Below are 138534 nucleotides of genomic sequence, written 5' to 3'. Positions count from 1 at the left end.
GCAAGCAGGAACTGGACAAGCTCTATGGGACCCTGGCTGGATGGCGGAAGGAGCTGGAGGAGAGGGCCAGCAAGCTGGCTATTGCTGATCAGGAGCTGGAGGACGATAGGAGGTCCCTTGATAGGCGGGAATCCCTCACCGCCAGTATGGAGAAGAAGCTTGAGCGCCAGCGCGACTCCCTCAAGAAGCGGAAGGAGTCGGTGGAGAAGAGGAAGGCAGAGCTCGAGGAGAGGCTCCGCGAGGTGGAAGCAGCCAAGGCAGCTCTGGACAGCCGGGTCCAGGAGGCGGTCCAGGAGGCGGTCCGGAAGCTGCAGGAGGACCAGCACGTGGGGGCCCAGCGGATCGTCGACTGGACGGGCGAAGCGAGCTTAGCACTGGTGCCATTTGGAATGAGCCTAATCCAAGTGGCAGAGGCGCCAGCTTCGATTGCTGACTCCCTTCCAGTGCTGAGCTCCGCTTCGGATAGGCTCCGGCGTCTGGAACCGGTCCTGGCCGGCCAGCTTGAGGCCGAGGGCCGTGAGCTGATCCGGATGGTGGCGGAGCACATCCTGACCTGCCTTCGGAGCCACGACCCGGCCATCTCGCTAGCCCCCGTGCTCGATGGTCCTGTGGCGGAGACGGAGGCTTCTGCACGAGAGGGCGTGCAGGACATCGTCGACTTCGTCGCCGCCTACTTCAAGCAGGAGCATGCCGATCCTTGAGCTGAACAGTGTACTTTTGCTTTGTTTTTTGAGTTATGTAACAAAACATTGTACTTGTTGAAACTTGATAGAAGAAAATTTCAACTTAGTTGTTCGTCAATTATTCTGGTTTGCGGTACGTAGCACCCCGGCGCCCTGGCCCCTTGGCTGATAGGTTCAGTTGTTGGACCTATCGGCCACCGGAGCCGTAGAAGACACTTCGGACCCCCGCATGAGGTTGGGCAAGCGTCCTTGGGCATAGGTGTAGCATAGATTGCAAGCCGAGCGAGCATCTTGTTCCCTGTGTAGCAGAAAGAACTACAGAGAGGAAAATCAATCTCGCATATATGGTAGTAATGATACTGCAACTTAGCTGTTTGACGCTCCAGGGCCCCTGGGAGACAGACTCAGTTGTTTTGAGTCTGTCTACCACTGAGACTGGACCTTGATCTGCATGAAACCTTTGAAGCGGATGCCGGGACCCCCTGGTAGGTAGGCTTAATGATTTGAGGTTAGGTACCACCAGCCAAGGCTTAACCTGTGTACCACTTCAAAGTCACAGCTTAGTAGCAGGCCCGCGGGACCTATTCTGGACCGACTCCCGGGCTAGTACGAGGTCCGGAGCCCAGATGCACAGGTCCAGGTAGTTCAGTGCTTGTTACAGAGTGGTGGAGTGTGTAGGCTTAGGGTGCGGAACCAGGCTAAGGCGCTACACAGGGCTCCGAACCACTCCAGGAAACAACACGACTTTTCCGGACCTGGCTCCGACGCTCCAGACCCTTCCCAGTAGTGGGTGAGGTCACTTTGTCGTACTCGATCCTATGAGATATAGAGCTGGACATGTCGTGTAGGACTTAGGAAGCCAACTCTTGAGCTGGAATGAGGTCCGGGCCCCTAATTACCCGGCTCCAGGTACTAGAGCACTCGTTACAGGGTGGTGGAGTGTGTAGGCTTTGGGTACGGAACCGGCTAAGTGGCTACACAGGGCTCCGGACCACCCTAGGAAACAAGTACCCCCTCTCCAGAGCAGGTCCCTAGGGGTCCGGACCCCTCTCCCAGCAGCAAGAGGGTCCGGACCTGTACGGCAGTCCAGCAACTCAATACAGATCTTAGTTGTAGCGACAAGAGTAGAAGTCCACGCGGGGGTTAGAAAGGTAAAATCTCGAGAATCGAAATGCGAAACAAAATTTTGACACAAGGACAGAACCGGGGCAAATCTTTCCTTTGCAACCTGATGTACATGGCTTACGCGATGGGTGCCAGAGGCCAAGTTTACGAGGGCGGACCTCTACCGCTCTGGGCCGCCCGTTAGCCGACGGTGCGATGGATGCCAGAGGTCGGGTTTACGGGGGCGGACCCCAACCGCTCTGGGCCGCACGCTAATTCTATCTTATTACAAAGGAAAAACTTATTTCCCTGCTCTGCCTAAGTGTAAAACTTACGCAGATGCTCTATGTTCCAAGGGTTGGGCAGCGGCACTCCATCTTCTGTGGCGAGGCGAACGCATCCGGGCCGGCATACCTCTGTAACCTTGAAGGGCCCCTCCCAGCTGGGGGATAGTTTGTGGAGCCCTGCTCGGTTCAGGATCCGTCTGAGGACGAGGTCGCCAACTCGGAGCTCCCTACTGTGCACGAACCGTTGATGATAGCGCCGGAGCGCCTGGTTGTAGCGTGCATTTTGGATTGCTGCTCGCCACCTTCGTTCGTCAACGAAGTCCACATCGTCACGCCGCTGCTGTTCCTGCATGGATTCGTCAAAAGCCTAGACCCGTGGTGAGCCCAGGTGAATTTCTGGGGGAAGGCATGCTTCAACCCCGTAGACCAGGAAGAATGGAGTCTCCCCGGTGGCTCGGCTGGGTGTGGTCCGGTTGCCCCATAGCACGCACAGAAGTTCATCAACCCATTTGGCACCATGCTTTTTCAAGCAGTTGTAGGTGCGGGTCTTGAGTCCCCTGAGGATCTCTGCATTCGCTCTCTCAACTTGTCCATTGCTGCGGGGATGTGCCACAGACGCAAAGCATAGCTGGATGCCGATGTCCTCGCAGTACTCCTGGAAGAGTCTGCTTTTGAATTGGGTCCCGTTGTCCGCAATGATGCGGTTTGGGACGCCAAATCTGCACACAATGGACTTGAGGAATGCGACTGCTGATTTTTTGGTGATGTTCACCGCAGGGGTAACCTCCGGCCACTTTGTGAACTTGTCGATGGCGACGTAGAGGAACCGGTACCCGCCGACGGCCCAGGGGAACGGCCCTAGGATATCCACACCCCACACGGCGAATGGCCATGAGGGCGGGATCATTTGCAGAGCCTGAGCCAGTGTGTGTATTTGCTTTGCATGGAACTGGCATGCTTTGCAGGTCTTCACCAGCTCAGCCGCATCCTGAAGTGCTGTCGGTCAGTAGAAACCATGCCGAAAGGCCTTGCCAACAAGCGTGCGAGATGAGGAATGATTTCCACACTCGCCTCCATGGATCTCCGCGAGCAACTCGCGGCCCTCTCCCTGGGAAATGCACCGCATGAGGATACCATTGGCGCCACGGCGGTAGAGATCCCCTTCTACCACCGCGTAGCGTTTAGCCAACCGTACTATGCGCTCCGCGGACACATCATCATCAGGGAGGATATTGTCTTTCAGGTAGTCCCGGATCTCGGAGATCCATGCATCGGGAGCTCCCTGAGCAGATGGGAGTGGCTCCACGAGGTCTCCAGGATCCTCGGCAGAGCTCACAACCCAGGTCAGGCACCACAGGTGGAATGCCACCGGGACCGCTAGCTTCGAGGTGCTAGCTTGATCCCCTTCGCCCAATTCGGCAGGCTGGGCGGTAGGTCTCATCAACCATCTTTCGAAGACGCCCTCGGGCATGGATGCCCAGGTAGATGCTCTCGCGGAGAGATCATCTGCTGCTGAGTTGAGTTCGCGAGGAACATGTTGCAGTTCCAAGGCGTCGAAGTCCTTCTCGAGCTTCCTCACGTGGATGAGGTATGCCGCGAGCTGGGGATTGTTGCAGCTGCAATCCCCTCGGACCTGCTTGATGATTAACTGAGAGTCCCCCTTCACCAGAAGCTGCCGGACCCCCAAAGTCAGGGCTTGTGTCAGGCTGAAGATCAGAGCTTCGTACTCCTCCATGTTGTTGGTGGCCTTGAACTCAAGGTGCACCATGTACTTCAGCTGATCTCCGTTTAGGTCGATGAGGACCACACCAGCTCCGGCCCACTTCTTGCGGACAGACCCGTCGAAGAAGAGTGTCCAGTGGGGCTCGGTGAAGACTGGTGTCCTGATTTCCGGCTCTGGGGGTCCGCCGTTGAAGTCCGGACCCCCAGAATTGCTTGGGGAAGGAGTCCATTCCGCTATGAAGTCGGCCAAGATTTGGCTCTTGACTGCATGGCGAGGCTGGAAGTCCAGCTGGAACTCAGCCAATTCCGCTGCCCACTTGGCGATATTGCCTGTGGAGTTGGAGTTGTGCAGGATTGCTCTTAGCGGGTAAGAGGTCACTACGACAACTCGGTGTGCCCGAAAGTAGTGGCGCAGTTTCCTGGACGCAATAAGTATTGCGTAGATAAGCTTATGTGTCTCAAGATACTTGGCCTTCGCCTCGTGGAGGACTTCGCTAACGTAGTAGATTGGCTTCTGGGTGGTCCGGACCCTGGCAACTGGGTCCGGGCCACTTCCATCCACCACGTCAGGTCCTTGGGCCCCCAGCGGTTCTGGGTTCCCACTGGGACGAGGCTTCTCCGGACCCCCTCGTCCGGGGTCCGGACCTTCAGGCAGAGGTGAGGCTGACGGGCCCCCGTGTCCGGGGTCCGGCTCTCCATCCTTTGCCGGGGAGACCCTGGTGTCCCCCTGGCGAGCTTGCTTCGTCCTTTCGGCGACCAGCACCATGCTGACCGCCTCTGCGGACACAGCAAGATACAGAAACAACGTCTCACCGGGCTCTAGAGCCACCAATACTGGCAGTGAGGTGAGATGCTACTTCAGCTCCTGGAAGGCTTGTTCAGCCTCTTCGGTCCAAGAGAATGGACCGAACCTCCTCAATAGTTTGAAGAAGGGGAGGGCCCTTTCAGCCAGCCTCGATATGAAGCGGCTAAGAGCGGCGAGAGATCCAGTAAGCTTCTGGACATCCTTGATGCGGCCAGGAGGCCTCATCGCTTTCGATCGCCTTGATCTTGGCTGGGTTTGCCTCGATGCCTCGATGTGAGACCAGGAAACCCAGCAGTTTCCCTGCCGAGACGCCGAAGATGCATTTCTCGGGATTCAGCTTTGTGCGCGTGGCGCGTAGTCGGTCGAAGACAAGGGACAGGTCCTCCACTAGTGTTGACACTACCTTAGTCTTGACCACAATGTCATCGACGTACATCTCAACAATATCTCTAATCAGATTACAGAAAGTTTTGTTCATAGCTCGGACAAACATGGGTAAGGCATTCCTCAGACCATATGGCATGACAATATAGCAATAAAGCTCATCTACTGTTACAAAAGTAGTATGCTTCCTATCCTCTCTAGGCATCTAAATCTGGTGGAAACCAGAGTAGGCATCTAGGAAAGACAAAAGGTCACACCCGGAGGTGGAGTCCACGATCTGATCGATACGTGGAAGAGGATAGGGGTCTCTAGAACATGCCTTGTTGAGACTGGTGTAGTCGATGCACATCCGAAGCTTCCCGTTGGCCTTTGGGACAATGACCGGATTGGCCAACCACTCGGGGTGGTGGACCTCCTCGATGAAGCCAGCGTGCAGCAGCTTGTGAACCTCTCCGCGGATGAAGTTCTGCAGCTCCACGGACTGCTTCCGAGGCTTCTGGCGCACCGGCGTGGCGTCGGGGTAGATCCTCAGATTGTGCTCGATCACTTCCCTGGGGATCCCGGGCATCTGTGACGGTTCCCAGGCGAACACGTCCATATTTGCCCGGAGGAAAGTGATGAGCGTGTCTTCCTATTTCTCCTCCAGGTTCCCCGCGATGCGGGTGGTCCTGGAGGAGTCCGCCCCGATCTGCACCGTCTTCACGGGGACATCGTCTGGATCAGACAGCTGAACCCTGGGAGCCTTTGCAGGCGCCCTGGGCTGCGAGGTGGACGGGTCCTCCTCGGATCGTGCAGCCTCTGCCGCCAGAGCATGCAGTTTCTCAACTGCGGCGACGGCAGCGGTGCGATCGTCCCGCACGGTGAGGACACCGGCAGGGGAAGGCATCTTCAGGACCAAATACCCGTAATGGGCAATGGCCATGAAGCGGTAGAGAGCCGGCCGGCCAATGATGGCATTGAACGGGAGGTTTACCTCCGCAACATCGAACTGGACGCTCTCTGTGCGGAAGTTCTCCTCGGTCCCGAACGTGACCGGCAGGGTGATGCTCCCCAGAGGGAACATCGGATGTGGGCCCACTCCGGAGAATGGGTGAGAGGGAGTCAGCTTGGACTCTGGGATCTGCAGCTGCTTGAACGCTGCGTAGCTGATGACGTTGAGGCCAGCCCCACCATCGATCAGCACGTGATAGAGCTTGACGTTGGATATGACGGGGGCGGTGACTAAAGGTAGTACACCAGCCCCAGCCATGTTCTCCGGGCAGTCAGATGGCCCGAAGGAGACGGTGGTGTTCATCCACCTTTGGTGCGGCGCCGCCTTTGGGACCCCCGGCTTCACCGAAAGGACCTCTCGGCGAATGGTCTTCACGTCCCGCCGGGAGACAAGCTCCCAGCTTCCACTGTACATTACGTACAGTTTCTTGCGGTGGTCGTCGTTGTTGGAGTCGGAGTTGTCGTCGTGGTACACGCCCTTCAGCTCCCGAGCGGGGGATTGGTACCCCAGCTCCTTCTCCCTAGTAGCAGCCCCGCTGTCGGAGGCTTTCTCCTTGCCAGGTCGCTGGCGAGGAGGGGGTGAGCCGTCCTTGGAGGACTGCTCACGCCGCCCACTGACCCGCTTCGCGAGCTTCTGGATCTCGCGGCAGTCAGCGGCGTTGTGGCGAGCGGTGGGATGCACTGGGCATGAACCTCCGCTGCCACCTTGCGGGCGAGGGCATTTGCCATGAGCATTCTGGCCCCCGGCCGCTGCCGCAGCAGCTGGTGCCACTGCTGCAATGACTGGTCCGCCAGGTCGCGGCTCCCCGCGACTCCGGTTCTTGTTCTTCTTCTTTTTGCCACCACCCTGAGCGGTAGCCCCGGAGCTACCAGCTTTGGCGTCTCCGTCTTGGGGGGCTGAGTGCCATGCGCGGCCCTCAGCGGCCCTGGTACACTTGTCTGCCAGGGAGAAAAGCATGATAACTATTTCCACCTCGTGCGTCGCCAGCTTCTCGAGCATCTTTTCATCACGGACCCCCTGACGGAAAGCAGTGATAATAGATGCGTCAAAGATACGAGGAATGGTACCCCGTACCTTGGTGAAGCACGAGATGAGTGCCCGGAGCGTCTCCCCGGGTTTCTGCCTCACGGCGTGGAGGTGAGCCTCCACACCATGCTGCTGGTACGCGCTGGCGAAGTTCGCTGTGAACCTCGCACAGAGCTCTTTCCAGGACCGAATCGTCCCAGGAGTGAGGTTCATGAGCCAAGTCCGGGCTGGCCCAGACAAGGCTACATGAAAGTAGCTTGCCATGACGGCGTCGTTACCACCAGCTGCTGTGATGGCGGTAACATACACCTGTAGGAATTCCGACGGGTTAGTGGTACCGTCGTACTTCTCCGGCAGGTGTGGGCGGAACTTGGACGGCCACGCCACCGCGCGGAGGTGCTCCGCCAGTGCAGCGCAGCCCACCCCAGCCACCGGAGCGCCTGCTTGTATTCGGGCGTTCACCGGAGGCTTGGGTGCTGCCACATCCAAATCGGCATTGAGGTTGCGTCCCTCAATGTTGAGACGACGCTCTCGCGCTCTCTCCACAGAGATGCGGGCGTCCTCACCCGCGCGCCTGCGGTTGAGCTCCGCCCGCAGGTCTTCTGTTCGTGCACCCCTCACTGTGGGGGAGTGCACGGATGCCGACGCGCCGCCCTGGCGTCGGTGGTAGGGTACCACCGCGTTGCCAGGCAGAGGCTGTTGCCCAGTCTTTGCAGAACTGGGGGAGGCCTGAGCCAGATGGAGGAGACGATCCACGTCATCCCGCCACTGCCTCAGGGCGTCTGGCGAAGCTGCAGCAGCCGGGGGGTTGCGAAGCAACTCCCTAGCCGCCGCCAGCGCCCCGCCACTCGCAGCTTGTGAGGGGGCCCTTGATGGGCGCCCTGACTCTTGCCGGCGAGCAGCGCGCGCCGCCATCGACGGTGGCTGCTCCACTGGCACGGTTGCCCCTGGAGCAGGAAGGCAAGAGGCATGTGGCGCGGACGACGCCACACCCTCTGTCATCTCCACGTCGACCACACGAACCATGGAGACGAGGAAGAGATGAATTGCGACCAGCTAAAATGCCCCTACCTGGCGCGCAAAATGTCGTGGTGTGGCAAACCACAACCGGGTGGCGGAAGGCACCCGCCTAAAGCCCAGAGGGTGAGTACTCGCGGGTTAGCTAGTCCTAGTTCGATCTTGCCCAAGAACATGAAGAACACAGCGATTTAGAGTGGTTCGGCCCGCCGAAGCGTAATACCCTACGTCCACTATGTGTTGTATTGCTTGGGTGTGAAGAGTTGGAGCTGAGTCCAGCGAGCGTTGTGTGGGCTCTGGATCGCCTGGAGTCCCTCTCGTGTACAGCGAATGCCTCCCTTTTATATCTCAAGGGGACGCGTACATAGCCGTTGGGTCCCCGACAGGTGGGCCCATCGATGTAGTATAAAGTAACGAACTGTTCATATATTATGGTGTTACAAGCGGAGAGGATCTCGCCCTGGATCTTCTTGTCTGCTCCTGGAATCCCTCGTTCAACATGCCCAGGTGCTGTCCTGTCGAGACGGCGCCAGGCGTAGCTAGCGGCGTCGCCTGCCACGTAGCTGAACGGGCTGTGTAGCTTGCGGCGTAGGCGGCATGATGGAAAAGTGTCATGCCGTCGTATCCAATTAATGCGGCAGATGAGCTCTGCGCGGGTGCGGCGCAGGCGGCTGCACTGTGTACCTTGGTAATACGCGGTCCACAGTGAGGCCTGAAAAAGGCTGCCCCGCGTGCCGCGGGTGCAGAGCATGCCTCAACCATCCGCATTAAATGTGGTGGGTGGACGAGTCTTCCAGTGGAAGACTCGCGCCCGCGCCCGCACCTGCGGGACACGTGGAGCCTCCGGACCCCCCTGGCGGTATGCTGGCTCTACGCGCATGGGAGGTCCGGACAGGCGCGGGGAGGTCCCGGACCCCTATGGGGGGTCCGGGGCCCCGGCCGTTGGTTCGGAGCTCCACCTCCTCTTGGGACACGTGGCGTCATCGGACCCATCCCAGAGCGGGGAGCAGGTCCGGGGCCATTGGCCCGGTGAGGTAGGAGGCTGACCTGTGGGGCCCGGCAGCTCCGCCCCTTATAGCGTTAGTCACAGATGACTATGCGAGTTCTGCCTTGTTGCAGTAGAAGTAGGTATCTCTGGTACAGGGTACCGACAGACGGCGAGCAGGGACGGCGAGCAGGGAGTAAAATGCAAGCGTTGCTCGTACTTGGCTCATTGTGTCGAGTAGCTCCCCGATGTTAGAAAACCTCAATTGCGGGTCTCTAAAGTTGGTTTTCTGTGTCATCTAGGTCCAAACGGGTGCAATCCCAACCCGTTTGGCCTACGTGGCGTGCCACATCGTCACCTGTGGGCCCTCACTACTTTATGGGCCCAGATGTCAGGGAACCCCAATCGATCTCCTACCCTGTTCCGCCCACCGGGACCTCCCCGCCCCGGCTCGCGACGGCCGCCGGCGCCTCCCTGCGCACTGCTCCGCGAGCCGCGAGCCCGTGGTCCGCCGTGAAGCACCGCGCGACATCGGCACGGAAGGACGGCAGCGAGGTGGTGGCGGCGGTGCCGACGGTGCCGGCGTCGGCGGAGTGCGGCGCGTAGGGCGCCATGAAGAGGAACGCGAGGGCGCCCGAGTAGAGCAGCAGCGAGGCGGGCGCGGAGTTCCCCGTGGAGAGGTCGGACCGCGCAGCCAGCGACGCGCCCAAGCCGAAGGATAACCATCCCGCGGCGGAGCGCATGACGCCGTCGTCGATCTCGCGCCGCCCCCTGCTCGTGCTGCCGCCGCCCACCGGCGCGTCCGCGCGTCCCCTGACTTGCACGTGCTCCAATGGCATCCGTGCTGCGGACGACGACCTCGTGGAGCTGCTGTGGCACAACGGGAGCATCGTCGCGCAGCCCCAGGCGCACCACAGGCCGGAGCCGTCCCACAGCCTGGGCAGCAGCGGCCTCACTGGCGAGGAGTCCGCGGCGTGGTTCCCGGACACCATAGACGACGCGCTGGAGAAGTACCTGTGCGCCACGGCGACGGAGGCGAGCGCGCAGGGCGGCGGGAAGGCACCGGCTGCCAGACGCAGAGTAGGGGAAGGGAGGGGCCCATAGGGCGGGGGCGGAGCAGTGCGCGGGGAGGTGCCGGCGGCCATCGCGAGCAGGGGCAGGGAGGTCCCGGTGGCGGAACAGGGTAGGAGATCGGTTGGGATTCCCTGACATGTGGGCCCATATAGCAGTGGGGCCCACTGGTGACGATATGGCACGCCACTTAGGCCTAACGGGTTGGGATAGCACCCGTTTGGACCTAGATGACACAGAAAACCAACTTTAGGGACCCGCAAACATCGGGGACTTACTCGACACAGCGAGCCAAGTTCGAGGACCGCTAGTGCATTTCACTCGCGAGCATGCGTGTTAAATGAGCCTGCAGTGTTTTGGCACGGCACGATCTACGCAGCGCCAGTGCGGCATGGCACGAAGCCCAACACCATACGTAGGCCACTACCCTGGCACGTTGGGTCGACACAAGCACTGTACAATTATATCATAAGAATTGTACACACTATTTGTTACGATTTATATTCTTTATTATTGTTAGCTTATAACTTTTCTCCACTAATCTATCTAACCCTAATCCTATCATTCGATCTCAAAATCACTGTCGACGCTCTTTTTCAAGACGCGTGAAGGCAACATAAGGCTTTCATAACAACGTGGTAGTAGGCGCTCGATGTCTCAAAAGGATAGAGTTAGTGCTAGTGCTGGCACGGGCACGATAGGCTAATTGGGCCTATAGTGTCGGCACGGCACAATTAGGCCCTGTAGCGCTGTGCTAGGACTGATGAAGAGACTAGTGCCGGCACGGCATGACACAGCACGATTAGCTAACAGTGCCCTATAACATCGTGCTTTACAGCAGTGTCGTGCAGCACGTTTGGCCATCTATAGGTTTTAAAAATAATTTCCCTATATGCCATCAAAACATATATCAAATTTGTAATGTACCATTAAAAATTATGGTTTCTCTTATATGCCATCGAATCGGTTTTGATTTTGATCCCTCCAATGTCATTGGTTCTGGGTTAACGGTGTTAAAACCCCTCACGCTAACATGTGGCCCCTCCCCGCCTCCGCCATGCATGTATGCCCTCCGCACGGCCGAGCCGGTGCGGCCACACCCTCCCGTGCCGTGCCACCGCTCCACGCCAACGCGCACTCCCGCTATTGGTTGTAGACTTTCCATCCATGGCTCAAAGTAAGGGTCTTCAAATTTATTGAATTCGATTTCAGCATGTATGACAAACTGAACCATGCGCTCACGACTTAAGACGGGGTCAAACACAAAGGTATCTGAAGATTTTTTCTTTATGGTGTCTAAAAAACTGTTTCTATCAGCATCACCAATAGCCGGGCAAGTTGTAGCAATATGACTTCTAAGACTACTAGTGCCCGATTGAGCCCCAAGTCTCAGCCCACAATACTTGCAAACTGCCTTCTAAACATCATCTACCATCACCAAATCTTGCTCAAAGAATTGACATACCTTTGATCTCCTAACACGTGGTTGAGATGAATCATGCTCATCATCGGTCCAGAGCTATCAATTGTGTGGGATGTGCTTGCAGACATTTTTGAGGTAGCTCACAATGAATCTGCACATGGGAGGCCATTTACATTTCTTAGTAATCTAACAAAAATCTACAAACAAGTAAACATAATAAAACCAGAAAGATGCAGAAATAAAGATGGCAGACAGCATACTTCGTCACTTTCAAAATCCGGTGAGAGAAGCTCCAGTGCATCAGCCACATCAATCGTTTCCCACTTTCCAATCAATTCAACAGCTTGCTTAGCTTCCTGCATAGCATTATCACATTTTGGATTCAGACAATGCAGTGTTCACTACTCCAAAAATACCCTCTCACAAAAAAGTCCATCAGCATACCATATGAACTATTTTCCTTCTAATTATCTAAAACAAATGCCAAGTAAAATACTTCATTTCAGAGCAAAAGAAGTAGTACCCCAACTGCTAGAAAAAGATTATCAAACCAATTGAGTTCAATAAAACAACGCTAGCCTTAGTCAAAACAGCTATTAGGTAGAATTCAGCAAACTTTAAACAATATTAAAAAAACAGCATCAGCGTGCTAGCATACATCATAACTGCTATACTAAGAAAATCAGCTCTTTGAAAAGAGCATAGCTACTTTCCTACTTTCAGCCAGAAAAAAATTGGATGCTGAATCATAATATCTGGTGAGTGTTAGCGAAGAAATGACAAATTCCCCAACAGTCATAGCACACAGTAAGCCACACACTCAGATACCCTACAGACAACACTCAAAACAAGAATCGCTGCAACAAAGAGCACACCAGCAATTATCACTTAGTAGAGGCAGACCAAATCTGACAGCACAAAACAAAAAAAAGCACTTGCACAGGAACACGATCGAACTCCATCATCACGTAGCTGTCAACAACGGCCGACTACATATGCAACAAGAAGACAGGCACTGCATAGTTTTCTCACCAGCAGTACGAATCAGCAAGGATGGATCCGCAAGGGGGCTCGGCGAGGAGGAAGAGCAGGACTCCCCTGCTGTCGCGCGTCCTCTCCGCTCCACGGCGAGCTCGCACGGCCCCAGCGGGGAGAGGCGGGGTGTGAGACCAGCGGCTGGCGGAGGAGGCGCCCGATCTAGGGGGTGGAGGCGGGTCCGGTGCCCCCAGAGTCGTGACGCGCCGGCGGCGGCGGGGGAGAGGCCAGCAACCAGCGGAGATCGCAGGCGTGGAGGTGGTGGGCCGGTGAGGCTTGGCGACGACGACGGTGGCCGGTGGAGACGTGGCGCCGCCGAGTTGCCGCGATTGCCTGGCGTCGTGGCGGCGAGGGTGGGTGACGCACCGTCCAGGGGTCGCAAGGATAGGGTTCTTTGGTTTTCTCTGGTCGTGTAACCATTCCCAATTCATGGGCTCGACCCATTTAGAACCAAATCGTTGAGGCCCAATCCAAATCAGACCAAACTATTCATTTCAGCATCCAACTCAAACCAAACCAATTAATATGAGAAGCCCATTTACAACCAACCAAACCAAGCCCAGAGCAAATTCAATCCATTAAAACCACTCTGGCCCAAACCATTTGCATGTTGACGTAGGAGGCTGCGTGAGCACAACCCGGAGCCGCGCGCCACGCATTCTCACCGCTGCTCCTCACCACACCGGGGACACAGCGCGGTGCAACGGAGGCCAAGGCAGCGCTGGAGAAGGCGTTGAGGAAGGAGAAGGCCAGGCCAGCGCGGCGCGAGGTGGCGAGGAGAGCGGCGCACGAGGATGGTGTGCTCTCGGCCGCCTGGAGCCCCGCCGCGCCGTGCGCCGGTAGCCAGCCGCCTAGAGCTCCGCACGCCGCGTGCTGGCCGCAGCGGGGCAGGGCAGAGCGGCCGCGAGGGCATGGGCACGCCGCCTGCGGCGGAGCGGAGCAACCACAGCCGGACGAGACGGAGCCACGCTCAAGGGCGCACTGGTGCCCACCGTCGCCACCCTCCGTGCTCTCACCGCCGCGGCCCACCATGCTGCCTCCCTCTGCACTTTCTCTTCCCTGTCGGAGGCAGCAGCGGTGGGGCGCTGTGGGTGGAGGTGAAGGGAGACGGGTGCGACGCGCAAGGTGCGAGTCGGAGGTGGCGCCGCGGATGGAGGTTGGCGCTGGCGAGGCCGACGCATCTTGACGCCGTCCTCCAGAAATTAATGGCGATGACACGTAAGAAATCAAAAATAAAAACTGATGGCATCAAAGGGAACACAGAATTTTCAATGACATATAAGGAAACGGTGTACGTTTTGATGGCATATAGGAATTTTAATCAGGTGGTGTTTGCATTGGGATATGAATAGAGAAATGTGGAGTGTGATAAAAAAAATGTGAGTTGGGATAAATGTATACATTGTTTAGACGGATAGGAAAATGAATGTGAGTATAAATGGAACGAGACAGGGAATATGTGGGTGGGTGCGATAGGATTTTCCTATCCCTATCCGCATCCTACCAGCAGCCAAATGGTCCATCAGGGTTTAGGTTCTCTCCAATGGAATTACCTAAAATGGTTTTCAAAACACTGCAACGGCACTGTATCCATACATAACTTATGGAGTATGATAAAATTCGAAAAAGTAAAATGAAAAGTGTTATCCGCAATGGCTGTCTATAATACTGTTTGACACGGTAGCGCTACCGTAGAGAGAGGGGTAGTTGGAATAGTGGATGAACGAGAATACACGCAATCTTTTTAATCTAGCGTTTGAGTTGGGCCCTGTTTAGTTCTTTACATGTAAATGCAAAAAAATCGTAAACGCATTAAAGTGAAAATGAATCTTGCTAATTTGAAGTACTAAATAAAGTCTATTTACAAAACTTTTTGCATGGTTGGGCTGTAAATCGCGAGACGAATCTAATGAGCCTACTTAATCCATGATTTGCAACAGTAATACTACAGTAACCATCCGCTAATTATTGATTAAATATGGATTAATTAGTATCATTAGATTCGTCTCGCGATTTACAACCCATTTATACAAAAAATTTTACAAATAGACTTCATTTAGTACTTCAAATAATCAAGATTACTTTGTAATATTTTTTTGCAAAATAAACTAAACAGACCCTTGGTCTTATTTATTGGAGATAGCTCAAAGAGGGGCTCGACTTCTTCGGCCAGCAGTGTTTCAGCCTGCTTGCACAGTGGTACTTGTGTTTGCTGTCGCCGCTAGCTGCTTTCACAGTAGCACGTGTCCACTGCTACAGTTTTTCTTTTTGGGTGTTGCAACTGTGCAGCCGTGTTTCCGATCAGTCACGCTGTTCATCGACGGGACGGGAGATGTCGGATGCTGTATACGCGTTCCCAACGATACGACAAGTGAAAGCATAGCAGAGAATCAGAAGTGCTTCACGCTAGCATGCAGTCTAGCCCTGCATGCTATCCTGTTTCTTTTCTTTTCGGCATTGTTATTATATTTTTACATCTGAACCTCTAGGCAAAGACGTGGGTTTGCACATAGTATTTGAGTACGTACAAACTTTATATATATAATTCACCATCCAATTTTACGCTTTGGTGTAGAGAATAATTTGATAACTCGTAATGAATTGAGGCTATGCTCTTCGTAATGAATTATGGCTATGCTCTTGTTAACGGCACGGACGCGCCACAAACTTCGTGGGCTCCTTGGATCTGCCAAAGAACGCTGCCTCAGGCTGCCAAAAAAAATCGCTAACCTACCCCAGTAGACACCAAATATAACTTAACACAAATTTCAAATTGAAAACAAAATGCCCAGTTAATTCGAGGGAAGCAACTAAAATCACGACATAGCTACGTAGCTAAAATTGGCCTCCACGCGCCAGCACAAGGACATATGTGATCATATATAACACCGTATAGCAAAAGGTGAAATGTGGCAAACCCACATGTAAATAACACAATACTACAAGCCAGTAAGCCACAAGCCTCACAACAGCAAAACAACCTCCACAAGCCACATATAACAATTGAAGCAGGCACTTATAATTGAGGCATATGGGTTGAGTGCTTCGAATAGATATCCCGATCAACTTATAAAGGCTTAGTTTTTTTTTGTCTCAAAAAGAAGTAATGAAAATTCCCATTCCAAGATCAACTTATCGAGCAAGGCAAGCACATTCAGAAACGAAAACCACAAGGCACCACCAGAGAGTTGGGAATAGCTGAATGATAAGCAAGATAATTCAATACTGGAGTAGCTGAATACAAAATGATACAAGAGTTTTACCAAAGACTCGAAGCTAACTCCGGAATCCCCGAGGCGAAAGCTCGGACTCAACTCTAACTCCCAGGACTATCCTAATGCTACTAGACAAGACTAAGGTATGTTATGCTTCACTTCCACATTTTGCAAATGAGGCTTGGGTCCTATTTATAGCTCTCCAAGTGGAGGGGGTATTTATACAAGGAGTAGGTCGGTAGCAGCAGTTGAGGCGGTTAAGTCTAGGACAGGTGGCAGGCCGGGCGGCCAGCTCGGGAGGCCGGGCGGCCAGTCTCTCCCCTTGGATCCACCGCCTATCTTCATCCAACGACCCTTGACACGTCCCCAAGTCGGTTTGAGGTCGGTATGGCGGTTACACTTGTGCTTCTTTGCTAGCCATTGGATCTTCCTTGTGTTTCTTCCTTAGCCACTGGATGGAGGTGCCCTGGATTGATGACTTCACTGATCCAAGTGTTGGATTGATGAAGTGGCATGGTTCCCCATTGCTTACACGTTGCATGTGTGGTGGTACACCTCGGAGTTGTGTTGACATGGCATTTGCAGGTCGAAGCTGAGACATGTTGGAGTCGGAGGCAGGCCGGGCGGCCTGTGCCTGGCCGGCTGGCCAGGTGGGTTGGCCGGGCGGCCAGGGCACTTGCCCTATTTTGCTCCGTTTTGCCTTGTTTTGCATGATTTGTACCTACATTCAAATATTTCAACAAAACTCGTGGAATTTGTCAGTAGCAAAGCATAATCCATGTTCATGACATAATTTCCCCGGAATGTGTGGATAGTTGAGGGTCGAAATGGTGAAATAACGACCGTCAACAAGTGCTACTAACCATTTTCCCTCTAACCATGAGCAGGCTCTCAGGCTTCTCCATACACTTGATCCTAAGGTGTAGGAGGTCACTACCACGACCATAGTTGAGGGATCGACTTACGATACCCTAACCACCTCACAACTCTTCAGTAAGCTCAAAGCTTCTAAAGTGGATAAACAACTTCGGTTGGCTCCTTCTCCTAGAGTAGGTTCAAAGAGCTTGGCTCTAACCTCAGTTGAAGGTGCCCGTGCAAACTCCAGTGATAGCTTTGCTTTGTCTTCTGTGTCTTTGTTGTCGATTTCAGAGGAGCAACTAGACACTTCGGGAGATGAAGATTTGTGCCTGTTCAACAACCGCGCCCGATGCATGTATGACAGGCGGATGGCCAAGAAGCATAGCTCTAAGCCTGGCTGCTTCGAGTGTGGCGATTCAGGCCATTTCATCACCAACTGCCCCAAGCGGAACACCTACTACACGAAGGGCAACGGCAGCGACTCGTACAACTCCGATGGTCTTTTCAAGCGGAACGACTACAAGTTCTGCCCAAGGAAGGGCTCTCGAGCCAAGAACTTCCGGAAGTTCGCCAAGGACTACCAGAAGGAAACCAAGCGTCGGGAGCGGGCCTTCATGGCGAAGGTCCAAGACCATATCTTGGCGGACGATACGTCTTCTTTCTCTTCTTTGAGCTCAAGCGACGAGGAGGTCGCCATCAAGAAAGGAGAGAAGAAGGACGCTGGAGGACCAGTTGGACTCTGCTTCATGGATTCTAGCCCCAAGCAGACGAGTCGGTGAAGCACTAGGAGCTCTAGAGGCTTTTGCACGATGGCCCTGGATGATGAGGATGGACACTGGGACTCCGGCTACCATGAAGACACGTCTTGTGAGGTGAGTATCACTGATGAGGAGATCTTAGAGATCCTTGAGGACAATCATAAGAAGCTTAAGAGATATGCCAAACTGACCAGGAAGTTGAGTGTCGCCTATGACAAAGTGTGTGCCAAGCTTGCCATTGCAAATGGCAAGATCGAAGCCTTGAGTGCGCCACCTCCTGAGCCCACCGAGTCCGAGGAGTGTCAGAGTTGCCTGGCAGTGATAGCAAACCTTGCCAAACTGTAGGATCTACACTAGCAACCAGAGGGGGGTGAATGGTCGGAACCAAAAATCAACCCCAAGAACAACCCCCTCGAAAACACGTCAAAGTGTCGGGCACTGGGAACCTACACACTTGACTGCGCACAAGAGCTCCAAGAGAAGGGGTGAAACCCTAACCAAAAAGCCAAGGAAAAATCCCCAAAAATTCCTAGAGGAAGCCCAACACCTTAGCAACAACCCCTGAAAATTTAAGCCCAAATGGAGCAAGTTTCATATGACGGACAGTCCGTCGTTTAACGACGGACGGTCCGTCGTTAACAGACAGACAGTGCTCCAAATGGAAAACCAAAACCCCAACAAAAACTGATCCAAAAATCCTACAAAAATTACTAGAGCTACCCAACGAACTCAGGAATGTTGTACTAAATTTTCAGCTCATTTGGATATGATTTGACCCATGAAATAAAAAAGACAAACACGATGGACAGTAAGCGACGGACGGTCCGTCGTTACTGCCAGCCTGTGACCACCCTCAAAACAAATCTCAAAACCTAACCAAATGAGCTCCAAAAATTATGAAATTTTAACTGGAGCTTCACAACATGATGTTGAATATCTCCACAAATTTTGGGCTCAATTGGTGAAGGTTTGTTCCACGAAAAGAAAAGGAGTTTGACGGTGAACAGTGGCTGTCAGGGTTTGAAACAGCTCCTGTCCAAAACCGAAATTGAACCAAAACTCGATCAAATGAACCCCAACCTTCCCCAAACCTTGAGGACGCCGAATAGAGTTAGTGAGGAGGCTATCTCAAAAGAAATCCCCAAAAAGGAGTCACCTATTCTCACGAATTTCTAACGGACCAAGGCGATGAAGGTTGGAAGTTCAAGAACACGAAGATCACCAAAACTTCCCGATTCAATCCGCTGCAAGTCTTAGAGTGAAATCCAAGGATTCTTATGAAGACTATGATGCAGCACGGAGAGAATCAAAAACCCCAATCCTTGGCAAGACCAAAAACCACGAAAACCAAGGATTGAAGGGCCAAAACCACAACCAAAGAAGGGGGGGGAGGAAGGAGATCTGCTCAAGGACGTAATCTCCAATACCCCGATACGCCAGTGCATGGGCGTATCCCGTATCGGATACATATCCGATACGAATATGCCATTGATACGTCATTGATACGTATCGGAGGAGTATCAGAAAAAAATAAATAAGAAAAAAATCGGATACGTTATCTGATACGTATCGCCCCCCTCCGTCGCGTCCCCGCGCCGCCGCGGCCTCGCTCCGCCGTTGCCACCGCGTCCCCGCGCCACTGCGGCCCCGGTCCGCCGCCGGATCCGCCCGCGCCGGGGCTGGATCCAGCCTCCCCGAGCGCCGACCGAGCTCGAGCTCAAGGGAGAGGAGCCGCCGCCGCCGTCGCTCGAGGGAGAGGGAGAGGGAGAGGAGCCGCGCGCCGCCGGATCCGCCTGAGCTCGAGGGAGAGGAGAGGGAGGAGCTGCCGCCGCCGCTCCATGGTGTAACACCCCGGGTGTTTGCACAGTAATTTAAATAGGTGTCTGCACAGTAATTGGGTTTGTTGATATGCATCTTGTGCTTGAAATGCTTAAAAAGGATCTTTTTGTAATTATGAAAGGTTATATGTGTAATTATGATTTTATGCAAGGTCCTTTATATAGTTATTTGTGTTTATAGCTTTTATGGAGGGTGTTTGTGCAAAATTTCAGTGCATTTAATGCATGGTAGTCATTTTTGCTTGTAAGTCTACTTTTGAAGTGATTTTGCATTGAAAAAGACAAATTTCCTAGAATTCAAAATCCTTTCAATGTTTTTAATTTTAGCTCTTGAATCTTTGGTCAAATAAATTTTTACACATCATCAAAGTTGTAGATCTTGAAAAGTTGAACAACTTTCATGTTGGTCACTTTTTTCATTTGAGCTTTAGTTTAAAAGTTATTGCTTGTTTACAGAGAGGTCCCTGGAATTTTTGGTAATTACAAATCGACCCTTATGACCATCTCCCACCTCCCTGCTCTGCTTCTCGTCGCCGGCCACTGACAACGCCGCCGTGGAGCGCCTTCCCGGCCTTCCCGGCCATTACTTCGCCGTGCGCTGTCACCCACGCGTCGCGCCGCTCCTCCTCCCCCTCCTGTTGCCTCGCACTGGAGCCTCCACCCCTCGCCACGCACCCTCGCCGCACCCAGAACCTCCCCGACGGCCGCCACCGCGACGCCGCCGTGGAGCGCCCACTGCAGAGCCCGCCGCCCTCTTCTAGCGAGCGCCCGAGCACTACACATATCCCAGGACTCGATTTTGTGCATCCCTTTGCTCTATCCTCGCTCCCACGCCGCAGAACACCGCCGCCGCCCCGCTTGAACCCCGGCGAGCTCCACCCCGCCGCGGAGCCGCCACTGCAAGCCCGCTCCACCCCTACATCCCCCACCATTAGCCGCGCCTCACCCTCACGCAGCTCCTAGACCACTTCCCCTCGCCCGAACCTCACCGGAGCTACCTCGCCGCCGTGCTCCGAGCCCGCAAGCCGCCGCTCGCCGTCGACACCCCACTTCCGACCGCCCTAGCCTCGATTCCAAGCACCCAGAGGTGCGCCTTGCACCAGTGAGGCTCACGCACCCCTCTACCCTCGCCGCCGGTGAGCCCCTCGCCGGGAAACGGCCGGTCAAACCTCGCCTCCCCTCTCTGACCCGACCCAAGGACCGCGTGCTTGAATTTGAGAAAGCCCAGGGGGTTATCTGCGATGTCAGTGACTCATTGCAATAGTGCCTTAGGGACTGGTTTGCAATGTTTTTCAGTGATCTTTGAAATTCTAGATCAATTCGTAGAAAATTCGTAAAATGGAAAATCTTGATGTTTTGGAATCCTCTTGAAGAGCTCTATGCAGTAGAACCAGAATATGTTAGGCTTTAGTTGCAAGTTTTTGCTGTAGATTTTGATTTGTGTTACTAGGTTTATAAATACTAGTTATTTACTCTTTTTCTTATCTGATTCTTGAAAGATGGTATAGCTATGAAATTTTTGTGGTAGTTTACTCTTGTTACACTAGCTTTTCTATAAAATTTTCATGATCAGTTCTCATGTGTAGCTAATTATTTTATTTAATCTTTGTTTAGTAGACTTTAATCATGGTAAATAGTTTCTGTTATTAATAAATCGTGAAAATATTCCTGAGTGTTCTTCTAGAGTATATTAGCTTTTGCAGGAAGTTTGAGCCTTAGTTAATGTCTAGATCAGGGGCTAAAAATAAATCTTGCTAATCTGTTGTCTGTTTTATTTATTTTCTCAGAATTATTTCGGTGTAGGTAAAATCATGAATAATTCATAGTAGATAGATCATCCCTGTGTAGATCTCATGTTAAATTTTGAGCTTCTGTTTTGATCTATTTTGATCTGTATAATTCAAGCTTGTACTAGGTGTTGCCTGCATAAATGATTTATTGTGATTAAATGGTTACATGTCTTGATATGATTTTTTAGGGTAGATTACTTTGTTCATGTTCTGTTTAGTATAATTTTGGTAGATTTTATTACTATTTGTACTCTGAGTTGTTGATTTGTTTACAAACCATGATTTAATCGTGTAGGAAATCACCACCACTCATTTTATGAAGTTAGTTAACTTCTTTTGTGCTGTTGATCATGATGCCTTGTGTAGTTAAATGTGTTATTTAACTACTCTATAAACGATTGCCCATGTGTGCTTATATTGTTGTTCTTGCATTACATATAGACACGACTGCCTTATCGGACGGGACGTACGAGCTGATCCCGGAATCTGACGGAGGTGATCTAGAAGCTCAAGTAAACACTGCGGAACTAACTGAAGCCCCGAACCAAAGTTCGGAAGAGCCTAGCGCTGAAATAGTTAGCAATTACCGAGAAGGCAAGCCCCGGACATAACCTATATTTCAAATTATTATCATTTACTGTTATTACTTACTTGTGCATTTACAGTTCTTAGGATTTGGATTGAAACCCTAGATGCATGATCCTAGGAACCTATGTACTGAACACTAGACTTGAGTTCGAGTAATTGCTAAGCTTATAGGAACGGTAAAAGTCGAGTGATTGCCTGTCACTCGCGAGCTTTATAGGAATTGCTTGTTACTTTCTGTTATCAATATAAGGACGACGGACGGGGTTGTGTTCGATATCATGACCTTATGCGATACCCCGTCTGTGTTGATGAACTGGCTAAGGTCGCGGTGTGTGGTAGTGCTGGTTAAGTTTTTGAAAGTACTAGTCACATGCCGTAAATATGGTACGCGGCAAGCCTAGTAGCCGATTGGACCGGGGAGTGGATATACCTGACACTCTCTCTTAGAGATAGGTTTTATTTTATGTTGCGCAACACCACGACTTCTAGGGACAAGGGTGGACCGAGCACGGGTGGACCTTGGAGCCCTGTAGTCGGGGAGAGTGTTCCTATCCACAAGCCGGAAAGAAAGGTCAACGGTTGTTTGGGAATGACCCGACGGTGTTCCAGACGTGTGTGCTAGGTTATCCTTGCAAGGTTGAATTTCGATTCAGAATCGTCCGCCTCTCACGATGAAATGAGATTGCTTGATCTCTTTGCCACACAGAGTAATAAGAGCAACAATATTCTTCTTAATCTTGATGTTTGCTTAGAAGTTCCACCATGTTTGGATAGTAGATGCTTACATAGAATGGTTAATCAAATAGAATCTTGAAGCTAAAACTTGAAAGTAAGGACCTACTCTTTATTGCTTTTCAGCAAAGGAAAACCAGAACCTTACTAAGCCTTGCATAGTCTAGCTAAGGTGGGCTACTTATACCCGTTGTCGGTTAAGTCTTGCTGGGTATTAGAATACTCAGCCTTACTGTTGAAACTCTTTTTCAGGTATGAGTTTTGAGGATTAGATCGCTAGCTTGACCTATCCTTGCTCGTTGCCTCCTGGCTGGTCCGTAGAGTGGGATACGTCTGCGACCAGCAATGACTATGACGAGTGATACCCGGCTTGGGCTAGCCTGGTATCCTTTTTGCGACGTGTTGTAGACATCGTGTTTTATCTTCCGCTGTTTTAAACTCTGAACTTATAGTTATGGCTTGTATAACTGCTTTACTTAAGTTGGCTTTGTAATAAGGTTTTCAACTGGTTTGTAATCATTACTATGCCTGTGTTGTAAAAAAATTGTGGTTGTAATATCTCTGGACTCGCCTTCGTGCGGGGTATGCTTGTTCGATCCAAGAATCGGTGGTTGTATCGGGACGTTACCCGACAGACCAAAAATTGTTCCGTTTGAAGTGCGTTTAAGCTAATGTTGCCTTTATGGTGATGGTTTACGCACTTGAGCCGGGATAATTTAGGCAGTTCTGCCACAGCTGGCATCAGAGCTACAAGCGTATACCAGAGGTGTTGGAACCTTAAAAATCGCTTTCCATATAAAATTGGAACCATAAAGAATTTCGGAAAACTACGTTGGATTCGTTAAGAGTTGTGTTTAGAACGTAAAGTCCTAGGGAATTTATGGGAATTACTAGGTGGTTATTTTTGTATGGTTTATGTTATCTGACTTCCAGCACTTTGCATTTTGTCAAACCATACTCACAATCAACTCTTAATTCTTGTAACGACGCACCTACGTGAGGTAAGATGGTAAGGATCCTCAGTCAGCTGAGGGAGTCTGACCTTCACGTCGGTGATGCGAGCCGAACGCTGCCCTCAAGCAGTGGCTTACTTGAGGTGCTTCCAATATACCGACTATTAGTTGACTATATTGGGAGTAAAGTGTACTCAGTCAGCTGAGGGAGTCTGACCTTCCCGTCGGCGATGCGAACCGAACGCTGCGCTCAAGCAGTGACTTACTTGAGCTGCTGCCAATATACCGATCTCGATCGACTATATTGGGAGTAAAGAAACTTGTGAATACGCCTCTGAGTAGCGTATGCTAACGTTGGCCATACGGCGGAAATTGTATGGCTGCCGCTTCTATAGTGAGCGGTAATGTTTGGGAACGCTTTCGTGAGTGCTGGCATGAAAGGTTCATTGGATATATATATATATATATATATATATATATATATATATATATATATATATATATATATATATATATATATATATATATATATATATATATGTTCTATTAATCTTATGCAGGTACGCTAACCACGATTCGATAAGATAAGAACGGTTAGAATGTATCGACTAGCTATATAGGGAGAGCCGTATTTATGTATACCACCGTGCTAACCACGTAAGCCCAACCATAGTTGGCAATTGTTTATCTTGTGAGGTCGGTCAGGACGTGCATGCATATTTGGTTGATGTTTGATTGGTTCATAATAGTTGAAGTTGCTACATGAGCTTGTTAAGGAATTTCTAGTGTGAATCCTTATAAGATAAGTGTTAGTGTGCTTAAAACATGAGTGAGGGAAACTCTGATTTTAGTAGCATGATTGTAAAATGCTTAGGTTTCCTTAGATGAAAAATATGGTTTCGAGTCATGCCTTCCTCCTAAGCCCCATCTTGTTGTTATAAGGATCTTTTCATTCCTTAGAATCTCAAATGATGAACCAGTACCAATTGTGGTTTATTATTCTTTGAGTTGGAATCATATCATCTTGTGAATTAGAATCACATTTGTTTTACCGCAGTCTTCTTAAAGCTTTATTTGAGAAGTCTTGAGATAATTGTATTACTCACATTTGAATCCTTTTTGATTCAGATGGCGACTTGTTCCCAGATCTTTTGGGATGAGGAGGGAAATGCTCATACCGACTGTCTGTACTGGGAGGGTTTTCCGAGGATTCTTTGGGATTCACTTCGTATCTTCCACTACCCAGATCCACCCCAGTACACGGGACGCCAGTTTTCGGAGGATGGAATTAAGAAGAACAGAGTTAAGATGACCATTCCTCAGCACCCCACCTTGGAGTGGCCACCGATTGAGATCGAGGTGATTGGGTACCGTCTTGTGGATGCGTTTGAGAAAGCAGCTCTCAACGCTATCACCACTTTTTGTGAGCACCATCCCGAGGAGGTAGCAGCATATCCTATTGGTTTGTTTCCAGCAGTCAGTGCTGGCAATGCAGAGTGGCTGTTCAGGGTCACACACTTTGGGCACTTGATTGGAGATGTAGCGGATGAGACTATCGAGGCAGTAGTCAGATATATGAATGCCCAGTCTCACTACCAGATGCTTCAGCAGCGACACATGGACCAGGTGATAGACTTGGCCCAGAGCTTTCAGCGAGGCCTTCGTTTGAGGGATACTCAGATTCAGGGACTTCAGGATGCCGTTGCTGGGAGGGATCTGGCCATTTCACAGTTTGAGCATCAGGCTATGGAGCATGGTGCTGAGATAGAGCAGCGCAACATAGTTATTGGTTTTCTTCAGGGGCAGGTGAATGAGCTTCAAGCAGATTGGGCAGATGCTTTAGCACATGTTGGTATGCTCCAGGAGCAACTAGATGCCCCAGCTGAGCCGGCAGCAGCAGAGGAGGACCCAGAGGAGATTGAGGGAGTATCTAACTTAGATTCAGAGCACGCACTTGCTGAGCCTAACCCTCAGCCGGACGACTCTTCTTCCGGCAGTGCCTCTTCTGTGGGCAACCTCGACAACTTCTAGGCGTCTTAGACTTGTCCTAGATAGCTGTGTTCTCTTGTTGTAGCATATGTATATAGGGAAGATGTTATTGTAAAATAGCCTTAGGGAGGAGTACCACTTGTTGTATTATATGTGGTAAGGTTGAGCGATGTTAGGTTGTAAGAAAAAGGCTGCTTTGGATGTAATATAAGTAGTGACTACCAGTTTGGAAATCATAATCTTCCTACTTAGCAAATATCTTCACTCAAGCTGATCTCAACATGAGGCAGAGACGCTGGCTCGAGTTGATAAAGGATTATGATCTAGAAGTGCACTATCATCCAGGAAAGGCTAATGTGGTTGCGGATGCACTCAGCCGCAAGTCACAATGTCATTGTCTATCTGTAGAACCATTCAATGAAACTCTATGCCAGGAAATGATGAAGTTAAACCTAGAAATGGTACCTCAAGGAAGTTTGAACCATATATCCCTTGAGCCTACACTTCATGATAGCATCATCATGGGACAATTACATGATGAGGGTATCAAGGTCATCAAGGAAAAGTTATCACAGGGAGAAGCAAAGTATAAATGTTTCAGAGTGGATCATAGGGGAGTTCTATGGTTTGAATCCCGACTGGTGGTACCTAAGGATCATCAGCTTAGAAAGCAAATCCTTGATGAAGCACATCTTTCGAAATTTTCGATTCATCCCGGTGGTACCAAGATGTACCATGATCTCAGACAAAATTTCTGGTGGACTCGAATGAAAAGAGAGATCGCCAGATATGTTTTTGAGTGTGATGTCTGTCAAAGAGTTAAAGCTAGTCACTTGAAAATAGCTGGTACTCTCCAACCTTTATCTATTCCATCCTGGAAATGGGAGGACATCAGTATGGATTTTATCGTTGGTTTACCCACTACTCCTCATAAGCATGATTCTGTTTGGGTAATCGTTGATAGACTCACCAAGACCGCTCATTTTATTCCAGTACACACCACTTATTCTGCCAAGAAGTACGCAGAGATTTATCTCGATCAGATTGTTCGTTTACATGGCATTTCAAAGACGATTATTTCTGATCGTGGGCCTCAGTTTATAGCACGTTTCTGGGAGCAAATGCAAGAATCCCTTGGAACAAAACTGATTCGTAGTTCAGCTTATCATCCACAAACAGATGGGCAAACTGAACGAATCAATCAAATCCTTGAAGACATGTTGAGGGCATGTGTTATTCAATATGGCAAGAATTGGGTTAAGTGCCTAGCACTGGCGGAGTTTTCATACAATAACAGTTATCAATCCAGCTTGCAAATGGCACCATTTGAAGCATTATATGGTCGAAGGTGTCGAACTCCTTTGAATTGGTCACAAGCTGGAGAACGCAAAATTTTTGGGCCAGACTTAGTCTCTGAGGCAGAGGAGCAAGTTAGAGTTATCAAGGTTAATCTTAAAGCAGCCCAATCAAGACAGAAGAGTTATGCAGACAAAAGAAGAGATCCTTTACAATTCGAGGTAGGAGACTTTGTATATTTGCGAGTATCTCCTACTAAAGGTGTTCAACGCTTTGGCTTAAAAGGGAAATTAGCACCCCGATACATCGGACCATTTGAAATTATCGAAACTTGTGGACCCGTTGCCTACCGACTCCGTCTTCCAACTCAATTGGCCGCCGTTCATGATGTCTTCCATGTCTCACAACTTCGGAAGTGCACCAGGGTACCTACTGAAATCCTTGAACCACAGGATATCGAGATTGAATCCGATCTATCTTATACGGAGTATCCAATCAAGATTCTTGACACAAAAGAAAGAAGTACTAGAAGGGAGAAAGTTAAAATGTACAAAATCCAGTGGAATCAGCATACTGTAGAAGAAGCTACTTGGGAAACTGAAAATTTTCTCCAAAGAAACTTTCCTGACTTTCTTAGAACCAATACAGGTACCAAGTCTTTACATCCTTTTCTTCCTGTAATCTCGGGACGAGATTCCTTTTTAGGGGGGAAGGCTGTAACACCCCGGGTGTTTGCACAGTAATTTAAATAGGTGTCTGCACAGTAATTGGGTTTGTTGATATGCATCTTGTGCTTGAAATGCTTAAAAAGGATCTTTTTGTAATTATGAAATGTTATATGTGTAATTATGATTTTATGCAAGGTCCTTTATATAGTTATTTGTGTTTATAGCTTTTATGGAGGGTGTTTGTGCAAAATTTCAGTGCATTTAATGCATGGTAGTCATTTTTGCTTGTAAGTCTACTTTTGAAGTGATTTTGCATTGAAAAAGACAAAATTCCTAGAATTCAAAATCCCTTCAATGTTTTTAATTTTAGCTCTTGAATCTTTGGTCAAATAAATTTTTGCACAACATCAAAGTTGTAGATCTTGAAATGTTGAACAACTTTCATGTTGGGCACTTTTTTCATTTGAGCTTTAGTTTAAAAGTTATTGCTTGTTTACAGAGAGGTCCCTGGAATTTTTGGTAATTACAAATCGACCCTTATGACCATCTCCCACCTCCCTGCTCTGCTTCTCGTCGCCGGCCACCGACAACGCCGCCGTGGAGCGCCTTCCCGGCCTTCCCGGCCATTACTTCGCCGTGCGCTGTCACCCACGCGTCGCGCCGCTCCTCCTCCCCCTCCTGTTGCCTCGCGCTGGAGCCTCCACCCCTCGCCACGCACCCCCGCCGCGCCCAGAACCTCCCCGACGGCCGCCACCGCGACGCCGCCGTGGAGCGCCCACTGCAGAGCCCGCCGCCCTCTTCTAGCGAGCGCCCGAGCACTACACATATCCCAGGACTCGATTTTGTGCATCCCTTTGCTCTATCCTCGCTCCCACGCCGCAGAACACCGCCGCCGCCCCGCTTGAACCCCGGCGAGCTCCACCCCGCCGTGGAGCTGCCACTGCAAGCCCGCTCCACCCCTACATCCCCCACCATTAGCCGCGCCTCACCCTCACGCAGCTCCTAGACCACTTCCCCTCGCCCGAACCTCACCGGAGCTACCTCGCCGCCGTGCTCCGAGCCCGCAAGCCACCGCTCGCCGTCGACACCCCACCTCCGACCGCCCTAGCCTCGATTCCAAGCACCCAGAGGTGCGCCTTGCACCAGTGAGGCTCACGCACCCCTCCACCCTCGCCGCCGGTGAGCCCCTCGCCGGGAAACGGCCGGTCAAACCTCGCCTCCCCTCTCTGACCCGACCCAAGGACCGCGTGCTTGAATTTGAGAAAGCCCAGGGGGTTATCTGCGATGTCAGTGACTCATTGCAATAGTGCCTTAGGGACTGGTTTGCAATGTTTTTCAGTGATCTTTGAAATTCTAGATCAATTCGTAGAAAATTTGTAAAATGGAAAATCTTGATGTTTTGGAATCCTCTTGAAGAGCTCTATGCAGTAGAACCAGAATATGTTAGGCTTTAGTTGCAAGTTTTTGCTGTAGATTTTGATTTGTGTTACTAGGTTTATAAATACTAGTTATTTACTCTTTTTCTTATCTGATGCTTGAAAGCTGGTATAGCTATGAAATTTTTGTGGTAGTTTACTCTTGTTACACTAACTTTTCTATAAAATTTTCATGATCAGTTCTCATGTTTAGCTATTTATTTGATTTAATCTTTGTTTAGTAGACTTTAATCATGGTAAATAGTTTCTTTTATTAATAAATCGTGCAAATATTCCTGAGTCTTCTTCTGGAGTATATTAGCTTGTCCAGAAGGTTTGAGCCTTAGTTAATGTCCAGATCAGGGGCTAAAAATAAATCTTACTAATCTATTGTCTGTTTTATTTATTTTCTCAGAATTATGTCAGTGTAGGTAAAATCATGAATAATTCATAGTAGATAGATCATCCCTGTGTTGATCTCCTGTTAAATTTTGAGCTTCTGTTTTGATCTATTTTGATCTGTATAATTCAAGCTTGTACTAGGTGTTGCCTGCATAAATGATTTATTGTGATTAAATGGTTACATGTCTTGATATGATTTTTGTAGGGTAGATTACTTTGTTCATGTTCTGTTTAGTGTAATTTTGGTAGATTTTATTACTATTTGTACTCTGAGTTGTTGATTTGTTTACAAACCATGATTTAATCGTGTAGGAAATCACCACCACTCATTTTATGAAGTTAGTTAACTTCTTTTGTGCTGTTGATCATGATGCCTTGTGTAGTTAAATGTGTTATTTAACTACTCTATAAATGATTGCTCATGTGTGCTTATAATGTTGTTCTTGCATTACATATAGACACGACTGCCTTATCGGACGGGACGTACGAGCTGATCCCGGAATCTGACGGAGGTGATCTAGAAGCTCAAGTAAACACTGCGGAACTAACTGAAGCCCCGAACTAAAGTTCGGAAGAGCCTAGCGCTGAAATAGTTAGCAATTACCGAGAAGGCAAGCCCCGGACATAACCTATATTTCAAATTATTATCATTTACTATTATTACTTACTTGTGCATTTACAGTTCTTAGGATTTGGATTGAAACCCTAGATGCATGATCCTAGGAACCTATGTACTGAACACTAGACTTGAGTTCGAGTAATTGCTAAGCTTATAGGAACGGTAAAAGTCGAGTGATTGCCTGTCACTCGCGAGCTTTATAGGAATTGCTTGTTACTTTCTGTTATCAATATAAGGACGACGGACGGGGTTGTGTTCGATATCATGACCTTATGCGATACCCCATCTGTGTTGATGAACTGGCTAAGGTCGCGGTGTGTGGTAGTGCTGGTTAAGTTTTTGAAAGTACTAGTCACATGCCGTAAATATGGTACGCGGCAAGCCTAGTAGCCGATTGGACCGGGGAGTGGATATACCTGACACTCTCTCTTAGAGATAGGTTTTATTTTATGTTGCGCAACACCACGACTTCTAGGGACAAGGGTGGACCGAGCACGGGTGGACCTTGGAGCCCTGTAGTCGGGGAGAGTGTTCCTATCCACAAGCCGGAAAGAAAGGTCAACGGTTGTTTGGGAATGACCCGACGGTGTTCCAGACGTGTGTGCTAGGTTATCCTTGCAAGGTTGAATTTCGATTCAGAATCGTCCGCCTCTCACGATGAAATGAGACTGCTTGATCTCTTTGCCACACAGAGTAATAAGAGCAACAATATTCTTCTTAATCTTGATGTTTGCTTAGAAGTTCCACCATGTTTGGATAGTAGATGCTTACATAGAATGGTTAATCAACTAGAATCTTGAAGCTAAAACTTGAAAGTAAGGACCTACTCTTTATTGTTTTTCAGCAAAGGAAAACCAGAACCTTACTAAGCCTTGCATAGTCTAGCTAAGGTGGGCTACTTATACCCGTTGTCGGTTAAGTCTTGCTGGGTATTAGAATACTCAGCCTTGCTGTTGAAACTCTTTTTCCGGTATGAGTTTTGAGGATCAGATCGCTAGCTTGACCTATCCTTGCTCGTTGCCTCCTGGCTGGTCCGTAGAGTGGGATACGTCTGCGACCAGCAATGACTATGACGAGTGATACCCGGCTTGGGCTAGCCTGGTATCCTTTTTGCGACGTGTTGTAGACATCGTGTTTTATCTTCCGCTGTTTTAAACTCTGAACTTATAGTTATGGCTTGTATAACTGCTTTACTTAAGTTGGCTTTGTAATAAGGTTTTCAACTGGTTTGTAATCATTACTATGCCTGTGTTGTAAAAAAATTGTGGTTGTAATATCTCTGGACTCGCCTTCGTGCGGGGTATGCTTGTTCGATCCAAGAATCGGTGGTTGTATCGGGACGTTACCCGACAGACCAAAAATTGTTCCGTTTGAAGTGCGTTTAAGCTAATGTTGCCTTTATGGTGATGGTTTACGCACTTGAGCCGGGATAATTTAGGCGGTTCTGCCACACATGGAGAGGGAGAGGAGCCGCGCCGCCGCCGGATCCGGAGAGGACTGGCCCCGCGCGGCGGCCGGAGCAGGAGGGGAGCGGCGGGGGCGGGAGCGGAAGGGGAAGGAGGGCCGGAGCAGGAGTGGAGGGGCGGGGGCAGGAGCGGGAGCGGGATGGGAGGCGAGGGAGGAGCAGTGGCGGGGGAGGCGGCGGGGGTGCGGGAGGAGGGGAGCCGGCGGGGGAGAAGGCGGAGAGAGAGAGCGCGCGCGCAGAGGATATGGGTTGGGCTATTTGGGCTGCTTGGTGGTCTCTTGGGCTGGGCTTTTTTAGTTTCTTTTTCTTTTCTTTTTTATTTTCCTTTTCCTACCATTAATATGTATTAATATTTATTTTATAAAAAATTACTAAAACGTATCCGCGTATCGGGTTTTTTGAGAAAATGACGTATCCCCATATCTGTATCGGCCCGATACCGATACACGTATCCGTATCCGTGCTGCATAGGACGTAATTAGCACAAAGAAAAGCCTTTATTACTCCAAGAGAACAGATTACAAGAGTCTCATCTCAGCCTACCACCCAATCATCCTTCCCGCTAAGTGGAATCTAGACTACGTGAGGATTACCTGCCTAATCTAGCCTCTCTAAGCAATATGCACTTGGCTGAAATTGTGTCTCATCTAAATGCCTAAGTGGAGAGAGATAACCCTAATGGGCTGCCCACCTTGGTTTATATAGGCCATGGAATAATGACCCCAGATGATACTGACCCTACACTTAAACTAAGCAACTCAACGCCCGTAGGGGCAAAACTGGAAAGATACATCAGAGATTCTCATCCAACGGCGCCCGTAGCTTCGAGTGGTTGCTTCGATCCTACGCATCCGCGGGATATCCGCCACGTGCCGCCGGAGACTTTTATGTCGTCTATCTTGTCCAGGCTTCTGCCAGCCCAGAGAAGGTGGACGATGGTTTTGAGGCCCAAACCATCAAACCGGAGTGCCCGTGAGCATTGCCGGCCCACGAGCCCATCCATCTCGGCGCCTTCCGAAGTAGTCGCCGAAGCTTTGCGCCGAAACCACCAAAGCGCCTGCCATCCGTCGCCGTGCACCCGGATTGGACACCACGGCCCCGGCGCTCTTCAGCCCGCTGACCGCCCTCCGTGTACCTGAGTCGAACACCGGCATCCACCATGGTAGGTCAATCACCCTCTTCAGGACGGCCCCTCTTTAGAGGACTTCACCATTCACCACCCTCTTCAGGGCGGCGAGCTCCATTCACCACCCTCTTCAGGGTGGCGAGCCTTTCGTTGACAATCACTCATCATCTAGGGGCCATGAGGCCCACCCTCTTTAGGATGGCTCCTCAATCTCCCCCTTGATGAGTGCATTGTCAACATCTTCATCTTCCTCCAGGTGCAGCAACTCTTCAGCTACCTGCTACCTGCAACCAAATGTGGAGACAAGAAAAACAAAGCAAAATACAAGACAAGACGGGAAACAGGAAAGGATAACCAAAGAAGAAAGAGAAAATGGAAAGTTTAACCAAATGACCAAGAGCCAAACAGAAGCAAGAAAAGGTCATTTAAGCTAAACAAGAGCAAAGCCAAAAATCAGCCCCCTAAGATAAGGGAAACTGCTCTACGCAGCCGATCAAACTAAGCATGACCCCTCAAAGACAGATTCAGGGCTCAACACAGTCATGCAGAAGCAAAACATCGGTTCCTCCAGAAAGAGGCAAAGGCTCGACACAACCAGTACAAAGAGCATGCAAAAGCTCAGAATCACTAAACCACTTAACCCAAAATGCATTCCCTCACAATATGCAACACTCAACCATATGAGTGCACACTCAGCTCCCCCTGTCACAAGGAGGGATTTTCAATCTCACATCTTTCACTCCAAATGCAAAGGAAGATGAGACACAAACTCTGCCCCTTGTTGACAATGGGACTCATCAAGTGAGTCTCAAAACACTCATGAAGGCCACTTGTAACAGAACCGCCCAAATTAAACCGGCTTAAGTGTGCTAACTATCATCTTAAGCGTTAATCAAGTAAACACACACTTAAAATGGTGTAATCCGGTAGCCTGTTGGGTTAAGGATCGAAAACACTGGAAGTCTCGCACGAAGACGAGCACAGATGATTACAAGCAGATAAAAGTTCTCAAATTTAATTTACAATGCGGAGTTTTACAAACAAGTTTATGTAAAATATCAGAGTTCAAAATGCAGCGGAAATTAAATAGAAGTTTAGTTTAGAAAAACAACGATTACTACGATGACATGAGGACGTCACATCGAGCCCACCGATGTGAATCCTGGTTAGCTCCAGCCAGCAGTAGTTACCTGAAAACAGGGTGACAACAAACCCTAAGTATATTAATACTCAGCAATGCTTACCCGACATGGGTATATTTAGCCCACTATCTAGACATGCAAGCTTTTGGCTCTGGAGTTTATTTTTGCTGAAAATCGACTAATGGTGGATCCTTGCTTTCAATATTTTAGCTCAAGTTTAATGTACAAATATCAACTAGGTTTGCATAAACATCTAGAGCAAACATGGTACATCACATTATATTTTCCAAGAGTATCACAAACATATATTCCATCCTCGTCTTTCAATTCTTATTCCACTTCTTTACTACGATGTGACACAGTGACCAAGGCTCTCATATCCGCGAGTCACGGCGAATCGATCCGATTTAACCTTGCAAGGTGGATCTAACTCACACGACACATGCAAACCACGCCGGGCCACACGCATCAGCTGTTTCCATTATTACCACGATATCTGAACCACACCTGCTAAAACCCAGGTGAAGGGCCCCTCACGGCGAACTCCCGGAGAACCCGAAGGCGACATTTAATCCAACACCCGCCATCATCCCACGCCCAGCGTAGCAGGACGGAATTCAGAGTATCGTCGTAAAGTGGTACACAGTTTACCGGTTTCGACTACCTCCTACTTCCGGTATGTGGTTAGTACTGTTCAATCCTCGGTCATTAGGGCCAACAACGGTACAGTCCTCAATCGACACAGGCGGAGGTCCACTTTCCAAACATTCCATATCCGTAATCCAATTCCTCTCCGCCCGGTCTCCATTTTTCTTTTCTCACAAATTCATTCTCAAGCCACTTTTCCATAAGTAACAAAAACCTATAGCTCGCGAGTGACAGCAATCACTCGACTTCTACCGGATCCTAGTTAAGCATAGCAATACTAACGACACATGTATACTAGTATAGACTCCTAGGTACCTCGGGAGAAACATGCATACTAGGGTTCCATACAACTCCTAAAAACATAAATGCACAAATAATTAAATAAACATTGAATACTCAAATTAGGGGTTATGCTCCGGGGCTTGCCTTCTTGAGCTAAGTTAGTTTCCGAGGCTTCTGGAGTCGGGTTCGGGTTCTTGACGGCGTCGGCGAAGTTCACTTGAGCTTCTCCGGGACCTTCTTCCGCTTCAGGCACCAGATCTTACGTACCGTCGGTGAGAGTAGTCGTGTCTATATGAAATGCATATGCATGAGTGGATGATGATAACAAGTTAAGATTAAAACACTATAGAGTTGTAATCCAACAACTCAGTTTAAGTGGTACAGCATCATCAACTCTGTTTTATTGGGCAACCATTTATAGAGTAGAATCTAACATGTTTTAGTTCATTAAAAGAACTAGGTGTGGTTTTCAAAACCCAATTATTTAAACAAGACAAACAAATCAACATATACTAGTTAAATATGCAGTGGACCTACTTTACCTCGGCGTGGAGAGTGGCGAGATGCCCGAGCACGTCGTGTAGGTGGTGGTAGTGGAGATGACTTTGGAGGTCGTGCTCCTGAGGGTGGTTTCTTCCCTCAAGCTCTAGGACGTCGTTGTCCTTACGACTTTGGTCCTCCGAGCTTTGAGTTTCAGCGTTCACGGTTTGGAGCTGGTCTTGGTTCTTAGGTGGCTCAGGGGTAAGCCTACTACATTCAATGGAGGATAAGGCCGCGGCGTCGTCGTGGAGGATAAGGGCGAGCGGAGGACGCGTGCGGCACGACAACCGAGGATGGCCGGCGCGTGTCCCAGGGTTGGCCGGCGGCGTGGCGGTGCATGCGTGCCGCGACGAGGCAGAACAGAGAGGAGGAGAGGAAGGGAGGCTGACGGGTGGGCTCGGGCGAGGAAAATAAAGAAAACAAGTTTGAAATTCAAAATGGAGATGTTACCAGGCTCAAAAATTCACCAAATTTTTACAGGAGATAGATAAAATCACTAAGAACACAATGCATCAAGAATCACTCTAAAAGCTTTTGTAATTTGGTAGCAACAAAAAGAACAAAGAGACTACTTTTGAAATTTCCTAGAATTTTGTGTCTCTGTTGAAAGGTCACAAAATTCTGCAAAAATATTTTTAAATCAACATTTGAAATCTAGTATTTAACTAAAATTTTTGGAGGCCAAGTTGCATAACAAAATTGGAACTTTCTTAACAAGCACATATTCATACATACACAAAATTAAATTCAAAACACAACACACATACACATGATGCTCCTTTATGCCTTAATGATGCTTATGATGATGTTGTTTAAGTGTTAAGTATGTTTTTACATTTGGGGTCGTGACAGCCGTGTAGTCTAAGAGCAGGTATTATAATCGGCTGCAAGCGGGCGAAGTCCGATGTGGAGGAGAGAGGGAAGAGGAGAGAGAGAAAAACGGGCGCTCCGCTCGTCGCCGGCTGAATAGAGTACGCTGCTCGCTGCTGATGGGCCCGGGTGAAGCTCTTCGTCGGCTTGCAGCCCGCAGCGGGCGTGGGCGCAGGCGGCAGGCCTCACATGCAGCCGGCTGGCCGGCGCAACCACTATTCTTGCCCTAAGCACTCACTACATATACATGATATATTCGACGCGTGTTGTGCGTCTATATACACGTGACGTGGCGATGCATCGATCTCCGGTTCGGCGGTGCTGTCGACTGATCTATCAGAGGCAGCTCGGCGGCATCACGAGGCCGAGCGTGCTCCCCCGCGCGTTCCGGCAGTAGGATGTGACAGACCCGCCGAGTTAAAACGCTTAATTAAGCGTAACCGCCATCATCTGGCGCATTAGCTTAATTAAGTGTAACTTGACAGGCTATTTCCAACCCACAGGCCGATCGAAACACACCAGAAGTCTCGCACGAAGGCGAGCACAGAAGGTACCAGCCGGATAAAAACTTACAAAAATAGTAAATAATACCAAAGCTTTTACAAAACCACTTTAAATTTAAACTTTACAAAAGAAAAGATAGCAGCGAAGAAGAATCTAACTTACAGAGCATTTTTACTAGAGAACAAATGAAACCAACTAAATAAGTCGAGGACTACCGAGACGTGAAGGCAAGGCGCCACATCGAGCCCACCGATGTGAAACCTAGTTAGCTCCTAAACCTGAAATAGGGTAAACAACAAACCCTGAGCAACTAATACTCAGCAAGACTTACCCGACCAGTGGGTATAACTTAGCCCACATATCTAGACATGCACGGCCTTTGGATGGTGGTTTGTTTTGCAGAAAAAGCAACTAGAGGTGTATCCTTACTTTCCATGTTTTAGCCACAAATTTTTGATAGATGGACTTTTACTAATGTTTGCCTATCTAAACACCCAAGTTGAGACATACAATTAAGATTCAGAATAGTATCCAGTTCTATGTTTCTAATATTCTATCTCATTTGCTACGGTGTGACAAAGAGATCAAGGCCCTCATATCCGCGAGACACGGCGAATCGATCCGATTTAACCTTACAAGGTGGACCTAACCAACACGGCACGTATTTGCCCCGTCGGACTATACATGCCAACCATTCCCCTCCCCGCCTCGAACTACAGGAACCAGCCCAACGACATATGGTCAGCCGAGCTCAACGTGAGACCACCAAAAGTAAACATGTGCAACCCAATTCTCCGCGACTACTCGACTCGCCCCAGGAGTTGGGTGCGGGTTCCTGTACTTTCGAAGCAAAGCAGTACTAGGCTTACCGGTTTCGACTACCTCCTACTCCCGGCATGCGGTTAGTACAATTCAATCCCCGATCAGCACTGCCACATCCACCGGTCCTTAATCGACACAGACGGGGCTAAGACACCCAGGAACCCTGTCCTGCTGTCATACCTATCCATCATCCCCGCCTGGTCTCATATCTCCATATCCATTACAATCCATTCCACAAATACTGAAGTATAATGATAAATGATGTAATCTCGCGAGTAACCGGCAATTACTCGGCTTCTAAAGTTTCCTGTATCTCGCGAGTGACACGAAGCCACCCGACTTCTACCGGACTTATTTAGCCTAGCACTGCTATCGACCTAAACTTACTAGTAAACTCAAGGAAACCTAGGGGTTATGCAGCTAGGGTTCCAATCAATCCCTAATACTTAATGCACAAGTAATAGATAAAACATATACATAGTGATTCATAATTTAAAATAATAGGACATGCACCGGGGCTTGCCTGAGGGTAACACTAAGTTAGTGTTAATTTTTGTAAGGCCTTGGGCCCTTCCGACCATTGGGCCAGGTCTTCGGTTGCTTCAGCGGTCCTCCCACCTTCTGGAGATACCCCCGAACACCGTCTTGTGGTCTGGCTCCACACCGCGTACTTCATGCCCACACACGTGCCCCTAGCGTACCTAAATGAGGTGCAACGATGCATATGCATGAATGCATGAATAATACAATAAAAAGTAAAGCAATACAAGCACAAGGTCGATATTGCCTAACTATAAACACTACAACTACGGAGGTTGATTAAACCTTACATGAGTCTACACGAAGTTAACCCAACTGGTTTTATATTTTTAGTATTCTCCTAACTCCAACTATGCATTTATAAACTACAAAAAATATTTTATCTAGCACCATTAAAATTACATGTAGAAATTGTCAAACAACACACTTTATAGTTCTATCCTACCGAGCATGGAAATATAAAGCTAATAAACCTAGTTTTACATTCACCACCGTTCAAATTCGAGACCAAAAATCCGGAGTATCCGGGAATATACCCGGAGTATCCGGGACAACATTTTCCGGAGTATCCGGGCACCTTCTCGGAGTATCCGGACCCCCAAATCCGGAGTTTCCGGGCCTATACCCGGAGTTTCGCCCGGAGTGTTCAAAACCCGGAGTTTCCGGGCCTATACCCGGAGTTTCGCCCGGAGTGTTCAAAACCCGGAGTTTCCGGGCCTATACCCGGAGTTTCCCCCGGAGTGTTCAAAACCCGGAGTTTCCGGGCCTATACCCGGAGTTTCCGGGCTTGACAGCATTTTCGCCCCAAAAACTGAAATTTTGATTGTGACAAAACCAACCCACCAAATTTGAAACCCTCTTGAATCCTAGTTGAAGGATGCATATAGAGAGGATTGACCAAAGGAAATCACCTAGAACATCCTAGAAACATAGATCGGGGCGGCACAAGTTAAATACCTAAGATGAGCTTTTCTTGCTCAAAGAACTTGAAATCCAAGGTTCTCTTGGAAGGAGCTCATGGGGAGTAAGGTTATCCACGCCGATTGAAGCTTCCTCAGCCTTGAAATCAAGTTTAGATGGGGGATTTGCACCCTAGGGCCTCATGGAGGGGGAGAGCTTGTGAGGGAGAGGGAGAGCTTGTGAGGGAGAGGGAGAGTTCATGAGGGAGAGGGAGAGAGTGCACGTGAGGGGGAGAGGAAGAGTGAGCTGTGAGGGAGAGAGAGAAAGGGTGAGATCCCTATTTTAATGATTGTGGGGCCTAGAGGACAAAAATTACATAAACTAGGAACTCCATGTCCGGAGTATCCGGGCCTACGGCCGGAGTATCCGGGCAGGGTGTTACATAGGACCTGGCGGCGGCGGGGCGGCCCCGGTACGTCAGCGCCACGTCCTGCAGGCGGATGCCGCTGCACGGGTTGCTCCGGCTGCAGTCGAAGCTCACGGCCACGGGCGTCGCCGACGAGCCCCGGACGCCGACGTACCTGACGTCGCTGATGCTGATGCTGGAGCTCCCCCCGGGGCAGCCGGCGCCGCCGGTGGTGGGGCAGTAGCGCTGGTCGATGATGATGGGGTTGTCGACGCCGGACATGGTGGCGTCCGCGAAGGTGACCCCCCTGACGAAGCCGCGCTTGGAGCCGCCCCACGTCTTGATCCGCAGCCCGTTCGTCGTGCCGGTGAACCACGTCGTCTTCACCGTCACGTTCTGCACCGCCTCCACCGCCATGCCTTCCTGCTTGCCCAGGCTCCCGATGCTAATTAATAATATACAGCACAGGTAGTCTTTAAGTTAGTGGGCAGTAGATTAGCTTATTAGGTACGGTAAAACCCCAACTGAATCTGAATAGCTGTGTGCACACGCCATGCATGCGATGCGACCTGGTAGTAGTAGATTACAATTACATGATGAACTGGGCCCATGTCTGGTCTATTTCCACTAAACCCATGTCTGGTCTATTTCCACTAACGTTACCACCAGCAGCCAGCGTCTCTTAACTTCTAGTAGTAAGATTTTTCAAGGCCGTTTCAGTCAAAGCCCGCAGCAGCTATAAATTATAATGGATTTATTTCCATATATGCTGTATGCACTACTAGCTCAAGCTACCATTCCTATGCTTTGATTTTTTTTCTCGATTTAATTCCTAAAATAAAATGGTAGCATTTCTGCGTTTTTCATGCAGACAAATCACCGGGAGTCACGGCGACCTGGCCGACGGCCGGCCGGCGACGTACCTGATGCCGTGGCCGGGGCCGCAGGCGACGCGCTCGATCCAGAGGTTGGAGTTCCCCGGGCCGATGGAGATGCAGTCGTCGCCGGTGCTGATCCTGGCGTCGTACACGGAGACGTGGCTGGACATGTGGAGGTGGATGCCGTCGGTGTTGGGGCTGTCCGCCGGCGCCTCCACCGTCACCCCGCGCACCGTCACGCCGTGGCACTGCAGCACCACCAGGTGGAACAGCTCGCTGTCCACCGACCGCACCCCGGCCACCACCACATCCCTCGAGTTCGCGATCGTCAGCGACTGCGACCAAGCAACTTATTAGCTGTTGATCGTCGGGTAGCAAACACACACACACACACCCCCCTTCAGGTTTGTTTCGAGCTTCGACGGCGAACGTACCGACGCCGGGGTCGGACAGCTGCTCTGCCCGCGCCGCCTGCACTCCCAGAGCGCCCGGCCGCGGCCGTCGAGGGTGCCGCCGGAGACGACAAGGCCGTCCACGTTCTCGAACGTGATCCACCGCCCCGACGAGCCGCGCCCGCCGGCGCCCGCGGGGGCGACGACCGTGCCGGCGACGGCGAACGTCACGGCGGCGCGGCTGCGGCACGGGCCGGCGAACGTGGCGCTCGACACCAGGTACCGGCCGGGCGGCACGAGCACGGTGGCCGGGCGCGTCGAGAGGCACGCGTCGGCCCACGCGCGGAGGAACGGGCCCGCCGCGTCTGCCGCGCCGTCGGGGCGGGCGCCGTAGCGCAGCACGTTGTACATTGCGCCGGCCGCCGGGTCCACCGGCAGGAACAGGACAGTGGCGTGGAGGTGCGCGAGCAAGCCCAGGAGCTTCTTGGCCATGGCCATGTGAGGTCCGGCCTCCGGGTGTACGCGAGCGACGATCGAGTTGGGACGCCGCAGGCTTGCAGGTGATAGTTAGGTATGGGTTCGATGATGTGATGACTTGCACACGTGTATTTATAGTGGACACATCTACCGGCTCTGGTTAACATGGGGTAAATAAAACATATTGGGAAGGAATTAAGTAGACGAACAAGAAATCGAGAGCGTGTTTTTTGGAAAGGAAAAAGGATCAGGGGGGAGATTTGAGTAAGCAGCTGAGTGCGAGATTCAGAAACCTAACCTGGGAGACGAGACGAGACGAGACCATGTTGGTTTAGTAAACTTTTACGTGCGGCATTGACCATTATTGGAGTCTGGACAAAGTATGGTTTGGTGAGTTCTTGGAAACAACTCGTGCCAGGGTACGCATTTCCCATGCGTATACTGCTTTTGCTTAGTGATATATGGCCGATGGGTAGTGGTGGCCAGCATACACAGTGTCCATGACTGCCATCGTTGCTTTGCATGGTGAGCTGGAGCTGATCGTTGGTCACTGAATTGTTGAAGGATGCATGAATTTTCGTAAGCGGCGCAGGGTTGGAGCTCACCCCAAATACACGTCAAGATTGGGGGCGTATTTCTGGGACTTGTGGACAAATGCAACCACTCCAGTCCCATCAGGATCATCAACATCAACACTAGATACATACAAGGAGCTGCCAGCATCAGCTAACGCAAATTATTGTATAATAATGCAGCTTGCATACCATCCGGAGAAGAGCCCGAGAGAAATTCATAACGAATATAACTTGTTGAACCTACCGAAATCAAGAAGCAAAGCCATTTCAAGAAAAATCGTGAATGAGCCCGAAACTTCAGGCTTCAGCCCTGATTTTGAAAAGGCGTCTCCAGAATTAATAACGAAAGCTACTCGATCGATCAACTGAAACCAAAGCTATCCCTTCCTTAAAAAAACTAAGGCTATTCCGTTTCTGAATCTACACCCGTTTGGAGCCATTCAGTCGGTGGAACATTCACCGACTTCTCTTTCTGCATTGGGGATCAAGATCGGAGGCTCATGCAATTAGTTTTTGCATCGACCTCGCTTTCTACAACCATCAGCACAAACTGGCTACAAGATGATTAAACTTTTGACCATTTGAAACGACCATCGTGGAACACACGGGTAGAATTTAGAAACTAGCGTCGTATCGTCGAACTAGCAGTCCAAAATCCCTGAGATTGTTGGGTTGGGCGTGTGAGACTGTTGCGAGAGAACAAATTTGACTACTACTGCAGTGGTGGGTTGGGTACGTCTCAACTCTCAACCCAGCCTAGGCAGACCTGCCATGTGTCAACAACTGCTTCGTTCAAGCGAACAAGACTCTTGGACCCCAATCGCCATCAGCTGCTAGTACTTTTCTTTAGAGTGATTGACGCAAAGGACCCAATCCACAAGATAATGTTACTGTACGATCATTTGGGAAACCTTATTGGACCCAATCTACAAGATAATGCTAGCAACAACGTCTGATTAGTGATGATGGGCCAAACATAGAAGTCCGGTCCAGTTTCAGGTGCATGGGCCAGATCAGCAAAAAAGGGATTAACCGTTTTTCCTAGTTTTTTTTATTTTTATATTTTTTTTCGATTTATCAAAAATATATGTCGTGATTTTTTATTTTCAAAAATGTCACCCAGCCGCCGGTTCATCCGGCGGAAGGTTGTTACCGCCGGATGAACCGGCGGTAGGATCGTTCCGCGGTGGGCCGTGGTGGGCCGAGCCTTACCGCCGGTTGAAACGGCGGTAAGGTACGGCATATTAAACCGCGCGCGCCCGTCCCCCAGCGCCGCCGCCCGCTCGCTCCGCCTGCGCCGCCACCCGCCCGCCCCCCGCGCGGCTCCCGCACGCGCGCCGGGGCACTCGCCGCGCTCTCCCGGCCGCCGCACCGAGACGGCGCTCGCCACTCGGATTGCAGGTACATTTTAAATTTTAATTTTAGTAATAATAGTTGGTAGATTAGAATTAGAAATATTAGTGTTTTTGAATATAGTTTTATGTGTAGAAATAATTTTTAGCGTGTAATTATTTGAATATAGTTTCATGTGTAGAAATTGTTTTTTATGTGTAAAAATATTAGTGATTCGAAAATAAATTATTACGATACAAAATCGTAGAACATGTAATTGAAAATATTAGTTTACATACGAATATAATTGAAAATATTAATGAGTTCAAACAGACATATTTGTCGCATAAAAATAGTATTAATTAATATTATATTACAGAAAAATAGAAATTGTTGTCAGTAATAAAAATTGTAGAGAAATAATTAAGATATATGTAAAAATAGCAGAATTATTTTTTAGCGTTGATTAAATTCTAAGGAAGCGTAATTATTGTCGTAAATATTGGCAGGCATGTCAGATGATTTGTATTTTCAAGTGTTCTATGGGTCAGGAGAAGTTAGATATGGTCCTGAAGGGGTAGATTTGTCAGAGTTTAGCTCGATCACAAAAAAAATACCCCGAGCTAGAGAGAGGACTTGGATTTCAATATCCAATTGGCTATTTAAAGCTTTCGGCCTTAGTCGAGATGAACATGAGATCTCTGTCATGGCAGTGGTCAGTCGAAGGGAACCAGTATTTTGGGAGCTATAGCCGCTTGAAGGGACGCAAAACTGGAGGAACTATGTCAATATAAGTAGTAGCCGAGGCTTACCGCTTGTGTTGTTTGTTCAAGCATTCGAGAAGATTAGTTTTAGAACTGAAGCGGGCGGGGATCATGAAGGCCAGGGAGATATAGTATCGGAAGAAACTGAGACGATGCATGAATCTCATGAAGAAGGTGGTGAACTCGAGATTTTAGAAAATGATAGATATGCTGCACACGAACCTCGTCAAGCAACTGGTCTGGCTGATGAAGGGGAAAACATTCCAGAGATAGTTGAAGAGTTTCAGAGGGAGGGTGAAGAACAACACAATGCAATGAATGATGACTCCTCGGATGATGATGATGATGATGATGATGACGACGAAGATTATCATGTCCCACACAACTGGTCCGGTTATGATTTTTCAAAATTAAGTGTAAATGAAGGTGAAGCGGTGCCTTGGGAGTACAGTCAAAATGAGGTATGCATCGGTTCGGTGTATGCCAACAGTGACAACATGAAGGAAGCTATAAAACGTTGGTCGACTCTCTCTTTGCAAAGACAGTTCAAAGTTCTTAAGAGCAGTCCGAGAACATATGACGTGCGTTGTGTGAGAAGCGAATATCCTTTCAGGGTGTATGCTTCTATAGGCAAGTGGCATGATTTCTGGGAGGTTAAAAAAATTGTGGAGCACACATGCCTGCTTGAGCAATTAGAACCACAGCACCGCAACGTCAGTGCAAGTTTCATAGCTAACTACATGTACCCTTTGATCGTGGACAATCCTAATTATGAACCTAAGTCAATCATTTGTGCTGTTGAGGAGGAGTTTAAATATAAAATTAGCTACAACAAAGCTTACAGAGCGAAACAGAAAGCGCTGCAGATGAGGTGGGGGACGTATGAAGCTTCGTATCATAATATGCCGGCATTGCTGCACACTATATGTCTTAGAAATCCTGGTAGCTACTACGACTTGAAAACGTATCCATGTGCCCAGAAGCCTGGAAAGCAGGTACTCCAACGGTCGTTCTTGGCCTTGGGCGCTTGCATTGAGGCGTTTCCGCACTGCCGGCCAGTCATTTGTATAGATGGGACATTTTTGACAGGAAGGTATAAAGGCACAATCCTCACAGCTGTTGCAGCTGATGGTAACAGACAATTGTTGCCTTTGGCAATTGCCTTTGTGGAGAAAGAATCAGGGGATACTTGGTATTGGTTTTTGCAGAGGGTGAAGCAGATGATTATCAAAGATGTAGAGAACGTGTGTTTGATTCATAATCGGCACAAGGGTATATTACAAGCAATCGATGACATACAGAATGGTTCTACTGAGCGTAGTAGGACTGCACTTTGGCCGGACCTAAAGAGTAGGTGGTGCATGAAGCATATGGGGGCAAACTTTCATACCCAGTTCAAGAACAAAATCCTTGTCATGTGTTCTGTGCGTTGAATTGTGTGGACCACTATTTAATTTGTGTTCAATGTTTGAACGGTGATTGTTTTCATTGTTTTTATTGTGTGTACTGGCCGATATATGCCAATGGAGTTGTCATCGCGTCGGTCTGAAAAGTTTATTTGTAGGGCAATGCTTCTGAATAATTTAGTTGCAGCTAGTACAAATTACACAATGTCGATTAATTTGACATTGAAATTACAATAACATTGCACTGGCATGTACATGGAACACGCTAACGTCGTGTTCCATCTAGACCTAACATGCCTTAGAGAATATGAAATTCGAACATTACATAATAGTCATCTACTGAGTGCACCGAGGATACTTCCCCTTCCTAATAGCCTCGGGTCCCGCCTCCTTCGCACGGCGGGCCCTCTCTCGCTTCCTCTCCCTATCAGCTTCACGCTCCTCCGCCTGCCGACGTTCCACTTCTGCGAACCTCTTCTCGATCTCTTCTTTATCTTTCTTGCGCTTCTCCTCCATTTTTTCCTCTTGCAGCATTCGCTGCCACCTTTCCGCAGCCCACCTTGCTTGGCGCTCAACGTGTTCCTTAGCTTCGGTCGATTGCTCCGTGTCCAGCCACTGTATGAAATCACAAAGAGGTGGTGGACTCTATTTCCAAGCCGAGTTAAAATTAACATACTGAACTCCGAAGGCGCAAACTAGATAGTGCGAGGTGATACCTTCGCTTTGTCCTTGCCGTAGCGCTTTGGCGGATCGTACTCGTAGTTCTCACACATGAAGAACCTCCTGCCGAAGTCATCGCCCAAAACTTTGGACTCCATCAGCTTGCACAACGAACCGCAGAAGCACATTGGAACCTGCACTCCTTGAGGCACAGGTTCTCTAATCTTGTTTCACGGAATGTAGGTAGAACCAGAGGAAGACATGGTGGCCGTGCGTGGATGGCTAAAGACTTCGTATGAGATGGCTACTGACTTCATATGAGATGGGGCGATGTTTTATTTATAGATGGAGCTATTTGGTCTATAGGCATGGTTCACGCATGTCTATCGCCGTTTGAAACGGCGGTAAGTACTCCCACATTTTTAATTATAGTGGGGGTGCAGAAGAATCTGATGTAAGGTGACAGGATATCGAAATCGTAATTGAAACTCATGAATATCTCATAAAAATATATTTTCGCAGACTATTAGAGTTAAATCTAATTTGTATAAATTTTTTAAAAATATTTCCCTAACCTCCGCTATCTCTATTATTTTCTGAAATATCTCTAAACGTAAAGAAAATAATTACAGTTCAAACAGTCTTTAAAATAATTACACAATTAATTATAGCAGTGAAAGCTTATAAAACAATTAAAAATAAAAAATAAATTGTGGGAACATCTACCGCCGTTTCAAACGGCGGTAGGGCGCTGCCGTCTACAGGGCAGCTACAGCCGGTTGCTACAGCCGGCTATAGTCAGGCTACAGCGCGGCTATAGCACTTACCGCCGGATCGTTTGGCGGAAAGGAGCTACCGCCGGATCAAACGGCGGTAGCTTCCATAGGCCGTGGGCCAAGGATCTTACCGCCGGTTCATCCGGCGGTAACTCCTTACCGCCAAACCAACCAGCGGCAGGGTAACATTTTTGAAAAAAAAATATAGCCACATATATTTTTGATAAATCGAATAAAAAATAATAAAAAATAAAAAAATCCGTTTTTCCAAAGTAACCCAGCCCAAGTTCAAGCCATGGGTTTCAAGACCTACCAGTCCACTATGTTTTAAAAAAAAAAAGACTTACCAGTCCACAACGCGTCTTTTCAGCCTGCTACTGCCAGCACGCAAATTCCGTGTACCAGCTCGTTAAGGATGACTCACCTGCGGAGGAGTTAGTAGATTTAATCCTGCTCGCATAGTCGGATGTGACAATTTCGCCCTGTTCATGGTCCGGGTTTAACGGTTTTTGGTTTGCTTCCAACCCAAACCAGCAAAAATTTACTGGTCTGGTGCGGCTTGGTTTGACACGGCTTGGTGGCGGTTTTAAAAGTGCACCGGGTTGGGTTGGGCTGCTGGTCTAGACGGTTAACATGGGTTTATTTAAGAACTTATTAGCAGGGTGCCTTGGTCGCCGCCTCGCTGGCACAGGCAGCGTGAAGTCCAGCGTCAGCAACACAAGAGGGGGAGACTCGGGAGGCATCGTCTTCCTGAGTTCCTGGGCAAGGCAAGGCTGCGGCGCGTGCGACGGACAACATGGCCAACGATCTAGCCACGCAGCAGCGAGTGCGCCCATCGAAGTGGCACAGGGGAGGAAGGACATGAGGATCTCGAGGGCACGAAGCCCGTCGCTGCCTGGAAGAGGAGGTACTCTAAGCGGCGCCACCAGACAAAAGGTTCACCGCCATGGCTTGGCTGCTCTGCTGCTTCATGCTGCGTCGGATAGAACTATAGAAGAGGATAGAGCTTGGAAGGCAAGCCTGATTCTCGTTGCTTGCTCGCGCCGAATCGGATGGAATGGAGCAAGGGAAAGGTGCCAAATCGGAAAGGAAGGGAGCGGAGAACGGAGAGCGGGAGAGGTAGTGGTTTCTTCGCAGCCGCAGCCGCTGCCGCGGCGTGCTTGAGCCCAGTTTCGACGGGTTTCTCGGGTAAACCCGCAAACCGGCTAAAGTAACCTTGTTTAGTCCGGGTATAGGCTGGTTTCGACCCAACCCATGTTAAGCATGCAGGATGACGGTTCTATCCGGACTGGGCACGGTCCGGTAGCCGGTTCTGTGAAACCGAAGAACAGGGCAATGTGACATCTTCTAATCCCACTATTGCAAAGCCACGCACCATGCCAACACCACCTGAGGAAACAACCAGATATACCTCAGTTTGTTACCAGGATCGATATATACGATATCTTGTTTGTTCTTGCAAAAAAAATTTAATTGTTAAAACTAAAATTAATCACAGTTTTGGCTGCATGCCTGCATGAGCCGTCATTAGATTAACTAATAGCTTTCACAAGATATAATAAAAAGGTTAACCAGCAGCAGGGGAAGGCCAACAATATTAACCAACAGCACGGAAAGGCCAACAAGCTATGGTTTCACTCGAGCTAGAGCGCAGCGCCGTGACGCTCCGTTGGACAGTGACAACGGGCAACAAAGTGTGATCAACCTACCAACCAGATCCTTGTCACGCATTTTTACTAGCCACAACGCGCGGCACCTCCCCCGCTCGGCCGCTCCCACCATCTCGCCAGCACAACAGGCCAACAGCAGACACTGCGATCTGCAAAATAACCAGAAATATAAAATCAATAAATCATCACTCGGTGCCTCCCGTTCATATTATGCGAAAAAGAAAAATGCATTAGCACGAAATGGGAGAACGTGGCCGATCAGGCACGCATTTATCACAAAACTGCTAGGCTGCAAAGATATTTATCATGAGCAAGCCATGGGTCATATAGGCTATATGGAGCAGGAGCCGTGAAGCTACCAAAATTAGCATAAGTGAGCAAAGCTGATTGCCTGGCCATCCGTACCTGTTTTGGGTCACCGAAGTGCACCAGACCTGTGCCTGTGCATGCCTTTTCTTCCCTCCATCTAACCACTTCTTTAACCCCAGTCTGCAATGCCCCGTGGTGGCCCTCCTCATATACCTCCTCGTCGCTCGTCTTCATCCTAAGATAGGAGTTCAACTGGTTTTCCCGTTGGTTCTCTTTCAGACAACTGGAGGAGGAGAGAGAAAAGGTACTTGCCTTGCGCTCGCAGATTGGATCACCTATTTCTTTTTCCTCTGAGGTGAGGCTGGCCATTCGAGCTAGCCAAGAAAAGATTGTGTCACCTGCAGTGATTGCGAGATGCCTGTCAAAACTCACAACTCATTGATTCTTTTGTTACTCTAGGCATTTTTCAGTTTCTGTAAAGGGTATGAACCACTCTGCAAAGATGACACCGGCTCTGAGGCTGTTGCTAGCATTTCTGGCAATTGGATCCTGCATCGCTGCTGACAACATCGACTTGTGGCCGATGCCCAAGATGGTGTCCCATGGAACACAGAAGCTCTACATCAAGAAAGATATCACAATGTCAATGGTGGGAAGCACCTATTCTGACGATAAATCAATCCTGAAGGACGCCTTCCAGAGGATGGTTGATTTGATCACACTAAACCACGTCGTCGATGGAATGAACCCAAGTTCTTTGGTTCTCACCTGTGTTAATATAGTTGTCCATACAACTGAAGATGAGGTAACCTGCTTGTTTGATCTGACAGCAAGTCCATCTATAGATTGGATTTTTCATCTTTCAATTAATATACTTCACCTTGTTCATCTTCTGCAGCTCAACTTTGGGGCAGACGAGTCATATAACTTAACAGTTCCAACTACAGGAGATCCACTGTATGCACAAATTGAGGCTAGTGAAAAAAAGCTCATTGTTTTATGTTGTGAGCCTTATATATATAATAGCACCATCTAGTGTATCCACAAACTTGAAGCTTACATGTAGTTTCTGCAATTCCTTTTTTTCTTGATAATGAACTTTGAGAATCCTAGTGCAGTTCATGCCTTCAGTATCTCCTGCAGCATGCATATTATATTGCTGTCCAAAACCATCTTGATAGGCCTTTCTGAAATACAAATTAACATATAATACAAGTAAACAGAATAACAGATGGACCTTTGTAAGCAAACCACAAGTTAATCCTCATAATGACTAGAGTATCATGTAATATAACATCAACTCAACGATGAAATGTGATATCCCTCCCAAAGTGTCTATGTTTAAACTTCCATGAAATGGGAAACCTTGTTAGGCTGCAAAGAGAAAGTGGAACCAGTAATGAGCTCACATTTTCTTTTGAAGAACTATGAGCTCACATCTATCATTTATATGCACAATGCAAGTTGCTTCAAATCATTTCATGCTGATGACACCTTGCAATACTTTTGTAGGCTCAAACCGTTTTTGGAGCACTTCATGGCTTACAGGTAAGTAGTTCATATTATCCATATACAAGCACAATACATAAGGCAAGCAAGGTTAGCTCATAATCCTGTCCAACAGTAACTCTTTGAATCAATGCAGACATTTGGTCAGTTGTGTTACTTTGATTTCACATCACGACTCATCGGACTCAATTCAGCTCCTTGGATAATTACTGACACACCAAGATTTCCTTACAGGGGACTGCTTATTGGTTAGATATAATCAGCATTTCCACCTTTCACAAGTTTCTAAATACCAAATGTTAATAATGTGGACGTCCAGTGGCTCCATTACACCATCAACTTAAGCTTATATATGCTGGCAGATACTGCAAGGCACTACCTACCTGTTAAGATAATCAAAGGAGTGATTGATGCAATGACCTACAGTAAAATGGTAGGTTTGATGGCCATTAAATTTAATTTCTTTGACTGATAAATTTTAGAAGACTTGGACTGGTCAGGTAATCTGTTTATGCTCCTAAAATACAGTTCCACTTACTGTGTGTAAATCCTTTGTTATTTCATCATGCAGAATGTTCTCCATTGGCACATCGTAGATGAGCAATCCTTTCCCATTGAAATACCTTCATATCCCAAACTGTGGAATGGTTCATACTCTTATTCAGAGAGATACACAATGTCTGATGCGATGGACATTGTACGGTGCGTTCTATTTTTGTTATCAATATTACAAAATTTACAATACCAATACTATGCCAGCACTGAATAATTAGAGGTGTCTTCAAAACTACGTAAACATCGCAAACATGTCCACAGGAGGATTTTCTTTCTGCAATTGTTCAACAATTATGTACACAAATAGGAGAATTTGGCATTAAAAATAAATAAAGCATAAAACAGAACAGTATGCAAATTTAATACATCAGTTTGGCCACATCTTTGGGAGCTTCGGTGTTTCTAACATGGAGCCCTTAATGGGGCCAAGGCAATGACACATAAGCACGGAAGCAGTATGATTGGAAAACAATATAAATGGCACCTTCAAAGTTTTGTAAGCACACACACAAGCAAGCTGATTTGGGAGTCAAAAGCTGAATACCTTTATTGTATATTCAATGTATCCGTTTCTTCACCTCCACTAGATATTATCATAAAACTTAGGTAGCTACACCTCTCCCTCACAGGTATGCTGAAAGGCGAGGTGTAAATGTGTTGGCTGAGATTGATGTTCCTGGTCATGCCCGTTCATGGTAAGTAACTTTTTGTTCAGATATTCAATGATGATTATATGCTCTAGATTACTTGGAATCATTCGGTGAGAAGATCCATACCCATTATTATCTATTGAAGCCATTCAATGTGACACACTAGAGTTATTCAACAAGTGAAATTGTGAAATTTGTACCCTTTTCAGGGGCGTTGGCTACCCGTCATTATGGCCATCAGATAGCTGCAGAGAACCACTTGATGTCAGTAAAAACTTTACATTTGAAGTCATTGATGGCATTCTTTCAGGTACATCATGATTTTTTCACCGAAAATGAAGTGGCTCCTAAGTTTGTTATTTGAAAAGATCAGTAGTTTGTGGGCATGTCCTGAAAGAGCAAGTCATTCATAAAAATAGGGAACCTAACGAATACATGATCTGCATACAGTCACCACTGATAGCAGATAGTAAATATATTACACAACTGTCTAACAGAGTTCAAAGTTTCTGTTGTCTTTCAGATTTTAGCAAGATTTTTAAGTTCAAATTTGCCCACTTAGGCGGTGATGAAGTAAACACAAGTAAGAACAAGGATTGCATCTGCAGTTGTTCAGTTGATATAATGCAGTGCTAGAATAGATTTATAAACCATACCCATTCACTCCTCTCTCTGAATTTCAGGCTGCTGGACCAAAACACCACACATTGAAGGATGGTATATAACTCATAATTTGATAATGGTGTTTTGATGACTTCCTTTCATCATAACTAGAAAATAAATTGGCCATGTTCTTGTATCAGTCAACTAATTGAAGATAATCCTTTTACAGGTTGAATAATAGCCATATGAACGCATCAGATGCATACAGAGATTTCGTACTAAGATCTCAAAAGATAGCAATATCACATGGCTATGATATCATTAACTGGTACGCCTATTTGCCAATCTGACAGGCACCAAAAAGTTATTAACACAAAACAATTTAACAGACATCTTTCATGTTTACAGGGAAGAAACTTTTAACAATTTTGGAGATAAATTGGATCGTAAAACCGTGGTGCATAACTGGTATTTTACTCACTGTGCTTGATTTGTAACATAAAAAATTCTTTGCTTGCAACAATAGCATAGTGACTCCCAGTTTTATATGATGCTTTCCTTGCGCAGCATGCATGCATATAATAATTATTTTAAGAGTTCCAGAGAGCCAAAAAAAAGCTCCCCCCTCTATCTCAATGTGAATAATAGTCATTACAGTACTTAGCTTAAGCGCCCCTCTGGTAAATAATAAGTATTACAACTCACAGTTCAGAACCCTCCAGGCTAAATTTATCTACTTAAAGCCCCCAGAAATAATTATGCAACCCACAAAGCAGACAAACTAATACAGTTCTGAAACAAAAGGACCTCCATTTTTAGCCTGCGTGCATGTTCAGTGAAATTAGAGGTTAGGTTCAGTTATTTTTTCCTCCCTCTTTTTCTTTATGCAAGGCATATTAGCATTTTAACTTGGAAACAAATATTGACAAACAAGTTCTCTTACAATACATCATCAATTTCTACAAAATCGATAGAATATTGAAGATATGTGAAATATGAATCTATTGAAGCAACTTTTAGCTACTATATGCATATAGTTTAACTAATTGTTGGACAGAAGTTACAAAGTTTGACCTTTAAAAATCCTTATACGCCTTACACAAAGAAAAGGAGGGAGTACATAGCAAATCATGCTCATACTAGTTCATTCTCGTTCTTCTTATTGCCATCAATAGTTAACAGTTGGCAGATTTGCCCACGAATTAACAGGCTTGGAGAAGATGTAGCACCAAAAGTTGTTGCTACGGGGCTTAGATGCATAGTAAGCAACCAGGATAAGTGGTACCTGGATCACTTGGATGCCTCATGGGAAGGATTTTACATGAACGAACCCCTGAAAGGTATAGATGACACAAAACAGCAACATTTGGTCATCGGAGGTGAAGTATGCATGTGGGGCGAGGAAATTGATGCATCAGATATTGAACAAACAATCTGGCCACGTGCTGCAGCAGCTGCAGGTAAGTGACTGAAAAAGGCCTGGTCATCCTGATTAATGCCTTGAAATATTTCAAATTTAATGCATGCATCATTATCCAAACTAATCTTATTTTCAACGCAAGATCACCTAATGTTCTTTTTATGAATCTAGGAGAAATAGAGTATGTGACACAGTACTCCAATCACTTAACTTTGTGCAACAACCTGGTCTGCTTAGAATGATAAATTCCACTCAATATATTCTTAACCTGTGGTCATGTGAGCGAAAAAATGACAATGTTGAAAAAAAAGCAGATATTCATATTCCCATATGGTATAATAAGATGTTAGCAAAATTCCTAGCAAGAAAGGTTACAGATATATGCTCACTTCTATCTACTAGTACATTATTTTAAAGAAAGAAGAGCATAATGCATAGTATAAATTCACAAAGGCATGCAAAATTTTGCAGGTTGTCTAACAATCATAGATAAATGCTCACATAATTTCGATAGATTTAACATATATAGTATATCAAAACATCATTTAAAGGCATGATCTAGTGTAACAGAAGCAGAGTTTACATGCAACCTTGTAACCTATGATAGTATGAAATGTGCATGCAATTTAATGCCGCATACTCATCGAACAAACCAAGGAATGAATGAATGCACTACCATCTGTACGAGCAATTTCTGACTCATCAATCCTCTTACATTGCATTGCCTTGAAGAGAGACTTTGGACTCCGATTGAGAAGCTTGCAAATGACACAAGATTAGTCACATCAAGATTGGCACGCTTCAGGTGTTTGCTGAACCAAAGAGGAGTAGCTGCTGCACCACTAGCTGGTTATGGTCGTGCATCACCAGCAGAACCTGGTCCCTGTGTAAGGCAATAGAATATCCATAACAAAAGGGAAACAGGTATTCACAGAGGAAAACCAGTCATTCCATGAAGGAAAAGGAATCCTTTTACCCCCGTTGATATGTTCAACATAGTCTACGTCAGATAGGTATCTTTGTTTGTGTAGAAAGTTTCATGTCTTTTTTTTCCTGTTCTTCAACCCCAATTTTCTTCCATAATAATTCGGATGGCTATGAGGTCTACGAAGTATGGTAATGAAATGATAACAGGTCCTGACAGAGTTCACTGATTGGTTGTCTTGAACAGAAAACTTGTCCAAGAAAACCAAATTTCTGTGAAAATGGATTTCAATGCACACAATCAACATCTTTTTTACACATAACTACATGAGCATGCTAAAATTGAACAACCTTATGCTAACACAAGGTCCACATACTTAAAGAGAAATCACCCAATATAAGACAGAATTTTGACTTTTCCTTGCACACAAGCATACTTAAAGTCAGACATTTATGTGCCAAGAAAATAGTCCACATACTTATCAACAAATCATTGAACGGATGCACAATTTTCATCATCAAATGAAAGAATATGTGTGTGCACATCAATCAAATGAAGAATATTGGAATGTATGATTCAGTGCTGTAATGATATCCAGCCATGAATTTCCACTGTTCACAAATGTCTAAGCTAATCCAGGTTGAGACACGCTACCAGAGAAGCTAGTACTTGGTGCCCCATCTTTCTGGCTACATTCATCAGGTTCTTTACCAGTTACTTTCTGGAAGTGCTCAAAGTATTCCTCCATTCCTGATACGTACTGCTTCATGCTCTCAAAATGCCGAGCAAGATCTATTCCCATCTTCATCCATTTTATAGCAATTGAACGTTGCCCAAGGCGTGAAGCTAAACCTGACTTGTTCCATGCAGTCGCTGTAAGCCACTTTCCTTCCTCAAATGGATATTCACCATCTCTAAGTCCAACCACAATCTGGTAAGCTTGTTGAAATACGTCATAGACTGCATCACTCATGCTGCCACTGGAGTCCTGGAGACCAGCAAGGCGCACTAGCCTTCTAATGGCAGCACTGATTATCCCATAGTTTGGCGAGTGAGAAGCAAGGGCAGTAGTGATGCTGGCCTTCAGGAGAAACTCAGCAACCAGTAGGTTTGGTTGGGTACCTTGAGAAGCTATTTGTTCGAGTATGAGAAGATGACATGGTGTACATGCTTTAGATGCTGCAAAATTCTTGACTAACTGGAGCTGCTGAGGGTGTGCACTAGTGTCCATCCTGTTGAGAAGACGGTAGAAGTTCATGGTATGAAGAAAGGGCAAGATATTATCCTCCAATTGATCAGAGGTCACTGAAGCCGAAAGCAACTGCAGATCAGTACAATTGAATCAAAAGAATGTCCAACAAAATCAAATCACGTAAGAACACACAGATATCAGTAACTCTTGATAATCGACAAGCTTAATTTTTACCTTGCCAGCTCTGCTGAGCATCTCAATGCCCTTTTTAAGGTCAGAGTCAGATAATGGAGATTTGTTTAGCTCCTCAGTATGGAGCATGGCACTGACACTCATGATCAATGATTTACTAACCAAGAGACAGTCAGCATCATCCTCACCATTACCTTTGCTGAACAATTCAGCTGCAAGCTCAAAGAACTCAGTACAATAATCATACTTCTTCTCCTTTGCCATCTTTATAGCCATATTCCATGCATTGACTGCAAACCAATTCCGTTCACACAGCCCAACAGTTCCCTTCCCACAAACAGCTTCCATGCCAAGCTCAGCCATCCGTAGCTTGGCACGTCTTGAGTACTTTAGGATCTCAGCCTCAGATCCTGGCTCACGGAGAAGGAGGGCTACAAGGTTGCGGAGGACAGCAGCCTCTGTCATTGACATTGGCTTTCCAGCAGAGTATAGACCTAGAAGAAAGGTCAATGCAGCAATTGCCACACGAACAGATTTGCAGGCAACAGCTTCATGAATTGAGAGTGTCAGGAACTCAGGGTTGAAGTCTACATAACCCACCATGGTTTTCATCAGCTTGATAGCCTCATCCTCCTCCCTCTTCTGCAGAAGGATCTTAAACTAAAAAAATAACTGTATTAGTAAGAAGTGCTACACTAAAATGAGGTCCCTCTAAAACTGACAGCATGTACAGGGACTATTACCTTCAGAAAAGCACAGTGGATATTGGGTTCAACCTACAGATATACATTTTGAGCCAATGTAAGAAGCATCACACAAGATCATTCAACGGAGAAACTGTAAGAAAGATCAATACCTTTTCAGCCTCAGTGATGAACTCCTGAGCTCGATCGAGATGCCGAAGTGCCATATGGCAAAGGCAAAGTACTCGGAAGCAGTTTGTGCGGCGGGATCTGCTTTCCTCATCACGGGAAACATAAAGCATTGACCTCTCAATCAAATCCGCACCAATGTCGTAGTTCTTTGCGTAGAAATGCTCAGTGCCACTGTTCCAAATTGCAATGCCAGGTTCAGCAGGTGCACACATTTTTATCAGAAAGTACTGCATATAAGTTCAGTAGTGTAAGAGAATGCGAACCAGGTCCATAGCAACGCATGCATCGTGTTGCGCTCGTGGGAGTTAGCAGGGCCATCGAACAGCTTGACCACCCTCTCATCGGATGCGAGCTCCGCAATCGCTCTTGCACGCCCAGTTCCGCCACCTGCAGTCTCAACCACCTTCTTCAACACCCTCACTGCAGCACCTGCAGCACCGGCTCGGCACCGTGCAGCAAGCGCAACGAGCACCTTAAACGCAGCATCCGGACCCGTGCTGGCAAGGTACATCTCAGCCGCTGACACACACACAAAGTCCGGCGCTCTGGCGTTCGCCATGAGTGTCTCGAGCTCCCTCTCGGCCTCCGCCAAGTTCCCGCTGCCGAGGCACGCGCGCAGCGCCATGAACCCAATGCTCGGGTGTTCCTCCCCCAGCCCCAGCGAGGTTCTCCAGACACTAATACAGCGCAGGGTGCCCCCATAGTCATTGGCTTCGAGACGCTCGACAGCGAGGAAGCGGAGGCATTGATCCTTGATCACTTGGAGGTTCGAAGTTGCAGGAGTGGATCCCGGGGTCGTCGGCGTGGTCGGGGAGGCCGCGGCCTTCTCACAGAGATCAAGCGCCTCGGTTAAGAGGTTGGACGCGTCGATGGCGGGATCCGGGGGTTTCGTGGCGAGAGCAGCCTGGCCGATGCGGAGGTACTCCTCGGCGAGGGCTTTGATGCCCTCGGGAGACCCCGCCGCGAGGGGCTTGGACCGGCTCAGCAGCGCGACGGCGAGGGCTTGCTCGCCCGCGATCGACGCCACGCGCGCCCGCGAGAGGTTGAGGTCCAGCAGGACGGCCCGATCCCCTTCCGTGTCGGCGGCAGAGACCAGCGGCGTGGCCTTCTCGAAGCAGGCGGAAGCGAGGTCGGCGCGGCCGAGGTCAAGCCAGACCAGTCCGGTGCGGTGGAAAAAGGACGCCGCCTTCGCTGAAGCGTTGGGGATGTCCTCCGGGAGGCCAGCGACGAGGAGGAGCTCTGGCGCCGCCTGCCGGATCTCCGCCTCCGCGACCGCGACCCTCGACGGGGGGAAGCTGTGGTTGGCGCGGTCGACGCACGCGTTCCAGAGGCGGAAGCCGAGGTGCCACACCTTGACCCTGAACGCCCCGTCGAGGCCCGAGGAGGAGGAAGCGGCGGAGGCGAGGTTGGTGAGGAGGCGGCGGAGATCGGCGGCGAGCTTCTCCGGGGAGGAGGAATCGGAGGTGTCGAACGCCTCGACGTCGGCGACGACCCTGTTGAGGTCGGTGAGGAGGCCGGCGTGCGGCGGCGGCTGCCGGTACTCGGGGGAGAGCTCCGAGATCTTCATGGGGTTTAGGATTCGGCAGCTTCCGATCGAATTGGGTGGGGTTTTGCGCGACAAGGGAGGCGAGGCGTGAGGCGTGGGAGTGGCGGCAGCGGGCGGAGACCGGAGAAGAGAAGGGATTCGAGCACGGGGAGGTGGGGGAGAATTCGAATTTCGAAATGGTTGCCGATTGCCGTGCCAGCTGCTCGCCTGCTCCGTTTTTATACCGGGAGCATTCTGGAAGAGAACAGAACGAATGAACTGGTTGGTTGTATCATTGTTTTCCACTGAAAAAATGACCCACTGCAAAATTCTCACTAGGTAACTGCGGGATTCACTGTTTGCATTAATGTTTTAACCCTTTGTTTGTCAACGAACCATTGAATCCTTCCCTGAAATTTCTGTGTGTCGTCCTGGAAGGCTGATCCCTGTTGATAAATACAGTGTTCGGTTGGCTGGTGCTGGTGGTTGGTGTTGATTTTTTGTGAGAGAAAAGTACTGCTGGTTGGCTGGTGTTGTTTTGTGTGAGAGAAAAATACTGTTAGCTGGATGCAGCAAAAATGAAGCAAACAGAGTGAAAATAATGTGATTGTATCTTAAATCTTTTAAAAAAATAAATATCTCAAAGCAGAATATTGGGGAGTGCAGACACGAGATCTTCGAGAAAAAATAAGCAAAACAGAGTGAAAAGACCTTTAGTGTGTGAGACTAACGTGATAACCAACTACACCACCCAAACATGTTGATACGAAGCCTTCTACTACCATATTTATCTATATAGACCCGAGCAAGCAAGTTAAATAAATATTGCAGAGAACAAACTAAAACTTACTCGAGAACAACAAAAGAAAAAACTGTGGAAAACTAAGGGAGCTCAGGTCTTCCACACACAGCAACAAAATCAGGTTTGATGAGACCGAACACCTGAACCGGCTGCATGAATTGAATTTATTATCGAAGATTCTTCTATTCGTCTCGTTCCAAATGTTCCAACCTGTAATCATCAAAATAGCCGCCACCGATCTTTGTTTATTGAAGTGATGTGGCTTCACAGCCGAAGCTCACCAAAGCTAAAAATCGAGATCATCATGCTTGAATAGAAGGAAGCGTCAGGTTCGCCTAAATGAAAACACTAAAAAGTGCAAACTTCCTTCGCAAAACTGCAATTCAAACACAAGTGCATGGCAGTCTCAAATTCTTGATCATATATGCAAACTGGATCACAAGGCCAGCTTCTAGCCAAAAGCTTGTCGGCTGTCACTCTGTCAGGATCTTAGACTGAAGCAGTAACCAAGTGAAGAATTTATGTTTTTCCCTCAGCATGAGCCTTCCATAACGTTCTGCCATCAAAAGTGCTATAGATTCCTTGGAGCTTGATGTTGTAAAGACTTTGCTGTGTACACTCCATGACAGTGAGCAAGGCTAACTCGATTCAGATTTGGATCACTCTGTCTGCATATCTCTATGCTGTTCCCGCACAAAGATGACGACGATCCTAATCGAAATCCAGAACAGAGAATTAAATCCAGCATTTTTGGCCGGTTTGTCTTCGATGTTCACTGCACAACGACGCCTGACCGAATTCATGTCGAGCTGGTACATGGAACACACGAGCATCAAGTTGACATCAGCTCTGTAACTCCAAACTGACTTCAGCTCACCAATATCATATTAGATGTTTGGATGCCAATTAGTAATGGGCGCTAAACAAGAGCGCTCCATCAATACTTGGTAGCTGCTTTCGCACTTCAAGGAGCATTTTTCTCCCAAACTCGGTAATAACATCTCTGATGGCATTCTATTTTTTTTTCCCCTTTCAGCTATCAACTTAGCATTCAATGATGTTCATTTCCCACTTCTCTTTCATTGGAACCGTCTGACTCCACCGCCTGTGCAGCACTCTTGGTACTGCTATCAGAGACCTTACTGAACACTGCGTCAATTTCATTCTGAGTCTTTGTCTCATTAGAAATCACATTTCTTGTACTCTCCACTGGTAAAGCCTCCCTAGCATCTCCAACACTGTGTGGACTTTCGGCATGTAATGCTTCAGTAAGTTCATCATGCTTTGTGGATTCTGCAGTCTCACTCTCACCATACCCAGCCTTACCTTCATTTTCTTCCAAAGACCTATTCACAACAGAATCACAGTGCTCCTTGAAGGGGAGCTGGGAGGAGGCGGCGGTCGATGACGCCGGGTCAGGAGAGGATGCGATGCAGGAGAAAGGAGGCTAGGTGGGCTGTGCGGGTTACCCGCATGAGGCCCATCAAATGAAGTGGGTTGAGATGTGGGACTAAATGGGTTAGTGGCGCTGCCTAGCCCATCGGGCTGGCGGAGAGGCCTGCGCCGCTTGCATCTTGTCCAATTACAGAAATACTAGGCAATTATACTCGTGGGTTGCTACGAACAAAATTAGTATAAGTATCAGATATGTATTGGTGCTCGTATGTTAATTTGTAAAGATCTACATAATTGATTCGTGGACGGAGTGGTCGGTGCGACTCGCATACGAGATGGACTAAGGCCCACCTGTCAATAACACAAGTAGACCAAACCAAAAATTTGAGTGGAAACCTTACTCGATTTAGTAATATGTATAGATATAGATAAAAGAGAAGGGTGCATGCAGTTAGATTCTATTTCTGGTGCTGCTTAGCTCGCTCATTCGATTCGGCCGTATTAGACGCGCCACACCTGCTAGGACAAGAAGAGCAGGCCCGGCTCTGGCCCAGGGCAGCGAGTGCGCCGGCCTAGGGCCCAAGAAGGGAAGGGGCCCATCAAATAAGAATGCATCACTATGTATATTTGAATCTGGCCCAGCTCCGCACAGCCACAGGCCCAGCAGCCGAGTGCTCCGCACAGACCCAGCCGCCCAGGAGTGGAACAGACGCCTTGCGCCCTGCCCCGTTGGTTCGCCACTTCGCCCGATCCTGATCACCGCCTGCCACCTGCCGCCCTTCCGCCGGCGCCTGTCGCGCCGCGGTACCGCCCTGCGTCCCTGCGGCCCTGCCGCCGACGCCGTCTGGCCTATGGCCTGCTGCGGACTGCGGTGCTGCCTGGCCTGCAGGGAATCCGGCGACTGGCGTCCGGCCATCCGCACCGCAAGCAAGCTCCTCGACACGCCGCCAGGGATCAACTGATCAAGGTACAAGGGCCAACAGGTAATCTTCTATTCTGCTCTAATCTTGATTCTAGATGTCTAAATTTCAATAACTAATTTAAGTTATGCTCTATAATTTTAGGTCTATCCTAGGATGTTGCCAAAGAAGCATTTGTCTAGTGCTGAGAAAAGAAAAAAAAAGAGAGGAAATGAGATGAACAGTTTATTGAATCACAAAGATGATTGTTATCCATGGAGTCATTAGAGTTATGCTTTTATTTGAGGTAATCATAATTCATATTATCGTAGTATTAGTTTAATTTTCCAGTCCTCTTAGTTTGATGTTGACATTATTTTTCATGAATTATGCATATTATCATAACTTTTATCTCCTTAAGCTTACCGTCACAAATGAAAAATATTTGGCATATAGAGCCCACAGTCTCTTGTTCGCCCTAGAGCCTCTGAAAATATAGAGCCGGCCCTGAAGAAGAGCGATAGTGGATTGGACGTTGGTGACATAGAGGAGCTGGAGATAACCTCGGAACGATGCCAGCACCAGTGTACACTAAAAGGAAGAGCCCAACGTCTTGAACACTAAGCGTCTAAGCAGGCTCACCCACACGAACTCGAAGATCAGGGTGTCACCGTGTTACAACACATGACAATTATGGATGATGGAGAGCGATTCGGATCAGGACCGGCAAAGATGGTGTGGCACGTGGTGGATATTGAATCGGACTTGGCCTAACGTGCGGCAGGGGTAATATGAAGGAAACCGGTGGGAAAAGTATGATGTAGGCCCACATATCGGTGTCTAGTGACGGACCAAAAATCAAAGTCTCGTAGAAACGATCCGCTTTATAAGTAGGTAAAGATAAAGATTTAGTGGTGATCCGAGGTAGGTGATTATTTATAAAACTTAGGGGCTACAATGCAAATATTAGGACCACAGTTAACAATCACGATCCAAATTAGGGGGTTATATGTAAAAGAATAGGGGCATTTTGAAAAAAAACTGCATCACGGTTTATAATCGCGATCCAATAAAAGGGGTGCTTCTGCAAAACTCCCGATAACTACTCCAGTCCGCCGCTGCTCGCCGGAGCACCGCATCACGCCTGGCGCCGTTTGGGTGCCTCTTCTTCCTCTCGAAGCCTCGCAGCAGCCCTAAGCTGCGTCGAGGAAAGGGTTTGGATTTTCCGGTTGGTATTCAGCCCAGTTGGACACGAGCCTCGGAGGAACCGTCTCACACCGCGCTCGTCATGAACCCGCCGCCGTGCCGCACTCCCCTCCCTCCCGCGGTCCCTGACGAGACGGGACTGCGTCCATTGGTATGCCTTCCCTGTGCGGTCCTCCGCGGCGCCATTCAGCATCAAAATGCAGTGCCCCCCCGGGTAAGTACCCTAGCCTTTGAAATCTGGATCAATGCGCTTGGGTACAGTGTGATAGTGTCTGATTGTGATGTGATCACTAGGGGTTATTGGAGACATATATGATACACCTTGCATTAGCTTCGGTGTCGATCTGCTATTATACATCGTTTGCCATGTTTCGTCAGTTCTGTTGCGCCGTTCACCAATGAGTTCAGGTTTCTTTTTTAGTCATGCCTGTGCTCTACTTTGTTTTGTTAAGACTAGGTGTGGGAACCATTTGGTATTTGTCCGATTAGTTTTCAGCCCGGGATGTGTTCATATCCTGCCTCTGCCACTGCAATCCAAGTAGCAGAACTGGAATCAGATTAAATTATTTGGGACATTTCTTATGTGATGAGTCATCTTGATGAAATCTTGATTGATCCAGCAGGATGCAACCAAGTGTCCAGGGTGCCATGTTAGATTACATGTGATTCAAGTAAAGGAGTCGGAGCCAACTACAAAGGTGATTTGGTAGCAAAAGTAGAACACCAAATGTGCCAACCTCTGATTTGTTTTATCTAACTCATCATAAGGGGCTTTACGCTGAAGCCATCATTATTACTTACACAAAAGGATCATACCCATATGTTTATAAAAGACATATTTCTCGTAACATATTCACTTAGTTGGTTAATAGGAAGAGGATTTTGTACTACTTGAACCTTCAGCAAGAACATTAAGATACCTCGGGACCGGTGGCATTTCAACATCTACCAACCCTTCGAGAATTTTGACAACTTTCCCCATTGTTGGTCTGGAAGTTTCACTATCTTGAACACACCAGCAAGCAACCTTGCACGCTCTTTCTAGCTCTACACTCACACCATTGGTCAACTCGGAGCCAAACAATGAATTTACTTCTCCTTCAAGAAGCTTCCTCGCAACTAACACAGGAAAAAAAGTTTCCATGCTTGTCTCTCTATGCTCCAGATTCCTCCTTCCTGAAATGATCTCAAAGAGCACCATTCCGTAGCTGAAAACATCTGCCTTTATTGTGATGGCTTCACCACTTATCCATTCCGGTGCAAGATATCCAATGGTTCCTCGCATGGATGTTAGAACTCTGCTAAAATCCCGACCTAATAACTTTGCCAGTCCAAAGTCTGCCACTTTCGGAACAAATGAAGCATCCAACAATATGTTTTCTGGCTTGATATCACAGTGTATGATGGAATCCCTGCACTCCTCATGCAGATAAGCCAAACCCTTGGCAATCCCTACAGCTATTTGATATCTCATTTTCCAACTCAAAGTGGTGCAGCTACTACCAAACAAATGTTTATCAAGTGAACCATTGGGCATATATTCATAGACAAGCAATCTTTTCACTCCTTCAGAACAAAACCCAAGCAGCCGAATCAAGTTAATGTGATGAATATTTCCTATGGTGCTCACCTCCGTCCTGAATTGCTTGTCCCCCTGATGAAAGCTCTCCAGCCTTTTTACCGCCACTGTAGCTGTATCTAGTAGAACCCCTTTGAACACAGATCCGAAAGACCCTGCACCCAACCTCTCTGAGAAGTTTCTTGTGAGGGATTGCAAATCCCTGTATTTGAAGCTGATCAAAGCCCCATCATCATGATTTATACCACTTTTGTATCTCTGTCTTCGACGATAAAAATACAATATGGTCACTCCAAAACTTAGGACAATAAGCCCGCCGCCGCCAATGATTATTATGATGATCCACCATTTCTTGGTTCCTGAGTTGGGTAGTTCTGATGCATCTAATCTAATAGAGATACTATCCCTCAACCCACCAATATTATCTTGCAGATTCATTAGATGATTGTACCAAACCCAACAAGTGCCATTGTGAGAGTAAGCAATGCATGAGCAATTTTTCAAGCAAGTTAGCTCACAGGCATGAGCACTGGCTGCATTTATGCTGTGTGCATCATCTGGCAACTTCACGTTATCAATCACATAGAATTTATCTTGCTTCGTATGCATTGAGTCATTGTTCCCACATTTCAGTGGGACTTTTCTCCTACAGCCTGCTGTATGATCATCCAGTTTCCAATTGTCTGGGTACTTTTCAATGAAGCCCATGAGGCAGCTGCATGATGATGCAGCATTCTCACTACACTTGCTGTTTTCCCCACACACTCCATAGACACTGCACTTAACTGTTGGTTGCGTGAAAAAAGTAGTCCATGCTTGTGTTGCATTTGTCCACATAAGAGATTGGAACAAACCTGACACATCAATAATAGCCCTGGTAAATGTTTGCACATCATTCTTGACAGTGTACGTGAAGTATGTCTCCACGTCATTGTCAACAAACTGGAATGTATATCCTGAGTTGGGATACATATTGGTTGGAGACAACTCTGGCACACCAGTGTATGCATTGCCACTCCAGTTCCCAGTATTCCAGTACACTATTGAGCTATTCCATTGGAGAATGTATTGGGGTGAACCATTAGAATCCAACTGAATGGAGAACAGTCCTGGTGCTGGGTCGCCACGGTTTTTCCAAGAGACCATTCGTTTGACTGCACCAGTTTTCTTGTTGCGGCTGAGCTTGTTTCCTGGAAGCCATGTGTCTGTGAAATCATTGAAACTTTGCCACAGCACAGTGGAGTTATTGGAACCATGTTTGAGTACAAGATTGCCGGTGTTGTTTAGCACAGCCATTGTGGAACTGATAGATGTGTTGTTTTTAATATCAGTAGACCATATTGGAGATTTAGAATGGTCAGCTAAAAGAACAAGATTTCCATCATCTGAGATGATTAGGTTTGACGAGACTGGATCAAAGATTGGTTTCCCTCTGTTAGCCACCCACACTATAGTTTGTGTTGGGATTTTGTTGTACCAAATGCCTAAGTACCACTTGTCATTTGATCCTTCTGCGAGAGCCATGGAAAGATAAATTAAGGTCAGATAATGAAACTGACAATGCCGCATGAAAATAAACTCCTTGTATTTCTAGTCATTCTGGAATCATCATGAAAGGTTTTGTTGGCATTTCCAATTCTACTCAATCTACCTAGGGTCAAGTTTATCCCTCAACTTTCAAATAGGCCAATATAGTCCCTCAACTTTTGTTTTTTGTCAAACTCATCCTTGTGCTATATTATACTCCATAATGACATGAGATTTATACAAAAAGTACTTTTTACCCTTGTCTTGTTCTCTTTCTAAATTCCTCAACAATTTATTATTAAAAAAACATTTAGCTAATATAAGCAAATTAGTGTAGTGGCATGAGCATCAACACATTTAGGAGCTGAATATCACGAGTGTTAAATTTGGAATATAGAATTTTATTTATCCATGCATCGCATTGTATTGCGGGCCCATGGAGAGTGTAATTAAGGAGGGGAAGAATAAGCCAAGGATAAAAAAGATTTTTTGCATTTATCTCATATTATTTTGGAGTATAATATCAGCATAAGGTCGGGTATGACCCTAAAATAAAAGTTGAGGGACTATATTGGCGAATTTGAAAGTTGAGGGACGAATTTGACCCTTACAATAAAGTTGAGGGACCAAAATAGCTATTTTGCCATTTAGGATCAAAATGTGTTCAGCTTCTTCAACATAACATTGCTTGGAACTGAGATTCTATAATACAGTAAATCACTTTAATTAGTGGTTCTCTCTGTACTGATCAACTCCCCCCCCCCCCCACAGTGTCAAATCATGTTCATTTGTATTGCTGTATCACGACAGACTAATGATTAATAAACAGGCTCACCTGCAGGCTTGAAGAATCCTAATGCGAAGTTGCCATCCTGAGAGATCAGTTTCTGGTTCGTGGAGAGCTGCTGGTTTGCAGTGAGGGTATCAGAGGCTTGAGATTGATATTGGAGGAAAATCAGCAGAAGTAAGCATAGGACGCATGAAGGAGAGATTGCCATCCACAAAATTAAAGGAAAAGGATGGCTTTTGTTTTTTGAGGTGAGAAAAGAAGTAATGAACCCACAGGCACACACAACACACACTGGCTGTTTATATGCGCAGCATCTACTCATGTTAGTCGTACCATTAATCTAATTTTTTTCAGAATTTGTTGTTTTTCATTGTCCAGTGCTGTGTCCCTTTCAGATGTTGAAGCCGTTGTTTGTCTGGCTAGAGGTGTCTCCTAGTTTCAGCTTTCAACGGCCTTTGATGTTTTCATTGCCGTCCATTTTCAGTCGACATTATTCCAGTTGTCAGTTAATTGTGACCAGTGAGTATTAGGCACGGTGACTTGCAATGTCTTCATTCTAACCATTGAATCGGTAAAAGGAAAATAGGTCCTAGAAGACGATGTAGGACAAGGTGTGGGGTCAGAAATGTCTGCGGATGACTAGGGATCGTCATGGCTAGACTGTGCAGTCAATTGGTAGGCAGCAACAATGGACAATTACGTGTTTGTTCTAAGCCGTATCTTGTCCTCCGTTTACTGCTGCTGGCATTGGCTTGCTCCGCACCAAATTCCACTAGTCCTCTGGTCATCAGATTTTCTTCACTTATTATTTCCATCTTTCCCTTCTAGATTCCTTTTACTCCGTTTATATCAGCTATTTTAGCTTCCCTTTACATGATTCTGCTTAGCCACATAGCTATGGACTGGTTTAGTGGTTACAGCAGGAGGCACGCTTTGCTGACTTGCAAGGTATAACACGTCTACTAATCCTACCTAAATTTCATCTGTAGGTTAGCGGCCTCCTTGGAGCGCAAGCTTTTCTCAATTCTCAAACCAACAAAACTATGAAAAAAAATGAAAACAAACCCCATATTGTCTTCTGGTCCCAGTCTCGTTCACCCGATAATTTTGTCATGCGGTTATTCGATGAGTTCAAAACTTAAATTTAACTTATGCTCTAGTTCTGTTTGAAGCATATGTATTTAGCCGGTTAGTTTTCATCACGGGATATGTTGAAATCCTGGCGTTGCCACTGGAACCCAAGCTACAGAACAGGGGTTACATTGGAATTTTGGGGGCGAGTAATTTGGACGAAGGCTTGATTGAGCCAGCAGCATCCAACCCAGTGTGCACTATCCAGGATGCTACGTCAGATTACATGCAATTCAAGTAAAACTGTAGAGGTGGAACCAATTTGAGAATTTTAAAAGTAGAGGGCCAAAGGTGACCTGGTGGCACAAGTAGAAAAAAAAAACGAGTGAGCCAACCTTATTTTTTTTGTTTCCCAAATCATTATCAAGAAGGGGGCTTCCCACTGCTCTTATCAAATTACAGTATAGGATCTCGCTCATACATGTCTAGAAAATATATTTTTCCTGACCTATTTCACTTAGTTGCCTCATAAAAAAAAGAATTTCACATTATTTGAACCTTCAGCAAGAACTTCAAGATACCTTGGAACCGATGGCATATCAACATCTATCACCCCTTCCAGAATTTTGACAATTTCCCCCATTGTTGGTCTGGAACTTTCATTACCTTGAACACACCAGCAAGCAACCTTGCATGCTCTTTCTAGCTCCCTTTCATTTACACCATTGATCAATCCTTCGGTCAGCAATCCTTGCAATTCTCCTTCAAGAAGCTTCCTCGCAACCAACATGGGAAAATATGTTTCCATGCTTGTCTCTCTGTGCTCCAGATTCCTCCTTCCTGAGATGATCTCGAAGAGCACCATTCCATAGCTGAAAACATCTGCCTTTGTTGTGATGGCTTCACCACTTATCCATTCCGGTGCAAGATATCCAACGGTTCCTCTCATAGATGTTAGAACTCTGCTAAAATCCCGACCTAATAACTTGGCAAGTCCAAAGTCTGCCACTTTCGGAACAAATGAAGCATCTAACAATATGTTTTCTGGCTTGATATCGCAGTGTATGATGGAATCCCTGCACTCATGCAGATAAGCCAAACCCTTGGCAATCCCTACAGCTATTTGATATCTCATTTTCCAACTCAAAGTGGTGCAGCTACTACCAAACAAATGTTTATCAAGTGAACCATTGGGCATATATTCATAGACAAGCATCTTTTAACTCCTTCAGAACAAAACCCAAGAAGCCGAATCAAGTTAATGTTATGAATATTTCCTATGGTGCTCACCTCTGTTCTGAATTGCTTTTCCCCCTGATGAAAGCCCTCGAGCTTTTTGACTGCCACTGCAGTGGTGTCTGATACCACCCCTTTGAACACAGAGCCAAAAGATCCTGCACCCAACTGCTCTGAGAAGTTTCTTGTTAGGAGTTGCAAATTACTGTATTTGAAACTGATCAAAGACCCGTCAACATGATTTAAACCATTAATTATTGTTCTTCTTCTATGAAGAAAATACAAAATGGCCACACCAAAACTTAGAACAATAAATCCACCAATTATTATCCCAATAAACCACAACTTCTTATTTTCCGAGTTGGATAGTTCTGATGCAGCCACTCTAATAAAGATAACATCACTTGATCCATCAATATTATCTTGAAGATTCATCAAATGGTTGTACCAAACCAAGCAAGTGCCACTATTAGAGTAAGCTGTGCAAGAGCAGTTGTTCAGGCAAATCAACTCACAGTCATGAACACTGGTTGCATCAATGCTCTGCGCGTTATCTGGCAACTTCACTCCATTAATAGCATAGAATCTATCATGCTTCACCTTCACGGAGCCATTATTGCCACACTGGAGCGGGGTGTTTCTCCTACAACCTGTTGTCCAGTCGTCTAGTTTCCAACTGTTTGGGTGATTCTCGCTGAAGCCCTTGAGGCAACTGCATGGTGAAGCAGCATTCTCGTTGCACCTGCTGTATTCTCCACACACCCCATAAACACTGCACTTAGTTTTTGGTTTCGTGAAAGCATTTGTCCATGCTTGTTGTGCCTCTGCCCATACCAAAGTCTGAAACAGGCCTGATACATCAATAATAGTTCTTGTGAATAATAGTGCATCATTCTTAATATTGTTCGTGAGATATGCCTCTTCATCATTGTCAACAAACTGGAAAATAAACCTTGAGCTGGGATAAGGATTCATAGGTGACATCTCTGGCACGCCACTGAATCCAGTTTTATTAGTCCAGTTGCCAGTAGTCCAATACACTACCGAGCTGTTCCATTGGAGAATATATTGCATTGACCCATTGGGATCCAACTGAATTGAGAACATCCCTGGTGCTGGATCACCTCGGTCTTTCCAAGAGATCATCCGTCTGATGACTCCAGTTTTTTTGTTGCGGCTGAGCTTGTTTCCTGGGAGCCATGTGTCTGTGAAATCATCAAAACTTTGCCATAACACAGAAGAGGTATTATACTCATGTCTGGCTAAAAGGTTTCCATTGTTGAGGAGCACGGCAACTGTAGAACTAACAGCTGTGTTGTTCGTAATATTGGCAGACCAGATGGGAGATTTTGAGTGGTTAACTAGGAGAACAAAGTTACCATCATCTGAGATGGTTAGGCTTGATGAAACTGGATCAGAGACTGGTTTCTCTCTGTTTGCCACCCACACTGTATTCTGTTCTGGGATTTTATTGTACCAGATGCCTATGTACCACTTGCTGTTCGATCCTTCAGCTACAGATGCAGTTAAAGCTTAAAGGTCAGATCATAAACCAAACATGCTACAAAATTCTAATTCAGAGATTACCATGGAAGGTTTTATTGTCTTTTCTAGGACTTGTAACATTGGAATTGAACGTGAAATTCTATATTATGTGTAAATCCCTTTAGGACTTGTCTACCGATCACTTTATGGGGAAAAAATCCCTTCAAAACCTCACAACTTGTTCATCTTTATGTCTATAGTAGCACGGCATAAGAGTTAAGACTCACCTGCAGGATGAAAGAATCCCAGTGCAAAATTGCCGTCCCGAGAGATAAGCTTCTGGTTCCCGGAGAGCTGCTGGTTCGTAGTGAGGGTATCGGAGGCATGCAATGGAGACTGTTTGAGAGACAGTAGCAGTAAAAGCAAGGACAGGGTGCATGAACAAAGCCGTGTAGCCATACAAGAAATCAAGGGGGTGTGGGGATGGGGGTGGCGATGGTCTTCACTTTCCAAAGGGCTACTTGCTATGAACTCACAGTTCAGAAACACATTGGCTGTTTATATGTGAAGCTATTCTTGATACATTTTTGTACATATTCCAGTCCTCTTGCTCTCTAGGGAAATTCGGTGCTGTGACGCTCTCCTGATGTTGAATATTAGGACCTAGCCTTTGTTTAATGTTTAGTTCCTTGTTTAGTTTCGTTTCCTTTGATGTGAGGTCTTAGTTTCCTATGTAATCTACGTGTTGTAAACGCTTTGAACTTCTGCTTTTTCCTTCTTAAATGACAAGACGGAGCTCCCGCAATCTTTTCAAAAAAAAAAAAGAAAGTCTTCAACACTAGTTGTGGCATGCATACGGTGGGCCTGTTTGGTGGGGTTATTTCGGCATCAGCTTTACAAGCATGTATAAACTAGTTGTGGCATTCATCTATTTCACGTAAATTAAGGTCTCGTTTGTTTTTTTTATGTAGCCGTCCCATTGAATATTTGATGTGAGTTCGAATGTTCGGATATCAATTTAATATAGAACTAATTGCATAAACTAAAATTAGAGCTCTCGAAGAATCTATTAAGTATAATTAATGTATGATTAGCAAATGGTTACTATAATAATTATAGTCAAATTATAGAGTAATTAGGTCTCGAAGAATCTATTAAGTATAATTAATGCATGATTAGCAAATGGTTACTATAATAATTATAGTCAAATTATAGAGTAATTAGGTTTAATAGATTCGTCTTGTGATTAAGTCACGACTTATCAAATTAGTCTTGTAATAAATATATGTTTAGTACTTCTAATTAGTGTTTAAACATGCGATGTGACAGAACTTATGACTTAAATTGAAGAAAAAAACGAGACCTAAAATATTATAACGTGAAGTTATTTTACAAGCATGTGCTAAAATGAATTAGTAACGGGGTGAAGCTACTTCTTTTTTGGCTTCACCATTTTGGGTGAAGCGGTGAAGCCCTCCAAACGGAGCGACACCGCCGATGAATGGACGAGGGAGGCTATGTGCGACTGGATGAGGTGACGAATCAATGTTGATGGCCCCACGTGTCATTCAAAAGCTATATATATAGGGTCCGTTTGGTGCGGCTCCTCCAGCGTTTTTTTTTTACAAAAGGAGCGAGTTGTATTAAAGCATAAGAGAACAGTACAACACAGTCTTTGTATAGAAAAGACACATAAGAAACTGAAAATTACAGCCACCACACCAGGTTCTAGGGTCTTCACGCAAGGCTATAGCCGCCGTCTGCACCAACAACAAAGTCCACATGGTGGAGGCCGCAGAAGAAGGCTTACTGCTAGGCGACGAAGCCGAGTAAATGGCCTCCCAAACACATCGGCCAACCCCGCAATCAGTGAAGACCAGCAAGACTCTCCGGTAACGACCAGCAACAAGCTGTCATCCATAGATGCAATCCGCGGCCGTCGACGAGGACACCAACGACCCGGAAGAGAGATCCCCAGTTGCCCAGAAGTAAATCCCACCGCAGGGAAATCTGCCACCGTCGACGTCAACGCCACGGCTCCTCCAGCGTTGGGCGTCTTGTTTTGGGTTGTTTAGCTTGACTGTCTTCCCACAGTGCCCCCTGATCTCACGGGATTCGGCCGTACATGCGTACGTACTCGCGTCTACAACGAGCAACAGTTGTGTTAGTGTCTGATTCGGACACGACACAGTCGCCAAAGCAAAAGACCGCACACGACACTGCCGCGGACACAGTGTGGACTGTGGGAGCCGGGGCTGTTCACACGTGGGAACGATTAACCGCGTGGGCAGCAGAGAGAAGGCAAAGCACCATTAGCGCATGATTCAAGCGGTGGAAATTAAACGAGCGAAGGACGCCCGGGGGGCAAGAAAGTTGAACAAGCGAGGGGCCCGCAGGCACCGGACCCTTTGAAAATTCCGCCCGCTAGGCCACGGCGACGCCGAGAGGTTGGCTGGCCAGAGGAGCAACCCATCCACCAACCTCGACAACGGAGAGAAAACGAAGACCGCAAGTCAAGTGGCCATCTATATGTTGTCCCAGGTACGGAGGTACCCGCCCCCAGGCCAGGCCAGGCGGGGCTCGCGTCGCCGTCGCGCGGCATTGATGGCATGGCCGTCGGCACATGTGACCCCAGAAACGGACCCGCCGGCGGGCGCGCCACGAGCTCGCGCGCACTGGCACTGCTGCTCCCTCCTCCCGCGCGCTGTGAGCCGACACCACGCCACCCCCGGCGCTGTGCGGCGACGAGCGCGACACCACCAACCCCTGCGGGGCGGGCTCCGTTTCGTTCGGTGGCGCGTCGCCGCTCGCTCGTTAATGCGCGCGCCCACCGCCAGCACAAACTCCAGCACAGAGGCGCGTCACAGCCAGGGTTCAATTTCCCGACCGGACCGGCCTAACCGCCGGGCTCCGGTACCGGTTTACCGGTCCGGTTAGGCCGGTTACCGGTCGGAACCGGTCAAATGCGAATTTGAATTCAAATTTTACCGTGGTGGCGTTTCCGACCGGTATACCGGCCGGGTATACCGGTATACCGGCCGGTTTGGCCGGTATACCGGCCGGTTTTGTGTTGCGACTCACTTCGGTATACCGACCGGTTACACCGGTATACCGGCCGGTTTGGCCGGTATACCGGTTGTTTAGAGTATTTTTTCGCCGCTTGAAAAATTAATTCCCGGTGTGAAATAAAAGGAAATTTCGACATGAGCTATGCACATTTTAATGTAAATGACCCTACCAAAGCAATGAGTTATAATTATGCATACAAATACAATAGTAATAGGGTGCATACAAATACGGAGTCATACACTTATACACATGAAATGAAAAGTTCAACGTAGGAATGGGAAGACCCCCATTTGAGATGCGGTTTGGTATTCGGCGGTGGACATCAAAGCGATACCTCGCACTCTAAGCAGCTCAGCCTTGTAGTGTTGCCAAGTTTGGCCCGTCCACGCCGATGTTGTCTGCCATTCCTGAACTAACATAGTGTAAAAATGGGGGTCTTCCCATTCGTACACCCATCTCGTCGGTGGCTGCATGCTGATGTCAGGAATGGGATAGTGAAAAGAGTGCCTCGAATCGCTGTAGGAGGAAGAAGAGTTCTGTGGACTGTCATAGTCCGTCGGTCCACCTGTTCTCCTCTGCGATTGCGGTGCTCCATGGTCGGTGTCCTGAGTAGCATGTGTGAACTGAGTTTCCCCTGCAATCAACCATATTTCATAATTAGTAGTCAATAGTCAGAAATATGTGTGTATTTATATGTGCAATATATACCTGTGAAACGAACACCACGAGCATGACCACTACCACCAGCAGCATCATCAGCACCACTACCTCCACCACCAGCATTAGGCTGAGCACCGTCACCATCATCACCATCATCGGCCGAGCTGCTATCCTCGGACTCCTGATACGGAGGACTACGCTCACCTTCGCCATCATCAGTCTCGGTGTCGCTGCTCACTGGTTTTGCTGTTCCTTTGCCTTTTCGACGCTTCGAGTCACCCTTCTTAGGCCCCTTGTGCAACTTTCTCTTCCCTAGGTGAGTGTCACCTATATTTTGACGTGCCCAATCGCTGATGGAATCATTCCCCGTAGCCTCACGTAGATCTGACACGTTTATTTGATCTCTGACAATATGGGACGGGAGAGGGATGTCGCCGTCATCATCATCCTCGTCCAGAACTGGAGCCCGGTTAGATCTACCATATTCCATCCATTCCCGCACCGGATTTTTCTCATCATAGAATGAAAGATGGGCTAGCTGGTCAATGAAATCACCTTCTTCACGCATCAGTGGGCCGGAGACCTCCTCGAGTCGGAGACGAAGATTGTAGTTGACATAGACAAGCTTATTAAGTTTCTTGTGCGACAACCGATTGCGAACCTTTGTATGCAGCAAGGCAAAAGTACTCCAGTTCCGCTCGCATCCACTGGATGAACAACATTGTGAAACAAGCCTCATGGCAAGGTACTGCAGTTTTGGAGTACTTGATCCGAACATCATCCACCAGGACGCTGCATGTGCAACCGAGTATGTAAGCAATATTTTCGAAGAGAGAAAATAACAATTTTATACGGAACAACTCTTACATGGGGATGTCTTTGGGTCCATCGCCATCCGCATTGCCATATCACTGCTATACTCGCCAATTTTCTGCCGAAACACGTCAAGCTCCTGCAATGCCTGGACGGCGCTCTGGAGATCCGTCATGCGCTGAAATGTATCCTTAAGTCCACGAAACATTTGTTGAGTTGGTTCCATCGTATAGGCATACCTCGGATTTAGGACAGCAGCTGCAAAATATAAATCACTTCAAATAAGCATTATTTCAATAGAGTTTAAAAATAGACGACTGATGTGTGCTTACCTGGACCCACATACGTGCCTATGAACACATCATCCAACCTCTCGTCCACCACCTCAACATACTCTTTCAGTGTGGAAACATTTGTTCCAAAGAAAGACTTCAGCTCCTGTTTCATAGTCTGGTAGGCCATCACGACTTCGCACATGTTTGGCTTCTTGTCCTGATCAGCGAAGCGGAGGAACTTGTATATTGGTTGAACTGTGTCGATGATATATTTCAATGCATCCCACCACTCCATACTTGAAAAACTTGCATGAGTAAATCTACCATCTTCGGTATTCGCCCATTTGCTGTGTTGGAACTCAGTAGATGCCATCCACTGCATGAAACGATCACGTTTCCGATAGATGCTCTCTAGGAACATGTAGTTGGTTCCAAATCGAGTGGCATTCCACTTGACCAACTCACCACCGATTGCGTTCCTCATCATTGTATTCAACTGACCATGATTGTGTAACCAATTTGAAATTCGCTTGCACTGCTTGATGATAACACCATGTTCAGGCCTTCGAGCTATATCCTTCAACATCAAATTGACGGTGTGTGCTAGACAAGGTGTCCAAGCTATGTGGTCATACACATCACTTAGTAGTTCATTGCATGCTTTTTTGTAATTCGAGCCGTTGTCGGTGACTACGTGCACGACATTCTCCGGTCCAATCTCTTCCACCACCTTTCGAATCTCCTGCAATGGAAGACGGATTTTTTAGTAACATGACAAAACATACACAATGTGAATGGAACAGGTTGAGGGACTACCTTGAACAAATATGCAGCATTTTGAATTCTTCCAGTCGCATCAATAGACTTATGGAACCACATGACCCCATTGCAATATATCAAAAAGTTGATGACACTCATCCTCGTCGGACCAGTCCATGAATCACACATTAACGTGATGCCAAATAAGGGCCAGTCTTTCTGAAACTTTACGTACCTCGTCTTCAAGTCTTGCTCATTCTGATCAAGGTACTTGCCATCAATATCCCGTCCAGTGGGTGATGCGATACCTTCACCTGCAACCATATGAAAATCATAAGATACAAAAATGTAAGTTTATAGGTATCATTGCAATGAAAGAAAACTTACCCCACTTCTGTGTCTCCCTAACCGCGCTGATAAAGTATGGACTGTCAGCCTGTCTTCCAGGTACTCCTGCAATATGGAAAAACTTTGACCAAGCTTTACCAATAGCTTCCTTTGCGTTCTTACCCTTCTGCGTCCAGGAGCCTGTATCAATCCTTGTTTGTGTCATTCCTCTTCTCCCACCAGCTGCCAAGTTATAGTCCTCCACCACAGGACTCTCCCTCTGCGAAGTGGACTTTCGAAACATTCTCTGCATAACATTCCCCCTCGTCGAACCACTACCCCCTCCACGCTCATATGCACCTCCTCTCTGTTCCACCCCCCGTCGGAACTCTGCTTCCGCTCTCGATAGATCCATGGCACGCTGCACCTGAGCCTCCTCATCTTCTTCATCACCGGGATAGTTTCCCTCTGCTGCAGCCTTCTCCCGTCTCAACCTCTCTCGGGCCCGGTCAGCAGTTGCCTTCTTTGCCCTATCCAACTCACGCTGAAAGAAGTCCCGCACATCAGGTGGCACATTCCTGCAATGGATCACCTCTGCCCCGCGCCCAGCCAAATGTTGTTTCAATCTAGTCGCACCACCTCCTCCTTTCTGCGTACGACAATAGTTACATCGCCATCCGGGATAAAGATTTTCACCGTGTTCCCACACAACATCTCTGCTTGCCATTGTCTATCTGCATACATGCACAACAAAAATATATCATCTAATATTCTTACTCCTACCTAAGTTATAGTGTCAAAAATCATCTAATACACCTAAATTAAATCTAGCTAAAACCTACTACATAGTGCAAAAAATCATGTAATATAAATAAATCTTCCCTAAATTCTAAATATACCTAAGTCATACACCTAAATCCTAAAACAAAACATCTAAATACACCTAAATCCTAGGGAAAAAAAAAACAAACCTGACCGCGGCTTACCGACGCTAATCGGCGGTTTACCGCCTCCCCATACCGGTAAACCGGCCTCCCCGGGCGGAAAACCGGACGGGACCGGTAGATCTACTACCGGTCCGGCTTACCGGTGAGGGAGACCGGTTAGCCGAGATCTGAGAGCGGCTAACCGGCCTCGAGCGGCGGGCGGCGACTTCTGGCGGCGGACAGGGGTCAGTGAGGGGGGGAGCGGGTGAGGGAGGCGCTGGTGAGGCTTCGGCTGAGGGACACGCGACGTTAAATAACCTCTGCCGCGCGATGGGCCTTAATGGGCCGCGGTTTTTTTTCTTTTTCTTTTTTTATTTAACTTATAAATTCCGAAAACCATACTAAATGAACGAATTTTGGAGAAAATTTGACACCATTAGATTCATTGCACCTTGAAGTATTTTTAGGAATTTTTTGGGAATTTTTCATTTTTTTGAATTCAAATTTAAATTTTGAATTTGGACCGGTTTCATACCGGACCGAACCGGTACCGGTCCGGACCGGTTTGACCGGTAACCGGTCAAACCGGACCGGTTACCGACGGTTCGGTTAACCTGGTCACAGCATGGTCCGGTCCTAGTCCTGCCGTCCAGTACTTTGTACACCCTACACGTACCGTATGACCAATTGACCATGCGAACTCGCGCGCCGTGATCTTTCCTTTCGCCGAGGAGAGAGAGAGAGAGAGGAAGTAATAACGTGCCCCGGCGTCCACCTGGCCGGGCGGATCACGTTGCACATGGAGGATTTCAATATTTCATCGGTCATCAGATTACCTTGTGAGCCGTCAAAGCATGATGCATGTGGAGACGACGTAGCAACGTCGCGTGCGCCGCCCGGCGTGGCGCCGGTCCTGGGCGAGGGCAGGAGGGAGGCGCTCGTCGTCGTCGTCGATACATAGCGAGCGGCCACACTGGATGACTGAGTCCCGGCGCCGCCCCCGTACGGTGCCTTTATTGGCCGCATTTAGAGTAGACCCCCTCGCCGGGGTCGCTCGCCGTCGCCCTTTTCCCCCAGTCCCCACAGCAGGAGCGCGACGCCATGTGTGCGAGCAGAGCTCCAGATCACCACCGGGTCGGGCGAGGCCGCCTAGCTCCTTTCCATTTCCCTCTCGATCGCTTTCTCCCCAGTGGCACTGTGGCAGTCCCCCTCCCCGTCTCTCCTCGTCGCATTCGAGTACCCCCGCTGATTGGCCACCTGGAGTACAACTAGTACTAGTAGTTGGCTCATCCTCTCCGTCGTCCCGGTTCGGTATCCTCGTTCATTCGTTCGTCGCTTGGAGGCGGCAGCAATGGCGACTCCGCCGTGTGCGCTTCCGCTCCTCTTCGGCCTCATGTTTCTGCTGCAGGGAGATCCGTCGCAGGCCGGCGACACCGTCGCCGCCGGCCGGCCGCTCTCCGGCGGGGAGAGCCTCGTGTCCAAGCGTGGCAAGTTCAGGCTCGGCTTCTTCCAGCCAGGTACCGGACCTCTATATATTCCCCAATACTGCGTGCAGCTATGGATTTCTGCTATCTTTTGGTGTGCAGCTCAGATAATTTGCTCTCTACACGTATCTGTTCTTTTCAACTTTTTACTTATTGATTGAAGTGAAGTGTGTCAGTACGTGCAATACATGCACTGAACAAACAAATTAGCTAATGATCGCCCTTGTTTGCTCAGTAAAACTAAGTGCTGCAACTCCTAGGCATAGATGTCAAAATCTTGTTACGGCTTTACGATGCTAGTTTCGTTGGGTTGATATTATACAAGTTTTGTTCAACATAATCTACAATTCTAGGATTTCAATAATCTGCTCCGATCACGATTTTAACAACCTTGTCTTAGGTGCCAGATTCAACTCCAAAATCCAAATGAGTCTTGAGGCATGCATGGGTGCTCAATTGGCTGGAGCAGAACTGTTTTTTTCCTCTTTTCTTTCAGTGGTATTCATCTTTAGTTTCTTTCAGTTTCGTGCCTAGTGTCTGTTTAGCGGTTTAAATACTGCAGGGTCATTTTGTTAAATCGGTTGGAAGCTCTCATTGCTGAGACCGGATTCATTTCCTAAATCTAGAAAATCTTGATAAAAACCAGTATGGATTTTTCTTGAGTATGAAATGAACAACCCACCCCTGAAGAAAAGCACGAAATTAAAATACACTAGAAAACACCATGGTAGTTCACATGCTTTTTTCTGAGAGGATCTAGAAAGAAAGGCACGTTTCTTCCCTCCAATGTTAAAGAAGAACTAACATAGTAAAATGTCAGTGGTCGCTGCTCCTTTTCCGAAGCTCAAGTCACATCCATCCTATTCTCGCGTATCAGGAAAGAATATCAAGGTAGGCAAAGAGAGACCAACAACTAGCGTGAAGACCTACTAATCAACTGAAAGCATGGCCGTGTTTGGTTACATTTGATGGAATTTTTTTCCATCTTTTACCACTAATTTAGAGTATTAAATGAAGTCTAATTACAAAACCACCTCCACAACCCCCCGTGTAAATCGCGAGACGAATCTAACGAGGCATTTGACCGCGCGATTAGAAGATGGTTACTGTAGCATCACTGTAGCAAATCATCATTTAATTACCGCCACTAGATTCGTCTCGAAAAGTTACACCCATCCCTGAAAAAGTTTTGCAAATAGACTTCATTTAGTACTCCATGCATATGAGATTCTCTTCTCGAAAAACGTGCGCAAAAAAATTTTGCTTAGTAACCAAACACGGCCCATCTTCTCTTCCGGAATCACACCTGGCCGTGTTCATATTTTATTGTTCTCCCCGATCATACTTGACTTGTTCAAAGTCTTTTTTCCGCACTCACATCGCTCCGAGAATCGGCCTGAAAATCGACAGCTGCGATCTTGGATGAATTTAAAACAAATCTGCCGGATCATCATGCAGTTAACTCTCTAATTTCTTGTGTGTGTGCAACAGACAACTCGTCAGATCACTGGTACCTGGGCATCTGGTACAACCAAATCTCGCTGCACACCACGGTGTGGGTGGCGAACCGGGAGGCGCCGATCACCGACCCGGCGTCCTCGCAGCTCTCCATCTCGAGCGATGGCAACATGGTCATCCTTGATCACCGGAGGTCCGCCGTCTGGTCAACCAACGTGACCGGCGTCGCGCCCAACTCCACGGTGGGCGTCATCCTCGACAGCGGCAACCTCGTGCTGGCGGACGCGTCCAACACCTCCGTGGTGCGGTGGCAGAGCTTCGACCACTTCAGCGACACGTGGCTCCCCGGCGGGAAGCTCGGCCGGAGCAAGCGCACCGGCGAGGTCACGCGCCTCGTCGCGTGGAAGGGCTCCGGCGACCCGGCGCCGAGCATGTTCTCGCTGGAGCTGGACCCGCGCGGCTCCAGCCAGTACCTGCTCAACTGGAACGGCAGCGAGCAGTACTGGAGCAGCGGCAACTGGACGGGCCGCGCGTTCGCCGCCGTGCCGGAGATGACGTCCACCGGCGCGTCGCCGCTGTCCAAGTACACCTTCGGCTACGTCGACGGCGAGGACGAGAGCTACTTCGTCTACGACGTCACCGACGAGTCCGTGGTCACGCGGTTCCGCGTCGACGTGACCGGGCAGATCAAGTTCCTGACCTGGGTGGAGGCCGCCGCGGAGTGGGTGCTCTTCTGGTCGGAGCCCAAGCGGCAGTGCGACGTCCACGCCGTGTGCGGGCCCTCCGGCGTCTGCACCGAGAACGCGCTGCCGTCCTGCAGCTGCCCCCGGGGGTTCCGCGCGCGGCGGCCGGCCGAGTGGCTGCAGGCCGACCACACCGCCGGCTGCTCCAGGAACGCCGGCCTGGCTTGCGGCGGCGCTCCGGACGGGCGCCAGAGCAAGAGCAGGAACGAGGACAGGTTCTACCCGATGCCCAGCGTGAGGCTGCCGAGCAACGCGCAGAGCGCCGCGGCGGCGAGCGCTCGCGACTGCGAGCTCACGTGCCTCGGCAACTGCTCCTGCACCGCGTACTCTTACACCGGCGGCTGCTCGCTGTGGTACGGAGACCTCATCAACCTTCAGGACACGAGCGGCGGCGGCGGCGCCGGCGGCAGCAGCAGCAGCATCTGGATCCGCCTCGCCGCGTCCGAGTTCTCCGGCACCGGGAACAAAACCAAGAAGCAGCTGGTCATCGGGCTCGCCGTTGCGGCCGGGTCCGTCGCCGCGGTCACCGCCACCGTTCTGGCTGCCATCTTAATCCTGAGATGCAGAAGGACGAGGTCGTTGAGGAGGGTGGAAGGTTCCCTGATGGCGTTCACGTACCGCGACCTCCAGTTCGTGACCAAGAACTTCTCCGAGAAGCTCGGCGGCGGCGCCTTCGGGTCGGTGTTCAAGGGAGCGCTGCCTGACTCCACGCTCGTCGCGGTCAAGAAGCTGGAGGGCGTCCGGCAGGGGGAGAAGCAGTTCCGCGCCGAGGTGAGCACGATCGGCACGGTCCAGCACGTGAACCTGATCAAGCTGCTCGGGTTCTGCTCCCAGAGGACGAGACGGCTTCTCGTGTACGAGCACATGCCCAGGGGCTCCCTGGACAGGCATCTGTTCGAGACCAGCAGCAGCCATGGCGTCCTGAGCTGGGAGACGAGGTACCAGATCGCCCTGGGGGTCGCGAGGGGCCTGGAGTACCTGCACGACAAGTGCCGGGACTGCATCATCCACTGCGACATCAAGCCCGAGAACATCCTCCTGGACGAGGCGTTCGTCCCCAAGGTGGCCGACTTCGGGCTCGCCAAGCTCATGGGCCGCGACTTCAGCCGCGTGCTCACCACGATGCGCGGCACGGTGGGGTACCTGGCGCCGGAGTGGATCGCCGGCACGGCCATCACCACCAAGGCGGACGTGTTCAGCTACGGCATGATGCTGTTCGAGATCGTCTCGGGGCGGAGGAACGTCGGGCGGCCCGACGACGGCGGCGCGGTGGACTTCTTCCCGTCGACGGCCGTGGGCCTGCTCCTCGACGGCGACTCGGGCGGCGCGGTGGACGGCCGGCTCGCCGGCAGTGCGGACGCGGCCGAGGTGGAGAGGGCCTGCAAGGTGGCGTGCTGGTGCGTGCAGGACGACGAGAGCCTGCGGCCGAGCATGGGGATGGTGGTGCAGGTCCTGGAGGGGCTCGTCGACGTCAACACCCCGCCCATCCCGAGGTCGCTCAAGGTGCTCGCCGATCCGTCCAAGTACGTCCAGTTCTTCTCAGGGTTGCCGTCGACCTGAGATTGAGCCATTGCTCACTGCTGGTAGCGACACGAACTTAACAGTAGCGTAAAAGACAAGGTGGACGCCTGAGTCCTGACACGAAGCTGGTAGAGGTACAAGTATTGCAGATAGACAAGAAAAATATTCCGGACAAATATCTTAGCCACGTTGAATGTATAATTCTGAGATGTTTGCAAATCCAAAGTCCTTTTTTTAAAAGAAACAAATCCAACGTCCTGTGTATGTTCAATGCATGCCATGAAGATTCTTTTTTTTTTGAAACTTGCCATGAAAATTCACGGTCCTATTTATTTCACCTTATGGCCGATTTTAAAAAATTCAAAAGTCATATGATTTCAGAATCCAGAATCGAGTCTTCAAAATCGGGACGCTGTTGGGAGTCACCGTGTGACTCCAGCAGACTTATCACACTAAGGTTCTCCCACTCCAGATTTTATGTGTTGGGCCTAAACTGGCCCAACAAACCGGCCCACACGTGTAATTCTTTTTTTTGTTCCGGAGCAATTTTCAGTTGTTCAAACAATAAAAAAATATTTTGAAGTAGAAAAAAAATATTTTAGAGCATAAAATTGATATTGGGTCTTGTGTGAGATTTAACTGTCAGTCACACGTGTAACAAGTGCGGTTAGTGATGGTTAAGCAAGCCATCACCCAAAACTTATGGGCTCAACTCTTGCAGTAATTTTGGAATATGATATTGGGCTAGCCCATATATGTTTAATTACTGCGCATGTTGACCGGTAAAGTGGTCATAATTTTTGCATGCATGCGGAAGCGACAAAATCGATGACATCACTCACATACATACAAATATAAAATTAAAAAAGCTATAACTATTAAATTGGATATCCAAATTAAATTTGGATTACAGCATTATCTTTCTTACGACAAGATTTTCAAAACAAGATCACACTTGCCTATGATTGGAAGATATATTTTTGAAACATTTTTTATAATACTAAATACTTAATTTCGAAAACTGGGAACAAATATTTTAAGGACACGAACAAATGATTATTTCGACGAACAAAAAATTAAACATAACGAACAAATAATAAATATACAACGAACAAATATAACACACTGCGAACATTTAATTATATATGATAACTAAGAAAAATGAATGTCGCGAACAAATGGATCACCGTCATGGGACAATTTAATTTACAAGGAGAACAAATAATTTGCATTTGCGAACAAATAAAAATGAATGACATAAATTACATAGATAAAAACATCTGCTTGTAGAATGTAAGAAAAATTAAATAAGTAAACAGGAGGAAGAAAAAAGAAATAAAAGAAAGTAAAAGTAGATCTAAAAATTTTGCGGAATGAATAAAAGACAGGATGTAGCGGAACGGAGAAAGAAACAGTCACGAATAAAAAAAAGCAAAAGAAGACACGGGAGAAGAAAAAAACAAAGCACCGTAACGTAGTAAGCCAACGGGCTAGCCAACGCTCAGAAAAAAAAATAATGATTATGGTTACAGCTTGGTCAACGCAGCTAGTAACTCGCGTAGCAGGCTAGGCGTGGGCCTGGAGCACATCACACTTAAGTTGGGCCGCGGCTACAGATTGAAATAGTTATTGGGCCTGCATCGTGGGTTTCTTAAGGCGATGGATTTGGTGATTTGTAGTACGGGTGATGCATAGCTCTTCGGCGTGTAACCCGGACAAAACCGGGGCAGAAGTTAAAACAAACCGGGCCGAGGTGAGCAAGGCACACGAGCCGATGAACGAACTTTCCGCACAAACTCTCAGCCCAACTTCTCGCGCGGGCCCACAGGTTACGCGAAGGCCCAGTTGAGTCGTGAAAGCCCAAGGGGCCTAAGGAAACAAAAAGGAAAATGCGGATCAATCGGATAGCAGAAGACGCTGAACTCGGGAAGTCGTGGGCAATCCAGGTCGCAGCTGAGCCTGAGCTCTGCTATCCTTTGCAGAGAGCCCAGGCCTCGCGCATCCATGGCTCTCCTCCGGCTCCAAGAACAGTGCTCGCTCCTCCGAATCTCCAGCTCCCACCTCCCAAATCCCCTCAAACCCCAAAGAAATCCTCGGAGGAATCAACTTTTACCGCCCAATGCGGCCAAGAATGCCGCCCCCTCCGAAATTGGGGTTGCTGGCGTCTCGGCGCGGAGGGCGGCTCCCTGGCGGGAAGCCCTGGTCCCCGTCCCCGTCGCCGCCGCCGCCGCGGTCGCGTCCTGGCCGCTACCTTCCCTCGCGGCGGAGGGCGACGGGAAGGTGAGCCTCGAGTCCATCGTGGTGGCCATCGACGACTTCAACAACCGCAACCCCTTCTTCATGGCGGGGGTGGTGTTCGTGTGGCTCGTGGTGATCCCGCTGCTGGAGGAGTACGTCTTCAAGAAGTACAAGCCCGTGAGCGCCATCGACGCGTTCCGCAAGGTCCGCGACGTGCCGGAGGCGCAGCTGCTGGACATCCGCCGGGGCAAGAGCGTGCGGTTCATGGCGCCGCCGAACCTGAAGCTTGTCGGCAAGAGCGCCGTGGAGGTGGAGTTCGACGAGGAGGACGACAAGGGGTTCGTCAAGGAGGTGCTGGCGAGGTTCCCAGACCCCGCGAACACCGTCGTCTGCGTCCTTGACAAGTGAGTGCTACTACATGGAAACGATTGAATTCCTTACCTATTGTGCCAGATGCAATCCTGTTGTCTCTGTAGATTGTATTGGTTTTGCCTCAATTGTAGCTACTGCAATATCTAGGTGCGATTAAAAATTTGTATATACCAGTATACCACAATTGAGTAGCAAGCTGTAACAGATCAATGTACTTAGTATTAAATACTTATTATTTTAAGCATTGAAACAATGTAGAATTTACAGATAGAAAGCTGTTCTACATTTATCTAAAACACTGATAACATTCCAAACCAAATTGTTCATTGATTCTACAACTCTGAATTTTGTTAAATTTCGAGTAAATACATTGATCAGTGTGTTGCAATAAATTGTTCTTTGATTTAACATCTCTGAATTCAGAAAGGATAAGAATTCATAGGGAGCACCTCAGTGTTGCAATTTGTACTATCACTGCTTCTGATTCAGGGAACTTCGACATGGGGAGGGAACTTTGTTATTCGCTTTTGCATCCAATATAAGTTTTTAATTTACATAGTTTCTCACTGAACAAAATATAGATAAGTATTGTTCCCCATTGGAGTTGATGTTTCAACCTAATAAAAACGGATACAACTTAAAATTTTCACCTCTCGGAGTTTGTTACTTCAATAACGTTGATTGAAGCTTTCATTTCAAGTACATTTACTTCATGCCAAGGCAATTACATTTAAGATTCCTACACACCCCTCTGGTTTTTATCTTGTTGCCATCTAGTTACCAACTTAAATTTATGTTGTGTAAGGTAGCTTTGATGATAATTCTTTGAAAGTTGCCGAGCTACTCATCAAGAATGGTTTTAAGGAAGCGTATGCAATCAAGGGGGGCTTGAGAGGTCCAGAAGGGTGGCAGGTAAGGCATCGTTCTATTTTCTGTGGGGCGTGGCATATAGTGCATTTTTTTGTTTTTCTTTCTAAGTTTTTCTTCTCCATTAGGCGGTTCAAGAAAACTATCTCCCCCCATCTGTACATGTTTTCGCAAGGAAAAAGAAGGGCAAAACGTTAGCTCCTGCAGACTTGAGCTCTGATGGAGCAGATGGACAGCAAGAGGGAAACAGGGAACCATTAGATCCTCCAAGCAGCTTTGCAATCAATACAGGCGATGAATCCAAAGATGTTTATGAAAATCCTAATGTAAGTACGACTGCTGCAAATCATGCAAGTATGAGACCCTTGTCGCCATATCAATTATCATGTATGGTACTTTTATTCTTTTTCACCGCCGCACTCAAACTTATCCTGCTTATTGTTGATTTTTCTTTATATAGTCAACTGGTTACCATTTAGTATATTATTCAAAATAGAAGCAGTATGTGCACACGCTGTACTGCTTTACTTTTGTGCTGACTGTAAACTCCATTTAGAAGTCAAGTTTTCTCCAGATGTCACACTGAACTATTTGACTCACATCCATCTTAAACGCTAAATAATTTACTAAAAAATGGCCAGGGCATGCCTGTATTTGGTATGCTTCTATGCTAGAATTATGAATATTTTTGGCACTTCCTTCTGCGGCCCAATGTGAATAATTAGGAAGAAAGTAGATCATGAAACTGACAGATGAAGCCATGTACTATGGTTTGGATTTTTCAGCTATTTATGGAAGCTTAGATTTATGTTTTACCTGAAAGTTAGATAATGACACTTTCTAGGCACATAAAATGGCTTGACTCAGGTCCAGATAAATTACTACACGCAAGGACAGCGAATTTGCAGCCTAAGTGCTGTTTACTGACATGAAATAGAGATAGGATAGATTGCTCTACGAATTTTGTAAATATCCACACCCGTCCATGTTCCTTTGTTTCTTCATTATCTATGGTGCAAACTGACCCCAAAGACTATGGTACAACTGTACAACTAGTTACAAGCTTTTGAGTTTATTGTGCAGTACCCTGACTTGAAGCCACCAACATCTCCAACACCATCAAAACTGAGTTAAGAGCGATGCAGGACAATACATGTGTGAAACTCAGAGTCAGGAGTCATTTCCTGCACAAACATTTTTGTATACTTCTAACTGATGATGTCGAGGAATTGATGGAGATCACATCAAAAAAGAGCACAGGCTGCGTTGTTGTTGTTTTTCCACTGCTATGGAGGCTAATGAGAGTTCTTAGTTCTGTATCACTGTATGTATTAAGCTCGTCCAGGTTTGTTGTACTGTTGATTTGTTGTAAATTGTAGTGGGGGCGAAATGACCTTGTGTTTGTGACTTGAAACTTTCTGTGGTGTTGTATAAATTTTTCAGTTTGGCAATTGTGGTTGGTTCTGCATTTTGCGGTAACTGGTTCATGCATCTACATTCAGGTCAATCTCAGCACAACAGTTGTTAAAGAGCTTCAGGTTCAGACTTCAGTTCATGCGTCATCCATACAGGCAGAAGGTTTTAGAACTCGTTGAAGGAGTAGATGCTATTTGTTGTCTGCGCCCTGCAGCTTGACAGGTGAAGCAGTGTTGCACATCGCCAAAATATGGGCATGCTACTGTTTTTTTTTACCAAAACCTTGATAGGTTTAGAATAGCACTTGCTTAGGGTACTTTGAAACCGGGTTGCCAAAATTTATGGGGTTGCCCACATTTTGGTACGGCACATTTCGAAAGCTACATTCCACGATTCTGCAAATGAGGGACGGAACTTCAGAACTTCTAGTGCAGAGTTGCTGATCCTGAAAGGGGTTACAATCAAATTTCAGACTTTCCATACAAAGAGTGGGATGCAGCGCAGAACGGCCTATGGTTTTGCTGAAGCAGATGGTCAAAGAAATTCTGCCAACCACAAGTATAGGACCAAATGTCCATGGCATCATGGTTTCGGGTGTGATGGTACCTTAGTTATCAACGACTGTTATTTATGTCATGAATATGAACTTTTTCCCTGTAGTTATGGACTTGTGGTACAGCAACAATGATGATTCGTAGTTGTAGGGAAAAAAATCTAAATCGACGTGCTCAGCATCAGTAAATTGAATTCTGGAACTATTGGACTGCAACAACGCATAAAAAAATTGATACGGCCCATGCAGGTCTCCACTGCGACCTTGGCGTTATTAGCACCACACTGAACCAACTGAGCTAATAGGCCACCTTATTAATTTTCGAAGGTTAGTTAAGGCCGTGTTTGATTTCTCCTAGCCTTCTTAGCACACGCATTCCAAAAAAAGAATCTTGTATGCGTGGACTACTAAACGAAGTTTATTTAAAAAAAATTTTACGGATGAGTGTAACTTTTCGCGACAAATTTAATGACGGTAATTAATCAATGATTGGCTACAGTACAGTACCCATCCTCGAATCATGTGGGCAAATATCTTATTAAATTCGTTTCACGAAGTAGCGCGAGATTGTGAAGTTAATTTTGTAAAATACTATTATTTAGTATCTCTAATTATTGGTCAAAAATTGTGTTGCTTATGCTAGGAAGGAAACCAAACAGGGCCTGTTTGACGCTGTAAAGTAGAGGATGTGCGACTCGAATCCGTCGTTGGCCTCCCTTCACTTAGCGCGAACAACTGTCACTGTCTCTCTGACCGGTGCCTGGCGGCAGCACTACTGTAGAAGCTCGAAAGCGTCCTGTGTCCCTCCCTGCTGGAGTAACATTTCACAATTGTCTCTGGCCCTCTGCGGCTACTGGTACCCTGATACTCCTCCCGAGGAGTGACGATCGCCATGAGTGCTGCCCTGGTCATGCCGGAAGAGCGAGTCAAATGCCAAGACGAGGAACGCTTAGGCCATGTTTAATTCTTTACATGTAAACGCAAAAAAGCCGTAAACGCATTAAAGTGAAAAGGAATCTTGCTAATTTAAAGTACTAAATAAAGTTTATTTACAAAATTTTTTGCATAGTTGGGCTGTAAATCGCGAGACGAATCTAAAGAGCCTACTTAATCCATGATTTGCAACAGTGATGCTACAGTAACCATCTGCTAATTATTGATTAAGCATGGATTAATTAGCATCATTATATTCGTCTCGCGATTTACAACCCATCTATGCAAAAAGTTTTGCAAATAGATTTCATTTAGTACTTCAAATGCCCTATTTACATCTTTACACATTTTTGCAAAATGAATTAAAGACACCCTTAGCTTGGGGACGCACGGCGACAGGAGGTTACCAACGCCTGCTCACCCGCTCATCAGACACCAGCAATTCAGCGTCCCCTCCAAGATTAGCCTCGCGTCCACTCTCGACCTGGCAGGTGGCAGCACTGATTAGCTCGGTTCTTACCGCTGATGCTGATGGCAACGGCATCATGAGCAGTGTTTGAGCGACGGCGCCCACAGCCGCCAGAGATGGCAATCGGCGAGATCATGCCTGTTCGTACGTGTCCGCATGCCGAGCAACCTGGAATGGAAGGAATTATCCCTGCCGGCAGCTCTAAAAACCACAAGTACCGTCATGATTAGCGCCCCTACCTGATGTTTTTCACCTCCCATGATCATTATTGGTTATTTCACCGTGTCGCTGCCGTTGATCTTGTTTTTTACTTCTGCCCCCCGGTTCGTAAGGTGACTGTTCCCGACGCGTGGCGCGGTGAATTTAATTCGTGGGGGGGGGGGGGGGGGTCTGATCGAGATCGATGATCCCCTGTCCTATCGCAGCCGCACGCACGCTGGTGAGCGCCTGACGCGACGCGACGACGACGACGGGTAGGGGCTTTCGCGTAGGCAGCGCAGCTAGCTAGCTAGGGCTAGGCTCCATTGGGCCAAGCGCTGCAGGCTGGCTTGGCTTGGCTTGGCTGCTCCAGTGCTCCGACCCGTCATCCATGGACCCTGGAGCGTTGCTGTTGTCCGACCCGTCCACGCGAGCGGGCCGCCGGGCGCAGGCATTGCCGAGTGAAATCATCAGTCGTCGCCGTCTGTAGGAGAGCGGAGAGCCCGCTGACGGGGAGCGGAGACAACGGGGGAGGAGACGTCGAACGCGCGTGCGCGGCCACAGTGGCGGAACTGTGCCGATGGTCCGCGGCCGCAGGCGGCGAGCGGGACGAGGCCGGATCGGAGGAGAGAGGCGGCGGCGGCGGCAGGCCGGCTTGGTCACCACCCCTCGACGCAAGCGATCGATCCAACGGCACGAGCTAGCTGGCGCGGCAAAAGGTATGTTCGCGCCGGCCGTTGGCGTGCAATAACTCGGCGCGCCCGCCGGCCGGTGGGTCAGAGTGCAGAGCTGACGCAGCCGCGGCTGGGGCCCGGCGACGGCGCAGGGCCCTGGGCACGGCAGGCGGGCACGGGCAGGCGACAGCGCGCGGCCGCGCGCGCGCGCTAGAGCAGTAGAGGTAGAGCAAGCGGGCGAGGAGACGTGCGAGGGCGGCCTCGCGCAGGCACAGGCGCGGCAGCGGCAGCGGCCAGGCCTCGTGGCCGACGCCGCGCGCGGCAGGAGGGGCGCGCAGCGCAGGCGAAGCGTTCGCATTTAACGCGCGCCTCGCCCCGGCTCGATCGGAGCGGAGGGCCAGGCGCCTGCCGGGGGGAGGGGAGGGGGGGGGGGCTGCACGTACGCCCCCGCACTGTGCTGCGCCGGTCGCCGCTGGCACCGTCGATCGCCATCATTGCCGGCCCCCCTCCGACTCCGATCGCCCCCCCCGGCCGCGCCATCATTGCGATGGCCTCGTCTCGGCTCCGATCCCCCCCCCTCTCGCCGTGCAATCTTGTTGTTCCGTCCATTCCATCTGCCCCGTCCATGATCCATCCCAATTGAATGAACGCGAGCACAGTGACAGTGGGAAGGGGGAGGGGAGAGACTGGAGAAGGGCCTAGCTAGCACCAGTACACGACCCCCCGGGCGACACAGTGCGCGGCAGGGGCAGTGCACGCCCCGTGCCTTTGTGCCCTGCCGCGGCGCGCCATGCCTGCATCATTCTCGTGTCTGCGTGTCCCTGTCCGTGCAAAACTTGCCAGCGTACGTCTCCATAATACTGTGCAGTTTTAATTTTTTCAGAAAAAAAATACTCAACTTATTTCTTTCGGGTTTCATCTCTAACCTACCTCAACTTGCTTGGGAAAAAAACTATGTTGTTGTTGTAAAAAAAATACTCAAATCCAATTCGAATGGAGTGAGGAACAATTCAAATGGATTCGACGTACGAATAAGGCTAGAATGCCTGCGAGTCAAAAAAAAGGAAAAGATTGAAGTAGAACGAGCAGGGGAGGAACGAGAGAGACACAGGTTTGTGCACTGTGCTTGTGTCTGCGGGGGACTAGGGGGCTGGGGCACATAGCCTGATACTAGCCCGTATGCGAGGCCGCTGCCATGAATGCAGGGATTTTTGGGCGGCCTGCTGCCCTTTCTCACATTGATGGTGGCAGTATGGCAAATAGTAGCATTGGCGCATCGCCATGCCATCAACTCTTGTTTCCCTTTGCTGTGTCATGGCACAGTGTCACTGCCAGGAAAATGCCTTCTGCCCTGTCAACCAGCACCCCAATTCTTGAGAGAGAGAGAGAGAGAGAGAGACTCCTTGAGCTTGGTCAACGACGAAGGGGTAAGCAGCATGGTCAGCGAATCAGCTGCACCTGCAATTCTGCATGCCCGGAAACCACTGGTTCTGCACAGCATCATCAGCTGCCGCGGTGCATGTCACATATGCACGCGCCGTGCCGATGCCTTTGCCTCGAAGCAGTGCAGGAACTGAGGAACACACGCAGCGAGCAAGCAGGCGCAACTATTCGGGCATTCATGCATGGAATAGAGCAAGCGCGCTGCAGCTGCAGGGTTCGATCGCGGGCTCCCCTCGAATACGATTTTTTTGATGGACTTTTTCTAGGGCTCTGATAGATCTCTTTATCTTCGCAAATCCTTGGTGAAATGTCATGTCCGATTCGATGGCAGTTGGGGCTGCAAATGCTCTGCGAGCTCTACCACTAGCCCTAGCCCCTAGCCCTGCCGACCAGGGCCCCTAAACCGACCAGTTAAAGCTGAGCGCCGGTTTATCTTTTTTGGGTTCTCACCACGACGAGATCGCAATCTGGACTGACCAGTGCCGCATCAGGATGTGACATTTTGATGGCTCTCGGTCGAGCTGCCATACTTTCCGGGGGGGGCGCTGGCCACATCCATGCCATCGCCATTGGCCACTGCACGCCGTTAGGCCCGTGTTTAGGTGAAAAATCAAAATTCCAAATTTTTTTCGGCATCTGAATGGAGACTTAAATCTAGACGAAATAAAAAAACGCATTGCGACTGCTGACTGAATGGAGACTTAAATCTAGACGAAATAAAAAAACACATTGCGACTACTGACTGTAAATCGCGAGACGAATCTAATGAACCTAATTGGACTATAATCAGATGATAAATTACTATAGTAATGCTACAGGCGAGTTCTGTAATTATTTTTGCGATTAATCTATATTTAATACTTCAAATGTAAAAAAAATATATTTTCAAAAATTTTACTGAGCGCAACTAAACACGCGCGCTAGGTCATCTAGCGTCCCTAGCAGCTAAGTGGTACGGTGCACGCACGCGAGTAGCCAAGTGGTACGGTGCTGCAACCAAGCCAGAGCAAACTTTATGGTCTTCTGCGACTCGGCAAGCAAAAACCAGGGCGATCCAGGAGCCGAGGATATCTGCAGGCTGCAGCGCATAGATGCCTGCTGAGGTCAAGTCTTGTAGTGAGGATCTCCATGCAATGAAACAGTATATTTCCAGCCTGACATGCCTAGCCTCCTTCTCTAGCTAGGCCATTAGCATGCCTTGTTCAATCGAACCTCTAGCAGAGTAGTAGCTCTATCTCATCACAAGTCAAAGCAAGGATACGCAGCAGTACCGATCAGATACACCCATCAGGTCTCAAGAAGCTGCACTTTCTCAAGGTCAACTTCAGTAGTGTAGACCCAATAATCTAGCGATACATGGACATGGAGGAGTAGAAACTTCAGTAGTGAAGAAGGGAAAAGGGAGCTAGCCGTCCGAGTGGTAGAAGCCCCCGGGACAATGCAAGCAGCTCGCATGTTTCTTCTTGCACTACACTAGTACTACAGCAACAACACACTGTCGTGGATGCATGCTCGCATGAAATGTTGGAGATCTTGTGAATGGATGGAGACGGAGGCGGTAATTGACAAACAAGCAATTAAACAACATAAGCACGCACTCTTCATGTAAACTCGACTGACAATAGTGACCATCCATCCTAACGGTGGAAATCTAAGATAATCATCGCACTCCACTTAGTCTTCAGCACTCTTCAAGTTTTTTTTTCATGCCTTCACGTCAATAACCTGAAAAAAAAAACAGTTTTGCAAATATCCATCAGTTGCGTTCGCATAACTGAAAAATGATAATATGGCCGTTGAATAATGGAGTGTTTTTTTTAAATGAGTATTCTTACTGGTATTTGACATTATTACTGTTACACCCCAAACAAACCGTCATAAGTAGTACTAACTGTTAAATTTAAATACACGGACTGTACATTTTTTATTTTTCATGTTATGATTTATGGATAGACAAAAAGAATATTGCTATTATTGCAGCATCGATCGAAATTTCGCGCCCCATTTTGATCCCTTAGATGGAGATAATATTTAGCTGTGTGAGGGATCCGAACAAGGCAGCGCTCTTTGCTAGCTGGTTGTTTTGAGGTTCCTGTTCGGGAGATTTGCATTCGTCAGGCATGAAATATGAGTTCCTAGAGATACTATTCGATCAGTAGCAATAATGATCGATGGCTACCTAGCTTGCTAGCTGGATTACTTCACAAGAACACCTTGCATTTCAAACTCTTGTTTTTTAAGTATAAAACACCTTTCAAACTCTTCGTACTCCTACAGCTACAGGACGCCATCAGGCATGCATATGATTATTGGTGCACGTCCACGGAATGTGGTGAGCTCGCATATATAGATTTTTTTTTACTTTTTTTTCTTTTTATGCAGGCTTGTGCATGCCATGCATAGGTTGATTCGCATGTTAAGCTATAATATATAGGAGGACTGTGCAAGGAGGAAATGATAAACATAATAAGAACAGCTTGCATTCTCCATGACCCACATCCTAGCCAGCAACAGTTACTGACCCCTTCTGTTTCAACTAATTCAAAAGAGGCTGTTTGGGTCAACACAAACCTAGGAGATTTGTTCGCCACACAAAGTGTGCTGTGCATGGACACAATACCAGACCCATGAGCCAAACAGTATGACAAAACAGATTCTTTAAACTATCCTCTTGATTACGACAGCTCTAGACCACAGTAGTTTAGATTCAAAAAGCACTGTTGCTTGCACAAGAACGCTAGCTCCAATTAGCATCAAGCATGCACTAAGCTATATTTAGCCCACAATACATTAGCCATGCATGCATGATTATGCATCATCAACAAGCAAACTAACGGACTAACCGTACTGTACCAAACTCGCGATTTACTCGATCGAAAGCAGAAAGGAAAAACGGATAAAAGCGCTGCGGAGGGAGAGGCATGCAAATGCAAAAGCAAATTAAACAAGCCAAACCTGACAAGATCGATCGATCCGCGCGGCCCTACTGGCCGGCGCTGGGCTTCTCGTCGCCGCCGGCGGTGCCGGACTTCAAGAACGGGCTGATGCCGAGCATCCCGAGGCCAGAGACAGGCCCGGCGGCGCCGCCCATCGCGGTCGAGTACCCGAACTCGTAGCCGCCGTTGATCCCCAGCCTCGCGACGGGCTCGCCGTCGTAGCTCCTGGACAGCATCTGCGCGCTGGCGAACTGCTCCTGCCCGAAGATGGCGGGCGAGCCTCCTCCGATGGAGCCGAGCGCGGGCGAGTGGCCAATGTTGATGAAGTTGTGCGCGCCGTTGGGCATGGCGCTGCCGATGAACTCTGCCATGGCTTGCGGCCCGTTCGGCCCCGTCGACGCGGAAGCCGCCGCCGCCGCCTGGAAGGAAGAAGAAGACCGATCGAATAATTATACATGCGTCGCTACTCTATCCATCCTATATTCCTATCGACGAGTGATCAGTTCATCACCTGGTACTTGGAGAGCTCGTACTTGGCGCGGGCGAGGTCCTGCTGGAGCTGGCGGAGGTTGTGCTGGAGGATGGAGATGACCCCGACGCAGCCGTAGACGGGGTCGCGGAGGCGCATGTCGGCCTCGTAGGCGAGCGAGTTGACGGCGTCCTCGCGCTGGAAGGGGTGGAGCTCGTTCAGCAGCTTGGTCACGTTGCTGGCGCCGAAGACGCGGTGCACGTGCACGAACTTCTGCGGGTTGTCCGGCGGGAAGTAGGGCGCGAACACGCAGTCCGGCTGGCACTTGCGCCGCAGGAACTTGCACGCCGCGCACGGCGACCCGGTGCCGCAGACCGCCGCCGCGGCCGCCGACGACGAGGACGACGCCACGGTGATCACCGACCCCGACGGCGCCGGCACCGACGACGACGCCATCCGATCCGTCTGCTAGCTGCTGCTGCTGCCCTGGCGGAAGGATCGACGATCACGAGCAAGTTGTGGAAGCTGCTGGAAATCAGGAGGAAGGGGGGGAAGAATGGAAAATCTCGTTGGCCTTCCTCTTTTATTTATTGCCAAAAATGAAGAATACTACTGCCGCAAATACACTACATTCTCCTGCGCGCGCGCTGGTATCCCTCGCTCGATCTAAAACAAGGAACCGAACCCACATATATATACATGGCAAAAAATCACATCACACCACCAGGGTCCGAAAATTCCAAGTTATATATGGTAGGGGGAAAATCGATCGATCACATGGCATTAGGGTTTGGGATGTTCGATTTCGCAGAGCAGGGGAGGGAAGGGAAGGGAAGGGGCGAGCACACACACACACCTGGCGGAGTCGCTGGTGAAGCGCCGAGAAACCTGGGCAAAGGGCGGCGCCGCTCGCCCAGTTCGTCGCCTACTCTCGCCTCTAGTAGGGAGAGAGATGAGGGTGTCTGTGTCAGTGTGTGGGCGGGTGGGTGGGGGGAAGGCGTCGAGCGGAGAAATAAAAAGGAGGCCGGTCCGGTGTCCAAAGTGGAAACGCTACGCCGAGGCGCTCGGGTCGTCCCGGATGGCTGGGTTTTATCGAGGTAAGAAATAGCGGATTAAGATAGTTAAGGAAAGCTTTTCCAAAAAGCTAAAAGATCTATAGCGAAAGCTATAGCGGTAGCTAAATCATTTAGCGGAATAATAAAATAATTAATAATTATATATAAATTTAGAAGAATCATTGATCTAACACTCTAAAAATAGACTTAACACATATCTTGATTGTCCAACTATGTCTCCACTATTTTGTTTATGATCTACTCTAGTTATATTATTCTTTATTTCTTTTGAATAAATCTTTATCGGACATAGAAGACATTTATTACCGCTAAATCCTATAAAATCACCTTTAGCGGACAAATGTTGTATAGCGTAGCGGTAGGTCTCCTAAAAGGCTAATAGCGGACAATAGCGGGTTATTAGCGAGCTATTTTGTACATTGTTTTTATCCTATCGGTTCAAGTCTAGAAGGTTGCCAATATATTTAATTTATGATTTTTATTACACTATTAAGTGAAGCATTAAAAGTTTATTTCTCAATTAGTTCTGATCCACAATCATATGATTATTTTCCTCATATTTCTTATTTATTTCTCCCGGAGTCCTGATAGATGTGCTACCACAAAATCTAAGCCCCCTTAATATATAACCACATATGCGCTTCAGCATTCCACCTTCACTAGCATGACTTTATATTGAATAGCATGAAATTTATTTTTTTAAAAAAATAACTAGCAAATCTATATATATGCCTACATCATAAATTGGTTGACTACATTCACACCAATGACGCATGGCCTTCTAAGTAATTGTGTTTAATCCCTTACCTCCTCCCGTACCGAGTCAACCTTTACTCTCGCCACTATTGGCTATTAAGCAATACATTTTTACTTTGGAACGAACAAGATCAAAATTCTATACACACATATGTTTTATCAGAATTTAACTAAATTATAGATTTTGACATCATAATACGATGAAAAAACTTTTTTTATAGATTCCATATAGTGATCATATCCTTAGATAATGCTGTCTTAATAAAGATAAGAAAGCTAGAAGGAGATTAAATATTGCCATTGGGCAAAATGCTATGAATAAACGAATCAATAATTATTAAAATTTCTGATTATTTGATATTTTGGTTCAGTAGGAAATTGTTAAAGAATGATTGTGATATATTAAATTTTAAAAAATCTATTTGTAATTCATGATTTAATCATTAAAACATGCTACTTCAAATGTCATGAATGCTAGAAACGAAATTTTGGAGAAAGTTAACACTACAATGTACTAGTGACATTTTTTTAAAAAAAGAATGTTATCTACACGAATTTTATTTCTCACTTCCTCAAAAGAAAAATAAACTTTGCAAACAAAAAATAAAATAAATTTATTTGCTACACCCTCCCCCTAAAAATAACGAGATTTCTCATTTTGTTTGCGGTAGAGAGAGTATTCTTTACAAGATGGCAAAGACTCGTGTATCCATGATGAGTGAAAATATTAGCTAAGCTAACTACTAAACAGATCCCTCCACATGTGACTGCTCTTGGATCAATGGTTGCACTATTAGTTAATTAGAACCAAGAAACAAAAAGAGTTTGACTCGACGTACGAGAGAAATGACATGAAGTGCAACTTTGTCCGCGTAGATTGTGGGGATTAGTGGAAGGAGGAGATAAAACAAAGGTATTGGATCCGCCGCTGGCAGTGACTAGCTGCTTACATATCTTTTTTGGCCCGCCCCACCAATTCATCCTCCTCCTCTAGCTCCTCAGTTTCCTCACAGTCCCTACAATGAATTTTTCTAAAATTATATTGTAGGACGGATGCATAACTTTTGCATGGAAAAATAAATGTCATAAATTGCATGGCAATAACAACTGACATAATGTTGCATTATTGTGAACTGTTTTTATAGTCCAAAATCTATATACTATCTTAGTATGGAGTGTCAAAAAGAAGACACCATATATACATTTGCAAGAGGATGTATAAATTACCACTTAATTGGAAAAAGAATGGATGAAAAAACTCCAGTCATGCTATTCGCACATGCGAGGCCACCTTGTTAGCTTTAGCTTACGAGACATGTTATATAAGAATTAATTAGTCCATGATTAAAGTGTACACTAATTTTGCAACACTTTTGATTGAAGTCTTTTGGAGGCAATGTATTAAATCATCAGTTGGACAAACATTATGGAGTGGAAGGAGTAATGTTTTTCTTCATATATATAGCACAAGTCACGATGGAATTGCTGAAGGGTTTGACTATGTGTTGTTGAGCAATGTTTCTTTTGTGGTGGAAGGGGTCAATGTTTCTTTTGTGGTGGAAGGGGTGGAGATATGTATAACATTTTTTTTTAAGTAAAAGCAAAGCGTCATTTTTCCCTTGTTAGGTTATATATACGAAATATTGTTGGATTATATAGGGAGCGGTGAAGCAAGTAAGATAAACGTCATGACTTGGCATTGTTCAACCTTTTTTGAATCATGTTGGCCCGCATAAGAATGGAGGAGCCTAGTACATACATGCATGTCCCGAACAAATTAAATAAAATAAAAACACGGCCGTTTCATACGATCACGTCAGGAAGTGGGGCCAATCAGATGAGCCCAGGGGCGGGGGCTAAACAGGCCCCCAAGTATGCTATTGAATGCAGCATGTAGCTAAGGGGAGATGCAACGCATGATTGAGGTAGCGTCCCTTTCCAACACCCTTCATTCCTCTACTTCCCCCCCGCATTGCATTCAATACCGTGATGGCCACAAGTCATGCGTCGACAAACCGGCCACTCATCATGACAAGCCCGCTTGCAGCCCGTACGAATGATTAGGGGAATTTCGAGTCACTCGATCCCTAGCTCATTCATTCACTCGCTCATTCGTTTAACTAACCCCTCATCGATGCGATGGCAGCAGAGCAGATAGATCATAGATGTCGATCGAGCACGGCTTGCCCTGCTCGGGAAGGCCCTGTTTAGTTCGTAATTTTTTTTGAATTTTAAAACTGTAGCACTTTTGTTTGTATTTATTAATTAGCGTCCAATTATTAACTAATCAGTATCAAAAGATTCATCTCATTATTTACCGCTAAACTGTGTAATTATTTATTTTTTTAATTATATTTAATGCTTCATGCATATATTCAAAAATTCGATGTGACAGAAAATCTTGGAAAATTTTGGGAACTAAACATGGCCGAAGTTGCAACCGCGCAGCCGGTCGCTCAGCTCGTAATTCCGGCTGCGGCGGGAGAGAGAGAGTCGTCGACAGGTTGTGCTGCCTGCAGCTGCAGAGGGGGCTGGACCGCGCGCGGCAGGTGGCCGGCTGCCATTTCTAGCTCGGCCATTAATTCCGGCCGGCGGTTTTTCACATGAGGTTTAATCGGCCGGCGATCGAGGGTGGTACTGGTACTACTAGCATGCATGCATGATGCATGTTGCTGCCTTGCTGGCCTGCCTAGCTGCAGGGCGATGTGATAATGCGATGATGCTGCAATCCAGCCACCCGTAGAGATATGATCGCCGTCGCGGTCGCGGACAAGATTTCAGCTTCCCAGTTTACAGCCTCAGCTTTGCGGCGGCGTGTTTGCTTGATCACGTACGTCGCTGATGAGTGATGACGACTCACTCATCCAACCAAACACCCTGCAGGCGAAACCAAAACCGCCTCGCGGCCGCGCGCACGCCCCCCCACCGGGTTGTTGCCAACAGGCAACCTACAGCGGCATACCGCGATGGCGATCCCCGCGGGGAAAGGTCTCGGCGTGCCGGGCGCCCGCCGCCGCACGGGCGGTCCGGCGACGCGGAAAGCAACGGCCAACGGGCGCGCGGGGAGGAGAGGAAAGAGCGTGCGCGACGCGAGCGGAAAGGCGGCGAGCGAGGATGGTGCCGCGCGGAGGCCGGCCTAGCAGGGGCGAAAAGGTTGCGTGTCCCGTCCGAGGTGACCCGTCCTTAAACCTCGCTGACCTCCGCCCGATGGGATTGGGGCACGCCCCTGCGCGGCCTACGTCGACGGCCAGCTGACCCGTCAACGTCGTCGGGCGCGCATGGCAAGGCAAGGGATCCTCCCATCTGCCTCGCCGGGGCCGGGGGCATGCATGTCAGCCGGAGGAAATGCGCCCGAGCCCCCTTCCCCCTCTTTCATCCTGGGGATCCGTGCGGGCGCGGTCTGCACGCGGCGCGCTCCGCTGTGCCGAGCGCCTACCGCCTCTCTCGCTGTCGCTGGCTGCGCGCCTCGCCGCCTCCGTAGCTGCGAGCGCGTACACGAGCGCCATGTGCCCATGCGCGCATCGAGCCCCCAACGCAACAGGGCTCCCCCGGGCCCCAGCCGCTGCGCCATTGGAGGGAGGCTTGGCGCGTCGCCGAACGACGCCAAGTCGCGATGAGGTTGGCAAGAGAGCATTCCATTTCCATTCCTGTCGCTTGCTTCGTGCGAACGGAGCCATTCGAGGGTGTCGTCGACGACAGATCACTGCAGAGACGGCGCGACGCGCTTTTAATTGCAGTAGTAGTAAGGATGAAGCCGCTGTTGTAATCAATGAATGGATCATCATCAAGAGAAGAGAGCAGGAACGACAAAGGCCGGCCGGAAGAGAATGAGAGGAGAGGGAGAGCAGGCAGGAAGAGAATGAGAATGGGCAGGCAGAGCCGGTGGGGCCCAGCGTCAGATGCCAGGCCAGGAGGGGGACAAAACGGGGGTAAGGCAGCAGCGGCAGGGTGTGTGTGGGGTGGGGTGGGGGAGGCGAGAGAGGATGCCGGAGTTATTGCTCCCCCGGTGGTTCTGCCTACTACGGAGTACTCCGCTGCTGCTGCTGCTACGAGTATACTCGTACTCTAGTCTGTCTCGCCCGCCTTGGCCTGCGTCGCCGTCGTCGTCCTCGGCTCAGCAGCGAGCAGCAGGAGCAGGACGCAGCGCAGCTCCCCCTTGGGAGTGGAGATCAGAGTGAATTGCGCGGCATGTAGAGGCTAGCCGTTCCATCGCCCGCGCCCGCCTCCCCGAGATCCCGACCCCATAGCATGTCAGCAAGTCCGCGCGGTGGTGGCAATGGGCATGGGCGCATGGCAGCCCCCCCACCCCCCCGGCGGCTGCTAGTGCTAGGCCCGAAAGCCCGGCCCGTCTTCCCTTCTCCAGACCGTCCGTCCTGTGCGCGGTGGAGCTCTTGGCTTCACCTCCCGTTCATTCAACCGGGCTCGAGCCCATCCATCATCGGCGTGCGGTGCCGGCAATGGCAATGGCCGCGCGCGTAAATACGCTGCTGCAGCGATGGCATGGCAATGGCGTAGGACGCGATGACTGCTCGCTAGCTCTAGCTGCAGGGTGACTGGAAGTGACAAGTCCATAGAATTTGGGATCGAGCAGAATGGCGCAGCATGGATCGGGCCCCGAATGAATGTGCATGATGATGAGGACGAGTGCGCTGCGTCGTCAATGTGCGCCTGCAGCAGCGACTAGCAGCGTCGTAAATGCGAGCGAGCACCTCGGAGTGCACGTTGACACACTAGTACACACACACAGTTCTCCCTCGCGCTTCGGGCTCCTCGGGCGCCCTCCCTCCCCCTGCTGCAGCCGGCAGGGGAGGGTTGACCGGCCCTCCATGGACAGGACAACAAGCAGCGGAATATTCCTCGCCGTCTCGTCTTCTTGTGCGCGCGCGTCCAGTTAGAGGCAAGACCTGTGCATCCACGAGCACGTAACGAGTGGCGTCGGACTAGTGGGATGCGGTGAACAGTGAGCTCGACGGACGATCTGCTGGACGGTGCTCCCACCAGCAGGATTAGCTATGATTATTTGCGTGACAGGCCGGGACCGGGCTATCGGTCGAGCGATCCTGGTGGTGACTTTGGTGAGCTAGTGCTGTCCCTCCCTCCTCGATCCGCCGTCGCGTCACCACCGTTTCCGATCATGCTGTGGACGTGTCACCGGCCGGCCGGCGGTGCCAGTACGTAGTATAGCTAGCCTAGCCTCCCTACCTCGTCGTGCGTGGCGCGGCGGCGCCGGTGTGGCCCGATCAATGCACGACGAGTCCTTACGCGTCCACGCACGACCGCCCGAGACGAGACGAGGACGGATCGGTGTTGGTGTTCCATTCATTCATTCCCCCCTTGTGCGAGTAGTCGTGACAGCGCAGGTGGTTCGGTGGATGGATGTGACCCTTGACGGCGCCTGTTCTGCTCATGCATGCCCATGCATGTGCCGTGAATGTGCACGGTTAGTTTGTCGCCCAAGGAGAGCTATCTGGTTTTTAATGACCACAAGCATGTGCGGTGAATGTGTAGTGCATATGGACAGCTTTTCTTCCTGCTCGCAGCGGGTTCGAACCGGCGGCGTCGAGCGAGAGAGACGGACGGACAACTCGGCATTGCCGTGACTGGGCCTCGCCATAAACTTTGGAGCGGCCCGGCCCACATAATAAACAGCTGGGGGGAGAAAGATGGATGCGAAACCGCTGATCTGGGCTCATCTGGGCCGGCCACGTTTATCCTGGGCTGGACGAGGAACATCGCTAAAAACGCTAATGGTCTCGGACTTTTTCATCACCTCTCCCAAGCAAGCGCGCGGTGTCCGTCTGCAAACTGTTCAGAAGCCTGCACCCAACAAGGCATGGTTTCAGTTTCAGAAGATGGAACTTGCGAACAAAAGTGATCCGATACCTTTTAAACCCAACCCCGTCGTGCCGTGCCGACGCTCCGTCCTGTCGCGTCGCGTGCTGGAGTCCTGAACTCCTGATCGATCTTAGTTTCTCAGTTCTCACCGCCTCCTGACTTCGATCAGGCTCGAGCAAAGCTGCCAAAATGTCCAATTCACATAAAAAGTTGAGGATCCAGCTGAATCTTGTAGCCCCGCATCAGGAATTTCAAAATGAAATCGAAGCACAGAAGTTCCCTGTGCCATTAGGCATCGCTCGTGATCGTGGAGGGGAACAGCGGGCCGCGCGCGAGCCATCGCTCTCCGGGGATTGGCTGAACCCCCGCCGGCCATGGCCCCGACTGCTGCAGCGGCAAGCCGGCAGCACAAGCACCCGCTACGCGGCGGGATCCAGTGGTGGCCTGCGGCTGCGCTCGTCATGGGAGACGAGAGCGCTATGCCTCGGTAGGGAAGATAGGAAAGTCCACCCCGTTTAGAGCAACTCCAATAGATTGATCTTTCATTTTCCTCTTTCTCATCATATAGGGAAATCATCTTTCTCAATTTCAACATATATGAAAGAAGTGCTTTAGCAGATTGATTTTCTCATTTTCTATATGGAAAGAGAGACACGATGTCTCCCTTGTCTATTGGGGATTGGAGAGAAATTATTGAGGATTGAGAAAAAATAAAGAAAAAAGTGAGATGAAAAATCAATCTGCTGGACTAGATTTTTTCAACATCAATCCCCTATATTGAGTAAAAGTGGAAAGGAAAAAGAGAAAGATCAATCTGTTGGAAAGGGAAAAGAGAAAAATCAATCTGTTGGAGTTGCTCTTAGTTTTCACTTTGCCCCCTAGTAGTTTTTCACTTTGCCCCCAGTAAGCTCGAGTTCACCAGGACCATGAAGAAGCTGGCCTTCCGCGTGAAAAAACAATGGTGATTTGCAGATGAATTGGAGCTAAACAATGAAGAAGCTCGCCTTCCTGTTGAATAATTAGGCAATTGTCTGATTAAATTCCGAATAGAACTAGCATGAACAACCCTATCATACTAATAACAAGATGCAGTAAACACTAAACTAAATAACAGCGTATGTACTCAGCGTTTGCCGTCGGGAAGACGAACGACGCTGACGGGATGACGGCGGTTGTGCGAATGGAGCGCAGCAGACGGCGTTGCAGACGTCGATACGCCGCAGCACCGGACTTGGACGGAGGACGAGCCGTGGCGAAGATCGCTGAGCAGTCGCGCCGGGCGCTTCTCAAAAATCTTATTCACCATCTCCCGGTGCAGGATCCCAAATGCGAAAGGTTCCGGAGACCTACTCTCCCATTCGCCTGTGCACGCCGGCGCTCGGGATGGAGAAGACTACGGTGGCAGCGCAACAGCAAGAAAGAGGCAAAACTCTAGCTTGAATTTATGATTCTCTAGTGCAGACTATGAGTTAGATATATATGAGAACCACATGATCTCCTCAACTTCCACAAGCAATGTGGGATTAAAGTTTTGCACCACATGAACCTTTGAGATTTATTTGGAATAATTGAAATATTTAATGGGCCAAGCCCAAAATTCCAACACTTCCTTACTCCTTTGTATTAATTGGAGAGTGTACAATTGGATTTTTATGAAAAAAAATGGTCCAATAATCTTTAGGCAATAGTTGTGTGGGAGGTAGAAGACGACTTGTGAGCTATTTTACACCTAACAATAACGTGAAAAAAATGTAAAAATGTCTGACCAGTAGAGTGCCATATAATTGAGTGAATTGACCGAGAACGTACGAGGTTGAATTTTCTTTCTTCGTTCCTGTGCTGGTCTGTTGAGAGAGTAAATAAATATAATTAAATCTACAACTGCAAGTAATCTGAATTTATTTCCTTTAAAAAAGGGTATACTTAGCTAGCGTATCCTGGCCAAGTTCACATATCGCCAAACGTATCTGTATCAGTTTAGGAGGGCAGCAGGCAGTAATAATGTATCGCGATTCACCTTCTCAGAAAAACCACAGTTCGTTATAAACACGAGTAGCTAGTCAATGTGTGAAAACACACCTAAAATGGTTTCAAACCTTGCATTAGCAAAACAGATTAATTGGCAAGCAAAACAAAATATGAATCCCACGTACAGCATGGAACCAAATTAGATCGAGTTGTGAAAGGGTTTCATGCACCAGCTAGCTAACAAAAACAACGGCCTGATTCATCTCCACTCCGTTGCGCCCTCAACAATAATAATCAGACCGATCCTACAGTTTGCTTAGGCTACTACACTAGTAGCTAGCTAGTAGAAAATATCCCCAAGAGATTTCAAACAAATTTTCCCTACCCTGAATTCCTCGATATCTTTCGGTTTAAACGTACGGAGGCGGCGGATAACAGCTCGGGGCTGGGTGGGCGTGGAGTCCTCCACTCGACTTGCTTGGCGCGCAATCTCACCCCACTCCGCGACGCGCGCGCGCAACCATCGCCCCGCTATTTAAGCCCACTGCCCCGCCCACAAGCGAAGCCCAGCGCATCACGCCGCCGGACACCGGAAGCCCTACTACACTCGAGCGCCCACTAAACCCTAGTCCCGAATTCCCGATGGGCTCCGATTCCTCCTCCCGCCGCCGCCGCCCGCTCCGCGATCTGGATGGTGGCGGTGGCGGCGACATCGAAGAGGGCGAGTACGTCCCCGAGGCCCCCGAGTCCGACGACTCCGGCGCCGGCGGCGACGAGGAGCTCCGCTGGCTCCAGCGCCGTCTCGAGGGCGAGCTTGGCCGCCGCGTGAGCTGGCTGGAGGTCGTCATGGCGTCGGGCCGGGTCGCGGTGCCGCCGCGGCTCGCGCCTCCGTCGTCGGAATCCGATGGGACGATCAGCGACGGCGGCCGCAGCCCCAGCGCGGTCTCGTCGTCTGTGATGATCAGCGCCGCCGGGGGGCCGGCGCCGAGGTTCGCGTGCCACGTCTGCGGCAGGAGGTTCCACAGCCCTAAAGCCGTGGACGGCCACATGCGGGTCCACGGGAACGGCAGGCAGCAGGTGCCGCTGGCGGTCAGCGGCGGCTGGGCCGCCACCGGGAGGCGAGGCTGGACGGGGGGCGGCAAACCCTCAGTCTCAGCCTCCCTGAATTCTGAATCGACGGACAACCACTCCACGGCCACTGTCGCGGAGCCCATACCCATGGCCATCGCGATGCCGGCGACGCCCGTGGTGTCCACCGGAACCAATCTGTCCGGGGAGGAGAGCAGCAGCGCCAGCGCGCAGCCGATGCACTACGAGCTGCCCGTGGCGACTGTGGCGACAGTAGCCAACCCTTCTTCAACTGGGGTCGTCATCCACCAGCACGCTGCGCCGCCTCCTGCAGCAGCGGCAGGGCAAGCTCGCCCAGTCCACCAGGTAGCTGCGCCGCTGCCGGCAGCGCGGCAAGCTCAGCTCGTCCGCCGGGGGCCTCTCGCGCCGCCGCGCGCCGCTAGGCCCGCGCCGCAGCCAGCGCGGGAGTACAGCTGCAAGCTGTGCGGCAAGTCGTACTCGTCGCACCAGGGGTTAGGCGGGCACGCGGCCGGGCACAAGAACAGGCAGAAGGAAGCGGAGGCCGCGGCCGCCGCGGCCATGATGGGGCAGGAGGACGGCGGCGCGTTCCTCGCCGCCTTCCGCCGCGGGCGCAGGGCGGCGCAGCCGCCGCACGAGTGCCGGAAGTGCCACAAGGTGTTCCCCACGGGGGTGGCGCTCGGCGGCCACATGAGGATGCACTACACCGGCCCGCCGATCGTGCACAGGAAGAACAAGAAGCAGAGGGGTCTCGTGAGCGAGGCCGACCTGAGGCTCGCGCTGTCGACTGCGACGGAAGCGCCGCCGCAGCCTGCGGCGGCCGTGGCCGGCAGGGTTCGTCTCTTTGGCATCGACATCGGCTCGCAGGTACAAGCGCCGCCGCCGCCGCCGCCGCCGCAAGAGGACCAAGGATCCGGCACGGCGGAAGGCTCGTCGTCCGCCGGCGAGCAGGATTAAGGCGGCCACAGTGGAAGGACCTCGCGGCGTTTGGGCGGCTCTCCCGTTTAAGGAAGGTTTAGGTTTTGTTAGGAATTTAGGATTGTGTCTCGTAAAAGAAATTTGCTTGGTTGGTCGATGATTATTGTTTGTGATTTGGTAAGGGAGAGCACCCATCCATTTAATGTTTTTCTATGTTTACAAAGGCAAGATATATATACTACAATATAGAGCGTCATAATTATGATTACAATTAAAGCCATATGGTTTCATTGTTCCATCGTCTGTGTTTGGTCGAGGCTGGATTTTCCTTAATCTAAGGGTCTGTTTGGGAGCACTCCAGCTCCAAAAAAAATAGCTTCGGAATAACAATTCCACGTTTTTACAGCTCCACTCCACTAGCTCTACAAAAATATAGAGCTATTGTGCGTGTTTGGCTTATTACATTGTTCCAACTCCATAAATCAGTTAACCCTTGTGAATGGGCCCACATGTCACTCTCTTTTCTCCCCTCCTCTTCCTCTCTCTATTGTAGTGTCGCTGCCCGTGGTTCCACGCCGGCACCGTCCTATGTACGGCGAGAAATGGTAGCAGCGGCGCTCTGTCCGGTGATCTTCCGCCGCATCCGCCTCTCCCCCTCCCGGCGTCCCCTCTCGCCACCGCGGCGTCCCACTCCCACGCCCTGGCGCGATAGCTCGCACGGAGGTCGCACGGCATGGCGCGGTAGCTCGCACGGAGGTCGCCGACCGTCGGTCCGCCAGGCAGAGCCCTCGCCGCCGCTACCTCAAGCCGCCCTACCATGCCGTGGCGCGGCCCTGCAGGGGGTAGGGCGGCGTGGACCAGTAGCGCAGGGTCTGGGGCGGCGCATTGCCGCCGGAGGCCACAGCGCTGCCCTGCAAGGGGCAGGGGCGGCGCGGACCAGCGTCGCCGCAGGGGCGTGGCGCGCACAGTGCCGCGGGTGGGCCGGGCGGTGCGCAGGGCCGCAGGGGCAGGGGCGGTGGCGTGGGTGACGCGAGGAAGAAGATGAGATTGGGGATGGGAGCCAGAAAAAATAGAAACGAAGGGGTAAGTTGTGTAACCAGTGGCAATGGTGGGTAAATAACCCCCAACTCCATGAGGAGGTGTGAAAACTGATATTTTTGGAGCACCCCTTGAGGAGCTCCAAGAAAAATGTGGAGTTTGCCCCTAACTCCAGGTTTTTTTTCGAAGTTGGAGTTGCTGGAGCTGGACGCGTTTGGCACAACACGTTAGTGGAGTTGGTGGAGTTCTTGGAGTGGAGCTCTGCCAAACACGTCCTAAAAAGTATGGTTACATTGTTTTTTTTTGAAAGGATATATGGTATTCATTTTAGGATAGGTGAATTCGTCAATGGCGTTCCACGGTGGCGTTTTCCCCCCTGAAAATTGAAAATGATCAGTTTACAGCACGGGTATTGGAATCTGCATGCATCATACTGCAAGCCAAAGCTCGAGCTGGAACAACGCGTGTCTAAAACTTCCTAATGCTCGAACTATTTACGCCTGAATTTTTAACCTCGCGTCACTCACTAATTTTTAGTGCCAGCTCGAGCTTCGATCAAGGTTTCCTACATATTTGTTTTGCCCAAGAATTAATTGTTGCATTAACCAGTGTTTTTCTTTCCTGACTTATATGAATGCTTCTCAATTGTTTTAATTTGTCTTTAATTTGTTTGTATGCGGAAGATTTAGACTGAATTGTTCTTTTACCTTTGTAATTCAACAAGCACGAGTTAATGAGCAAAGAACTTATAGCGCCTTATGCTATACCGTAGGGTTTTTTTTTTAAAGCTTATACCGTAGGATCTGATGTGCCAATACTACTACAGCAGGGCTCTTGTTAAAGGGAAAAAAAAAAGACACCGGATTTCACGGAAAATTCCGTGTGCATACTACACTGGAAAACGCTCTGTTTCTCTATCCTTCTTCCCTCAGCAGCCCACGAAACATCTATCACCATCCGTCTCTCAAACAAGAGTGTTTGGAAACAAATTAAGCGATTACTATTATTGTTTGGTTCAGCTTCGTAATGGAAGTAGACCGCAGCTACGAGTAGATATGTTTGGTTTCTACACGAGGTCACCAACACACTCTCTGTATTCTTCAGTCTCCTGATTAACAAAGGCAACCGAAGAAACAAACACTCCTACAGTCCGGGCCTCACTGCGTACATACCCCCACACCACACCACCAAACAACCAACGAGATAACGCGCTCCGTTCCGTTCACGTCGATGCTTGGGCGGACTTAGGGTGTGTTTGGTACAGCTTCGTCGGGAGGAGCTTCAGCTTCGTCGGTACTGTATAGGACTGTGCTGCACTGTACTGTGGCACTGTTCATCGAAGCTGCGCCATCCAGCTTCATCTACAGCCAACATGAGGAGGTGAGAAGCCGGTGAAGCCAGATTTTGGAGGCTTCACCTGGCTTTGCTAACGGGCCCTTAACCGACTCACAAATCCGGCGGCAGCTGCCCTCGGCTTTGGATCCGATCCCCTGTGCCGCCCGCACCAGGCTCCAAGCCTCCAAACACGCACTACCCAACACCAAGGTCCGACACGTGTCCCGCCCAGCTACCGTTTAACGCTCTTCCCTGCAGCCGCCGCCGCAGAGGATCCTCCTCCCGATCCCCCTCCGCATCGCTGGTTGAACCGGCCTCGAGACACCGCTCACTGAAGCGTGGGCCCGGATCTGCCAGTCTACCGAAGAGCCGGCCGGTCCACTTGTCCAACTCCCCCTGCCCCCCTCCCAAACGCCTCGAGCTCGCCTGCTCCTGCAGCTCGGGGTGCACAGCGGCAACCATTTTCGGGGTGGGAGACTTGGGAGGAGCCCGAGCTCTTTCTAGCTCTTGCAGGCTTGCAGCCGTTCAGGTGCAGCACTAGCAGCAGGTACGTGTGCTTCTGAGCCGGGGGTGGGTTGGGATTCATTACGCGCCCATACGAGCTGCGAATTCTGCGCTCGCCTCATCCTGCTTCATCTTTGGTTCCTCGCTGGCTGTGCAGCCCGAAAGCCAAAGCGGAATCCATGGGTGCGGCATGAGAGATTAGCTCCCGCTCCCTCCAGGAGCGCTTGTGTGTCGTTGTTGTTGCGACTCTTTGCTTTCTTTCTTGCATAGTTTCATGAACGAACCAAGATAGCTAGGTTAAATTTGGAGCAGGAATGGTTTGGGGGAAGGGATAGATGTAGCGCATAGATGCTTCGAACACCTGCAGGAACTGTACGGAAGTGTGACTATAGAAGGACCCTTGACGATGCTAATGCAAAAGGTTGAGGGAATCTCTCTGACAGCAGAACTGAGAGGTTTCCTCATAGTGCTGCTAGTGAGACAGAAACGCACATGGTTGGGTTGAAAAAAAGATACAATACTAATTAATTACTCATTACTAAGCAGGTGCTTATGCTCTTAATTATTCGTTATGGCAGAGTAACAGAAATGGATGCAGATGGTAGCTCCAAGAGAAGTCGCCCAGTTCGTCGCGCCGTGAAGGTAGTTCACCAATTTTAATTTCTTCTCTCGATGATTCAGCAAATTGTCAAGAAGAAGGTTTATGTTTGAACACCTTTGCAATTTCTTTCTCGGAATCCCTACAGAAGCTCAAGTTCAAACCGAAAGTGCCACCACAGAAGCCAAAGAAATTGACAACGGAAAAGTAATTCTTCTTTGTCTTTAGGTGTTAGTGGTGTATTAGGTGTTTTCTCCAGCTGTGTTGCAGTGACCGTTAGCGCAACACATTCTTCTGTTTCAGGCCACAGCAGGATGAACCAAAACCAATCGATGAACACTTGATGAAGATACTGAGGGTAACTGATTATCCAATTATCGTGCCTTGATGTCAGATATATTGTGATTAGCTTAGGAGGAAAAGAAAACGAGTTGCACGCTCTTTTGATGGCTGAACTTGTATCTGTTCTTTTCAGACTCGTCAGGTGCCAGCAAACAGTGCGCCAAATACAAAATGTAATTTACTGCCACACCTGCACTGAAATCCTACTGTCAGGTGGTTTTTAAGATTTAGGAGCAACAGGACTTTCAATCATATCAAGAAAAAAAATGCACATACAAGACCATGGGTTGTACTGCCATTGATTTAGTCAATAATCTCAAAATAATCAGACTCAACATATTATTTGTAGACGAGCGCTTGACACAGAAACCCCCCTTGACACCACCTTCTGCAGATGTTGTCAGCTTGTTGCCAGCTCAATCAGGAGTGCACAAGCAAAATCAATCAGTAAGTGTCTCAAGAAGGCAAGAATTTCTTGGTTTCAACCTTTCTGTATTAGAAAACATCCTCAGTTTCTTGACAGACATATTGACTTGTCTTGTGTACCTTTTGTTGTATTGTTTCTATGTCAAAAGAAGCCACTCCAAATCCCCAGATCCTTTCCTGTTACTGTTCATTCAGGTGAATTTGACGATTAATGACTTCCATTCTTTTGAACAGTACTTTCCGCTAAGATTTTTCATGGGAATATTCAACCCTTCACAGGAAAGTTTGACAGCGAAGAGAGCGACGATGACGACAACGATAATGAAGATGTTGAGTTTCAGGAGACTCAGCCAAGTTCAATTGAATGCGAAGCTTCAACACGTCCAGCAGAGGAGCTTCATTTGCTTGTATGAACCTCTGATCTCTGCTAAATTGTATTCATAGTTTCTGAACACTGACATGTTTCACTTGCAACTTGTAGCATCAAGAACAAGATAGCAAAGAAAGAATGTTCCTCTTCCAGCTCCCAAAATCTCTTCCTTTGCCCAGAAGGTCATCCAATATAGTTGAAAGGAAAGGAAAGGCCACTGGCAAGGAGGTGAAGGAAGGATCCAACCTTCAGCAGCTGCCTCAGGGTTATTTGGGCAAAATGCTGGTATACAAAAGTGGCAAGGTCAAAATGAAGTTAGGAGATGTCATGTTTGATGTTAGTCCTCAACTTTCTTGCCTTTTTGTTCAGAGCTTAGCTTAGCAAAATATCCCATGTATGTTATGCTTAATTTCTCCCTCTGCAGGTGAATCCAGGAGCAGAGAGTAGGATGCCGCAACATGTAGTGGCTCTGAACACTCAAGAGGAACACTGTTGCTTACTTGGGGAGATTGAGAATCGGCATGTCATTGTGACTCCGGATGTTGATTCTTTGCTGAATGACAAGTAGAGGTTAGTTTGTGATATGTAGCAACTTCGTTATATATACTAGAAAGCCATGCGCAGCATTGCTGCGCAGCCAAGTTATTGGACCAGTATATAAATAACGTAGAGTAGATTATGTTAAGTTTTTTTAAATGCATGTGATGTTTTAGTATGTAAGCTATGAAATTTTTAGATATATTTGTATTCAATTTTTTTTTGACGTAAAGATGTTTCAATGTCCGAGTTATTGATAGGATGGATCCTACATAAATATTTATGCGGATGAACGAATGTGAAATTGTAGTATATAATAAAGGTGTAGATTTTGAAATTCTGAGCAGCTTTTATTTTAAATACTTTTTATTTGAAGTCATTTTGGTGTTCAAATCATAAGTACAATGGATCGCATGTAAGTATTTGTACGAATGGGCTCGGCGTTCAGTCCAGTGGAGACAATGGTGGTTGCTCCCGCTGCAATTCAATCTTCTGCTTCTCATCAAGGCCTCACTCATGTGCATCAGCGCTTTCAATTGCTAACTTTCTTTCATTGATTTGTATTATTACTATTTCTTCAGTCAAAATAAATTTAGATTGTGGCCTACCCTCTATTCTGCTGCAGGATCACATAAGACAGTTCTTTTAAGCAGTTGTATTTATGGTGACCACTTCATACATGGACAGATCCAAACTGGAACTCAACATTTTAGGTTCTTGTCTTTGTTTTCTACTAAATTAATGGCATCTAAAGTAATGTAGTGCAGCTCAAACTTGCTTTGCATTTCCTATAAGCTATAGATGTGCTTTTTTTGTAGACCACTGAAATTTATCCAACTATGTATAAGTTACACTGAGGTAAATCAGTTGTCATTCTCTTTGTTTGAAAACACATACTTATATGCCACAATCTTATATGCCTAACATAATCCAAATCATTGTTGCTAAAAAAAATAATCCAAATCAGTCCGCTTGAAAATTTTATCATTGTCTTGCCAAATGCAATTCGGTGTAATGCACATGTCTATGAACAAGATCAGTAGGGTCAATAATATTTTGATACAAAAGTTTTAAATTGTGAATTCCTGTTTATGCATATTAGCAATTGCAATGCTTGTACGTGCACTAATATTTCCTCACTGTCAATGCTGCAAGCTTTCATGTGTTGCACTTCCTCCGAGAGGCAAACACCGAATTCTACTAGCCCGATCGGTAAGGCGCGGCAGCGCCGCGCTGTGTTTCTAGTTTTAGTTATTACCAGGTGTTTGCAGCCAATCAGTTGTGTACCAAGCGAACTGCACCTGCATGGACCGTAGCCATTGTTGATCTTGACCACGCCACTGCCCATGATGACAAGCATCGCTTGTTGCAATTGGTTACCGCGACACGGTGTTTGACAGATCCGCATGGAACCGACCAGCCCAGAAGGCGCTTGCTCTGAGGGACACAAAAGTAAGAACTAATGCTGATAAAGTAGAATCTTAGCATCAAAGCACTATCCACAAACACCAGCCAAAGAAATGTTAAGGACAAGCTGTAGTGATCACATACAAAGGTATGGTGTTCAAGTTGGAGAACTGATAAAGTATAAAGCAGTAGGAAGTATAATATTAAAATTGTTTTAGCAGCTGACATCGTTTCATTTTCTTGTTCAGCTTGAACTGGATATGTGCAGCAGTTATTTAGGCAGGGAAACTAACAAATATTGGGATTCAGAGCTGAGATAACATGTATGAAGTGACTAACCAAATGGCAATTGAATGCAGATGGCAGAGAAGGTGTAAGAGGTTCAGTGATTAATACTAAAATAACAATGCATGCAAAAAGGGTTTTCTTCTTTTTTGCTCGCTTCACAGTAATTAAATGTAGACCACAAAAGAGGTCTAAGAGATTTATACTAACTAATAATAAGATGAAAACATACAGACAAGGGTTGGACTTTTCTTGCATCATTGAAATGTGTAAGAATATTTGGTTTCTTTTTTTTTGTAATTCAATTATCTACTGCATCAGTCAATCAGTTTGAGAGCCTTCTTTGTTTTCAAAGATGTGACTTAACTGAATGAACAATATATTATCACTCTTAAGTCCATGAACTGGAGGCAGGTTTGGAAATGAACAAAGTAGTACACGTGCAGGTAAACTACAAGTGTCGTATTAATGTTACCTCTGTGAAGTTTCCTGCGGTCATCTGAGAAGGTTCTAGCATCCTCTGGTGCCTGCAAAATGATACTAAGTACTGGATCTATGCTAATCAAACAGTTGTGCGTGGCGTAGGTCTAATCTAATCGGACTGGAGGAATTTTGGAATGTAAGAATAGGCGCATTAGGAATAGTGGAGAAGGAAATGCTGACTTACATTTTCTGCTTCGAATCCTAGCAGCGTTTCTTCATCGTTGGCCGATGCAAACTCATTGCTTCTTGCTATGGACAGGAGAGGTGGTGAGCCGTGGACTCGAGTGTTGATTTTTTTCTGGTCGCCTGCTGCGGAAGATGATGAAATGAGCACCGCTTCTCAACAAACTCCGGCTCCTCTCTCCCTCTCTCCCCTCCAAGAACAGATCAATATCTGCCTCCTGCTACCACCCCTCCACAGACTCCACCTCGTGGAAGAAACAAAATAATCAAATCTTGGCACACGCTAAAAACAAAGGGCGAAGAGAAAGCAGATGCATGTCAGGTGAGATAGAGAGGGTGGGGGAGGAGCTCTGTAGCTGACCTTGCAAAAGCGGAGATCGGAAGCGAGCTCTGTGGGCGGGACGCGGGAGCTCGGTCACAGGCTGCGCCACCTACCATACTTGGCCGCCTGGCTGTCCGGGTCGGCGGCGGACGCGGAGGGGTCTCCCTGCGTGCGGATCCACGTGCAGAGCGCGGGAGCGGCGCAGATGTGGCTGCCGGGGGGCTCCGCGGCGACGGCGGTGATGAGGAGGTCGCAGAGGAGGAGGCCCAGGCCGCCGCGCCCCTTGACGACCGGAGCGGAGGTGGCGTGGAACGGCCCCGGTTAGCCAGTCGCCGCCCGCTAGCCGCGCGGCCGCGTGCGCGCGGGAGAGACAGAGAGAGAGGAGGAGGAGGACGGCGCCGCTAGCCAGTTGGTGGCCGGAGCGGGTCTGCGGGCCGCGCGGCGGCGGCCGGCGCGGGTGAGGGCTGCGCGCGCCGTCGTTGTGCCTTGCGCCCCTCCCCTCCCTCGGTCCCTCCCCATTCTCTCCCTCCCTCCCTCCCTCTCTCTCCCCAGGCTCGGGTGCGGCGGCGGTGGCCGCGAGGGCGAGGACGAGCAGGCGGCGGTGGGCCATCTTGCCGTCGGGAGGCCATCCCCTGCGCGGCGGGCGGGCGGGCTGGCGACCGGAGTGGAGGCAGTAGCAGCGGCGCGCGCGGGGCTCGGGCGGCGGCGGAGGGCGTTGCCATGGCCGTTGGATGGCCCGATCCAACGGCCGTTCTTTTTCCGGTGACGTGGCGCGCTCCTAGCCCAGGGAATCGACCCAGGTTTCGATTCTTAGAGATATGATGTGTAGGCTTGTAGTTGTGCAGGGTTAGGTTATGATCTGTATTCTGTAGCAATTGTACCAACCTCGTCAAGTGCTTTCAGTTGTGCATGATTGTGTGCAGTTTACTGTGATTGTACTAGATTAGTCCTAGAACTGCTTCTCGCATTTGAATGTTTGTAACAATTTACCTTTGTAGAATAGGAAGAGATAAAAAATCAGATCATCTTCTCTCATGTTATGACCATTGTTCTTCTATGCTAAGGTTTCCATTCATACAGATACAGAACTAAACTGCTGGATAGAAAAGATCAAGAACGGTCACAAAAGATTAGAGAAGAACTTAGCTAACCATTCCTTGTGAAGATCTGGGCTACACACAAGGAAAATCTTCCCTTCAACCTCGTTCTTCAGAAAATACTCAAACGCAGTGATTGACATCCTGTCGTTGTAACCGCAAGCTGTAACTGCTTTCCATGAGTCGTCAGCAAAGTCTCTGGGCTTTAAGCTTTTTATGGCATCTATTAACTTCCCAATCTTAAGAACTAAGTAGCGGATGTCCTCACCAGCTATCCTCCTCTCCGCTGGATATTCAGATATCCTACTATCGTCGGAATGGGCATTCTGGACCTTTTTAACTGAATTCCACCTGCTGATGGATCATATTCATCACTGAAGATGAAAGAAAGCTCATCATAATCTGGGATCAGGGACAACGAAGACAGAGAAGGGCAGGACGGGGTCCTACTAGTGGTGGAGATGGGGCCATTTCTGGAGTCGCCATGCGTCACCAGCGCAAATGTAGCAGATTGGGTCCTTCACCACCAGTGGGCGGCGTTGCACTCCATTGGGATAGGGGGGAAGACGGTGCCGCGTGCAGGGCAGCCTGGTCATCAAGCTCTTCGGTGCCAAACCCCTTGCGGAACTGACAATACCACACACTTGCCCACCCATGTAGGTATTGAAGCTTAATCAAAATTTATGAATGATCAGTTAATACTGCAGCTAATGAAATTTCAGCTATTCAGGAGTAAGGAGACATACTGAATTTACCTACATGTGGTCTCAGTAGAGTAGTAGCTACCCAATTAGAAGTCTGTACTTCAAAAAATCTTGGCCGGGATTCAGTCAAATACAGAGAAGCTCATACAGCAAAAGGAAGCAAAGTGGATTTCTACTCTCAACAGGTGATCAATTGTGCAAGAACAAAAAATCGGTGATCTGGGAATAAAGCGGAAAGAGCAAACTCTGAAATCACTGTTCAGAACTAGTCCCAGTCCTACACCTCAACTGAAACACAACTCTTCATCACTTGAAACATTGATGCATACCATTACCATGCCAGTATGTGCAGAATGAGTAATAATCAATGTACCCATTTACAGTAGCATAAACAATAAGATGGGTTAACCCTTGCAGTCTGGTACTGGGAATACAAAATTAAAAGATTTCGTTTTTATAATTCAAGTGTTAAAATGACCAGAAAACTTCTGAATGAAAATAATTTGCACTTATAGCACCTATTATGGAACTCTGTATTAATCTCTTCTCGATCTTGAAGGCCGAGTTAGACTTTACAATAAACTAATTCAGACCTCACTGAAATTAATGTAGCCACTAAAGTTTGCGGACATGTATTCTTTAAAAATACTAAACATTTCAGACATCTCAAATATTAAGGCCAATCCACAGTCAGATCAATGGAACTACGCACCACAACTGAAAGTTTTTTTCTCTAGTGAAACACAACTGTAGCATGCCCCACTGAATTCTAAGAGAAGCCCCATACCAGGGGTTCGGCAGATAAGGATGTGTAGGCCTCCATATCACGCCACATAAGGCAGATGTGCCTTACTGATGCCCGACATGAAACTTGGCAATGCACATGTCGTGCTCCCATTGGCCAACAGTACATGGCCTTCCCCGACACCCGCTTTTCTTTAGCTACTCCATGGGTACGCGTATGTTTATATATGTTACATATGAATACTGAAAACCACAGATCTGGACTTTACTGCTACGTTAAATGAAGCAATAGATAGAACACAAAAATTGCAGCACACAAATCAGACACAATGAGATTCAGCTCATAAGTACAATCCAAGCACAAGAACAACTGTAAAAGAAATCTCACAAATCCGAACATTGACAACATGCAAACCCCTTTAGAACAGACTTCAACTTTGCACAACCAAAACACATATGCATCTTGAATATGAATATGAATAGTGACCAGTAAACATTTTTATTCCATCAAACAGTACCAAATTGTGCAGACAATAATGATCACATGAAGAAAACTTTCAAGTTCTGAACATAGGATCACTAACATAAGAAGTTAATCAGTTTGAGAATGTGGTTTCCCTGTTGAAAGGTACTCTTGCTTTCCAGGGCGACAATCAGAAATCAAACGGGTCACTGAGGGTAAGGTTGGATGCTATGTTTAAGCACCATTTTCTTCCTCCAGAACGCAACATAAATGTTGCCTTGCGGCCTTTCACCCTTCTCACACAAGCTTGAGATTTCAGCTTGGTGATGATCTCCTTAATCAAAGCAGGATCATCTCCACTTGCCAAATCGATGACCAATTTCTGAAGCACCTTTGCCCTCTCCCATATGAACCTAAGGAATGAAAACTCACTGTCATACCCTCGGAAGTTCTTGACCACCACCTTTCTCAGTGTTGACTTCAAGCACTTGATGGGGCTAGCCTCCAGCCAGAACTTGAAATTGGGCTCTCCAATGGGCTCATCACCTCCAGCAGACTGCAGAAACAGATGTAACTACTTCAATTGCCCATTGACCAGAATCTATGGGATGCATTCATATGATACAGATGAAGCAGATAATCAATGAGAAAGTAGAATGCAACCTGCACGTGCAAAGTGTGGATAAAAGGAAAGCATCCCAGAAAGCTAGGCACCATCTGGGCCTCCTTGGGAACATCAAAGCGCACATTTAGGGCCAGAATACTGACACTTGGAGCGACAGAGTATGGTCCTGGTTTTGTTTCAGCCTGCAGTTGATTTGATTCATGAAAGTTAAACAAATTGCCATCCATCATTACATACTCCTTTTGGTTCAGCGATATGGATCTACATATCAATCACTATCACTATATATGACAACAATGTATTGCAGGGACTGACCTTGATGACCGTGCTGCGAACCTCGAGCTCGTGGATTCTTGGATCCAAGTAGCCAAGCACCTTAAGGTTGTTGGTGTACCCAATGCTGAGCCGGATGGGGGAACCGTGGATGTGCTGGACATCGGGTATCGGGCACCAGAAGATGAGACGCTCAAGGCTCGGGGCAAAAAGCACTTGGAACATGTTGGCAACAGACATCCAGAAGATGACGCACTAGAGTTTGCGATTGCGGATGCAAACATTGGGTGCATGCAATTGCTGTCAATGAGTGCAAAGACCTCCAGCTCAGGGCTGTACTGGAGGAGACGGTCAATGTCGGTGGCCCCAATGTGGATGTCCCGGAGATAGAGCTCACGCAGGCGTGGGAAGACATAGGAAGCGCGGGGAAAGCAATCAGTGCTAGGGAAGTCCCAGTGCCTTAGGTCGAGGCGGACAAGGGAGGCGACAAAGAGTACTTCTGATGGGAGGCTCGTGGAGGTATTGTCAGCGAGGACGCGGAGCCACCTGCACGCGAGCGCGACGTCACGGGCTACCGCGCGGTGGAAGCTGTATGTGAGGCAGATGGAGCGGAAGGGGCCCTGATGCACGGCGAGGATGCATCAGATGGCATCGATGATGGTGGTCGGCACGAACCTACCATCGGTGAGCACCGGGAAGAGGTCAACGTCGCAAAGAACGAGGGGTGTGGAGGCCCAGACACGGCGCCAGCGCGGGGAGAGCACGGCTGTGCGCGCGGCGTCCTTGAGGGGGAGGCGCGCGACGATGTTGGAGAGCAGCTCATCAGGGAGGCCGCTGATGCGATCTTCCCCGCGTTGACGTCAGAGGTGGAGAGGTAGCCGTCGGAAGGGGAGGAGGCGCAGAGGATGCCGTCCTTGTCAGGGGAGAAGGGCGGGGTGGGGCGGCGGGAGGTGGCGGGATCTGCGGTAGCCATCGGCGCGGCGACGAAGGAGAAGAGCCTGTTTGTTTGCTAGACTAGATGGCGGCTGCCGGCCGAAGGGGGGAAGGATTTGGATTTGTTTGGTTGTAGTCTAAGAGACATTAGGTGCCGTGACTATTCCAAACAATCGATTATTACTCCATGTTATGTTTTTAAGTCTTCTATCTTCGGTTTTAAGATTTGCTCCTTATACATACAATTTTTACTCCATCTTATTATTGTTATGCCATTGTTTTCATATCACCGTGAAAGTCATAAAGTTATTTTAAACACGACAATGGAATTTTCAAATTGTTAAAAAGTAATATTTCAAATGATAATTACTCAGCTTGCCAATAAAATTTACTCCCCAACCACATACCTGCTCATAGACAACACGCATATGAGTCGGGGAAAAACCACTTCTTATTTATATCTAGCTTACCTATTGATTTTACATCGCGCGCCTTCTTCGGAACAAAATTTACTCCACATTTATGTGGCATTCTCAATATTCATCATAGCAAATATACACACTTGCCAAAAAAAAATTTACTCAAATCGCTCTAACATTTTACACACAGCAATAAGAATGATTTTTACTCTAATGGATAGAACATTTTATTTATAGTGGACACAAGTACTCCATCCCAACAATTCACATATTATAGAACCAAACGAGCAGGATATAATTGTTGGCAAGAGTGTAAATCAAAAAATGGTGTGGTCTCTTATTGCTGATGGTAAATTCAAATTGTGTGCCGGTTATAATTGATGTTTCTTATTGCTGATAGCGTTAGTATTTTTTTAGTTCACAAAAAGTAGTGCCTTAAGAGATAAGTGTTGGGTCCAGATCAACGTCATTCACGGTATTAAGTCCAAAGTCATTGTAGCAATAAAATTAATGAGTATTGAAGCGACGTGGGGAATAAGTATTCTAGATGACAACTGGCAAATAAGTAATAGGGGCGTGAAGTATTCAAGGCATATTTAGTCTTAATGAAGGATTTTCTGGAGGGTTTTATGATATTAAATATTATAAGTTTCATTGACATGGCAAGAAGAGATAAGAATAGAGTTTTATGAGATGTGAGAAGAGTTTCATCACTATAAACTCATCTGGCACGGTTACCTAGTTCCCAGTCTAAGTATGTGTGCCCATAAAATTCCCACTGAGATTGGTCTTAGTGCTCAATGGGTCATGCATGCAAGATTGTGTCTCATAATCACACTTCCTCATTTTATTTCCTCTCAAAGCCTGCTAAGCGTAGTATTTACTCCACGAGTGCAACTCCCATCTAAACCCGTTTCTTTTGCTTTTCCCGCCTGTGATTGCAGGCAAGATTCGCTACAGATGCACTCCACACGCCCACATAACTCAAACATATCGTTTTACTTTCCTAGAGTCTAGTTTATACCGACGCATATACTATTAATCTTAAAGTTACTTCTACGATCATACTACCAATACTTACCTTTTTTAGTCCATGTTTTCTCGCCTAACTGGACTCGTCATATCTCTATGGCACGTGTAACTCGTCGAGGCTTCGTCCATAACGTCTAGCCGGGAGTTCCGAGTATTATTTTTCTTTCACTGCGCTTAGACCTTCAAAATACTACTTTTTACTCCCACACAATCTAATTTATACTTCGGCGGTACGCAGGCAAGGCATCCCATAAGACACACACGACTGAAACAATAAATTTTTTTGATGCCACGACCCACACATAATTGTAACCTAGTTTTTAACTTTCGCAGATTCTAGGTTATACTCCATCTACACATTTACATCAAATTCGAAAAGAAATGACACGCTCATGGCGCCATATTCACTGGTCAACCAATGTTCAAAAAACATGCAAGTCATTGAAACTGTATTAAATACTTCAAGCCTGTGTCAAACTACGGGAATTTGACCAGATCCACCGCAAACTACATTAAAAGCAAACCGAACACTAGATTTTACTACTATCTTAAAAAAGGACCGTAATTCTCTACCGCCGGAGAAGGGGCGGCGCTCCACCGTGGATGTTGAATATTATTCAACACGCAGTGTGTTGAATAGACCGGCCCTATAGACAACATTTTATCATCATGAAACCATTATTAAGGATTATAATATTTTTAATCCATTTGGACGTAGGTACTACGAAGTTAGAATATAATCTGACTGAGCGGGACGAGAAGCGGACCCGGAGGACGGACAGGATGGACAGGAAGAACAAATGATTATAAGGTATACTAACACATACGAGTACCATGGTTCGCCGCGCTGCCAATCTGTCAACGTGTTTCGTCGTCTCGTCTTGTTGAGGAGCATTCGTGAAAGTCTAAGCCAAATTCAAACTCAAAACGAGATCGACAAAACTAACGGAGCAATTCTGGATTCCTGTGCGTGTTTCTAAACGATGTCTGAAATCTGAACCGATTTTCTTTTACGCTGTTTTTGAAAAAAAAATCTTTCACGTAATTTGACGTTCTTCCTAGAGGAAGGCCCAATTTAGTTAAGAAGGATAGAAGCCCATTAATAGTTGGTTGGAGTGTGTGTATATTAAGCCGGGCCTGAATGTGCAATGCTCGGTTTCGGGGGTTAACGCCAATCCTATATATTTTTCGGTAGATTTTTTCCTCCCCATCTTTCAGTATTTGAGATTCGTACAACTATCTCCAACCGTTGAATCAATACACCCAAACCCTCCCGTGCCCCCGCCGCCACGCACCACCCAACGCAGGCCGGCGCACGCACCGCAGCCGGCCCTTCCTGTCTCGTCGCCAAGCCTCCCCTGCTCCACCGCCGCGCCTCCTTGCCGCCGCGCGCTGCCCCGCCGTCGCTGCTGCTCCGCGCGAGCGCGCCGCCGCTGCCCGCACGAGCCGAGCTCGCCGGCTGCCGTTGCTCGCCGCCGGCGCGTGCCAAGCTTGCCGGCCGCCGTTGCCTGCTCGCGCCGCCGGCGCGTGCCAAGCTTGCCGGCCGCCGCTTGCCCGCTCGTGCAGCCGCCGCTCCGAGCGGACCCGCGCCACCGCGCGTGGACCTCGCCGGAGAAGAAGCAGGCTGCTCGCCGGAGAAGCGCCTTCAATATTTCAAATTAGTATTTCCAACATTCCATTCTTCCAATTTCAACATTTCGTATTTACAGTTCCAACAATTTGAAGTCAAATGTTGAACCTGTTTATAGAAAATGTTGAGTGAATTCTGTTAAAATGTTGAACATATTTGCAACAGTTAATTGGGCCAAATGGACTTTAAAGATGAATGACTTATCTACCTTCCACAAGATATATAGGAGCCCCTGTGGGTTAATGCTTGCCCCCTACCGATGATCGGTCGCACAAACCCCTCTTCATTAGATTTTGTGTTTTGAGTCTAAATCATCCAACAAATAGGTTTAAATATGTATTACAGTCAAATTTATTCTGAAATAAAAAGATTATTTCAGAACTATTTTTATTTGTTGCACGAACAATAACAACTATTTTAGCAACAAAAAAATATTTTGAAATAAAAAAATAATTATTAGACCTTGTGTGATGATTTGACTATCAGTCACATCCAGTCACATATGTAACTTCTAACATTTGCTACGGCTTCTTCTGTCTCTAGGGCTCCTGAACTCATTTCTATGCTCGGCTCTTTTGAGGATGCCAACTTGGGGGATGGGGGGCCCACCTGTGAATTTGTCACTGATCTCTTTTTTTTTTTAAGTAAATTTGTCACTGATCTCCAACTATAGGTCCGTGCTGTCTGCAACGGAGTTTGAGGGTTCAGAGTCTTTTTAACACATTGAAAACGTATTACACAGCTTAGCAGCAGCTCTCAGGTTTCTGAACACTGACGAAGGATTAGGTGAGGCTTATCCAAACCCTGTCAAAGACGTCGCAAGAGGGACTGTTAGCCAAGACCCCATCATGTCGCGTTGAACCAGCTAGCGACATGCCAATACAGTACGACCTCAATCGGTTCACTGGATTTGCACCTTTACGACGAGTCTCGTCTCCCCTGACGACGCTTTCGGGCTTGGCGCACTCGCCCCGCGTAGGGGAGGAAACGGCGGCGAAACAACGGCCGCCTGCCGCCGCAGCCGGAGTCCATCCACAGACCACAGGTTCTCCCCGACGCTGGTCAGCATCCATCGCCTGTTGCTGACCGGATTCCCAATTCCCTTCCGGAGACGAGGACGAAGAGAGCTCTCGTCAGGGAATCTGAAGTATTGTTCCAAGGAGAACCTGATGCCCCCACCAGAACAGGGTTAATTTGGATGCGGCTAACACAAAGGTGAAATACAGTCTGAATCACGCCTGACAGGGCCAATCCGGATCATTTTTCTCGTCAGGGAATGGAAGCAGAAGAGGAGATGATGCTCGGAAGCTCTGGTGAGTCCGGACTGACTGAGCCACGGAGGAGGTTGACGCCAGCTGCTCGGGTTAGGTGACAGGTCTATCGCGTGGTGCCGCGCCTGTGCGCCCCCCATGCTCACCTCGTCAACACCACCACCTAAAACTTGAGAACAACGTGTGCCATTATTTTTTCATTTCAGTACAAGCTTCGATTGGAAATCCTGGTCAGGTCGAACAGGGCGGACGCCTGATGGATTGCATCGGCAAACTTCCCACTGAATTATGGAATGTCTCTGTTCTAGCAGCCATCTCATCGACTAGGCGACTTCAGCGGCGACCTGCATGGCTGCGTCCCATTTGTTTATGCTATTTCTCTGCATTATCTGGAAGCTTAAGGTGGATACCTCTATCACTTCCGAGTTCAGACACTGTAATCTAGACTTTTTAAGTCCACTTGGACAGATGATCCCATCAAACCTAATTTCTTATGGCTCCCCAAAACATGCTTTCTAGTCCTGTCAGAGTGACGACATACACTGATGACTCTACATTAGATTTCAACCATGGATTTAAGTTTTCCTCAGAACAACTGAAACACTCTGACAGCGAGTACCGAGTGGATAATATCAAAAAAAAGATGTTGTAGAAAAGAAAATATGATATGTGTATCCAAAACAGCCGATGATTTTTGTTCCCCTTTTGTTTTGAATCCGTTGATTGCTACCTGTAACTGCTCGGCTGTCTTCTTGTCATTGTTTCGGTCGCTTTACACGTTTTCAGTGTGACAAGTTGCATGGAAGGCGCAGGGTGCAGCTTAATCTCATCTCCAGCTCTGCCGCTGAACTAGCACATAGTTTTACACGGTTCGCAAGAAGATATGCATCTGGTCTGAATGGAAAATTTCAGTTGACATTCGATACTGCCAGTTTGTGTAAACACTGGTAACTCTGGGGAAAACTTATCTGATTATAAAAGCACCGGCAGTTATGTTCCGTTTCAAAACCGGGTTAGGTTAGGTATCTGTGCATATCAAGCCTTCATCTCTGAGAAAGGGCGGCAGGTAAACAGAGAACTCCACAGCTGACGACATGCATCCAGATGAAGTGATCATCTCATTCTGTTTACCATTTCTGCTCGTACATTAAAAAACAATATCAGGGTGATGTATTTTAAAGACTTCGGATCAAGGGAAAGGCATGGGCAACCTTGCTGCATTATAATTAGGTGCTAAAACAGATTAAACAACAAAGAAAAGGAGGCTAGAAGCAAGAGAATTTGCATCTTGTGGACATGGGGTTGATCACTCGGTATGATCGTGTTATCCAGGCCATGTCTAGAGCAGAAACCTGCCGTGGAGAATCAAGCTTCCCTCCTGCCGGCGACATCTGCACAGCACGTCGTGCTCGTCCAACTCGATCTGCATCGGAAACCCATAGGGCAGCCTTGGTGTTTCCAGTTTCAACGCTGCTGCTACCAGATTGCTAGGCACACCAGACCAATTATAAAAACTTATCAGGTTGTTTCTTATATTCGAGTAGCATGCGGAGACCTGAGGACTAGTAGTATATAGCATGCTAAATCATGTGGCGGCGTTCGTGTGGTCGTTGCACGTCATGGGTAGCACGTCATCACGATCCATACCCTGCATAAACAAAGCCAGGCAGGCGTACTGTATTTTGCAAACGGAACCAAGAACATGTTTGGTCGTTGGGTGTTCAAGCTACCAGACAGCATCAGTTTATGCATTTGGGGCAAATTTGTGCAGAGTTGAGCTGGGGGCACTCTCATTTCGTCGTCCCGTTCCAGAGAGTCTGTCCGATTTGGTCATCCTGACCATTACGAAACCGTAGAACGAAACAGGCCATGATTGAGCCTGTGTGTGCGCAGCTGACGCCCGGGATGCTTGTCAAACTTGTCTAGCTAGCAGCATGGTGCATTTCTCACAAATGAGCCCCATTTCTTAGCCAGTAGAAAACCGTGAGGAGCGATGGCGTCAGGGGTCAGGCAACCGTCGAGCTGACTTTTCGACGCTGTCCTGATTGCTCTCCACCACATCACAGCAGACTTAAGTACTTAACAAGCAGCACGACACGAACCCGGTCTCTAATCACAGTCCTAATTGCATACTGCATTCTTTTTCTTTGGCATTTCTCGCCTCAATCATACTCACCCGAACTAATGAAATGATTGGGATTCTTTTTTCTTCTTTTTTGAGATTATAGATGTTCTTGCCTTCCACGAGAAAACAGAAAAAATGAACAGGGTTTCTTTGGCCAAGCGCTTGCATGTTCTCCTTCGTGAGGTCCATAAGCAGCCTAATAATATGAGAAAAAGGAAACATGCAACCCGCCAAAAACATCGCCTAGAATACTACATCTACCAAAGTACCCATGTGGCCGTCCCAATTACTAGCACGATAGGCAAAAGAAAAATAAAAAACACGAGGGGCAAAACACTGCACTGGCTAGGAACTGAACAAAAACCGTCAGCATCAGCCGCTCGGGCACAGGCAACCGGAGCCAAAACACAAACGCGACACCACACGCAAGAGAACGAAGAGCCAGCAGCAGCCGGGTCCAAGCGACGTCTCTGAACCCGCCTCCCTCCTGAGCCTGAGTAGAGAAACCAGCGCGCGCGCGGCTTGCCCCGCGCCTATAAAATAACGAAGCGTCTCGCTCACCCAGCCGGGGCTTACCAATCACCGGCAGAGCCAGGCAGCCAGCTGACACCACCGTTTCTTGGACCTCTAGCGGGAAGCCGGAGCAGCGATCGGCCGGCATCGTCGTCGCGTCACCGGGGATCGATGGAGGGGCTCATCCCGTTCATCTACAAGGCCATCAAGGAGCGGCGGACGCGGAGCTACTCGCGGTGCAGCTCCACCGGTTCGGCGCTCGGCGGCCGGTTCGGCGCCCGCGTGGAGGACGGCGGCGCCTGGGACAGCAAGCGGTGGGAGGAGGTGCCCGCAGTGGGGAGCGAGATGGCGCACCGCCGGCACCGGTCCCTGGAGGAGCTGGCCGGGGAGGTGGGGGCCTCGCCCGCGTGGCGGCAGCCGGGCGCGCTGCCGAGGGGCCGGAGCATGAGGATCTTCTCCTGCATCGGCGGCATGTGAGGATCGGCGCACGCCGGCGGATCGGAGGGTGAAGGAATTTGCTCGTGTTTCTGCTTAGTTCTGAGGTAGTAGTAGTGGTAAGGAGTAATTGTGCCGTGTTATCCAACTCAAGTGTACATACACATCGATTTGCGAAGGTGCAGATGATGGTTTGCCAATCCATGTTTGTTTGATTGTTCGTTTTTTTAAGGTGTCTTGCTTCTTCTTCTTCTTTTAAGGTGCCCTGCTTCTTTTTCCCGTACATGTACGAATGAAAGTTAAGTGTTTCTCTCAAGAAAAAAATGTGAAATTGAATTTTTAACTGCAGAAGATTCAGAACGAGCATCGTATATTATAACCAGAGGATATTAGGAAAAGGGATGAGCATCATAATGTGCTTGAGGCCATACTGAGCAGGAATTAGAGAATCCGGGTTCACAATCTACGGTGTGTCCAAATTGATTTGTTACTCTTTTCCAGCGTAGGTCGTCCTCCAATCCCATCCATCTTTCTCAGCTCAGCAAAAATCTCTTCAAGAGTAGTAAAATAAACACATCATTTTTTATTAAAAAAAAGAACACAAATCCTGGCCCGATCTCTAAAGTAGGCCTTGTGTTTACAGGCCTGTTCGGTGTAGTGGGCCCTAGTTGATCAATAAAATGATCATATGGTTTCGGGATGGGTTTGGTTTCCACGGGCGAGACTTACGCACGGGCCGGCCGGGCGGAGCTGACGAATCTGGTTTTGCGGCCCGCATAAGCAAATCAAAACTAGGTGCAAAGTGAGTTGGGCAGCAAAGGACACAGACAACCCCGGCCCGCACAGAAAGTAACACTCTTGTGGCGGCCGGCAGCGGCGTGTGAGGAGCAGCTCCAGTGGGCGAACCATGGGGAAGCTCATTTCGCTTTAACCGAACTGACACATTGCAGCTGTCAAACTTTGGGTGTCATACCTCAACGTCGAACTCCATACTCGGTTCGACGCGAGGGAAATAAATACTATTTTTTGTGCGCCCACTACCTGCTCCGCTTGCTCAAAAGGAGAGGGCCGGACGGAAAAAGTTGTACGCGCAGGCCTCACCAACCGATATTGACGCTGTGCATATCGAATCGTAGTTTCGCTCGCTGCGCTGCGCTGGCTTTTGTTGTTCGAACAAAGGACAGTAGAAAGACGAGCGCGGGGCGTGGTCTGTAGCCCGGCAGCCGCTCGCCGCGGCCACGAGGGACCCCGCCCCCTTCGTCCCTATGGCAGAGAATCTCCACGGGTGGTCGGCCGGCCCAAACCATGCGCCCGGGCCGCCCCTCGCTCGCTGTCCCAGCCAGAAGAACAGAACGTCGTGGCGGCGTACGTTGTGCCACCCCGCATCACATCAACCAACCAACCTCATCTATTACTGGGCACTGGCGCTACCGTTTCTATTTTGCCGCGCGCGGCACAGGGGAGGGGAGTCGAGCCGGCCGGGCGGGCGGCCACGAATGAAGGCATGCGGCGCGGCCGCCCGCCCACCGAGGCTGGCTGACAGGCCAGGCGTCGCTGTCGAGGATCTCACGCATCTCGAGGCGTATCTCGCGGCCATGCTCCGGCCGCCAGCCGCCTGGAATTCAACCGTCCATGCCTTTCCGCCAACCTGACTACCTGAGGATGGAGCGCAGATGTAAAACGCCAACAGGCGGCTGTAAAAGTTTTGATTTTTCCTACCAGGAGGTAATGTAAATGGACTGTTGGAACGGCCGGCGATGAATAGACGACCGGTAACCAGGTGTGGCAGTGCAGGGAAGGAACCTTTGCGCCAAAGGGTGTGTTTAGATCCACGAAAAGTTAGAAAAAGTCATATCGAACACTATAGTATACTATAGTACTTTTCGTTTGTTTGTGGTAAATATTGTCCTACCATGACTTAACTAGGTTCAAAAGATTCGTCTCGCAACGTACATCAAAACTATACAATTAGTTTTTTTATTTACCTACATTTAGTAATTTATACATTGGTCATTTGCTATATTTAGGCCCCATTTGGCACACAGGTGAAGGAGAGGAAAACCGTAGGAATGGAAAGACGCAGGAAAGGAAAGCAAGTTCGATTCCTCTGGAATCCCTCCGTCGTTGCTGTGGCTACAGTTTTCTTCCATGAGCTCCAACCGAATGCTACGTTTCCTGTGGCTACAGTGAGACAACGCTCGTTCCTTTGGAATGGTTCCTATGTTTTTCCTCTGCCTTCCAAAGGCACACTGACGTCAGCACATGAATCTTTTCCTATTCCGCACATGAATCTTTTCCTATTCCTTCAATTGCCCCGTGATCCAAAAGGCCCTTTAATGTTTTGATGTGATGGAAAGTTTGAAAAGTTGGGAGGAGTTTGGGGTATCTAAACACACCCAAAGACTCGAGTCGCTGGCCACTGCACTACTGCACTTGACCTTATGTTACGGCAAGGAGCGAACGAGAACCGTCTTTGGGTGTGTTTAGATCCGTGAAAATCTAGTAGAAAAGGTCACATCGGGCACTGTAGCATATTGCAACACTTTTCGTTTGTTTGTGGCAAATATTATTCTATTATATGCTAACTAGGCTTAAAAAATTCGTCTCGCAACGTACATCAAAACTATACAATTAGTTTTTTATTTACCTACATTTAGCACTCCATATATAAATCATTTGTCATATTTAATATTTCGATGTAATTTCGATGTGATGGAAAATTTGGAGGAAGTGAACACAGCCTTTGACTCTTTTCCTTCCCTCGGCCGGGACTCTCTGGGCAGGCGGAAGGGAATCAATCCACAACACAAAACCCCTCCCTTTCCAGTTTCCACACACGCTCTCGTCTTGCTCCAGCGCGCTTTGCACCCTTTTCTCCTACACTTCTTAACAAGCCCCCCCCCCCCCCCCCCCCCCCCACACACACACACTCTCTCTCTAAAACCCTGCTAGCTCTCATCTGGCTGCCAGGCTCAGTTCGCAGGCAATGTCGGCGTTCATGCCCCCGGCGCCGCCGGCCCTCACGGTGCCGGTGGCGTACGGCGTCGGAGGCTCGCCCGTCGAGGGCGCCGCGGGGGGAGGGTCGTACGGCCCGGTGATCGCCATGCTGGCCGTTGTGGCCGTGCTGGCGGCGGCGGCGCTGGCCGTGAGCCGGCTCTGCTTCGGGCGCCGCGCGCTCGGCCAACCCGGCGGCGGCGGCGGCCGCGACCTGGAGGCCTGGGTGGAGCGCACGTGCGGCCCCTGCGTCGGCGCCGCCATGCTCACCCAGGACAAGGAGGAGGTTCCCGGCAGCGTGGCCGCGGCGGCGGCGGAGGCGGAGCCGCCGCCGGTGGGAACGGAGCGCGGAGAGATCACCAGCGTCGCGTCCTGCTTGTAGTAGTAAATCGTTAACCGTTTGGAGTTCGTGTCGAGAATTTTTTATTGGAATGCTGCCAATCTGTAGAAATGCATGCCTCCGTTTAATTTGGAGGCCACCTGATGATGATGAACGCTGGTGATGCTGTTCGAGTTCATAAATGTTGCCTCCAAGAGGGAGCCCTGTTTAGTTGCCATCAGCAAACGCAAAAACACAAAATCTGATAATGAATCTTGCTAATTTAAAGTACTAAATGAATGTATGTATGGTTTGTAAATCGAGAGACGAATCTAATGAGCCTACTTAATCCATGATTTACAACAGTGATGCTACAGTAATCATTCGCTAATTATTGATTAATCATGAATTAATTAGCATCATTAGATTCGTCCCGTGACTTATAACACATCCCAAAAGTTTTGTAAATAGACTTTATTTGATACTTCAAATTGATAAGATTCTTTTACAAATTTTTTTTTTGCATTTACACTTCACGGAACTGGGCCCAAGTTCATTGTTCGTTCTCCTTCATCTTCGGCTCTGTTCGTTTTTCTTTTTCCGGCTTATTTCGGTTTGTTTTGATTTATTTCTTCTCACATAGTACTATTAAATCAGCTAAAATCAGCCGGATTTTAAATAAACCGAACAGCCCCTTCTTCCCCTTAGACTTTGAGTCCCTGCACTGTTCTTCTTCTGGTTCTGGGCTCTCGCGCGGCACTGTCGCCTGTCACTGCAGCTTAGGCTGGGAGCGGCCGCGTCCCGGCGCTTCTGGCCTTGTTTGGTTTTGTAGCATGGTAATGAATAGTAAACTTTGACCGCTAATTACGGTGTCAAACAAAGCCAGTTTATAAAACCAACTTCAGAACCCCCGCGCTAGTGACCCTGCAGAATATAATGAGTACTTTGACCGCGCGATTAGAGGATGGTTACTGTAGCATCACTATGGCTAATTATCAATTAATTACTGTAATTAGATTCGTCGCGAAAAGTTACACACATCCATAAAAAAATTTTACAAATAGACTTCATTTAGTGCTTCATGCATAAAAGATTCTTTTTTCGTTATGTGTGCGTGCTAGAATTCTAACATCGACAAACAAGGCCTCTGTTTGGCATCGGGTGGAGGCGCGGGCGCCAGGCCAGCCTCGATGTGGCAGCCTGCAGGCAGAGCGGCACGTGAGAGGTCAGAGGGCACAGCGTTGACGCCCACGCTCGGCCGCCAAGATGCACGGACTGAGCGCATCCTCTTGAAGTCCCTGCACTGTGCACTGTTCTTCTTCTGGTTCTGGGTTCTCGCGCGGCACTGTCGTCGTCACTGCAGCTTAGAGTGGTGTCCGTACTCCGTACGTGGAGACACGAGAGAGGAGAGAGCAGGAGATCGCGTCCCGGGTGGAGTCGCGGGCGCCAGGCCAGGCCAGCCTCGATGTGGCAGCCCTGCAGGCAGAGCGGCACATGAGAGGAGGTCAGAGGGCACAGCGTTGACTGTCCTCGGTGGCACAGAAGAACTAGCCCGCCACGCCACGCCCGGCCGCCAAGATGGACGGACTGGGCACATCCTATTCAAGATGATTCGTTTTAAGTTGCTGGCCGCCTAAGTGCGTCATGAACACACACAGCTGGTTAGTATCACGTTAATAGCTGTAGGGATTGGGTGCAATGATGCGAAAAAAGGGATTTTATTTACGTGGCTCTAGTTTTTTCATTTTTTTTAAAAGAAAACCCTCCATTTTGGTTTGAGTTCAAATGGTCTGCGATTCCAGTAGCAGAGCAGAGAGGATTGAATGGTTCCCCCAGTCCAGAGAGAGTACCGTGGTCCCTGATGCCTTTTCGAGTCCAGGAGTCGATCCACTTGGCCAGCGCAGCACAGGTATTAATTAGTTAGCCAATTTTAGTGGAAGTTTTATAAAGAGTTTCATGATATTAAATATCATCAATTTTACTGATGTGGTAAAAAGACAGAAAGATGAAGTTTCTTGGGATGTGAGCAGAATTTATCACTATAAAACTTAATAACACGGTTACCTAGTTCTCAATCTAGATATCTGTATCCATAAAACTCCTACTGAAACTGGACTTAGTGACACATAATAATTGATGGTCCTTTTTTGGCCTTTGGGGTTTTGTAACCAAACCTACTTACTAGTTCAAAAATGTCACTTGGATCAAACTAATCGTGCATATATACATGACCTCCCAAAAAGAAAACAAACTAGAGAAGTACTGCTAGACGAGCACACATCGATAGATAATGGCTGCAGGCTTTCAGTCTTTCAGAGATGGTACCTAGCAGGCTTCGTGCACTCTTAACGTCTAGTAAGCCGGTATGGTACTAGCCTACTAGGCTAGTAGCCGTAACAGTGTACAAAGGGATATGGAGCTTAGCAATGGGCCGCATGCTAAACGCCATCAACCTGGTGACAAAGGCCGCTAGCTGTTACCTCTTTGGAGCTCTGGAAAGCAGAGGCTTCTTTGACTGAACGGTTATTTGTCCCGGGCTATATAGTGGAGCATCGACATTCAACCGGCAGTGGTGGTCTGGTCTGGTACTCGTGCCCTGATCTCCTCAACAGTCCTGAGCGGTTCAAATTGATTGCGAATGCGGCTTCTGTTCATGGTGGGTGGTGGGACCCTCCTGAGTTAAGCGAGTACTAGTAATAAGCAGGAGTAGTAATAATCAAGAGAGATGCTGGGCCTACCAGCCTGCAGTCTTAGTCAGATCCAGCAGGTAAGCAGACAGGCCCATGGAGGGCCCGGAGTGAAGCGCTGCTGATGGATCGGATCGGAGCCGGCTCGTGACGCGATTCCGATCTATCAGTGCTGCTGCTGTTGGGTCATGGCGTCAGCAGGGGGTAAATGCTGCAGCCGGGCCCGGGGGAGGAAGATCCAGCCATGTCCGGCCCAGCCTCGGCCTCTCTATCTCGTCCTCCAATCTCCACGCCTTCTGGGCTTGATGCATGTGTCATCCGCCGCGGATTGTGGGCGCAGAGCAGGTGTCAGATACAAATCTTAGGGGCGAAAGGAGGAGCGCCTGAGGTCCGGAGTTCGACTCTTCGTGAGAGCGATTTTTTTAGAATTTAATAACGTTTGTGTTTTTAATGGTAGGCGACGTTCCCATCGACAGTGGGACTGCGGGGGTGTCTATGGTGACTTCGTCAATCTCGAGAATTTGCCGACTCAGTCTCTCGGAGGTGCTCATAGGGGTAAGGTTGCGTGCGTGTATTCATAGGGATGAGTGTGCGTGTGTGTTTGTGAGCGTCTGCGTTTGTACTGTGTTTCTAAAAAAATGTCAGGGGTCACACGTATGGCTGACAGTCAAATCATCACACAATGTGCAATGATTATTTTTATTTAAGATTTTTTGTTTTGGAACGATTTTTTTATGAAAATTATTCCGCAACAAAAAAATTATTCTAGAACAATTTTGGTTGGATTACACATGTAGACTGATTTGTAATACCAGTTTAGACTCAAAATATAAAATCTAGAGTAGAATAATTTTAATGTGATAAATCTGCTGGGTGACTCCAACAACGCCCGGTGTCAGCTAGCATAGGCATATACTTGCAGGCCCGTGTTGCTCGGCCCCAAAGAGCAGCGCGGCACGGGTATACTTGTCGAGGGCCTGTCACCCTCACCCGTCTTGCATACTCCGTACAGCATTCACGCAGTAACATTCCTTCGACTGTCACGTGGACTATTCCTCTACTAGTCCTAATCCAAATCCGGATCCCCGAAGGTCCAACCTTCATATCGATCGCTCCATATCCACGTTTAACGCGTTCATAGTGACGAGTGTAAAATTTCAAAAAAAAAAAACCCACGCAAACATGCTAGTGTATCATGCATGCGAAATAGTGAGAGGACGTATGTTCTCCTTTTGGTACATGTTACACGCTCAGGCCTCGGACCCGCGAAGCATCACTCGTCGTATCGTTAGGAAACATGGACGCGTCACGCGAGATCTCCAAAGCGTTATGCGCAACTGGCTAGCTGCTCCGAAACGAGCCATTCAAACTGGGAATGCCAAGATACATCCGTACCGGGGCACGGTACAGATGTGATCTTTCCCGATCGTCTAGCTTCACGTCAACGCGTGCTTCTTCGACCCCGCATCGCCAATCAGCCGTGGACCGGACCGTCCACTGTGGAAGGAGTATGTATACGCGCGCGACCCGGCACCCCCCACCCCGGACCATGCAAGTACTATGCGACACCAGCCAGGACACAGGAAGCTTCGGGTGCTCGGTTGGTGCGGCGCACGCACGTCATCCCGTCAGCGGCGGCAGAAGCCGGCGCACACGCCATCCTGTCCCCCGGGGATTATCCATCGATTTCTAGTAATAGGCGGCTCTGATCGGTTCGGCGGCGACGACGACGGCGAGCACGTCGTCGTCACCCGTCGGAGCCCATGCGCGTGACGCAGGTGCGACCGATCCGCCGCGCCGGATCGGGGATCGCAGCGTGCGGAAAAAAGGAGTGGACATGGGCAAAACGTGAGATGCGTGCGTGAACTTTCCTTTACTGATGCGTGGAGTAGTAGTTCTCAAGGAATTCTACAACGGGAGAGAGAGGGAGGGAGGGAGACAGAGGTTGGATTCTTCTTCCTGAAGGAGAATAATAAAATCAAGCTTTATTATATCTCTTTTCTTTTTGTTCATCAGTAGAATATGTTGGTATAAGAAACACGAAACAGCACGGTGTTCGTTCATCTGGCATCTGATTCCTGCATTCAGGTCACTTTTTTTTTATATATAACAGGAGGGATTAGATCACCACTGCATTTGGATCGCATTCATGGGATCAGTCAATGAATGAATTGCAGCTACATGGCTCGACCGTATCCAACTTATTATCTGATCAGCAGGTTACAATGGAAATTCTTCAGCCAAAAATCCTAGCTAATCTGATACTAATTAGCAGCAATTTATGTACTAATGTACGCTGGTAATCTAAGCCTCCCCGCGGGAGCAGCGTCAGCGCAGCGAGCCGACGAGGTGGCTCTGCGCGTCGAGCGGGACGAACGCGAGCGCGGCGAGCACGGCGAGCAGGCCCACGGGCACGAGCAGCAGCAGGAACGGCGGCGGCGACAGCGGCGGCAGGACGAGCGGCAGGAGCGCCAGCGACGCGGCCACGAGGAGGAACGCCATCGCCAGCTCCGCCGTGAAGTACGAGTACCCCGGCAGCGGCGGCGCGGGCGGCGCCGCCGCAGGCCCCCGGTGGCCCGCCCCCTGCGGCTTGCGCTCGGCGCAGTGCGCTGCCACCGCTCCCTTCCGGTGAGGCCCGCTCCTCCTTCCCGACCTCCTATCCATCGTGAACGGACGGGGGAACTCGATGTCTGACGACGACGATGATGCTTGGATCAAGAAGCAGAGCTCAGGCCCGGAGCTGCGGATCGCAAAGCTCATTAAGATCACCGGGCTGTAAGTTTAGCCCCGAATGACGAGAACCCTCTCGGATCAGCAGTCGAAGGGAACAAGCTGGTCGCCTAGGACTCTAGGAGGAGAAGGCTGCGGAGGAGCGGGAGCTGAGGTAATATACTGGTACTCCAAGTTGGGTCGGGCGGCTGCTTGCTCGCTACGCACACGCACAGATGAAGCAGGTTCGTTGAACGAACGACGCGGTGTCGTGAGCAGGCCAGCAGGGCATGTGCTCCTGCTCCGCGCATAGGCAGCTGCAGAATTTGACCTCGTATTCCATGAACCGTCAGGCGCCAGTCGGGTCGCCGCCGGACGGGCGAGGAGGACAGGGAGATCGGCGTCGGGATCAGAGCACGGGGGGGGGGGGGGGGGGGGGGGGGGGGGCGGGGGGGTTGCGGCTGCCCGAGCCCCGAGAGATCGCGGTGCCGGTGCAGGTGCGGCGTATATGGCCGGCGCGGCGCGGCGCGGCGCGGGGGTATGAATGGTAGCAGGAGTTGGTTGGTTGCGCGCGTCGTCGCGGCGGCGTGGGATGCCGGCCGGGTGCGCGCGCGGTTGTTGGTCGCCTTTTGGTCCGCGGACTCGACCGCCCGCCCCGGCCCCCTCGCGTGCCACGAGCCGCGGCCGACAGGTTCGGCGCCGGCCCGGCCGGCCGCCTGCAGGTTCAGTGCTCGGACGCTCGGGGAGCTCCGTGTTCGTCCCCCCTGGATGAATGAGGACAGGACACGCAGACCGCAGCGTGCACCGTGACTGCCTTGCCCGAATCGTGTCCCTTTCTACTTCCGGAATCCGGATGCTGATTGATGATCGTGCGTCCGCCCGTGGCTTTGCCGACGTCGATGCAAGAGGCAGCCTGAGCGGTGGACGGACTAGATGAGATAAGTCGAGGCTGTTCGGATGATCTAGTGAATAGTGCTCGACTGGTAGAATAAATAGTATTATGTGAGAGGAGATAAGTCGAGACAAGTCGAGACAAGCCGAGATTGGATCAGCCGAACACGCTGGAAGATCCGCAGCACTATCGCCACAGCTTGTTGTAATAATAATAAAAAAAGAAATACTGCATCCGCTAGACGTCAAAAATACTGCAGCATAAAAAATACTTGAATTTTTTTTTGAGTGAGGAAAAATACTTGAAATTGGTAGCAGCCGCCTGCCGCATGGGCCGCCCGCAATTCAAAGCCCACCAAAGGAGTACTAGTCTCTAACCCTTCGGCCCCAATATGAGAAAAACCTGGCTCGGCTCACACGCCGCTCGCTGTCGCTCCCCGGCGCCGCCGCCGTCGACCTCTCGGGCACCTCCTCGCCGTCGTCGGGGCCGTGATATACCGCGTCCCTCGCCGTCACCGCCGCCGCTCAGCTACACGCGGCAGCACCTCCACGCCCGCGCGTGCCCCGGCTACGAATACTAAGGTCTGATTCATCAGCGGAGCCAACTAAGGCCAGAGTCTACAGGGCCCCCGGCGAGCAAGAGCCAAGAGCTGCCCCAATCGTCGCCCGCCTCCCCACTGCCCTGTAGCTTCTGCAGGCTGCAGCAGCAGGGGGAGGACACCATGAAGCTCGACGTGAACGCCCTGCGCTACCTCACCAAGGACGACTTCCGCGTCCTCACCGCCTTTCAGATGGGCATGCGCAACGTAAGATACTCGAAGGCCCCTGCATCCCAGTCTCTCTTCCGGTTACATATTATGCCTGTGAGAGGTTACCCGCTTCCGTTCCTCACGTTAGCCCTCCGGTTTGGACTGATCGCAGCACGAGATTGTCCCAGCTGAGCTTGTTGACAGGATCGCTGGACTGAAGTAAGCCGGTTTTGTTACAAATCGCGCAATTTGTGGCTGATACTTGAGCATATGCCTGTGTATGCTAGTCTTAGATGTTAACAAGTATGTTTCCTGTTATATTCCAAACGTTTATTTTGAGATGTAATTGCAATTTTAGCATGTGAATTGGAGAGGTATTACTGCTGCTATTTGACCTTGCACACTATACCAAGGATTTTTAGTTTTTGGATGGCTCGCAACTTGCAGTTTGTGGTGCTCAGTTAGGTGGATAATATTCTTACCGTAATGATATCCTTTATGCTTATCTTTTCTGTAGCGTAAATGAAATTATATATGTTGCACTGGTACTTTACCATACATTTTTGTGCTGAAAAACTAATTAGTCTAACATGGAATCTTCAAGCTGCTAGTGTTTACTCTTAATGTTTACTGTTGATCTGCCATTGAACAAATGAAACTATTGGTTGCCGGGTGGAATATATTTGTATTTACCTCAGTGGAATATGTTCTTTATGTTTTGTAAATATAGGCATGGTGGCACATACAAAGTGCTGCGGGATCTTTTGAAGAACAAATTGGTGCACCATGATGCCACTAAATGTGAGTGTATGGGTGGTTCGTTCTGATTAAGCAACTTTTGGTTGGTTGCACTTTGGCACAACTTGTTTTGTTGTTTTATTGGTTCCGTTCCAGACAGATGATGGATATCGGCTCACCTATCTTGGATATGTCTTCCTTGCCATTAAGACTTTGGTTAATCGAGGAGTTTTTGCTTCGGTTGGCCGTCAGATTGGTGTTGGAAAAGAGTCTGGTTTGTCACTCTTAGTGTTTAGTTTCTGTTTTAGTAATGTGGCAAAGGTCATAAGAAGTTATTTCTAATATCTCTGTGATACACAGATATATTTGAGGTTGCCACAGAGGATGCTACAGTGCTTGCCATGAAGCTCCATAGGTTGGGCAGGACATCTTTTAGGGCTGTGAAATCTAAGCGTGATTATCTGAGGCATCGAAGGAGCTTTAATTGGCTGTACCTCTCACGACTTGCAGCCTTGAAGGAATTTGCCTTTATGAAGGTTTTTTCCCCCTCATTATAACTCTATTAACTCAATCTGAGCTATGTGCTCTTTTGATTTACCTTTTTGCCCGGTTATCCTTGACTCCTTATATTTCCAGGCTTTAGGAGACCATGGTTTCCCTGTTCCAACTGCTGTGGATTGCAATCGGCATTGTGTGATCATGTCACTTGTTCAGGGATATCCTCTGTAAGCATATATTTACCATCCGTGGATTCTTATATTAGTTAAGAGTATGTTCCTTCGTGCAGAGCCTGATACAAGCTGCTTTATGTTATGTAGGGTTCAAGTGAAAGAGTTACAAAATCCAGATGATGTTTTTGACACAATTCTTGGCCTTATCGTTCGTTTGGCAGAGCATGGGCTGATACATTGCGACTTTAATGAGTTCAATATCATGGTATTTTTTTTCCTTTTCCTTTCCCAGTTTGTGATTTAGAATTTTTAAATCCTTGACCATTCATAGAACCAAAACTTGGTAGAACCAAAACTTGCATGGATAAAGATATTATGGAGCAAGAGTTCTTCTTCTTCAAAAAAGAACCAAAGCTGGAACCATCCTTTTGAATAATTGTTAGGTGCTGCTTGCCAGCACTAGCTCTGTAATATAGTATACAACATTACTACATATGGTATTTTTTTAATCTTTGTGTATAATTATTTTCATCAATGGCAATGTCATGCAGATTGATGATGATGAAAAAATTACGGTTATTGACTTCCCACAGATGGTATCTGTTTCTCATCGTAATGCGCAAATGTATGTATCTTACTCAGATAACAAGCATGATTGTGCCGTGTATTTTTTTTTTAAATGGATTTTGCATTTGCAGGTTTTTTTGACCGAGACATTGAGTGTATCTACAAGTTTTTCAACAAGAGGTTTGTAGTATATGCAAGAAAGTTTCAACTTATCCTAATTCGGTACTGAATAATTTTTTTATTGAGATTTCTATTCTTCCTGTTAGGTTCAATCTTACATCAGAGAAAAATGAAGAACA

General features: G+C 48.3%; 12 protein-coding genes, 3 long non-coding RNA genes and 2 pseudogenes across 32 annotated transcripts; 7 read left to right on the top strand and 10 right to left on the bottom strand.

Annotated features, from left to right (window-relative positions):
* Window positions 1–11221: 11221 nt before the first annotated feature.
* LOC120708950 lies at window positions 11222–12914 on the bottom strand. The gene is made up of 3 exons (XR_005689521.1): window positions 12531–12914; window positions 11759–11854; window positions 11222–11649 (listed from the first exon to the last, which is right to left on the bottom strand). It is a non-coding gene; the product is annotated as an uncharacterized LOC120708950 (long non-coding RNA).
* Window positions 12915–35959: 23045 nt separating this feature from the next.
* On the bottom strand, window positions 35960–42257 carry LOC120708949 (polygalacturonase-like). The gene is made up of 4 exons (XM_039994402.1): window positions 40212–42257; window positions 39823–40112; window positions 38949–39344; window positions 35960–36130 (listed from the first exon to the last, which is right to left on the bottom strand). Exons 1-4 carry the CDS (start codon window positions 40665–40667, stop codon window positions 36064–36066), a joined length of 1209 nt encoding a protein of 402 aa, XP_039850336.1. The 5' UTR covers window positions 40668–42257; the 3' UTR covers window positions 35960–36063.
* Window positions 42258–47664: 5407 nt separating this feature from the next.
* Window positions 47665–57834, bottom strand: LOC120708936 (TPR repeat-containing protein ZIP4-like). 8 transcript variants are annotated; one of them, XM_039994384.1, is made up of 15 exons: window positions 56323–57834; window positions 56041–56230; window positions 55928–55960; window positions 55227–55844; window positions 54455–55121; window positions 53591–53758; window positions 52741–52788; window positions 50979–51097; window positions 50747–50878; window positions 50186–50284; window positions 49199–49325; window positions 48907–49093; window positions 48629–48756; window positions 48235–48536; window positions 47665–47978 (listed from the first exon to the last, which is right to left on the bottom strand). In XM_039994384.1, exons 1-6 carry the CDS (start codon window positions 57624–57626, stop codon window positions 53739–53741), a joined length of 2832 nt encoding a protein of 943 aa, XP_039850318.1. In that variant the 5' UTR covers window positions 57627–57834; the 3' UTR covers window positions 47665–47978; window positions 48235–48536; window positions 48629–48756; window positions 48907–49093; window positions 49199–49325; window positions 50186–50284; window positions 50747–50878; window positions 50979–51097; window positions 52741–52788; window positions 53591–53738. The 8 variants fall into 8 exon arrangements, with proteins under 8 accessions (XP_039850318.1, XP_039850320.1, XP_039850316.1 ...); XM_039994386.1 differs by adding an exon at window positions 51183–51242 and having other exon boundaries at window positions 49199–50878; XM_039994382.1 differs by having other exon boundaries at window positions 50186–50878.
* On the top strand, window positions 48334–54027 carry LOC120708938 (beta-hexosaminidase 3-like). Its single transcript, XM_039994387.1, has 15 exons — window positions 48334–48442; window positions 48598–48943; window positions 49037–49111; window positions 49651–49686; window positions 49784–49895; window positions 50010–50080; window positions 50219–50349; window positions 50832–50897; window positions 51062–51162; window positions 51376–51435; window positions 51536–51569; window positions 51685–51783; window positions 51864–51923; window positions 52665–52915; window positions 53608–54027. The coding sequence occupies exons 2-15, from the start codon at window positions 48623–48625 to the stop codon at window positions 53772–53774; spliced, it is 1584 nt and encodes a 527-aa protein (XP_039850321.1). The 5' UTR covers window positions 48334–48442; window positions 48598–48622; the 3' UTR covers window positions 53775–54027.
* A 3927-nt stretch (window positions 57835–61761) lies between the features above and the next one.
* LOC120708935 lies at window positions 61762–66315 on the top strand. The gene is made up of 2 exons (XR_005689519.1): window positions 61762–62100; window positions 65822–66315. It is a non-coding gene; the product is annotated as an uncharacterized LOC120708935 (long non-coding RNA).
* On the bottom strand, window positions 62617–66017 carry LOC120708934 (G-type lectin S-receptor-like serine/threonine-protein kinase At2g19130). Its single transcript, XM_039994378.1, has 2 exons — window positions 65828–66017; window positions 62617–64976 (listed from the first exon to the last, which is right to left on the bottom strand). Exons 1-2 carry the CDS (start codon window positions 65988–65990, stop codon window positions 62752–62754), a joined length of 2388 nt encoding a protein of 795 aa, XP_039850312.1. The 5' UTR covers window positions 65991–66017; the 3' UTR covers window positions 62617–62751.
* LOC120708933 lies at window positions 66094–70206 on the bottom strand (annotated as a pseudogene).
* A 2579-nt stretch (window positions 70207–72785) lies between these two features.
* On the bottom strand, window positions 72786–74584 carry LOC120708932. The gene is made up of 4 exons (XM_039994377.1): window positions 74449–74584; window positions 74171–74374; window positions 73352–74095; window positions 72786–73277 (listed from the first exon to the last, which is right to left on the bottom strand). Exons 1-4 carry the CDS (start codon window positions 74576–74578, stop codon window positions 72907–72909), a joined length of 1449 nt encoding a protein of 482 aa, XP_039850311.1. The 5' UTR covers window positions 74579–74584; the 3' UTR covers window positions 72786–72906.
* A 2799-nt stretch (window positions 74585–77383) lies between these two features.
* On the top strand, window positions 77384–81884 carry LOC120708931 (G-type lectin S-receptor-like serine/threonine-protein kinase At2g19130). Its single transcript, XM_039994376.1, has 2 exons — window positions 77384–77920; window positions 79379–81884. The coding sequence occupies exons 1-2, from the start codon at window positions 77755–77757 to the stop codon at window positions 81646–81648; spliced, it is 2436 nt and encodes an 811-aa protein (XP_039850310.1). The 5' UTR covers window positions 77384–77754; the 3' UTR covers window positions 81649–81884.
* A 1643-nt stretch (window positions 81885–83527) lies between these two features.
* Window positions 83528–86554, top strand: LOC120708930 (rhodanese-like domain-containing protein 4A, chloroplastic). The gene is made up of 4 exons (XM_039994375.1): window positions 83528–84251; window positions 85029–85131; window positions 85215–85412; window positions 86170–86554. Exons 1-4 carry the CDS (start codon window positions 83614–83616, stop codon window positions 86218–86220), a joined length of 990 nt encoding a protein of 329 aa, XP_039850309.1. The 5' UTR covers window positions 83528–83613; the 3' UTR covers window positions 86221–86554.
* A 5478-nt stretch (window positions 86555–92032) lies between these two features.
* LOC120708929 (LOB domain-containing protein 6) lies at window positions 92033–95216 on the bottom strand. Of its 4 annotated transcripts, none has more exons than XM_039994373.1 (4): window positions 95034–95216; window positions 94220–94702; window positions 93728–94127; window positions 92033–92497 (listed from the first exon to the last, which is right to left on the bottom strand). In XM_039994373.1, exons 2-3 carry the CDS (start codon window positions 94631–94633, stop codon window positions 93756–93758), a joined length of 786 nt encoding a protein of 261 aa, XP_039850307.1. In that variant the 5' UTR covers window positions 94634–94702; window positions 95034–95216; the 3' UTR covers window positions 92033–92497; window positions 93728–93755. The 4 variants fall into 4 exon arrangements, with proteins under 4 accessions (XP_039850307.1, XP_039850308.1, XP_039850306.1 ...); XM_039994374.1 differs by having other exon boundaries at window positions 94220–94658; XM_039994372.1 differs by having other exon boundaries at window positions 94220–94705; window positions 95034–95215.
* A 13335-nt stretch (window positions 95217–108551) lies between these two features.
* On the top strand, window positions 108552–114686 carry LOC120708927 (DNA-directed RNA polymerase III subunit RPC4-like). Of its 8 annotated transcripts, none has more exons than XM_039994363.1 (11): window positions 108552–108736; window positions 109272–109335; window positions 109440–109498; window positions 109595–109649; window positions 109767–109806; window positions 109983–110080; window positions 110194–110254; window positions 110339–110466; window positions 110544–110765; window positions 110854–111034; window positions 114463–114686. In XM_039994363.1, exons 2-10 carry the CDS (start codon window positions 109282–109284, stop codon window positions 110995–110997), a joined length of 861 nt encoding a protein of 286 aa, XP_039850297.1. In that variant the 5' UTR covers window positions 108552–108736; window positions 109272–109281; the 3' UTR covers window positions 110998–111034; window positions 114463–114686. The 8 variants fall into 8 exon arrangements, with proteins under 8 accessions (XP_039850297.1, XP_039850304.1, XP_039850296.1 ...); XM_039994362.1 differs by having other exon boundaries at window positions 108558–108736; window positions 110541–110765; XM_039994369.1 differs by having other exon boundaries at window positions 108559–108736; window positions 110028–110080; window positions 110212–110254; window positions 110541–110765.
* Window positions 111921–113178, bottom strand: LOC120708928. Its single transcript, XR_005689516.1, has 2 exons — window positions 113134–113178; window positions 111921–112403 (listed from the first exon to the last, which is right to left on the bottom strand). It is a non-coding gene; the product is annotated as an uncharacterized LOC120708928 (long non-coding RNA).
* Window positions 114687–116661: 1975 nt separating the features above from the next.
* On the bottom strand, window positions 116662–118576 carry LOC120710802. Its single transcript, XM_039996378.1, has 3 exons — window positions 117595–118576; window positions 117318–117461; window positions 116662–117210 (listed from the first exon to the last, which is right to left on the bottom strand). Exons 1-3 carry the CDS (start codon window positions 117790–117792, stop codon window positions 116845–116847), a joined length of 708 nt encoding a protein of 235 aa, XP_039852312.1. The 5' UTR covers window positions 117793–118576; the 3' UTR covers window positions 116662–116844.
* A 6937-nt stretch (window positions 118577–125513) lies between these two features.
* On the top strand, window positions 125514–126163 carry LOC120708926. Its single transcript, XM_039994361.1, has one exon. The coding sequence runs from the start codon at window positions 125647–125649 to the stop codon at window positions 125950–125952; it is 306 nt and encodes a 101-aa protein (XP_039850295.1). The 5' UTR covers window positions 125514–125646; the 3' UTR covers window positions 125953–126163.
* A 7802-nt stretch (window positions 126164–133965) lies between these two features.
* On the bottom strand, window positions 133966–135036 carry LOC120710801 (protein ORGAN SIZE RELATED 1-like). Its single transcript, XM_039996377.1, has one exon. It carries the CDS (start codon window positions 134668–134670, stop codon window positions 134239–134241), a length of 432 nt encoding a protein of 143 aa, XP_039852311.1. The 5' UTR covers window positions 134671–135036; the 3' UTR covers window positions 133966–134238.
* Window positions 135037–135896: 860 nt separating this feature from the next.
* The window catches only part of LOC120708925, a 3717-nt pseudogene continuing 1079 nt past the window's right edge, over window positions 135897–138534 (top strand).

Source organism: Panicum virgatum, chromosome 5K, assembly GCF_016808335.1.
Source record: "Panicum virgatum strain AP13 chromosome 5K, P.virgatum_v5, whole genome shotgun sequence".
Lineage (NCBI taxonomy): Eukaryota > Viridiplantae > Streptophyta > Magnoliopsida > Poales > Poaceae > Panicum > Panicum virgatum.
The sequence above is the reverse complement of the archived record's forward strand: the minus strand, read 5'-3'. Positions and strand labels throughout refer to the sequence as shown.

Bases quoted from the DNA above. Each gene is read 5' to 3' on its own strand.
- LOC120708949 (XM_039994402.1), bottom strand. From the start codon at position 40,667: ATGGCCATGGCCAAGAAGCTCCTGGGCTTGCTCGCGCACCTCCACGCC. The intron at 40,113-40,211 runs GTACGTTCGCCG...GCTTGGTCGCAG, and splicing joins GCTGTCCGACCCCGGCGTCG to TCGCTGACGATCGCGAACTC. The intron at 39,345-39,822 runs GTACGTCGCCGG...ATTATTAATTAG, and splicing joins GGCCCCGGCCACGGCATCAG to CATCGGGAGCCTGGGCAAGC.
- LOC120708938 (XM_039994387.1), top strand. From the start codon at position 48,623: ATGAACCACTCTGCAAAGATGACACCGGCTCTGAGGCTGTTGCTAGCA. The intron at 49,112-49,650 runs GCTAGTGAAAAA...ATACTTTTGTAG, and splicing joins CACTGTATGCACAAATTGAG to GCTCAAACCGTTTTTGGAGC. The intron at 51,924-52,664 runs GTATTTTACTCA...ACGAATTAACAG, and splicing joins AAAACCGTGGTGCATAACTG to GCTTGGAGAAGATGTAGCAC.
- LOC120708936 (XM_039994379.1), bottom strand. From the start codon at position 57,626: ATGAAGATCTCGGAGCTCTCCCCCGAGTACCGGCAGCCGCCGCCGCAC. The intron at 56,231-56,322 runs GTTCGCATTCTC...AATTTGGAACAG, and splicing joins CATGCGTTGCTATGGACCTG to TGGCACTGAGCATTTCTACG. The intron at 55,845-55,927 runs GTAATAGTCCCT...TTATTTTTTTAG, and splicing joins TCCACTGTGCTTTTCTGAAG to TTTAAGATCCTTCTGCAGAA.
- LOC120708934 (XM_039994378.1), bottom strand. From the start codon at position 65,990: ATGGCAATCTCTCCTTCATGCGTCCTATGCTTACTTCTGCTGATTTTC. The intron at 64,977-65,827 runs GTGAGCCTGTTT...TGGCTCTCGCAG, and splicing joins AGGATTCTTCAAGCCTGCAG to AAGGATCAAATGACAAGTGG.
- LOC120708932 (XM_039994377.1), bottom strand. From the start codon at position 74,578: ATGGCCTACCAGACTATGAAACAGGAGCTGAAGTCTTTCTTTGGAACA. The intron at 74,375-74,448 runs GTAAGCACACAT...TATATTTTGCAG, and splicing joins AGGCACGTATGTGGGTCCAG to CTGCTGTCCTAAATCCGAGG. The intron at 74,096-74,170 runs GTAAGAGTTGTT...TTGCACATGCAG, and splicing joins GGACCCAAAGACATCCCCAT to CGTCCTGGTGGATGATGTTC.
- LOC120708931 (XM_039994376.1), top strand. From the start codon at position 77,755: ATGGCGACTCCGCCGTGTGCGCTTCCGCTCCTCTTCGGCCTCATGTTT. The intron at 77,921-79,378 runs GTACCGGACCTC...TGTGTGCAACAG, and splicing joins GCTCGGCTTCTTCCAGCCAG to ACAACTCGTCAGATCACTGG.
- LOC120708930 (XM_039994375.1), top strand. From the start codon at position 83,614: ATGGCTCTCCTCCGGCTCCAAGAACAGTGCTCGCTCCTCCGAATCTCC. The intron at 84,252-85,028 runs GTGAGTGCTACT...TGTGTAAGGTAG, and splicing joins GTCGTCTGCGTCCTTGACAA to CTTTGATGATAATTCTTTGA. The intron at 85,132-85,214 runs GTAAGGCATCGT...CTTCTCCATTAG, and splicing joins GAGGTCCAGAAGGGTGGCAG to GCGGTTCAAGAAAACTATCT.
- LOC120708929 (XM_039994373.1), bottom strand. From the start codon at position 94,633: ATGGCGTCGTCGTCGGTGCCGGCGCCGTCGGGGTCGGTGATCACCGTG. The intron at 94,128-94,219 runs GTGATGAACTGA...TCTTCCTTCCAG, and splicing joins ACGAGCTCTCCAAGTACCAG to GCGGCGGCGGCGGCTTCCGC.
- LOC120708927 (XM_039994362.1), top strand. From the start codon at position 109,282: ATGGATGCAGATGGTAGCTCCAAGAGAAGTCGCCCAGTTCGTCGCGCC. The intron at 110,081-110,193 runs GTAAGTGTCTCA...TTTGTTGTATTG, and splicing joins TGCACAAGCAAAATCAATCA to TTTCTATGTCAAAAGAAGCC. The intron at 110,766-110,853 runs GTTAGTCCTCAA...CTCCCTCTGCAG, and splicing joins TAGGAGATGTCATGTTTGAT to GTGAATCCAGGAGCAGAGAG.
- LOC120710802 (XM_039996378.1), bottom strand. From the start codon at position 117,792: ATGTCTGTTGCCAACATGTTCCAAGTGCTTTTTGCCCCGAGCCTTGAG. The intron at 117,462-117,594 runs GTCAGTCCCTGC...AATCAACTGCAG, and splicing joins TTCGCAGCACGGTCATCAAG to GCTGAAACAAAACCAGGACC. The intron at 117,211-117,317 runs GTTGCATTCTAC...CTGTTTCTGCAG, and splicing joins TCCACACTTTGCACGTGCAG to TCTGCTGGAGGTGATGAGCC.
- LOC120708926 (XM_039994361.1), top strand. From the start codon at position 125,647: ATGGAGGGGCTCATCCCGTTCATCTACAAGGCCATCAAGGAGCGGCGG.
- LOC120710801 (XM_039996377.1), bottom strand. From the start codon at position 134,670: ATGAGCTTTGCGATCCGCAGCTCCGGGCCTGAGCTCTGCTTCTTGATC.